At 38.0% G+C, this 144179-nt stretch overlaps 2 protein-coding genes across 5 annotated transcripts in view; both read right to left on the bottom strand.

The window, feature by feature from the left end:
- slc2a9l2 (solute carrier family 2 member 9, like 2) overlaps nucleotides 1-50120 on the bottom strand; it is a 197728-nt gene extending 147608 nt beyond the window's left edge. The window contains exons 1-4 of one of the 4 annotated variants that reach the window (XM_028801820.2): nucleotides 50059-50077; nucleotides 48372-48519; nucleotides 35990-36073; nucleotides 9447-9545 (exon numbers count right to left, since the gene is read on the bottom strand). In XM_028801820.2, coding sequence (XP_028657653.1) covers nucleotides 9447-9545; nucleotides 35990-36058 — 168 coding nt within the window. In that variant the 5' untranslated portion in view covers nucleotides 36059-36073; nucleotides 48372-48519; nucleotides 50059-50077. Of the gene's footprint in view, nucleotides 1-9446; nucleotides 9546-35989; nucleotides 36074-44752; nucleotides 45021-48371; nucleotides 48520-50058 lie in introns of those variants that run through there. The other 3 variants (XM_028801819.2, XM_051928220.1, XM_028801821.2) reach the window with 3 other exon arrangements.
- Nucleotides 50121-79705: 29585 nt separating this feature from the next.
- wdr1 (WD repeat domain 1) lies at nucleotides 79706-140502 on the bottom strand. Its single transcript, XM_028801818.2, has 15 exons — nucleotides 140319-140502; nucleotides 139501-139622; nucleotides 123962-124052; nucleotides 121668-121815; nucleotides 113022-113202; nucleotides 99427-99504; nucleotides 98607-98687; nucleotides 96929-97162; nucleotides 95808-95895; nucleotides 95454-95610; nucleotides 94120-94207; nucleotides 91934-92044; nucleotides 91117-91290; nucleotides 85146-85290; nucleotides 79706-80564 (listed from the first exon to the last, which is right to left on the bottom strand). Exons 1-15 carry the CDS (start codon nucleotides 140332-140334, stop codon nucleotides 80455-80457), a joined length of 1824 nt encoding a protein of 607 aa, XP_028657651.1. The 5' UTR covers nucleotides 140335-140502; the 3' UTR covers nucleotides 79706-80454.
- Between the last annotated feature and the right edge of the window lie 3677 nt (nucleotides 140503-144179).

The following is a 144179-nucleotide window of genomic DNA, read 5'->3' as shown; positions in this document are numbered from 1 at the left end:
TGGTTGTCTCCAACTACCACCACATTTTAAACAGTGTAATAAAATAAAGTTCCTCTTGGTCTCCTCTCCCCTTATCTTTTGGCACTTGCTTAGTTAATATTAAAATTAGTACTGTTCCCTATTTTAAATTCCTCAGTGTTATGTGTCTCCTTTATCCCCATAATAAATACTTGTTTGAAGTAAGATCCCTCTTCTCCCATTTTCTCTAGAATTTTAAAGATACTCCATTAACCATTGTGGTGGATTGCCGGCTTCCTATTCCCTCACCACCAGGCAGCCAGGAGGAGCTCTCCCAACAGCATGGACGTGCCCCGAATTCCAGCAGGGCCTCATGGACTATGTAGTTTTTATACACATCCCTGCTGGATACCTTGGGGACCACTGGGAGTCGCTGTCGGGAAGCCCGTGGACTCATATGTGCCCTATAACCTGGAAGTACGTCCTGGTCACGTGAGCAGGAGAGATGGCGTGCTTCCAGGTTGAAGAAAAGGACTGTTTACCCTGACCCAGAAGGAATAAGGAATTGTGGACTGTTGGGCAGGAACACCTCCGGGTCAGGGTGTATAAAAGGACTCTGGGAAAGCCCAGACACTGAGCTGAGCTGGGAGGTAGGGTGGCGAAGTGTCTGGGAGTGGAGGATTGGTATTGTGAGTAGAGAATTGATTTACAGTAATCCCTCCTCCATCGCGGGGGATGCATTCCAGAGCCACCCGCGAAATAAGAAAATCCGCGAAGTAGAAACCATATGTTTATGTGGTTATTTTTATATTGTCATGCTTGGGTCACAGATTTGCGCAGAAACACAGGTGGTTGTAGAGAGACAGGAACGTTATTCAAACACTGCAAACAAACATTTGTCTCTTTTTCAAAAGTTTAAACTGTGCTCCATGACAAGACAGAGATGACAGTTCTGTCTCACAATTAAAAGAATGCAAACATATCTCTTCAAAGGAGTGCGCGCCAGGAGCACTGAATGTCAGAAAGTGAGAGAAAACCAAACAAATCAATAGGGCTGTTTGGCTTTTAAGTATGCGAAGCACCGCCGGTACAAAGCTGTTGAAGGCGGCAGCTCACACCCCCTCCGTCAGGAGCAGAGAGAGAGAGAGAGACAGAGGAAGACAAACAGTGAAAAATCAATACGTGCTCTTTGAGCTTTTAAGTATGCGAAGCACCGTGCAGCATGTCGCTTCAGGAAGCAGCTGCACACAGAAAGTAGCAACGTGAAGATAATCTTTCAGCATTTTTAGACGAGCGTCCCGTAGCGTCTAGGTGTGCGAACAGCCCCCCTGCTCACACCCCCTACGTCAGGATCAGAGAAAGTCAGCGCAAGAGAGAGAGAGAGAGAGAGAAACAAAAGTAAGTTGGGTAGCTTCTCAGCCATCTGCCAATAGCGTCCCTTGTATGAAATCAACTGGGCAAACCAACTGAGGAAGCATGTACCAGAAATTAAAAGACCCATTGTCCGCAGAAATCCGCGAACCAGCAAAAAAATCCGCGATATATATTTAAATATGCTTACATATAAAATCCGCGATAGAGTGAAGCCGCGAAAGGCGAAGCGCGATATAGCGAGGGATCACTGTATATGAGTAGTGTGGAGTGGAGGGTGCTTGGTGGACTGTATTATCGAAAAATAAAGAAGAATTATACTTTTACCTGCTGGTTGGAGTGGTACCTGAGGGTTCAAGAGGTGGACACATGCCTCAACTGCTACACCATTCTACCCTTATCTTTGACAGGTTGGTGGGGGGATATACCTGATTTGGAATGATACCATTGGGTGTACAATTTCCATCCAGTCTATAGTTGGATTCATCTTCCAGTTAACCCACCATCTTGTCTCCTCATTGAACATCCCCCACTCCTTTTCAGTTCTCTAATTTACATCAATGAAAGAAAAGTCTCATCTTCCCAGCAATGGCCCTGTTATCTCTATTCTCTCAACACTTTCTGGGCAAATTTGATTATTGGAAATCAAATCAATTCAAATCAAATAGTGGACAGTATGCCATGAAGTCATTTGATCTGAGCACACATCTGCTGTCAAACCATCTGATCAGAGTGTGTATTTTCCATTGCAGGATTCAGATTGTGTGCCAGCAGGTATATGCAAAGTCAAATAATTTTCGCTCCTATGCCATGTGTACTCAATGTATTTTTTATTTTTTTAACACTAGTGAACTGAATCACCTGCAGAAACAATGGCTTTTTCTAAATGGTGCTTCATATGCATTTAGGTTTCACGTTGGATCGGTCTTTCCTTCTGCAGTCTTGAATGCGTTTCAGCATTAAGAAAAGAAAAATGACTGTTTATTGTTGTTTTTTGATACATTGTTAGGTGTGGAGTGTCTGTGAGCATACCACCTTTCAGCACGGTGCTCTTCATCCATGGTTTGTCCTGTCTACTCTGTTCCATCTTCTGTTTTCTTCACATAGAAACTGGTGTAGGCTTTGTCCTAATTACTCCCAATATGTGAAAATTATTGTAATACCATTCCCAGTGATTTTACTGTATACATGGCTTTGCCTAACTGAACTCATAAACTGACACATGTTTATGCTGAGCATCATTTGGTATGAAGTAATCATTATATAACCTGACATTATATGCAAGAATTAGTACACATAACATGTAAGTCCAGTTCTCAAGGCTCACTGGCATCCAGTTAAACTTAGGGCTAATTTCAAAAAATAAAATAACAGGGGGAAATTGAGCTTTTAGTTACAGGGGCCCTTTAGTTACAGGGAAAGCTGTGGAATGATCTGCCTGCTAATTTATGACATACCCCTTCAGTCTCAGCTTTTAAATCCAGGGTGAAGACTCACTACATTAGTCTAGCATACCTTGACAAGAGCTGCAGATTAGATGTGCATACTGCATTTCTGTTTGTTATTCATTTGCACAGAAATATAAGTAATACAATATTTTAAACTGTTACTAACCCTCCTCTATTTTTTTCTCTTTTTGGTATCTGAATGTGGCACTTGGTGTCACTGCTTTACTGCAGGCTACACTCCTGCTTATGGAAAAGTCACCTCGGATAAATGAGTGTTGGTATCATCGGATGGAAAGATTCTTTCAACAGATCAGACAGCTAACACAGACTCCAGTAACGAAAACAAAGGGGGAGCGGGTGTAGGTGACCAGCTGGCTAAGGTCTCCAGAACCGTGACTTTATTTTTGACTTTCTTTTTACAACGTTTTTCTCCTCCACTGTGAAATGGCCATAATTCATCAATTAATTATTGGACAGATATTGCTGGTTTCCATTTATGTTTAAATATATCAGTTTCTATCAGCACTCTGAGTCTGTACTCAGTAAAGAGCACTATACAAAAAAAAACTAATGGCAATAGCACCAACCACCTACATAAGGAAAAAAACGTGGAATAGAATGTGGAGACGTTCTCTCATGCTAGTACTCATTCTAGTCACACTATGATCCACATGATTTTCCAGTGTCTAAGAGAATTCTCCAGAAATAAGAAATTAAATCTGCCTATTTTGAGTTGCTGTAATTAGGCATTTATTTGTTCAAATTTCCATGTAAACATTTACACATATTCGAGCCTTACTTAAAATGTTTACCACATTTCTTGTATTTTAATATCCCTACTTTATACAAACACAAACGTCGAATATCCTAGCCTCAAACTCAAGAAGCAGGCTTTGCGGGCAGCACAAGTCAAAATTATTTAAGCGTGAATAAAGCTCTCAAAAAAGGGTCATTAGAACCATTATACATGTGGCCCCAAATAAAAAAAATATGTTCTTTAAAATTTTTAAGGCTTTACATTTTTTTAAAAGTAAAAACAAGAAAAAAATATGACAAAAGGGTTGCCAGACAGGGAAATGTCCACAATCCAAAAATTAGAAACAAAAATAGAAGCAAACCAAGTAAAATCAAAAAGGTATTCATAGAAGACATCCACAAACAATGCTGAACTGAAGTTCTACAGTGTATATAGGCTTACAGAGACCAGGGGCCTCATGTATAACTGGTGCATATGCACAAAAATGTTGTGTACTCCCATTTCCACGCTCAAATCGCGATGTATAAAACCTAAACTTGGCATAAAGCCACTCACATTTTCACGGTAGCTCAAACCCTGGTGTACGCAAGTTCTCCACTCGGTTTTACAAACTGTCGGAACCCAGCATCAAAGCAGTGTGGTTTCCCTTTCTTTTTTATATCCATATCCCTGATGCGGCTTTATCATATACACTTAAATTAATCGCATATCGTTTATTAGTTTCAGGCATCTGATTGTAATTGATCTATAACAATATAATGGTCTATGGAATAGCCAAACTATTCCAAATACCATAGCTGCTTTAGCGTTGTTACTCTCACTGCACCTTTTTGTTTTTCTTCCAGCTGCTCCCGTTAGGGGTTGCCACAGTGGATCATCTTTTTCCATATTACTCTCACTGCACCACTCGGAGTATTTATATCACTGCATCTGAGTGTGGAATCACAGCTCTACAGCTGCTGATTGGAAAGAAAATTATCGGTATACAGCATTTAGCAAATGCTGCCTCAGCCATGCTGCCTATTTGAACTGCTCTCATATGGCAAATGCTTCAGAGCCTTTCCTGTACGGACCTCGCAGTTCAAAAACAGTTTCATACCAAGAACTATAAACACACTCAGTCAGTCCATCAAGTGCTCCTTGTAGAACTGTTTGCACTAGGAAATCCATTCCCGGGAATTCGGGAATCCCGCATTTCATTCCCGGGAATCCCAGGCATCTCACATGTGAACGGTTTTAGAACGACCGACACTTATTTTTATAAAACTACTGCAATATGTTGACACAAATAAAAGATTAACCTTATCTACAAGCAGTTCATGCTGTCATAGAAGTACATATATCTATAGTTGTGGTAATAAGAGCATAGAAAGCACAACATCCTCACAGGTGGTGCAGTGATAGTGCTGCTGCTCTCCAGTAAGGAGACTGTGGAAGATTGTGGGTTCGCTTCCCGGTTCCTCCCTGTGTGGATAGCGCTTTGAGTACTAAGAAAAGCACTATATAAATGTACTGAATTATTATTATTATTAACATGTCCAGCGTGTGGTCATCCATGCGAGAGTGCACCTTCATGCAGAAGTACGCCAGCTGCTGACAAAGCACGCTCTGTCTCTACTGAAGTAGGTGGCACAATCATCAGATACTGATACACTTGTTCTAAACAACGCCCACACTTGCCGTTGCGCTGAAACACCACCATTTCCGCTTTTACTGATGCATCCAGTTTCTTGTCATCATTCTGTGATGGCAAGTTTCTTGGCACAGATAATGCGGATGCAACAGACTGACGCATTGCAATTTCAAGTTGCTGTTCAAAGCTGTTGCCTGATGAAGTGCAAGCTGCAGCAATGGCGCCACCTTAATTATTTTCAACTATAACTCTGTTATTTCTTGATCGATTTTTACACTTTTACACGCTATATATGCAAGCTTGGCCGTTCCCGTTTTCCCAGGAATTACAGAAGTTTCATTCCCGGGAATGTGGGAATGAAAAATGTCTCGGGATTCCCTAGTTTGTACTTAAAAGTACAATTACCTCACTGTAAACTTGCGATACAGTTATAATATTGCACAACCTGAGCAACTTTATAAAGCTCGTATTTACATATAATGACGATATCATTTTTAAGATGAAAAGCAGCAAAATATGTTGATTATATTATACAGATAAAACTTTAACTTCATTTAAATAATCTATATTGTTAAGAATAAAACATGTGAGGACATGTAGTTTCGCAGCGCTAGCAAGGAGCTGGCTCCCCGTTGTTCCTGCTTAGCACTGTATTCTTGCTGGGGCTGGCATAATACTGGAAGGATAGATGGATAGAATAATTAAACATTTACTACAAAGATATTTCAATGTTCCTTAAAAGTTTTGAAGAATTGGTGTTTTCAGCTTACATATGGCTTTACATCTATTACAGAGCTGATTGTGTGGCGATTGGGTATTTGGAGAAAGAAAAACAATCTCTAGACAGGGCGCCAGTTCGTCACTATCACTGCGCCACCGTGTTCCCATGTTTAATAATTCCTATCATCATGAAAATTATATCAAGTATACATCTCAGTATTTAAATTATTCAGAGAGCTGTAATATCACGAATGTAATGGATTCTGTGTCCTGTCAGAAGAAGAGAAAGCCCATTTAAGAAGCATGTAGTAATAAAAGTGTCCCTATTTTTTTTTCTTTTCTCTGTAACCTAATGAGCTTTCATATGACACTCAGACGGTGGGCTACGACTCACCTTTTCACAGAGACTTTGATATCTGACTTCTTTTTTATTTTGAGCACTGTACAACTTTGTGAACTTGAACTTTCAAGTTTCTCCGAAACTCTATGTCACTTGATCAACTTCCTTTTGTTTTTTATACCACTGTTTAAACAAATAGTACGTTTTTCCTTGCCTCCACTTGGTATTTGCTGAAATTCTTCTATTTCCCCTGTGCTTTTGCCATTGCCTTTTCACAGAACACTGAGCTTAAGGGCTATTTATATTGATTTGCATATTCAAAGAGGCGTAATTCTGGGAGGAGTTTGGGGAGTGGCAGCAGGCACATGCACGTGCGTTGCTTTTCATGCTGATTGGGATTTATGGAGCGGAAGAATGTGGAAGTTGGCGAACGCACAGATTTATACATCTGGATTTATTTGTGCATACGAACATTTCCGCTTTTGCCTGTACGCCATGTTTTAATGTGAATTCTACGAATGGCGTTATGCATGAGGCCCCAGGAGATGACTTATAGAAACCTTAGGACATATGTGTCAAACTCAAGGCCCACGGGCCACATCCAGCCCAGCGTACAATTATATCCAGCCCGTGAGATTATTTTCTATAACTTTTATTAATGGCGCCAATAACACACAAACTACAAATCCCATAATACAGCGCGACACCTGTCTTACCGAACGATAGGCTACCTGTGATCATTCCCGCATCAATTACGTCAGATCAATCAAGTGTCTGTTGATGCATACAAACCTGACTTCAAATCAAAGCTATCTCGTAACAATGGCCAAGAGAAAAGTTTATTCTGAAAACAGAGCCTTTCAAAACTGGTGGGAGGCTGAGTATATATTTACTGACATTGCCGGTAAACCGGTGTTTCTTATTTGTGGAGGTAAAATGGCTGTAATTAAGGAATATAATCTAAGATGGCACTACAAGACAAAACATCAGGACAAGTTTAAAAACCTGAATGCAAAGCAGAAGCTACAGAAGGTAGAAGAGTTGAAGAGGAATCTGACATCACAACAGACGTTTTCACCAAAGCAAAATCACAAAGTGAAGCTGCTGTGAAAGCAAGTGTTATTGTGGCAGAGGAGATAGCCAAATCAGCCCGGCCATTTACTGAGGGAGAGTTTCTGAAGAGCTGCATGATGAAAGTGCGACGTCTTGTGTCCAGACGAAAAGCAGGTGTTTGCAAATGTAAGCCTTAGCAGAAATACGGTTGCTGATCGGGTTTGTGAGGTGGCCATTGATTTGAAAACACAGTTGACTGAAATATTCAAAGACTTTGTTGTATTCTCCATTGCTGTTGATGAAAGTACTGACACAATTGACACTGCACAGAAGTACATATATCTTCATTCGTGGAGTGGACTCCAGTTTGTACGTGACAGAGGAAATATTGGACATTAAATCGATGCACTGGACAACGACAGGTAAAGACATTTTTGAAGACGTATGTCAAAGTGTAACCAACATGAAACTGCCTTGGGACAAACTTGTTGGACTTACAACAGATGGAACACCAGCGATGTGCGGTGAAAAAAGTGGACTAGTGGGAAGGATGCGGTTAAAGATGCAGAAGGAGAACTGTACTGGTGAGTTGACAGCATATCACTGCATCATACACCAGGAAACGCTGTGCAGTAAAGTCCTAAAAATGGAACATGTAATGAGCACTGTAACGCAAACCATAAACTTTATCAGAGACAAAGATTTAAATCACCGCCAATTCCAGTCTTTTTTGCATGAAATAAATTCAGAGCTTGGCGACATCCCTTATCATACAGAGGTGTGGTGGCTAAGACGGGGAAAAGTTCTCAATAGAGTTTTTGAACTGGGTGAGGAAATCTGTCAGTTCATGGACTGCAAAGTAAAAGACTCCACAGTTCTGCGGGATGAAAAGTGGAAATGTGAGTTGACGTTTCTGGCTGACATAACTGCTCATCTCAGCTTCTTAAACCTTCAGCTCCTAGGACGAGGACCGCATGATCACTGATATGTATGATACAGTGAAGGCATTTCAAGCGAAGCTGCGCTTATGGGAGACACAAATGCACCAATGCAACTTATCTCACTTTCCCTGTTGTCAAGTAATGTTGAACCAAGTCAGCGCCACGGTGTTCCCAAATGCACTTTGCTGATAAACTGAGCGTACTTCGCACTGAGTTTGCACACCGCTTTGGTGACTTTGAAGCACAGAAAAGTAATTTCGACCTGCTCCACAACCCATTTGCCGTCAACGTTGAAACTGCACCTGTACAGATTCAGATGGAGCTGATAGAGCTTCAGTGTAATGGAACACTAAAGGCAATGTATGACACTGTGGGGCCCACACAGTTCATTCACTTTATTCCTGAAGCAATGCCCAGGCTCTGTCTACATGCGGCTCAAACCTTGTGTATGTTTGGTAACACATATCTGTGTGAGAAGCTGTTCTCTGTGACGAAGATTAACAAAACATCACACAGGTGTCATCTCACTGATGAACACCTGCAGTCCATCCTGAGAATCTCCACAACACAGAACCTAACCCCAAACATAAACAAACTTGTTGTCAAAAAAAGATGCCAAGCATCCAGCTCTGACAAAATGGCATAAGAGCATATAAAATGGAAATTCTGATTTGTTATTATTTTCACTTTTACTTAAGAGCACAATTTGTATCTATATTTTCAGTTTTTTTGCAGCATGTTAATATTTTGAATCTGTATAATTTTGACAGGAGATATTTGTATGAAGAGCAAAATATTTTAAGTTATTTTAACTTATTTTAAGTTTAAGTTTATTTATTTTGGAATAATATTGTATCCTGTCTATTTCGATTCATATTTATGTTCAAAAAAACATTTAGTTTTAGTCTGTAAATAAATAATAAATGTTCATCCTGTTCAGCCCTCGACCTAAAGTGTGCTTTGAGTTTTTGGCCCCCTGTGCAATTGAGTTTGACACCCCTGCCTTAGGAGAAATATAATGAAAACAAGGCATATAACCTAAAGAACCACTAAGCACATGAACATAGTACAAAAAAAACTACTTAAGAGCAGATTTAGGGGCATACTTTTCAATCTTTTTAAAGATCTAAAATGTAAAGTAGCATCCTATTTTATTATGTTAAAATCTAATCAGGTGAGACTGCAAAATGCAAAAATATTTTAATTAAAAAGAAAAATATCTTACGCTGGCTGGTGCATTGACAACAGACAGATTATACCCATATAAAAAGGAAGAACCAAGAACTCCAAAAATTGAAGCAATCAAAAGATGCCAGGTCCACCCCTGAAAGAATAAAAAATTATGGTCATTCTACTTTCCCTATATTTATCTTGTTTAAAATGCACAAATTGAGCTCACAGTAATAAAGAAGTTCATGTCACATAATCACTGTATGACAGACAGATAGAAAATACATCTACTTTCAGACATACCTGATTTTTTCATTATATACACAAATATCATTTGGGAATGAATTACATTTAATATAGTACAGTTAATGTTTTATTTCCTAAAACTGACTTAACAAATCATATACAGCATTCAAGACTGTATGTTTTTCGAATACCTAGGGATAAACATCACAAGTAAACATAAAGCTCTTTATCAACAAAATTTTGCCGTCTATGTGGAAAAAATAAAGCAAGACTTGCTATCTGTGGCCCCTCTGCACGATAACCACCTTTTTCCACCCTCTCAAACGTACACAGTTTTTAATGTTTGGAAAACATTTGGGATTAAATCACTTGGAGATCTGTACATAGACAACGTCTTCACATCCTATGAACAATTACACTCCAAATTTAACTTTCCAGCAACACATTTCTTTCACTACCTTCAAATTAGAAACTTTGTTAAACAAAACCTGCCCAATATTCCCACCTACCTCTATTCTGGAAAAAATATTCACCAGTCTTGAGGACTCAGACAGCATCTCCGTAATATATAAAAACATTTTAAAGTCCCTCCCTTTCAAAGATCTCAGAGTACAGTGAGAAAAGGATCTCTCACTCAACATCTCAGAAAAGGAGTGAAAGGTAGCAATGCACAGAATTCACTCGAGCTCCATATGCACAAAGCATTCAATTATTCAATTTAAAATTATATATCAAGCACATCTGTATCATTTAAAATTGTCCAAAATGTTTCCTGTGAATGTTGCAATTGTTTTTCCAGCCTCATTGGGTCATATGTTTTGGGTGTGCACTATGTTAACATCATTTTGGACCCGAATCTTTAAATGCCTCTAAGACAGTCTTGGTGTCACAATCCCTCCTTATTGTTTTGTCTTGGTAGAGTAATAAATTACTCTTCTTTCCCCTTTTGTATTATTAATATGTAGCCTTTGTCAGAATGCCTCAAATCTCAAAGATTTACTGCTGTTTATAAGGTATTGTACCATATAACCTCTCCCCACCTTCCCTGTTACATTTATAACCTCAGGCAATTAGGTGTAGTAAAAGACAAGCAGGAGTTAAATTACAATATAATTAATATATTATTGATAATATCCATAAATAATAACAATAAGCAAAGTACATTTGAATATTGGCAAACATACAACCTTATAAATGATGATGTATAGTTTCAGGCGGTACACAGACATGTTAGCTACTTTAAATGTCTTTAAAAGTCAACATTTTTGGTCAGCTTTCTTCAGAAAAGGCCACATGCCTGTCTCAATATGGCTGCCGAGCTGTGCTCTTCATTGTGTTGTCCTTTTCAGTTCATGGTGTGTGAGATGCTCCTTTATCAGTTGGTAAGAGGGGGGGGGGGGGGGGGGGGGGGGTAAAGCAAGCAAATTTATAGATTCTCTTTCCAAACCCTACAGCCAATAGGGCATCATGGTACTTAAAGGCTTCTGATACAAGCCAATTCCAAACAGCCATACTTCAGACCTATGGGGCACAGAATACCTTCACACCTGCCCCCAAAACCATATGCTGAGCTGAAGCTTGCCAGCTAGGCAATCTGGCTTTCCTGTGGGGGTTGATTGAGAGGGTCCTGCAGAGACATACTTGCCTTGTTTTAGGCACTTCCCCCAACCCCGTCGTAAAATTACAAAGAACTGGTTCTTAACCATCAAACCATTACTGTTCTTATCAATGATAGACATTAGTGTTATAAGTTACAAATAAAGACATCAAAAAATGTATCAACTTATATGCAAAATTTCACATCACAACACTAATCCATTAACAGCTGTGTTTGCTGTACTTCCAGATGGGCTTAAAGTGGAGAAGGACAAACAAACTGTAATTGCCTTTATTTCACTATTAGCACATAAACTTATCTTGCTTGACTGGAAGAATCCTAACTCACTTCTTTTAAGCCAGTGGGTAACTGATGTTATATATTATCTGAAATTGGAAAAAATCAAATTCTCAATTAGAGGATCTGTACAAAACTTTTTCAAAACCTGGCAGGATCTAATCAACAACATTTTAGAATAAGCATTTAAATTGAGGAAGCGGATTCTCTCCCCTCTTTTTTATTCTATTTATTTTTATTAATTTATTAATTTATCTATTTACTTATTTTTACTAGTATAAAGTTTTACTCTGTTGGCCCAGCTCTCTTTCTCATGGATGGGGGTTGTTTTGTTTCAAACCTGATTTTGTTAAACTTGACTTGCTTGTGTGGAATGTTATTTGATTTTAATAAAATCAACAAACTGCTTAAAAAAGTGAATATTTTTCTGTGTTCCAGGTATGCAGAAATGTTAGCAACAATAAAAACAAGAACAGTTAATGTCCAATATAACCAAAAAGTAAAATAAACATATTATTTAAGTCCATAAAATTTCTAAACGTTTATGTCCATGTAATTCAAATGTTCCTGCGGTGGGTTGGCACCCTGCCCAGGATTGTTTCCTTCCTTGTGCCCTGTGTTGGCTGGGATTGGCTCCAGCAGACCCCCGTGACCCTGTGTTCGGATTCAGCGGGTTGGAAAATGGATGGATGGATAATTCAAATGTGTAGATGCATAAATAATGAAAAGTTCAGATTAATTAATCTCCAGAATTAGGATAATATTTGTGATGAAGTCTGTGGGACAATGAGGTGAAAACTGGAGACATCCACAAAAAGAAATATATAGGGAATGGAATCATAAACAAACAAGGATGTATGTAATGAAGGATTACAAAAATTGTAAAGAGTAAAAATTTTACAAAAATACTGAAATAAATACCATGAAAACAAGCAAAGTAAATGTTTATGGACAGCTACTGTTCTTACCCCTTCAATCCCAAAATGAATTACTGAGTACAGACTAAAATAAAAATTAAAATGTTTTGTACTGAGCAATCCATATATGAGAAAAAGTATAACAACACACACAAGATCATTACATTTCTTCATTCTGAGAATGTTACCAGAATGTCATTTCAATATCTAGAATGATTAATTTCTGTTTTGCAAACTCAACAATTTTATAAAAAAGACTCAAGTAAAACCCTTACAAAGTATTTAGATTCTAGTCACTAAGTTTCACGTAATAATCAACAAATTCAGTAAGCATCACTAAAGGTTACATAGTATATCCATAAAAGTACACCACAACACAATTTATAAATAATGGAAGATGGTTAATATCTAATATTGGGTATTAACTCATTTTACACACTGCAGATATGAAACGTTTCTCCTGTCCTTTATAGTAACCCATTCATATATTGTTCAATAAACTAGTCTACCAATATGGAATGTTACAGAATGTCTAATTAAAACCAACTTATCTTTCCATTTAACTTTTGTGTACAACTGTTTGAACCTCTCTCCATTTTCTACATCTACTTAATAGAAGATTAATATCGCCGGTGCCGAAGCATATCCTGGAAGCATGGAGAGCACTTGAGCTGCTCTAAAAGAATATTAAATGTTATTACTATTTATGATCAGAAAAACAATATTTGCTCATTTGAAATGCAAAGTATTGCTATAGCTATGTAATGCCAACGTATCAAAGAGGAAACACTTTTCTCTCAGTTCATAATTAAATCAATCCAAAGTTGTTTATTGCTTACTGTAAAAACTATGAGTAAAGCATCAAATAATCAAATAAAATAATCAAATAAATTTCATTATGACAGATTTAACAGAGCTGTTCCTCATTATTTGAATAAGCAAGACAGTATTATATATACATTTTAAAATGTTAGAAAACACTGAATGTTAGGCTTTATCCTCTGGAACTGTCAAATTTTCAATTGGCATTAAATTGAATTCTCTGTGTATATGTAAGATTTATATATTTAGTCAGATGAAGAATATGATAAATAGCACTAGATATCAAAAGCTACATAAAGACAAGACATAAGACTGTACTTCTTTATTTTTCAAGCTATATAAGGACATAACCTCTGCATGGTACATTATTGCCTCAAGACTATTTTACTGAATATAATTAGAATGACATTTTATAATTTGAAACCACCTTAGTTAATGAGCTATGATTGATTGGCCAATTAAGAAATAAAATTAAATTCTAAAGCATGCTAGTGGAAACAGGTACTGTATATGTTAAGACCTTGGCTGGGTTAATGTCACAATGAGATTTTACAAGAGACACTATACAACAATACTAATCTATGACAGATAAATATACAGAATGTTGGTCATTTTTAGACATGATAATAACATAGCACATTCTGAGTTTACTGAAGTGTGGAAGGCAGTTAAAATGAAATGAAAATCAGTATTTGGTATACAATAAGTACCAAAAGAGATAGCTATGTATGGGGCATATAGAAAGAAAAAATAAAACATAAATAAAGCAAAGACAACACAGCAATTCGCTGTGAGTGCAATAATATTTACTTGCAGTCAGTGAGCAAAAAGTTGATATGAATAAAAATCAATAGAAATAATTGTGCAACAAGGAACAGCAATGAAATACAGCCATCCATCCATCCTCTTCCGCTTATCCGAGGTCGGGTCGCGGGGGCAGCAGCTTGAGCAGAGATACCCAGACTTCCCTCTCCCCGGCCACTTCTTCTAGCTCTTCCAGGAGAATCCCGAGGCGTTCCCAGGCCAGCCGGGAGACATAGTCCCTCCAGCGTGTCCTGGGTCTTCCCCAGAGAATCCCCAGAGTCGAGGTCAGCAGCGCACCATCCCCACCATATACAGTGTTGACACTGCACTGCTTCCCCCTCCTGAGACGCCGGATGGTGGACCAGAATCTCCTCGAAGCCATCCGAAAGTCGTTCTCCATGGCCTCCCCAAACTCCTCCCATGCCCGAGTTTTTGCCTCAGCAACCACCGAAGCCGCATTCCGCTTGGCCTGCCCGTACCTATTAGCTGTCTCCAGAGTCCCACAGGACAAAAGGGACCAGTAGGACTCCTTCTTCAGCTTGACAGCATCCCTCACTGCCGGTGTCCACCAACGGGTTCGGAGATTGCTGCCACGACAGGCACTGACCACCTTACGGCCACAGCTCCGGTATCAGCCGCCTCAAAAATAGAGGCACGGAACATGGCTCATTCAGAACTCAATGTCCCTCACCTCTCTCGGGACATGGAAGTTCTGCCGGAGGTGGGAGTTGAAGCTACTTCTGACAGGGGACTCTGTCAGACGTTCCCAGCAGACCATCACAACATGTTTGGGCCTACCAGGCCTGACCGGCATCCTCCCCCAGCATCGAAGCCTACTCACCACCAGGTGGTGATCAATTGACAGCTCCGCCCCTCTCTTCACCCGAGTGTCCAAGACATGTGGCCGCAAGTCCAACGACACGACCACAAAGATCATCGAACTGAGGCCTAGGGTGTCCTGGTGCCAAGTGCACATATGAACACCCCTATGCTTGAACATGGTGTTTGTTATGGACAATCCGTGATGAGCACAGAAGTCCAATAACAAAACACCACTCGGGTTCAGATCGGGGGGGCCATTCCTCCCAACCACGCCCTTCCAGGTCTCACTGTCATTGCCCACGTGAGCCTTGAAGTCTCCCAGCAGTACGAGGGAGTCCCTAGAAGGTATGCCTTCTAGCACCCCCTCCAGGGACTCCAAAAAGGGTGGTTACTCCGAACTGCTGTTCGGTGCATACACACAAACAGCAGTTAGGACCTGTCCCCCCAGCTCCTATCAATTATGGAAAATCCACTGCATCCACTAAACAGTGTCATCTCTAGACAGAGGAGCAGCTTCAGCGACTGACTGCTGTCACTGTTCTGCTCCACTGACAGACTGAGGAGATCGTTCCTCCCCCAAACTATGCGACTCTTCAATTCCACCCGGGGGGGTAAACGTTAACATTATTTAAAGTTATTGTCTGTTTTTACCTGCATTATTATCAATCTTTAATTTAATATTGTTTTTTGTATCAGTAAGGTGCTGCTGGAGTAAGTGAATTTCCCCTTGGGATTAATAAAGTATCTATCTATCTATCTATCTATCTATCTATCTATCTATCTATCTATCTATCTATCTATCTATCTATCTATCTATCTATCTATCTATCTATCTATCTATCTATCTATCTATCTAATAAGTATGCCCACACCCGCTCGGCGCCTCTCACCAGGGGCAACACCAGAGTGGTACAGAGTCCAGCCCCTCTCAAGGAGATTGGTTCCAGAGTCCAAGCTGTGCGTCGAGGTGAGCCCGACTATATCTAGCCGGAACCTCTCAACCTCGCACACAAGCTCAGGCTCCTTCCCCTTCAGAGAGGTGACATTCCACGTCCCAAGAGACAGCTTCTGTAGCCGAGGATCGGACCGGCAAGTTCCACGCCTTCGGCCACCACCCAACTCACACTGCACCCGACCTCCTTGGCCCCTCCCATAGGTGGTGAGCCCATGGGAAGAGGGACCCACACTGCCTCTTCGGGCTGTGCCTGGCCGAGCCCCATGGGTGCAAGCCCGGCTACCAGGTGCTCGCCATTGAGCCCCACCTCCAGGACTGGCTACAGAGGGGTACCTCGGTGACCTGCGACTAGGCGAGGGAAAACGCCGTCCAAATTTTTTATTCATCATAGGAGGTTGTGTTGAAAATGCAATTGAATTGCAATTGAAATACAGTATACAAGTATTAACATTAATGGTTAATGATGGTTAATGATTAATGGTAATTCTGAAGGGCACTCGATTCTGGGACCTCTTGATTATGATTATTACTGCTGCGCCACCCAAGAGGTTGTATCTGTGTCGTACCCAAACCCGATTTCTTTTTCTTGTTTTGTTATGCGTGTATCTTTTGTGAAAGTGTTTATTTGATATTTTGACTTCAGTCTTCACACATTAAACACTCCATGTCATAATTTTGTCGTTAATACTATAACATGAAAAAAGTTTCTATTTTAGGTATTTGTTCAACATTTCTTGCGTTTCTCGCATTTCCTGCCATCCTACACTTGCACAGATCATTGTAGATACGGAACACACATGAAATGCATTTGTTCCAAATAACAATATATTATTTACCCTATGCAACTCAAGGAATTCACACTCAGATAAAGAAGACTTGAGCTGGGAGAACTTATTGCCCGAGATAACCTCCGGTGGTGACGGGGATTAGATAGCAGGCTACTTGTGCTGATCGACACATTTACAAAACAAAAGACGCTGATGGAGAGGTGTGAAGGGATTTAAGGTGGGCTGTGATTACGAGTTTTATAGTGGGCTTCAGGGATTCTAGTGTTAAAGATTATGCGTTGAAAGAATGGAAAAGCACAGGCTGGAAAACATTAAAAACAAAGCTGCCCCCAACATGATATGTTGAAAAAACTGTGAACTAACTACATTATTATGGGCTTAGGCCATTGAATAGGCCAGATGAAAAAAGATTTCTGGCGTATTCCTCTCGGTACTCAAATGTGGCACTTGGTGCCACGAACCACCTGTCAAGTTGTTTTGCCTGCCTAAGGTAAAGTCATTCCTGATGGAGGATCACAGGATAGTCGGGTAGATGGGTCCTTTCATCGGATTGGCTGGCCCAGCGCTGTCTTAGCTGCGGAATGGCCAAATCGGGGAGGCAGCTTGATGGCTGAGGTCTCCAGGACTCTAAACAAATCCAAATCATATAATGTGATATCATTTACTGTTAAGTTCTGCTCCGTACTTGTAATATTTTTATTTTTATACTGTATTGAGGATTTATTCTGTTCTGTGTATTGTATTGTATTGATCCCCTTCTTTTTGACACCCACTGCACACCAACCTACCTGGAAAGGAGTCTCTTTTTGAACTGCCTTTCCTAAGGTTTCTTCAATTTTTTCCCCTACAAGGGTTTTTTTGGGAGTTTTTCATTGTCTTCTTAGAGAGTCAAGGCTGGGGGGCTGTCAAAAGGCACGGCCTGTTAAAGCCCATTGCGGCACTTCTTGTGTGATTTTGGGATATACAAAAATAAATTGTATTGTATTTTATTACTGTATGTCACCTACCTATGACGTTAAACTGCATCCGGTCCTGCAAGCACTCCTCCAACTTGCAGGGAAATCATGGGGGTTGGTGGCAGGATTGGCACTCCAGCCACCATTAAAAAACCTTCAAGCAGTTCTGAGATGATAGATAGGACTCCTTTTTGTCCTCCATGGGAGTAGCTCTGCTGCAGCCACCCATAGAAAGGCTGCTAACATTATGAAGGGGATGGGGGAAAGCCGTAGGGAGCCCTATCCCTGGAAGAGTCAAAACCGTCAGAGAGCAAACAGGGTCAAGCCTGTTGAAGATCAGAACTGGTGTGGTACTGAACCGCTGCATGGCATCACTCGGGTCCCAATTTGATGCGGCCCTTCCACGTAGTGGAATGTCTTTTCTCTCTTGCACGATGATCATCTTCCTCTGTTGTCGGAGGAGCTTCATAAATTCTGCATTTCAGTGGCAGCACTCTCTGAGGTGTGCAGACCTGGGACTGGCCAGATCTCTGTAGGTGGGTACACATTTTATTGGTCTGGTCGCTCTGATGGCTGTCATATTCAGGGAGTAGCTGTTGCTGTGGAAGATCAGCACCTTCCAATGGTGTCCGATGTCCCTCCTTTCAACGACCGTATTATGAGACTCACATTAAGGCACTCTCTATGTGCCTTGTCTGTTGTCTCAGTGTATGTAACGACTGCATTGAATGATGTCTCTGTGAGGGAGACATTTTATTCACAACTTCTCTCGGTGGTTGATGGGTGCCTGCAAGGTGACACTCCTCTGGTCATGGGTGACTTCAATGCGACCACTGGCACTGACAGGGCTGGCTATGAAGATTGTGTCGGTCCCCATGAGTCTGGCGACAATGGTGAAAATGGCTCTATATTCCTTGACTTTGCAAAAGGTCAGGGATTGTGGATTGCTGGATCCTGGTTCCAGTGTCCTGTGCCTCATCATTGGACTTGGTACTCCAATACTGGTGGTGCAGTGAAAGAGATCGACCACATCCTCTTGAAGTCAAAGTGCACAGCTTTCACAGATACTGTACCGGTAACTGAGAAGGATGGCTATGAGGGCTCTAAGGGCAGATAAGGAGGCAATTGTTAGAAGAATCTGTGAGAAGCTGACACACCATCTATGGTCTAGTGACCGACGTCCTGCTTACAGAGAAATCGAAGTATACACACATCTGAATCTGTTCCTCGGAGAGTCACGGTCAGGACGGCTGATGGAATGGTCCTTATGAATGGCACTGCAGTACTGACCCACTAGGCTGGCTACTTTGAACAGCTGTTTAAAGCTGATCCTCTGGCTAGGATGTTGGATATCTCTGGGTCCATAGTTCTTTAGACTGGATCACCCAATCTCACTAAAACTGCTCAGGTGGTGAACCAACTGAGGGTAGGGAAGGCTGCAGGGATCTGTGGTATCCGGAGTGACCTTCTCCAGGCTGGCAGTAAGACCGTCCTCCTGCAAGCAATCTTTGCTTCCATTTGGCAGATGGGCGTCATCCCTACTGACAAGAAAACAGGTCTTATCGTCCCTATCTGGAAAGGGAAGATTGATAGCTTGGATTGCAGCAAATACAGGGGGATAACACTGCTCATGGTGCCGGGAAAGGTCCTTGCTAGGCTCATCCTCAATAGGATTCGTGATCACTTGCTCACCTATCAGCAACCAGAGCCGTCTGTTTTTATGCCTAAGAAGTCTACCGTCAACCACATCCTGGCACTGAGGGTTCTCATGGAGTGCAAACAGAAATATTGGCAGAGTTTCTTTGCAGCCTCTGTCAATTTTTGTAAAGTATTAGTCTCAGTTGATCGAGCTGCCCTGTGGGACATCCTGAGACTTTGCAGGATCCCCTCAAAATTGCTGGATATCACGACCGCCCTGTACACTGGTACTGTGAGTGCTGTGCAGAATGGAGGCAGAACCTCTGTGTTTTTCCCAGTTGATTCTGGGGTATATCAGGGGTGTGTTCTTGCTCCTTCTCTGTTCAATGCTTGCATGGAATGGGTGTTGGGTAAGGTTGTGGGGTCCAGTGGCTGTGGGGCATCTGTTGGTAAAGAAAGATTCACTGATCTTGACTTTACTAACAATGCTGTGATCTTCGCAGAGTCAATGGAGGCTCTGATTGGGGCTCCCGAGAGACTGTGCGAGTAGTCAGAGTTTCTGAGCCTCCGAGTGTCCTGGATAAAAACAAAGATCCAGGCCTTTAATGACCTCTTGGGCACAGCCATCAGTAGTGTGTCTGTCTGTGGAGGGAGTGTTGAGAGGTTTACTTACCTCCGTAGTGACAATCATTTCTCTGGTGGCTCTTCCTATGAAGTCAGTAGACGGATTCTGAGGGAGGTCATGAGGTCACTGGAAAGGGGTGTGTGGCACTCTCGATATCTCTGCAAAAGTACAAAGGTCTACGTCTTTAGAGTCCTGTTGCTTCCTGTCTTGCTATATGGTTGTGAGACATGGACATTATCCAGTGACCTGAGACGAAGACTGGATTCGTTCGGTACTGTGTCTTTTCGGAGAATCCTTGAGTACCGCTAGTTTGACTTTGTGTTGGATGAGCAGTTGCTCACAAAGTCCCAAATGAGGCACATTACCTGCATTGTGAGGAGGCGTCAGTTACGGCACTACTGCCATGTGGCGCTATTCCCCAAGGAACAATATTGATGTGAGTCAGTACTGCTCATTATTATTTCCATATGTATAAATTATTATATGCGAATTAAATTCTATACAATTAGAATCATACGGGGAAATTAACAGTGTGCCTTTCTGTAGTGTGGGGCAAAATAAACATTCCTCTGCTTTGCTTGACTTTCAGAGGCCCGCAAGGCCTTTTCTGCAAATAAGGAACACACTTAACAGAAAAACAGAAAGCCACTATGTATGCCCCTATCAACAGCCCTTTTACGTTACTGAAACCACAGCTTTACCAACATCCTGTCATATTGCTTCTGAGTTTGTGATGCCCAGTATCCACCACCTGCCTTGCAGTGATTCAACCATGGGGTAATCTTTAATTTGTTCTAAGGATAAACCTGGGTGAGTAAGACAGACAAGATGTTACAAAAAATAGACAGTTCTTTATTAAAAACAGTTGATATAGAAATATAAAGTCTCTCCAAAAAGTTAACTTAGTGAAAACAAATCTCACAATTAGGTCCATTAAATCAAAGTTCTCATGTGTTTGAATACAGATGAAAACTAAAACATTCCCAGAACAGAAAAAAAACAAAATCATTCCTGTCCTTCTCTCTCCATCCATCTTCATGCTATTCGAGGGACAAAATGGACTTTCTAAAACAAAATAACTAACAACATAACACTAATCTCAGTCCTTTTCCCTTATCTCTATTCCTAGGTTGTTCAAGAGAATGAATAACTGACTGAAGAAAAGAAAATCAAATGAATCAATGTCCTGCTCACCACATTTATCCCCATTCTCATGAGTTCTAGGGGATAAACCAAGAGTAACCGCACCTCCACCTAACCTCATTTGGGCAAATCAAGAGTATTATGGTGAACCCCTCCACTAAAGACAGATTCAATGCCGACCACAAAGATGAACAAACTACCTCAGATATTCATCCTCCCCTCTTATACATCCTAGGATCCCTTACTAAATCTCAACTAACTCACACCCCCCAATCACCTAACATGCCTTCACAAAGGTTGTTATACATGTCATGACCCAGAAGAAAGGTTTTCAAAATCCACACCCATGTTCAAGCACACGTGTACAGTCATGGACACTCAGATCACTCTCCAGTAAGTAGCCTCTTCTCTCTAATTCCCATATCCTTCCAATTTACACTGAAATGGCTGTTGTAATTCTTATTCTCATCCTTGCATTTTAGTACCTCAGGTCGGAATGCCTCCTCCTGTCAAGGCTCAGCTAACTCACCTGACCCTTTACAAGCTGGTGTCATACTGTCTCGATTGTATAAATAGCAACATTAACAAGCAACACTCACACACGGGTACACTGCTGCCATGGTGTGACTTACCACGTAACAACAGATAACAACAGATGTGAAGATTTTTCTGTAGTAACTTCACACATAAAACACTTTCTCTCATGGACAAAATGACACACCTAAAAGTAGATATTTGATGTATAAACTTGAAAGGACTTTAAATTTATCACCTAACACTACTTTTTTCCTGAAAACTAGATGCATGCATCTTTTCTGTTTTTTATGGACTGGGAAGACATCACATTCTCTTGGGAGTAAGAATACACGTTCTGGGTCTGGAAGCTACTCTCTTTAATGCCATGTTTCAAGAAGAGAATTTTGGCAAGTACACTCCAGAAAGAGTGAAGTGTTTCCCTGGCAAAGAATCTAAAAGTAAGATGGAGGAGACAACACTGCACCAAGAACCAAGTGAAATGAAAAATCTTTTTCAAAAAAAGTGAGATGACCTCACTTAAAAGCAGCCATTTTCACTGTACCTTTGAGTCTTTTAACCCAATATCTTCAAAAACAACATGCTATTGACGTGTTTGTTACTCTGTAAGGTCTAGAAACAATTGCACAACAAAACAATGTCAAGTTCAGGTGTTAATGCTGACCACAATAATTATTGAGAATTTTAAAATATTTAGGCATACACAAATGTTTACATTTGCCAGTCAAAACTCTTTAATGGTTGATCGTATCAAAAATCCATTCCCTCTTTTCTGAATTCTCATTTTATGACTAACAAAAAGGTAATTTTAATTTTTTTTCTAAGGCAAACAATAAGCGAACAAATGACCTGTTTATGATGAGATCCATGCTTAGGCAGGAGAATCAAAAGTCTTTTCAGACAGCTGGAGTAAGAGGAGGTGGACACTTTGTGGGGATTTTCCAGGTGCGCTGCTTGGGAGGGAGGAGGACGGCATGTGTGCCACTCGACCCTTACAGTATTTGTCTGTCAGTGACCAAGTTGTACGTTACCACTGTGATGTCTTCTATACACTCAATAAAATTTCAATATTACTACTGAACAACTGAGAATATCATTCCAGTTCTGCAAATTGCTCTTTCCTACTACTGTTTCTCTAAATTATTAACAGATAAATTTTATGGAGGCTTAATAAGCTCAGAAGCACTAGATATTAAATAGTGCTAAAAAATATTACACTGTTATGATGATGAGGTCATAAGTGTCAGATCTGCTTTTAATGCATTTTACGCATGTAACGTTCATTTTATCACTCTTCTGGGTGAAGTCTGGTGGAACAACTAATATTTAATAAAAGTCTTACATATTAAAAAGTGATAAGAATGCTAAATAAAAGTCTTGCTTAGTTAATTTTAAAGGGACAGTGAAAAGTCTCATTTAAGAAAAAGTCACAGGCATGCTTGATAAAACTGTTGTGCCATTAACTGCTGTAGGCATCAGGAATCAAATCTATTGTGAGTGCATGGGTGTTCTCTGTACACTCCAGTGTCTTCCACATCATAAAAAAGTACACATTAGGTAAACCTGCAATTTTAGCACAGACAGATAGATGATAGATAGACAGATAGATAGTATTTTACTTGTTCCAAGAAGTAAACAGAAATGGAAACAAGTTCTGTGAATGTCTTTCAAACTGGCAAGTATGATTTTTCCTTTTTTTCTTCTCATATGATAACAGAGTCTACTGGCATTATGTTTTCTTGTTAAATCTTCAGTCTATATGTTGAAGACTACTAGTCATGCACTCTGCACACCTTTTTTAGTGCTATAAATGGGAATGTTTAAGGCTCATAGTTAATAGAGGTTGCAGGTAACTGAATCAAAAGAAAACACAAACACGGAGTGTAATAGGATGCTGAGAAAGATTACAGGACATTGTGTAAATTAGCCAAACCGGAAGGAGTGAACTGACGACTCTGTTGAATTATGCATTTTTTTAATTATAAAAATTGAGCTGAATACTTAATTACTGATTAGGGAGGTGTGCGTACTGAAATGTAGAATGTATTCACTATATTTGCGTCACAAATTTAATCAGTTGGCAGAAGTGCAAAACAACACAGCAGAAAATCTGAAAAGACAGAATAATAAGTGGTTGGTAATGACTGCACATCTATACAAGTATATTATATTGTAATGCATACTGTAATCTATTATAATATGGCACAAAAAAGTTATAAAAAGCTTTTTTTTTTTGTGGAGATTTCAGATTTTTGTTGCTTAACAGCTGTTGTAATAATATGCAAACCAGAGCAAGACTTTTCAGAGCTTTGTATGTGATTAAAAGTTTTTTAAAATGAATTCTAAATGACAAAGGAAACTAAATGTAATAATATTAAGACTGGAGAAATGAGCTCAGACTTTCTTTTACTAATTAAGATTCTTGCTGCTGTATTTTGAACTAGCTGCAGCTGATTTATGTTTTTCAGGTAGTGTATGACTTTCTTAGTTCTGTTAGGGGTGTGTTACAGTCATCTAGTCATCTAGTTAAAAACAAAAGAATAAATAAATGTTTCAATAGTTTGTAAATGAAAAAAATGTAGTTTTATAGTTTTTTTTTGTTTGTTTTTGTAATCAGTTTGATTCAATAAATGTCTAATGGGAGCATGTAGACTGAAAATAACAGTGGGCCCAGAATAGATCCTTGAGGTACAATGTATACTTTATCATGGATCTCTGACATGCAATCACCACCACTTACAAAGAATTTTCTACCTGTTATATATGATTGAAACAAGTTTAATACGTTACCAGAGAGACCTACTCATTGTCTAAGGTGATTAATGAAAATACTGTGGACTATGGTATGAAATGCAGTTGCTGAAAAACTACTTCTGGAATTTTACTTTAAAAAGGCAGGTTTGAGATAGGTATAATATATTGTCAAAAATTGAGGAATTCATTCTTTTTTTTTTTTAAATAGTGATTTAACTAATACAAGTACAGATAAAATTCCGTTACAAAGAATATCTTTACAACTAAATTTTCATTACAATTAAGTATTTTTATGGTCCCGGCAGTTTCCCCATATGACACGAGTCTATAGAAATCTCGTTTCTACGAAGTACATTCAGCAGATAATTTCATTACAACGAAGTGCCCAAAAGACATTGAAATGCCTGAATGAATCATCCACAGAGCAGGTAGTTCTGTGGTCGCAGCTCAGTTGTGCACAACGATCCCTAAACAGAAACACTGTAAAATAAATTTCTTTCTTCGAACTTTGCTTGTACTGTTTTTGTTTTCAGTGATACCTTGTGCTTATCGCTCATCAACATTTGAAAAACATCTATTGGAATTTAACTCATTGTCACTCTCCTATAGAAATGGAAGACATGAAAAAATGATAACAGTTCATATGTATTAGAAAAAAAAACTTTAAACTTTTGCAGTTCTTGATTGCGGCAAAAAGAAAAAAGTCGTTGCCAGTGAATTCAGAAGTTTGCCATCGACACTGTCAACTTTCTTGAAAGACTGAGCAAAAAAAGAAGAAAAATCTCAGGTTGCAAACGTATGCGAACTGCTGCATTTGAAGACGTAGAAAAGGCAGTTGTTATGTGGTTCAGTGATGCTCATTCAAGAAACATTCCTATTAATGCGGCACTGATTGAAGAAAATATGAGTTTTCAAAACTCTCTTGGGACCTCCCCTAACTGGACAACTGGACGTTTATCTGTTGCTGGGGCAACAACAGGCTCACAGCTCTGCTGCGTCTCTCCGCCAAAGCAAACAGAAAAGATCTTAATGGGTGATGCAAGGAACATTGTAAATGCAGGTAACAGGATTACTTGGCCACTAACCTGGCCACAACCCTCCCTGACTGCTGTGTCTGTTTATAGGAGAGTGGCAGATCACCGCCATGCTTCACTGTGGAGACTGTATTAGACAAGTGATGAGCAGTGCCTGGTTGTCTCCACACATACCGCTTAGAATTAAGGCCAAAAAGTTCTATCTTGGTCTCATCAGACCAGAGAATCTTATTTCTCACCATCTCAGAGTCCTTCAGGTGTCTTTTAGCAAACTCCATGCGGGCTGTCATGTGTCTTGCACAGAGGTATGTGTGGAGACAACCAGGCACTGCTCATCACTTGTCCAATATAGTTCCCACAGTGAAGCATGGCGGTGGCAGCATCATGCTGTGGGGGTGTTTTTCAGCTGCAGGGACAGGACGACTGGTTGCAATCGAGGGAAAGATGAATGCGGCCAAGTACAGGGATATCCTGGACAAAAACCTTCTCCAGAGTGCTAAGGACCTCAGACTGGGCCGAAGGTTTACCTTCCAACAAGACAATGACCCTAAGCACACAGCTAAAATAACGAAGGAGTGGCTTCATAACAACTCTGTGACTGTTCTTGAATGGCCCAGCCAGAGCCCTGACTTAAACCCAATTGAGCATCTCTGGAGAGACCTAAAAATAGCTGTCCACCAACGTTTACCATCCAACCTGACAGAACTGGAGAGGATCTACAAGGAGGAATGGCAGAGGATCCCCAAATCCAGGTGTGAAAAACTTGTTGCATCTTTCCCAAGAAGACTCATGGCTGTATTAGCTCAAAAGGGTGCTTCTACTAAATACTGAGCAAAGGGTCTGAATACTTAGGACCATGTGATATTTCAGTTTTTCTTTTTTAATAAATCTGCAACAATTTCAAAAATTCTTTTTTTTTGTCTGTCAATATGGGGTGCTGTGTGTACATTAATGAGGGAAAAAAAAATTTAAATGATTTTAGCAAATGGCTGCAATATGACAAAGAGTGAAAAATTGAAGGGGGTCTGAATACTTTCCGTACCCACTGTATATATATATATATATATATATATATATATATATATATATATATATATGTATAGATATATATATATATATATATATATATATATATATATATATATATATATATATATATATGTAATCCTAAGCCTAAAAGTACAACGATTTTATGTCACATTTTTACGTCACTTTTTTGTCACGCTTTAAATCAGGCTTATTTTAAAACCTACATATATATGTTTGATATTATTCTTTTCAGAATTTATCGAACTTTAATGTCATGTTGTTAGATTTTCAGATTCTTATTCTGTTTTTAAATTATAAAGAAAAATATCAAGAAAGTCATGGAAAGAAAGAAAGAAAGATAGATAGATAGATAGATAGATAGATAGATAGATAGATAGATAGATAGATAGATAGATAGATAGATAGATAGATAGATAGATAGATAGATAGATAGATAGATAGATAGATAGATAGATAGATAGATAGATAGATAGATTTGTATAGGAATATAACCAACAAGGTGATTAAATGCAGATAATACCAAACTATGTGGATTGGCAGATAATGTTGTAATGTTGAATCATTACAGAGGGACTTGGACAGCATACAGGCTTGGGCAGATCAGATTTGTGGCAGATTAAATTTGATGCTAGCAAATCTAAAGCATTACACGTAGGAAGTAAAAATGTGAGATTTGGATACACAATGGGAGGTGGTCTAAAAATTGCACTGTATGAGAAGGATTTGGGAGTTGTAGTGGACTCATCACTATCATCTTTCAGACAGTGTTCAGAGGCCATTAAAAAGGTTGATATGAATGTTAGGTTATGTGGCACAACGTACAGAATAAATTTCCAGGGAGGTTTCACCCAAGCTTTATAATACACTGGTGAGGCCTCATCTGGAATACTGTGTGCAGTTTTGGTCTCTAGGCTACAAAAAAGACAGAGACAAAAAAGTCCAGAGAAGAGTGACGAGGCTGATTCCTGGACTGCAGGGGATGAATTATAAGGAAAGATTAAAAGAGCTGAGCCTTTTTGGTTAAGCAAAAGGATATTAAAAGATGATATAACTGAAGTGTTTTAAATTATGAAGACAATTTGTATAGTGGATTGAGACTGTTACTTTAAAATTACTTCAATGAGAAAATGGGTACACAGTTGAAAACATTTTAAGAGTAAATTTTACGCAAACATTGTGAAGTTTTTCTTCACACTGCGAACCCTAGGCATATGGAATAAGTTGCCAAGTAGTATGGTAGACAGGAGGGCTTTAGGGTAACTTCAAAACTTGAATTGACATTATTTTTTTTAGGAATTAAGTAGATAGGACTGGCAAGCTTTGTTGGGCCTAATAGCCTGTTCTCATCTAATTTTTTTAATGTTCTAATGTTCTGAGCACCTACAGGAGGTGTATCATGTATGGCAAACTGTAAAACCCAACATAGACTAAGGCAACATTGGTAAGGTTGTATCTAGCATAACAGCAACTGTGAATTCCCTAAAGGATGTTACTAGGGAAAGGATCTGTCCAACATAGGAGAATGAAATGACATGGCACAGTAAAACCCACAGAATAGAATGTGGTGATACGGTAACCAACTTTCACACTGAGGCTAGCTCTTACAAAATTTCTTTCTCTTTGCTCTTTGTTTGTAACAATAGTATGGCCTTCGGTTGAGAACAGCTTCAAAGTTAAAAACACTGGATACAACTAGTCAACTCTAATAAAGGGAACTTTACTTATTATGGCGGGCTTCAGTAAAAAAAAAACAAAAAGAAGAAGATGACTCTGGTTTCTGACAAGCAAATCAAGGCAACAATAGCAGAAAAATGGCTTCTGTTTTTAAAATGACAAATTAAGATTACTTAATAATTATAATAATAAAAATATAAAATGTCCATAAACTGGAGAAGTAGAACAAGTTTGTATTGGAATATAATACCAAGAAGTACATATCTAAAACAGGGTGTAAGGGTATCAATCAGGGGGAGAGCTGCAGAGTCACAAAGTCTGCTATTTTCTGGAGGAGTTTTATCTTTCCCTGACTTCAGCCCTTCAGTCTCAATTTGTGGTAGTACAGCTCAAACTTATGATTTTAGTCAGTTTTTTAGTTGCTAACACACTGATAAAAACACCCATATATGCCAAAATGGGGATGCAATTTAGTTTAAATGTAATTTATTTACAAGAATGCTGGCACTCACAAAAAGATGGGTGAAATAACTGCAACACTTCTGCAAGGAATGCCATGCGATTTCAGCTTTGTAGTGCAAGCAAGGCATGCCAATGCAGCAATGGAGTGTAGGTGTATCATATGCACACTGGAGCTATGCACATGACTCTTTTTTATCACTGTGTCCTACAGATACAGATACATTACCCCATTCACTGCAGTGTGTTTTCTACTCAACCCAATGTCCCAAATAATAACCACACCCCTGGTTAATCTGTTTAGAGCATCTAAAGAGTTACATGTTATAAGTAGCACCAGGCAGTTAAGTACAACAGCAGATGGAAGAGTTGTCTGCAAACACTCGCCAGTGCTAATTAAATATTTTCATTTCCTGACAAGCTACAAACCATAGGCAGTAAAATAGTTTTCTAATTGTTTAAACAGTAATGAATATATCTTTGTTCTGCAGCAAAATTAAACACATACACCTCTTAATGTAAATCAAATTTCATTAGACTCTTCATTGTTTTTTCAGAGGATACCACTTAAAGGTGTAATATTACATGAATTGGTTGTGTAAAACATGACATTCTGTTGTTCTTTATTCTGTATTTACAGTAAAATGAGTACATGACTTTTACAAATACATCAGAAAACATCAAGTTTAGATTTTTTTTACAAATTTGACCTTTAAATAAAAATATTTTTTTTATTCTATTAAGTTAGTATTAGATAACAGAAAACCTGTGCCTGAGTTTATATTCAAATGATCAACCATTTTAATTTAAATTTAAAGTTTCACAAAATGCAATATTGAGGAAATGAACAACAAATGAAATATTTCAGACACAGGCTTCTGTCAGCTTCTTTGATAAATAATGTTTTTTATTTCATGTAATTATGACCTACATATCAAAACCTGCCACTGAGCGGCTTACAATAAACCAGTGATTTTTCACATCTCAGTCAAAGGATTACTGCCACATATGAAACCCAGACAGGTAATTTACTCAAGGTTACACATTAAATTGGCATTTAAGCTGGGAAGCCAAATACGAATTTTCTACTGAATGTAACTTTATAGCCTTGTTTTGATATTTAGTTTAATCTCAGTGTTTGGTGAGATATATAAAAACAGCTTTTAAATATAAATTAATACAAAAAAAAAAATGAATGGCGTCCCAAAACCTAAAATAAATTTACTGTCCTGGGCAAAAAATAGGTAGATTTTGAGAAAATTGCAAGGCAATGTGTTAATACCGTACATACTATATCTTTGTGGAACTCTATATACATGATAATTAAAAACACATATGCACCATGTATGAATATGACTTCAGTAAATGTTTATTTAGTTCCTGTTATTAAAAAAATACACGAATAACTAATAAATCAAAATGAATGCTAATTAAAAACTACTGAGAGTTATAGCATGGATCTTACACACAGCAACAACGATGGAAAAGCTTATTTGCAACCTTTTTGAGAATGGTTCAAATATATAGTGCATGCTTAAACTGAATCCTTTTAACCAGGCAGCATCAAGTTAACTGCACTCTCCGTCAATCAGTACTAATCCATTGCAAATTTCATTAGACTCTTCATTTTTTTTTCAGAGGATACCACTTAAAGGTGTAATATTATGTGAACTGGTTGTGTAAAACATGACATTCTGTTGTTCTTTTATCTGTACTTACAGTAAAATGAGCTTTTCTGGTAACTTGTTATGTTTCAAAAATGATATGTAAAACATTAATATTTAGCAATTTATTCTTCAATAGGCAGTTTGAGCTCAAGGCTGAAATTACAATTTGCAACATGTGCATTGGAATGCATGCTCTCTCATAAATAGTAACTGTAAAAAATAACTTTAAAAATGTGGTGTTATTGCATATCTCCACGATAAAAAAGTAGGTGAATGTTAAAGCTACTTTGAAAAAAAAACAAAAAGTCAGCTTTTGATTTTTTACTGTGTTTCCCTTGATTTTATTTTAAGCAATGACATTAATTTTTATTCAATTCCTCCAGAAATAATGCATTATGCAATATGTTACAATATACAATACAGAATATAATACAGTAAACAATACAAAGGGCATTTAGTAGTGAAAAAATATAAACAGTCAACAAATGGAAACAAAAAAAAAATCAATGTGTTTTTCATCCACTTATATAAAACTGTTTATGAGCCAAGTGGTCTATGTTTCATGTGATATCACCTGTTACACAGCTGATGTAGGAACTATTTGTATTTATGGTAGTTGGAATCTTCTTTCAGCAGTAGTTGTTGCTCTGACCTTCTGTCCTAGACATCCATATTAAATTATAAAAAAGTGAAGCCACTTTTCAGAATATATTTTATAGTGTAATGACAAAATTTCAAAACTTCATCACTCCAAATTTCGTTTTTTCTTTTGATTTGCTCAGAATGCCCCTAGGGTTGTGATCTTGACATCTGAGATCTGCAGGTCAAGGAATGTGTGCTAGCTTTCTATTGATGTTCCATGGAAATTAAAGTATAGATATAAACTACCCTTTGAGTAAACTTTATAGGTATTGTACATAACCCGCCCTACCTAATGTCTAAATGTTCTTCTATGGAGACCAACTCATTTCATTAACAAGGTGTAGAATGATACCAAATATGAAAGTAGAAGTGATCATGATCATTTTTGTGTCAAGACTGAATAAGCTCTTTAAAATAATGCTTGCAAATTGTGACAATCAATTCACATTTATCCTTTAGAGTACTGCAGCTTGTACCTAAACATATCCTACAGTACATCAAACTTCAAAAAGAGGCTATAAAGAGTGTATATAGAACTGAAAAAGCATACTGGGTTTTAAAAAACTAGTGAAACACTGCTCAAGGGGTTTACCATGCATTTTGGACAAAGCGTTACATAGAGAAAGTATACCCATGTAGACCTATAAGGGAGTCTGTCTCTTTGTTGGCTGAAAATGAGGCATTTAATGTTACTGCACAATTGCAAGCATTAGAACTTGCCTCATATCTGCTCCTGTTACTTCCTATCATATTACTCATCAATTACTGTTTTTAGTTTTTTGATATTATCATTTGTATCTCTTATCTATCCTGCATTAATGTCAAGGATGAAGTTTTGGCACTTTGCTACTTTTGTTTCACATCAGTTCGGCAACAGTGTGAATTTTGGTTTTAGTTCACTCTCTATATAATTTCAATATTCTCTGCATGTCTCATACATGGTAAACTTGTGTTGAGGACTGTTGTTGCAAAGTTTATATAGTAACGTATGATGGCTTGATAACCAGTCCATGTCTAACTCCTCTCTGACACCTAATTCTGGGGGATCAGAATTAACTCTCCCTGATATCTGAGAAATCCGCTGTTTTTAAAACATAACAAATACATAGTCACCATTCACTGAACTAATCCATCCTGAAAAAAACTTATGTGCACCTTTCAGTGCCTCAGTTATGAAACTGTATGTTTTATCATACTGTAACAATTAAATAATCCCTTTTTAAATAACTTCAATAAAAAGCAATTTTTGGCAGAAGATATTTTCAGAAAGCAAAAGTTCTTTTGGGCATTAAAATCAAAGTAAAATTGAATGTGAGGAAATAAGGCAAAAATAAAATATATACGGTATATATTTACTTAAAACTAACAGTTGTCACAAAAGTCAAATACAAAATTTGACCTATAACCTGCTCATAATTTTGGAAAAGAAACACTGAATTGTCTGCTTTAAAGCACAATCCCTGTGACAAAAGAAATAGTGCTTGTTGCTTTAATATGCTTATACTGTCTGTTGCTCGTTATCCCACAAAAAGATCAGGGTATCTGCTGACATGTAAAATGTTTTTTTCCACTTTTACCCTGTGTTACACTGATTATTTTCTTTCTTGTGTCATCTTTTACTAGCCCCATTCCTATATTTTCATCATCTTCTTCAATCAACCTCATTATCTACTCTAAGACCCAGTCCTTGCCATCATTTGCGGCATCCTACACCTGCTACAGCTTAAGTGAATTTTCTCAAAAGTCATTGAACAGTATAGTTGCCCAGTATATTTCTTCAGTGACACTACATGTTTACACACTGAAGTTTCTCATAGATTCCAAAACTAGCATATCCTGTCAACTCAAGCTGTGGTAACCCATTTCTGTCATCTAACAGGATATGTCTAATGGCTAGAACTCATTCTGTTAACTTCTAAACACCGTCATTCTTTTGTGTGTTGCCCCTTATACAATGAAAACTTGTAAGAGAAAATTATTTTTTATCCAATTGTTTGATACACAAATACTGCATAACAATAATCTTTATGGTTATTGTTATACTTTCTTATGGGTATTTAGGAGATAAATTAATGCACCATGCCCAGGGTAAAGGTTTAAATGTAGGTTCAATAAAAATGCAAAAGTAAATGATTAATCAAAATATTATATAAAAAATTGAATTATAGTCCTTTTTTCGAAGAATTAATGTGTAACCGTTACATGTTGTACAATTATATTAACTCATAAAAATAAAAACAATGATAATAAACTGAGTTGCACAGCAGGTTATACCATGTAGAAGGAGGATGGCATTATCTTGTGGTGTTCTTTTCTATATTTTGTTTTATGTAAAGCAAGTTGAAGGTGCTGGCTTGACCCTGGCACAGTGATAAAAATGGCTAAGAAATTTTATAGACTCACAGGTCAGCTATTAAATTATTTTAACACTGGGTTACATGAAAAAAAAGCTCAATTATGCTGAGAAAGTTCTTCGTGTTGACTTGTCAAAAGTCTCTCAGTGGTTTTAAAGACCAAATTATAAGATGCCAGGAGAAGAGCTACATTTGTTACACATTACAAAAAAATATTTCCAGAATCCTGCTGCATCCCGCATGTACCTTTGAATTTATTCATCAATTGTCCTGTTAAGTTTCCATTGTTCTTTAAAATGGTGCCTTCACGGGTATTTGTTTCAAGAACCTGATCCTGCATTAAGTGTTTTTCTCAAATGTAAAGTATTTTATACTTTGTCACCTAGTTTGACAGAGGTGTGGATGTGTTTCATGATTAACATTAGGCCACAAAATAAACTAATGAATTTTTAGGGAGTGTTCGGCTCTGCAAAACATAATAAATAAAACAAATAAATAAATTTCGATTAAGAGAACATCTTCATAACTTGAGGGTATTTTTTTGCTGAAGACTCTACATTATATTATTTTAACTTTGCATAAGCACACTAAATCTGTAGCATATCCTTCAGTGAGTTACCCATTAGCATTTGTTACAGGTAGTTTTTCAATTTTATACCCTTGCTCAACTGTCCTTCTACATCATTGCACCATTATTTTATAAATAATATAAAGTATTTTAATGTTGCACCAGTTATAATAGGAATAATAATATGAAGACCTCTACAAACATTTCTACTCTAATGAAAGTTAATTAAAGGTGTACAAATTATGCAACTATGACATTTTTTTATACCTGACATCAAAAGACTAACATTAACTGACTTAATACTTAAAAGTGTAAAAGCAGTCTTCTGATCTAAATTGAGAGCATCACAAAACATAACATGAAAAAAGAAGCAATCTAAATTTTTAACACACATTTCTTATATTTGCAGCTGAACAGATCACATTAAAGATGTGCAAACTTTACAACTCTTAGAAAATGACAAAAAGTAAGAAATAAGGTTTGAATGTTTTTATTTAACACCATTTACACAAAGTACAATTATTTCCTGTTTACACAGAATTGCTAGCAGTAAAATATTCAAAAAAAGAAATTAGTTTTCTTGTTTCCCAAATTCCTATGGGTTCTTTGTGAAAATGGTTACATAAGCACTAGACAATTCAAGTGAGAATGATAAGTAAGAGATGTAAGCTCAGAATCCTGCACACATAAAAATTATTTTATAGGAAATCGATCAAAATTCATGGCCACAAAAAGCACAGGTTAAACCACAGAAGGGAAAACTAAAAATCGTGGCATCTTAAAGCAAGACAAAATAGCATCATGATTATAGCAAGTGTTAGAGACAGAACTACTGAGATAAAGCACCGTCACTAACAAGGCATGGCAGGCACTTGGAAAACATAAATGAGAAAAATACAGTAGGTGCCACCTAAGAGCGATGGTTAGCTGGACAAGCACAAGAACAAGAAAGCCACTACTTCAATAGAATTGACTGACCACACTGAAGAAACAGTGGCAAGGTAGTGCTTAGAATGATAGTCAGCAATTTTATGGACAATGCAGAAACAAAATTATCCAGGGTGGCTGACTAAACAAAAACAAGATAGTTTGTGTCTTGCAAGACAAGTGACAGCACAGACTCAACACAGCATACCTGGGAACTTTCCAGAAGAACAGAAGAAAATTAGCTGCTCTCTAGTGAGATATAGTGGACCCAAAAAATAGCTGTCATTCATCATGACACTGACAGCTTCAAAGGACAAGATAACCAGTGATCAGTATGATACTGTTGGCTAAACATGATCAAGACAACTCACACTTTGTGAGTGATACGCAGCTTGAGAGAGACAAGATGGCTGCTTACCACTGTGTGATTTTCAGTTAGATAGAAACAAACACAAAAAAATAAACTAAAATTTTCTATATAACTCAATCTGGAGTCCCAGGTCTCTTACACTGAAAAGAAATCCATGACTAAAGTCTATTGGCCCTGTCATCTAACTTTACCTGAGACAAGGATTCTGTATTCCAAGATTTTGGTACAGGCTAAAAGAGACTGTGCTAATAAAGATTTAATCTGAATGTAAAATCTCAGAATGTCCAAAGCTAACAAATAATCCTCAAGTGCTAAAAGTCTTGTAAATCACTACAAACTAAATACTACATTAGAATATAATTATAATATTATTTATATATATAATATAAATGTATTATATACTAATGTGAATTTCCCCTTGGGATTAATAAAGTATCTATCTATCTATCTATCTATCTATCTATCTATCTATCTATCTATCTATCTATCTATCTAATAATAATGTTTTATTTATATAGCGCCTTTCCCGTTGGTTTCTATTTGTTTCTGAAAGCAACAAGGAAGAGGTTGGACTTCTTCCTTATATTAATGCCTTCAATAAACTATGTCTTAATATTAAAGCTTGGTGAAAACATTTGAAAGGACTTGAAATAATAATTTGCTTGCACATACGTCTTCATGGTGTTTGTTTTGTTTTTTAAGTTATTTACCTTTCAGATTACAAGGTACATTCACATCTCTGTACAAACTCCACATTTAATATGAGCTGAATAAATACCAAGATCTATATCACAGGGATATATAATTACTTTTCAATATCCTAAAATTATTAATTATTATTAAAATAAAATTTTACATTACTGTACAAATAAACAACAAAATTAAATTATTTTCAACTATAAAGGTCATACAAAAAAATAATTAGATTTTCCATATATTGTAAATTAAAACATACCTGGTTAACTTCATGTTTTAAGTCTTTATTTTCCTTTTCCACATTGTCTATTTCATCACCTTGACACATTGCAAGTGCAGATTTCTGGTAATCAAAAAAATACTATTATTAATAATAACAGTAACACATAGTATTGAGTGCAAAAAACTATAAAAACGGTCTGGAAAAGCAAGACATTAGGTGCAAAAGCACACTCTTTTATTGTCACAGCACCAAATATTAATAATCTGACATCAAACTAATCACTTCAATGCACTGGCATTGAAAACTTTGCAAAACCGCTACCCACAAGTTTAGGGTACAAATCTTTCTTAATTTCAGGGCCACTCACTAATACTTTTGTCAATAAATCCACAAAAACAATTTTAAAACAAAATATTAGTATACAGTATTTCCAAATGTATTTATTTGATATAGGCATATATATTGTTTATCTACAAGACTGACAACAGGCTTTCATTAAGTATGATTCATTTATTCTTCTTCTTTTGGCTGCTCCCATTAGGGGTTGCCACAGCGGATCATCTTCTTCCATATCTTTCTGCCCTTTGCATCTTGCTCTGTTACACCCATCACCTGCATGTCCTCTCCCACCACATCCATAAACCTTCACTTAGGCCTTCCACTTTTTCTCTTCCCTGGCAGCTCTATCCTTAGCATCCTTCTCCCAATATACTCAATATCTCTCCTCTGCACATGTCCAAACCAACGCAATCTCACCTCTCTGACTTTGTCTCCCAACCGACCAACTTGAGCTGACCCTCTAATGTACTCATTTCTAATCCTATCAATCCTTGACACACACAATGCAAATCTTAGTATCTTTAACTCTGCTACCTCCAGCTCTGTCTCTTGCTTTCTGGTCAGTGCCACCGTCTCTAACCCATATAAAACAGCTGGTCTCACTACTGTCCTGTAGACCTTCCCTTTCACTCTTGCTGATACCCTTCTGTCACAGATTACTCCTGACACTCTTCTCCACCCATTCCACCCTGCCTGCACTCTCTTTTTCACCTCTCTTCCACAATCCCCATTACTCTGTACTGTTGATCCCAAGTATTTAAACTCATCCACCTTCGCCAACTCTACTCCCTGCATCCTCACCATTCCACTGACCTCCCTCTCATTTACACACATGTATTCTGTCTTGTTCCTACTGACCTTCATTCCTCTCCTCTCTAGAGCATATCTCCACCTCTCCAGGGTCTCCTCAACCTGCTCCCTACTATCGCTACAGATTACAATGTCATCAGCAAACATCATAGTCCACGGGGACTCCTGTCTAATCTCGTCTGTCTACCTGTCCATCACCATTGCAAATAAGAAAGGGCTCAGAGCCGATCCCTGATGTAATCCCACCTCCACCTTGAATGTATCCGTCACTCCTACCGCAGAACTCACCACGGTCACACTTCCCTCATACATATCCTGTACAACTCTTACATACTTCTCTGCCATTCCCGACTTCCTCATACAATACCACAGCTCCTCTCGAGGCACCCTGTCATATGCTTTCTCCAGGTTCACAGACGCAATGCAACTACTTCTCCATCAACACACTCAGAGCAAACATCGCATCTGTGGTGCTCTTTCTTGGCATGAAACCATAATGCTGCTCACTAATCATCACCTCACTTCTTAACCTAGGTTCCACTACTCTGTCCCATAACTTCATGTTGTGGTTCATCAATTTTATCCCCCTGTAGTTACTGCAGTACTGCACATCCCCCTTTTTCTTAAATATCGGAACCAGTATACTTCTTCTCCACTCCTCAGGCATCCTCCCATTTTCCAAGATTCCATTAAACAATCTGGTTAAAACCTTCACTGCCATCTCTCCTAAACACCTCCATGCTTCCACAGGCATGTTATCTGGACCAACAGCCTTTCCATTTTTCATCCTCTTCATAGCTCTCCTTACTTCCTGTTTGCTAATCCGGTACACTTCCCGATTCATTATCTCCATATCATCCAACCTTCTCTCTCTCTCATTCTCTTCATTCACCAGCCTCTCAAAGTACTCTTTCCATCTGCTCAACAAACTCTCCTTGGTTGTATGTATATTTCCATCTTTATCCTTTATCACCCTAACCTGCTGCACATCTTTTCCAGCTCAGTCCCTATGTCTAGCCAATCGGTACAGGTCCTTTTCTCCCTCCTTAGTGTCCAACCTCTCATACAACTCATCATACGCCTTTTCTTTAGCCTTCGCCACCTCTCTCTTCACCTTGTGCCTTATCTCCTTGTACTCTTGTCTACTTTCTGCATCTCTCTGACTATCCCACTTCTTTCACCATCCTCTTCCTCTGTATACTCTCCTGTACTTCCCATTTCCACCACCAGGTTTCCTTTTCCTCTTTCCTCTGTCCAGATGTCACGCCAAGCACCCTTCTTGCTGTCACCCTTACTACATCTGCTGTAGTTTCCCAGCTGTCTAGTAACTCTTCACTGCCACCCAGTGCCTGTCTCACCTCCTCCCTAAACTCAACCTTGCAGTCTTCCTTTTTCAACTTTCACCATTTGATCCTTGGCTCTGCCCTCACTCTGTTCCTCTTCTTGATCTCCAACGTCATCCTAAAGTATGATTAACAATTAAGTAAAAAAAAAAATACTACCATGTCAAATAAACATTTAAACATAATTTTACAGGTGTGAAAATAAATATGCTATATAAGCAGAAATAAAGGGAAAGGTTGTTCCTTTTTTTGTAAACCTAGTCTCTATCAGTCCAAAAAAAATTCAGATTAATAACCTTGCATCTATTTTATCAGAAAATCACAAGTCTCCAGGTTCAAAAAACCAAAGTCACTGAATTTGTATCTCAGAACAAGTCATTTAGCCCAAATGTTCCCCTATTTATAAATATGAAAATGTGCATTATGCTCTATATAATACTGAAAGATGATTTGTCGGCAGAATATTGAGTAACTGCTTGTTGTTCAATTGAAAGTGATTATCCATTTTAACAAATATTTTCTAAAGATGATGGTGAAAAATCAGTTGAATTCTGGTATTTTTAGAAATTATCATTCTAAAAATGTAAAATCAGTGGAACCTTTGTGCTATTCTTGTTTAACTATTTTATACATTAGCCATGATCCCACCTAGATAGAGAAAAATCTATTTTTTTTTTTTTTCAAGTTTTACTGCCATCTACAGTTTTTTTTATAGCTCAAAGATGTTAAAATGTATGCTTTATATATACACATTTCTCATTATTTACTACAAATACTTTATTATGCAGTTCAAATAGGATTTTTTTATAGCCTAGTGTGTAATTATCATCTTTGTCTTCTACTTTTCAATACATTCTTTTTAATGCATTAATAACTATTACTTGTGGTCAACTGGCAAGCTGTCTGTAATTAATAAAGTAGGGCAGCGTCTTACTGTTGCTGTAACATAGTACCAACTGGCACACACATTTTTAAGCTAGCCACATACACAGGAGCAGTAGCATATGTTTTAATCATCAAGAATAGACAAAAAATGTATATTTTTCCACCTTGCCAAGTGATACAAGCCATTCCTTGCTGTATTTTCAAGAATAACATGTTTCCTCTTTGTCTCATGTACTTTTTTCTCACTTCATCACATGGCTAAGGTTCACAACACATCTGGCAAGTGAAGCTTGTTAATTTGTCTTTAAGGAATCTACGATAGATTATGTGCAATCTACATCAGTAGGGACACATCATTTCAGAACACATGAAGCAACTGTACAGTGTTACCTTCTGACAAGCCCATTTTAACTCAGAAACCTGTCAATAAATAAATCAACATTTAAAGGGCAAACAGATTTATTAGGCATCTGGCTAACACCAAACAAAATCCTCTATTTCCACGGCATACTGCAAAGTCATCTTCTACTGTCCTATTCACATATCTACAGTAGATCATTGCAGCTAGTGGCTCTGTTTCATTAATGGTTCTTTTTTCATGCACCCTTATTGTGCCTTGTTCCCTTGAGATGCCTTTTTTACAGTATGTCTCTTGACTGATTAGAGTCAATAGCCTCCTCAGGCTAAACTTCCTTCTCTTTCCCTTTATATCAAATGCAGTAATGGACATAACTGTCTTTGCTGATACTGACTACAGTATTAGATTTGTTTTTACATGAAGCAGGAAGAGTGTAACAGATCCTAGTAAAAGGAGTTTAGTTTAGAGGTTTACTTTTTCCAAAGAGGCTGCTGACTGGACTTTTTCTTTTCTATCTTCCCTCACTTTCCACTGCTTCTCCTCCTACAAACTGGCTAAATCTCAAAGATAATATTAATATATATTAATTATTATGATAATGTTTTGTTTTACTGTGTGTTCAAAGTAATTTATTTATGAGAATGCTTGGATAAGGTGCTATATAAATGAAACATATCAATCAATTTCTAAAATTTGTAATTAGTTTGTTACCTGAAAACTGTTTACTGGACTTTATTACCTGTAAACTATTTACAGGATTCTAAGCCTACACTCAGTAAAAAGTGCTATAATAAAATAAAAATATAATAAAATATAATAAAAAAAATAAATAAACAATGTGTATTAACCTTTTAAGAGTTTATCATTCAGCAATACATTTATTTCTCTGTGACAAGAAAATTTTAAATTACTGAGTTCAATTACAGCAGGCAGACTAGTCTAGTCCAGAAATTCAGGGAAGTGATGCAAATCAGAGTAACAGACTTACATAGCACTAAAATGAAAAGATTACAGGCTATAAACATGGAAAACAGAAACTGTAAATATACTACAGAGAATTCTGGATGATTGGCTGGGATTGGCTCCAGCAGACCCCTGTGACCCTGTACTTAGGATGTAACAGGTTGGATAATGGATGGATGAAATATACAAAAATAAACAAACTGGAATATTTGACTGTAAATAAAGAATAGAAAAATTGTGGCCCACGAAAACATACTGAATTGACACCATTTACAAATTAAAGGTGATAATTCATATATATATATATATATGTACTTATGCATAAAATGCTAATGTCTGTCTCTCTGTTCTTATTAAGCACAAATTATTGAGGTTAGAACCTTGAACTTGGTCTTACTCAAAAGCTTATGACAAGATATGTTCTGTGAATACACAAACATTTAGGTAGTGGCAACCAGGTGGCCACTTTACTGGTGGGCAGAAAAGTTTATTTTGATTAAAGCATGCTTCTCACAAGCCCATCTACTGATAATACCCCAGGACACAGTATATACATGTTCAGAATTCATAATCTAGTGCAAGTTGTTACATTTGTAAACAACGGGTGGAAAGTTTACTGTTATTTATATCAAGCCTTCTTAGCATTTTATTTTGGATGTGTTCGTGTGTCTCAATAGTTAAACAATACAATATTATCACTGGGAACTGAACCATGACCCTGGAATGTACAGCATGTTCCTGCCATCCACATGCAAGCAAGGAAAAAACGGCTTCAGAATTTTACAATTAATTTGTTACAGAAAAAGACACTGCTATCAATTTGCTATAACTGTGTTTCTTTATATATTTACAGTTATTATATTGTTGGCAATATGATTATTAACAGTGTAATACCAATTAAGTTGTTCTAAATAATCCAATTCCAATTGCTGGTTGCAAGCTTTATTTTTCATTCATAATTAGCTGCAAATTTGAATGAGCAGTACTAATATATATCAAATTCTCACAAAACATAATATTCATTATGTTTACTTCAAAACACTTTAGTATGGCACTGTAAAATGTCCCACTTACTATACTACAAAGTGTTTATTTGCTCGTTAAAGCACTCTGTAACATTAAAATAAATGCAAGTAAACATTGCTAAAATAAAAATTAACAAGGATGTCTTGCACTTTTAATACAAATCAATATTTCAAATAATGTCCTTTAGAATGCAGATATTCCTGTGGTAAATTCTTCCAGGCTGCTTGCAAGATTTGCCACAACTCTTCTTTTGTCTTCCTTGGATGGTTTTTGTTACATTCCCTGTCCAAGTGTCCCATGCAGTTTCAGTTATAGTGAGGTCAGAGCTCTAATGTGGCCAGCCTTTGTGTTACCTATGCAGAACTTCATTCCAAGTGGGTCTTATTTGTATGTGAAGTGTGCTTGGGGTCACTACTGAGCTGATAGATAATGTTCCTAAAGATACATCATAATTAATTAAAATCTGTTTATATTTCTCAAAAGTAGTTATTTCATTGATTCTAACTTGGTCCCCTGCACACCCCAATTGAATGTAGCCGCACACCACGACAGAACACTGTAGGCAGGTATCAAAATACTTCTCACTATTACCTTATAGTGCCAAAAATGTCAACATTTTATTAATTGGCCTGTAACACTTTCTGCAAAAGGCTGGCAATCCATGCTTAATGGTCTATGGCATATTTCAATCTCTTCTTGTCGTCTTTTTGGAAAAAGGGTTTCTTAGCTAAAACACTTCGTAAACGACTATTTGTGTTAAAACTTCTTCACACAGTTAAAGCATGCAATTTGGTTTTAAACGACACTGCTTGATGCTTGCCTTAAGGAAATGACCTTCATCTACTGCTATTCAGATGCACACAGCTTTTTGGACCTTCCGTAGCATTTTCTGCCTTAAAATTAGGTAGTTTCTTTAAAGTTCTTTATGACAGTTTGAACTCTGCACCTTGAAAATCCAATTTGTGTGCTGCTGTTCACTGGTAGTAGTCTTGTTAATACAAAATTATTTGTCAGTCAAAATGAGTTTGCTTAGCCATTTCCAAACTCCACCTAAAGTCACCCTAGTGTTTGGGATTAGTGTCCAATACAACCATTTATTTATTAAATTGCACCAATAGCTCGCTTAATTCTCATTTGAATTGACCAATTAACTTGAATCAGGTGTGCTATTGGTGGAATTAAATAAATTCTGTACATGGAACACCTGGTGTGCCTCAAGGTCAGATTTAGTAGTCAAACCTGTATTGCTGTTGCCATCTCATTGGAAATCAAGATGCAGAAAATATTTCAGTTGTTATTTTACCAATATTTATTTATTTATTTTAACCTTACCTGTTTCAACAAGCAAACAAACACTGACCAGATAACTAGTTTTAAGATTTATTTTCTGAGAGTGCCAGATCATGTGCACCTTTATAGTGCTTCTCCTCTGCATTCTGGGGTCAGGGAAAGGAATAAGGTGCCAGCATTTGAGCAGGTAGCCACTATCACCTAGCACATGTAATGATGTGATTGCTGCCAACAACTGGGCAGACAGCATTCCTTTTGGGCAGTTTAGACCTGAAGGGATGGTTTTAGTTGTTTTACCTTTGTGTTTATTGTGCCTTTCTCTGTTCCTGTTATTCCTTCATTTTGTTAAGAAATTCCATTATTTGTGATTACCTTGTTCTAACAGGTCATCATTTGGGCTTGACATCAGCTATCAAGTAGCTGGTGAAGTAGTGGACTGCATAAGAACTCAGCCCGGATTGATGCATCACTCAATTAAGTTGATATTGTTAATTTATTTATCTTGTCCCATTTCAACTTGGAAAGCACTATTCAAAATGAGGGTGCATTACAGTTGTCAACCTATATATTTTACAAATGGAAAACAGGCAGATTAACTACTATAACTTTCCCAGGGTCATATTATTTAAGATCATGTTACTGTCACAAGTACATAGTACACTGAAATTTTTACTTGCATGCCTGACTAACATGTAACCACTCTCTAGGGATATATTATTTTTTCCTAATTATAATAATTCTAGGAAGGAGTAAACTGCTGAAAAGTAATAACATAAGTTAAAAACAGAGCAGCAAGAGTAAAAAATATTAAGTCATAGATAACGAAATCAACCCACTTTACGGTTTGAGGTTTACTACCTCCATATGAAACACACTGTCACTACACCTAAAGTTCATTATCACCAGTTTAATGAGTAATAATAATTCTAAAGTGTATTAATCGATTCCTCAAAGTGCACACACAAAAATTGCACTCATGGAGTACAGATGTGTAAACTGATACCACTTTGGAAACATTTCTTTTTTAATAATGCATTTTTTTGATCTTCCCATTAAATTTTTATTTTATATTCTGTATTTACAAAAGCAGTTAGGTTTTGGGCTTAGTTTGAATAAGTAATTATATTGACCTTTTATAAATAACCCCCTTAAAGAATAACTACCAAAATTACAGCTTCTGTAAAAATTTTAATTTCCCCTTGGGGAGATATAAAGTATAATAGCTATTTATCTCAACTTTTTTGAAATCATGTATTTATTTAATTCAACTCCTTTTTATTGTGGACGCCATTGTAAGGCGGTTTTAGAAGTCACACTGCGAGTCAGAAGTGAGTAATGCGCTTGAAACAATGTGATTTGAAGGCAGATAATAGGCTATGCCGCCAGCTAAACAAATAATCTTCATAAATTTCCGTTCAATTATAAAAATTCTCCACGGTAAAGGTTCCAAGTCCATAAGCGTGCATTTAAAAAAAGATTTAAAATTACAGTACGATCACACTTCCGCGAGCAATAAGGTAGCTCTTATATGTGTAAGCACATTCTTAACTCTTAAAATTAATCCCCTAAACCGTCTAGTTGGCAGCTACTGGCCAATTCTTATACGAATTACAGACAATGTTAACTTCTATTCACTGAAATGATAACAATCCAAACGGATGTAATTTCAGGACCAGTTATTCATTATTCCACTGCCATGGTGCAACAGTTGAAAAAGAAAGAAGACACAGCTTCTGTTACACTGAATGCGGCGAACATGGACGTTTCGCCCTACCTGAAACTTACACTGAGAAAATGCTGGCTTCTCCGCACAAGTTCATATGCAAGTGTTGTACGCCGCGATCTCTGGTGCTGCAGCGGCAGTTATTTACAATTTAAATCAAATACATGGCTTCGCCCAAATGATTTACTATATTCAGTCCTAGAATTAAAGCTCAACTCAAAGCTGCATACTAATTTCAGTTCCTTGGGTTCCATTAAACACACACAAACAAACAACAACTTGCTCCCGCTCGTACACACACTTCCCCACTTAGGCACCAATCAAACATGGGTGACTTCCTTCTGAGTAAAAATCAGTGGGAGCTGCGCAGTCCTAATCTTAACTACTGTACAGTGGAAATGGGCGGAGCTCTGGAAGTCAGTAGATAAACTCTATTGGCTCCCATTGGAGTCAACTCCACCTACTTAGAGCTCCAGATCAGGGTGGAGGCTCCGGGCTGCACAAGTGTTAGCTACGAGTTGTACGTCAACGTCATACTTCAGTCAAGTTTTTAAATGGTATGTCAAGAACTGGAATTACTAATTTGCTTTAAACATTGCATTCTTAGTATTATCTAATCCAGTTTTGGGTCACGGAACTGCGCATTTAATATTATTGGTGAAAATGAACTACGGTACATGGTAATAGGATTAGAGAAAAAAATGTTTTATATAGACACGTGGACAATTACCATTCATTCTATATGCATCGATTGTGTGGTAAATGTTAAAACGTGGAGTTGCTGTTTATTATTTATGTGAGTCGGAGTCAGCCAGTGCACAAGCACAAGCAGTTGTTTACTTCACACCAGTACTGGATAACTGCCTTATGTGGCACAGGTTTGCTGGCACTTAATGTAGCTCATAGAGAGAGCGAGGTAGCACATAAGCAGAGTTTGGGTTAGACATTTCTTGTAAAAGCATACGGTGTTTCTTTAGAAAGCTGACTGACAGAAATGCAATGGAACCAAAACAGCTCAAAAGTATGAACAAGAAGGGAATTGTGTATCTTTTAAAGACATCAACAGTGAGGAAATGGAATGAGAGGCAGGTAAAGGGTTGAACTGTTTTTTATCATCAGGGGTGTGCCTTTGTGATGCAAATGGACAATGTTTAGTAGTAGGGCAATATTAGAACACCCGGAAAAACAGAATGAACATCAAGATGAAAATATTGTTAAAAAGAAAAAAAAAATACATTATTCCCATATAATTGCTTAGTATATTTTAATACAATTTTTTTTTTACCAAACCTAGTTTTCTAATTTCTATATTGTTCCCAAATAATAGTTCACTTAATTAGTCCAATTAATTAGGGAAGCTGGTTGGAACAAAAGCCTGGCAGCCACAGTGGGTCCCCCTGTTCTTAGAAGTTCTATCCGGTTCATTGTGTGGTGGGTGTGGCAACAGGCTTTATCGGTGTATTCTCCCAACTACCAACATCACCTTCATCCGTCATCCACACTACATTTCCCTCAATGCATCTACTCTCATGAGTCAATAATTTGTTCTTTTTTGGGTCCATTAGGGTTCCAGGATTGTCGTTGCTGGTTTGTAACCATGAACAATGTCATGTTTGATTTGTCCTCTTAGTCCAGAGTGGACAGTTTAAAGTGCTTAAATTATAAATGAATGCCAACAAAGTTAAATAACAATCCTTTCATTCTCCTTTGTGTTGAGCTGCACTTCCACTCTCGATCAAACCCTACCCAACACCCCCATACAAAAGTACATGATACTCCTTTTTATATTACAGTAGATAGAAGCAGCTCAAGGCGTTGTCTTTCGTGATTTTGTCTGCTAGAGTGGCTTCAGTCATATATATATATATACTGTATATGTTATTGCATAGTTTACTGTCAAATAATGCAAGAGTACGCGACAAGTGTTTCGCCCTCATTTTGGGCTCATCAGGCATACACACTCTACTGCTCCCCTCGCGGGGATCGAACCTCGGCGTCAGAGACAAAGCCCCTTTACGCTGCGCCACGGCGTGTGGTTCGTTTATTTGACAGCCTGTAGATCCGGAGTAATTACATTAATTACATTCGTAGTCTGAGTCCCGACCTGCATTGTATCGGTGGTTACCTACCAGGTAACGCATGTGGTTGGTCTGCCCTCGGCAAACATCCGCCACGGTGCCATCTTCAGTTGCGAGAACTTCGGACGTCGAGGTTCGATCCCCGCGAGGGGAGCAGTAGAGTGTGTATGCCTGATGAGTCCAAAATGAGGGCGAAAGGTGTCGCGTACTCTTTGCATTATTTGACAATAAACTAAACAACATTCCATGATCTGCTTCTCGCAACTGAAGATGGCACCGTGGCGGATGTGTGCGAATGCAATGAATATATATATATATATATATATATATATATATATATATATATATATATATATATATATATATGGATCTTCGTTGAATAATGTCACTTCTGGACTGATCTTGGAGATGGGCTTTTAAGTGATTCATTAAGTACAGTTGTTACAAAGACTAACTGTGTAAACTTTAAGGGTTTGCTATAGTGTACCCCATTAGCCATTTACTGCTGTTTAACAAGAAGAATAATCATTGCTAAGATCTTAAAATAACTTACCAATAGATGAACTATAGTACCATGTATTGTAAAGTATCATTTGTGTTTTAGGTCTTGTTGATGCCTAATAAAATATGTGGGTCATTTCACATTAGATATGAGTTATGTGCAGTTTAAAACAAGAGTTATGCCTTTTAATATATTCATGTTTATAATGATGCCTGAGATTGAATGGTACCTATATTGCCTGTTGGTTGGAAATGCAAGTAAGTTTTAAGTGTACTCTGTAGATATGACAATTACACTATTACTGTTAGTACAATAAACATGCTGTATCAGTCATTCTCCCATGTGTTTTCTATCACATGGTTATAAAGAGTCTGCTAGTAAATCTCAACACCAACCAACACTTAGGCAGCATAACATTCCATAGCAAGATACGTTCAGGTGCAGACTATACAATTGGGTGGTATGGTGGCATAATACTGCTGTCTCACAGATTAAGTGTCCTGGGTTCAAATCCCATGCCTGGTCATCATCCTTGGGGAGTTTTTGTAGGTTTCCTTTGGCTAGTCCAATTTTCTTCCTACATTTTCAAAGACTTGCTAATTATATTGATTGACGATTCCAAACTGGTCAAATCATTGAGGGTGGGTGGGGGTATTCTATAACTGGGTGCTGGAATAAATCGGTGCCTTGCTTAAGACCATTTCCTATATTTTTTTTGTCTCTGTGCTGCAAGGATAAGCTGTAACAGGCCAACAGGTCACAAAGGCCTCTGTATTTTTGGATTTTTTTTGCACTGCTGGGTACATTCACTAAGGTGAAGCACTAACTTGGTACAATTCAAGTTCTGTTTAATTGCCAGCCGCAGAGTTTACTACGCATAACCCCTAAGATGTGGGTTAACTGGGCTGAGATAAATGTGGAGACTAGAATCTTGTATTATTCAACTCCTCCATACTTTGTTCTCCATTCCCAAGCAAGTACATATTAAACAAAGACCTAAACAAAGATAAGGCAAATAAAGGATTACATTAGTAATGTCACAGGATCTCATGAAAAGAAAAAAGAAAAGATTCTCTCCTCTGAAGTTAAGGGTTTACTTACATGTTGCTGAAATTGCACCAGTTCCTATTGAATGTCCAAAGGTCACCACTGTAATGTAGCACTTTAAATGGGTCTTATAAATCTCAACAACCACTGCATTTGAAGGTGATCAAAATGTATAGTAGGAGCCCAAATTTAATTTGGAAATCTGTAACAACAGTATTCAATTATTTGCCTTTTTCGTAACAGCAGTCAAGTTAAAAGGTCAAGTTCAAATTAATTAGTAACTCTGTAAGTGAATCATTTTCGTTGCTGCATTTTATCGTGTAGCATGTACTGACTGTGACACACAGGCAAATAAGAAAAAGGCAGTAAGGCTTTGCAGAACACACCGGCTTGTTAATCTTCAGTGTCATTACATTGGCATACAAACTACAGTAGAATTACAAATCATATGTAAGCCACATGCAATGAGGTTAACTTACTGTAGCAACTAAGAGAAAATATTTTTTTTTAATTTTCATCTGTAATAGACAGAAATAGGGATCTTTGGAGGGTGGAAAGGGGCATCAGTGATGCGTTTTATACATTTCAATTGGTTTCTAACATGAGCAGATTTTTTTTTTTTGGCAATCTTCTCTTTAGTTCCACACAAATTGAAATATAGTGCGAGATGAAGTGTAGACAGATTATTTTTGTACTAAGAACATACACCTAAGGGCATGTAAAGTGAGACTGCCTTCACTATGTCAAGGCAATCATTCAAAATTTTGTATGTATTTTCTTTACATTTGAAAATATAATACAAGTTTCAAATCAGCAAATAAAGAACCAAAGCATTTCAGGCAGCATGAAAATGTATATATTTATGCAGTCTCAGTGCAAGTACAGTAGCAAATAATAAAACAAAAACTCCATAGCTTGTATGGTTCCAACCTTACCTATAGGTTTGTGTGTGAATAATAATAATAATATTATTAATAATAATATGGTTAACCTGTCCAAGGGTAGTTATGCCTTGAGTCCCACTGAGTTGGATTTAGTGGGTTTTAATAGTGTTAACAATAATTATAACATTAAAGTGCTTCAGTATTATGTTAATGTGGGCTATGATAATAAAGTAACATAATAACAAATTTGATTTTCACTTATATATTGATCAGGGTTTTATGTATACAAGATGACCTTTTGACACCTCTAAATGTAATTTCATGCATCAGTTCAGTTAAATATTTTCTACTCAGTATACTATTAATTAATGGAAACTTTAGCAATATGTAAGCAATGTGTTAACCCTAAATATTACCATATTGGCCATTAGAAGAATTTATCATTTTTTGTAAATCCTGTTAAAATATTAGACGTTATATTTTCATTTTCTGCCATTTAAATTTTTTTCTAGCTCTGACATAAGTAAGTGTGTAAATGTAATCCAATTTAATTTTAATTCTGGATTTTTTTTTTTACATCTGTTTGCCTAATAAAGCACCAGGTGACACTACTAGTTGTAAAAGGTAAAATATACAGTTTAATTTTGAATATGTAATTTGATCACACATTTAAAGACGTCTTAATGGCCACATAAATGTTATGTTTGAGTCTAGTTATGCAACATCAGATTATAATCAAAGTATTTCCATTTAATCTTTTTAATATTACTTGTTTTAATTGGGAGTAAAAGCAAAGAAAAACTTGGATAATGGTTGTTACATATAAATAACACATTTGTAAAAGGAGACATGCTTACCTTAAGCCGTTTTTCCCAGTTATAATTACCAGATTTCAGTCATGTTGACAGGAGTACTCTCTATCTCTTTTCTAATAAATGATTAACAAAGGGCAAGTTCTGGTATAGTAAATCCTTTGTGTGTCCGAATTATGTCTGTATAACTGATCTTTATCTTAAAATAGTACAAAATTATATTTTTATTCATTTTCTCTTTCACTTTGTCCTGGTTAATGTTATAGTTCTGACTTTCTAATAATATCCACTTCTTCTGTCATATTTCCACATATGTAATTCTGAAATAGGAAAGACATATAATCCCTCCATTATTTGCTGCATCTACTGTACATTTAGTGGGCTATGCATGGGTGTCCCTTATTCCCCCACCAAGAGAGGTAGCCAGTAAAAACATTTACTAGATACCTCATACCACATTAGGTTCCTCTCAAAACAGAAGGATTATAGTTATACCGCATATACAGTGGTTATACAGAATGATTGTTCTTTACACAGCTTCCAGTTAATCCAAGATGCTGATGCAAGAATTACTACAAGAACAAGAAAATATGAACACATAACTCCATGTCTTAAATCCTTATACTGCCTCTCAGTTAAGTTTAGGACAGATTTCAAAATCCGTCTTTTAACATATAAAGCGTTAAATGGCCAAGGTCTGATTTACTTAGTTGAACTTAACATTACTTACAAACCAGAACGCACATTAAGATGCCAATCTGCTTATGATTCCAAGAATTAATAAAATAACAGTTGGAGTTCAAGGTTTTAGTTACAGGGCCCCTAAACTGTGGAATGGTCTGCTTGCTACTATAAGAGATGTCCCTTTAGCCTCAGCTTTCAAATTCCAGCTGAAGACTCGCTACTTCAGTTTAGCATACCCAGACTAGAGCTGCTGATTAACTGTGCATGCTGCATCTCTATTGTTAGTCATTAGCACTAAAACATAAGTAATATGATAGTTATAATTTGTTACTAACCCTCACCTATTCTGTTTCTTTTCTCGGTACTCAAATATGGCACTTGGTGCCAATGGCCTACTGCCAAGTGGTTTGCCTGCTTCAGGAAAAGTAATCTCTGATGGAGGAGCACAGGAATCGTCGGGTAGAAGGGTCTTTCATCAGATTGGCTGGCCCAGCACTGACTCAGCTGTGGAATGGCCAGTAGGGGATAGGTAGCTTGTTGGCTGAGGTCTCCAGGACTCTGAACAAATCTGAATCCTATTAGGTGATATCACCTACTCTTCCATTTTCCTCTGTACTTGTAATATTACTATTGTACTACTGTATTGTATTGTATTAAGGATTACTTGGGTTCTGTTCTGTGTATTGTATTGCCTTTCCCAAGGTTTCTTCCATGTCTTTCCCCTGTACAAAAGGCTATAACATGTACAGTATAGCATATACATATTCTTGTAAATGAAGTCATTGCTGGACAATTAGATGACCTGAGTAAATTAAAATTTCTCAGCTTTAAAAGGAAAACAAAATTCTGCCACTTTGCTATGCACCTAACTCAAACCAGAGGAAAAATCAAGGTTGGTTATAAATACCAGGTAGAGCAGCAGCAGAATCTTAACAAATATCTGGGCTTCTTCTTGACTTGATTGGCTTCATCTTCTACAGCCCTCCATCACCAAAAGGTGTTAAAAATCATTCAGTTGTGCCAGTCAGTCAATTATTCAATTACCACTTACTTACTTTACAGTGTGGTGGCTCTGAGGCTAGGGATCTGCACTGGCAATCAGAAGGTTGCCGTTTTGAATCCCGTAAATGCCAAAAGAGACTGCTCTGTTGGGCCCTTAAGCAAGGCCCTTAACCTGCAATTGCTGAGCGCTTTGAGTAGTGAGAAAAGCGCTATATAAATGCAAAGAATTATTATTATTATTAATCAACTACACTCATAAGAACATTGAAGGCAATTTTGATATTGATGGCCACTTCAAACTCAGATATGCTAGAACAAACATTTTTTGATTAAAAGTTTATTACACACAGTGCTTCTGTGATATGCTTTGATTTAAAAGGCAGTACTCTGGAATTTTAGATATAGTAATTATATAGTAAAAAATATCGTCAGAAACAAGAAAAAATTAATGAAATTGAAAGAAAAGTAAAAGGAAGAAAACAAGTAAAACATCAGTGTTTTATATTTATAATTCACGCTTAATATTTATCTATGAGCCATTGATGTTTATCCTATATTTTGTGGATTTTAAATTGAATGCTGTCTGAGCACTAGACAAGGTTGTTTAGACTTTTATCATGTTTTTAATTGGCAAGGAATGTTTTATCAAATGGTTTAAAATTTACTGCAACAAAGTACTTTTTTCTACAGTAATACAGTATCTAATGTAGGATTCAGTGTAATGTCAACCTCCACTTCCACAACCCATGCATAAAAACTCAGGCAAAACCAAACTCTTTTAAGTGCATGTTCTAGTACTCAAGTTGCAATGGATATTGAGGAGCCAGATAAAAAGTTTGCCAGTGGAAACCTGTAAATTAATGTCTGTGGACTATCCATTGCCATACCAAAAGGAAATCCCTCATAAAAAATCCTCTGCAAATACTGTTAATTAAGATTTGATAGAACTTATGAACTCTCTTATGTTAATATTCCCAAAGAAATAATGAATTACCAAGGCAAACTTCCCACTTCTTATTTATTTAGGGATATTAACAAACTGATTTGTCCTCCACAGGGTGATGACTTCATAGAAAGTTTTAACAAATGATAAAATCAGCTTCCTTCCACACCTCTTGCTTGCATATGAGGAGATGCCACAGGCTGTGTCTGTTTTTTTATTCCTTAAATATTATTATTATGTGGGAAGCAAATTAGACAATTTCTACATATTGGGAGGAAGACTTACTCCCAAGTTCAGGAATGGCAATGAAAACCCTAATGCCATCTTTTCAAACGTGTCACGGATGGCTCTTTGTGTTCCTGCACTTTCTGCACTCTTGATCCCAATTCATACTTAAAAGTCCAGCTGCTCCTGATGGCTCTAGGACTTCTTGTTCTCTACAACATTCAACAGAACCAAACTTGTTCCACATATAGTAGAAGCATAGCTGATGAACACCTGATCATTTTGGAGTACTTCTTGATCTTCTGCCCATCCTACTTAACCTCTCTTATACTTCAGCGCTCACAAAGTAATTACTTCCACGGCATGCCATAAGCATTTTATACACACTGAAACTTGGATGATACAAACCCCATAATGCACATCCCCAGTTGCGAATGTATGCTATGTAAGTTCTCCTGGTAAAATCTTGGTTGTGGGTAAGCTTGTCATTTTTAATTGTTGAATTATTTAAAAACAATTGTTCAAATGTCCAAACTAAAAAGGCTGAAAGAAAATTATGAATAAATAACCAATAAATAACCCCCTCTTTAAGAAGGGGGATCAGAGGGTGTGTTCCAACTACAGAGGGATCACACTCCTCAGCCTCCCTGGAAAAGTCTATTCAGGGGTCCTGGAGAGGAGGGTCCGTCAGATAGTTGAGCCTCGGATTCAGGAGGAACAGTGTGGTTTTCGTCCTGGTCGCGGAACAGTGGACCAGCTCTATACCCTTAGCAGGGTCCTGGAGGGTGCATGGGAGTTTGCCCAACCAGTCTACATGTGTTTTGTGGACTTGGAAAAGGCATTCGACCGTGTCCCTCGGGGAATCCTGTGGGGGGTACTCCGAGAGTATGGGGTACCGGACCCACTGATAAGGGCTGTTCGGTCCCTGTACGATCGGAGCCAGAGCTTGGTCCGCATTGCCGGCAGTAAGTTGAACCCGTTTCCAGTGAGAGTTGGACTCCGCCAGGGCTGCCCTTTGTCACCGATTCTGTTCATAACTTTTATGGACAGAATTTCTAGGCGCAGCCAGGGCGTTGAGGGGGTCCGGTTTGGTGGGCTCAGGATTGGGTCACTGCTTTTTGCAGATGATGTTGTCCTGTTTGCTTCATCAGGCCATGATCTTCAGCTCTCTCTGGATCGGTTCGCAGCCGAGTGTGAAGCGGCTGGGATGAGAATCAGCACCTCCAAATCCGAGACCATGGTTCTCAGCCGGAAAAGGGTGGAGTGCCCTCTCAGGGTTGGTAGCGAGATCCTGCCCCAAGTGGAGGAGTTCAAGTATCTCGGGGTCTTGTTCACGAGTGAGGGAAGAATGGAGCATGAGATCGACAGGCGGATCGGTGCAGCATCCGCAGTAATGCGGGCGCTGCATTGGTCTGTCGTGGTGAAAAAGGAGCTGAGCCGCAAGGCGAAGCTCTCAATTTACCAGTCAATCTATGTTCCTACCCTCACCTATGGTCATGAGCTATGGGTAGTGACCGAAAGAACGAGATCGCGAATACAAGCGGCTGAAATGAGTTTCCTCCGCAGGGTGTCTGGGCTTTCCCTTAAAGATAGGGTGAGAAGCTCAGTCATCTGGGAGGGGCTCAGAGTAGAGCCGCTGCTCCTCCGCATCGAGAGGAGTCAGATGAGGTGGCTCGGGCATCTGATCAGGATGCCTCCTGGACGCCTCCCTGGTGAGGTGTTCCGGACACGTCTAACCGGGAGGAGGCCCCGGGGAAGACCCAGGACACGCTGGAGGGACTATGTCTCTCGACTGGCCTGGGAACGCCTTGGGATTCTCCCGGAAGAGCTAGAAGAAGTGGCCAGGGAGAGGGAAGTCTGGGCATCTCTGCTCAAGCTGCTGCCCCCGCGACCCGACCTCGGATAAGCGGGAGACAATGGATGGATGGATGAAAATAACCATCCATTTCTAAACTACAAAATATTTTCATTTTGTATTTAAACAATACAAATTCACTTTCATCATAATCAATTACCTTTATAGATCTATTTATAAGATTTCAGAAAATTAGTTATTAGTTTCCTTTGTTTATTGTATTAGCTTTGTTTTTTGCAGAATAGCTTCCTATTTTGCTACTACTAAGTTGCAGATGGAAAGACCAGGAGATGTAAAAATTAGTTAAAAATTTATGCAGGGATCAAAACCAAGAAGTCGGGCTAATTATCATCCAAGCCAAAAGGGAAAAACCAGATAATTAGGGATGAAATTTGAGGTCTTATAAGCCCTTTCCTGTTTATGGAAGCCATCTTTGGGTACCATTGTCAGGGATGCGTCCCATATTTCTAGGGCGTGGTCTCCGGGGTCATGACCTTGAATTAATCAGCAAACGGGATGAAAGTTCAGCCTTTTGCACTGAGCGTTATCCAATCTGTGGATAAAACCTTCTATACCTGTTTGAATTTTCTTGTGATTATTTTTCTTGTATAGCCTTGCTTTTAAGCACAGCCTGAAAAGTCAACTGGAGATTGCAGTAAATCCATAACAAAAGTAACCAATCTTTAGGCCAAAATAATGATTTCTCCAATTAACCGAGTGTTAAGCCTACCAGAAATGAAAAATATCAAATTCATTATTTATTACTGATACGCTTACAAAATAATAATACACATACAAAAATGATTTGAGCAAATATCAAATTGTGTAAAGGACAGTTACAGGTCCAAGATGTTGTGAACTTGGGGTTACTCAGCCCAATAAGCTCCAAAGATGTCTCAAAATGCCCACTAGAAGAGGGAAACTGTCAAACTCTGGCTAGTCACAAAAAGGACAAACATTGAATCTTTATAGATAAATAAAAAAAATTCTAAAAAATCCTCTGGAGCAGAAAATCAGCTCCAAGTAGCACAAAGACAAAGTAGTTACCTGAAAAGTCAAATGCGATTCAGAGGTAAAGAAGCTGAAATACACAAATTTGAAGAATAGTCAAAAACAGAGCACAGAGGTCAACAAGTATAGCACATCACAAAGCACACAAAAATAACAGCAGATACTCACCGATACCACAAGTGCATTTGCTGAACCACAAGGAACTGTGGGGTTTCCACACCCTTTACAGGGCTGAGGGCAGCCCCTTAATGATCAGCTGGTGACCCTGCCTCTTGGAGGAACCACCCACAAAACACATTGTACATAGAAAAAGACACTTAGATAAAAAGAGTCTAACCAGCAATATTAACATAAACAAATGAACAAAACAGACATACAAGAGATATTTAAACTACTTTTTAATATAATCTTTTGAAGTGGGAACACAATGTCGCAGAAAACAAAATTATAAGATAACATTAAAAAAAAACACACACACACTGATCTAATGCGGTTCTGTGACAGCATTCCCTAGATGTTGCTTTGCTACAGGACAGCAATAAATTCAGTTTGTACGGAAGCACACAGTATGTCAACAAACTTTTATAATACTCTCAGTTGAAACTGTCACTCATTTTTGGACACATTTTTGCCATTGAAGGATTGTGCAGAATCAAAATCATACACAACGCAGGGATGTCAGTCACAGGCAGGACATGCACAAGCCCTGCACAAATTAATTTACTATCACCTTTTAAACTAACTTCTGACTCTTTAGGATTGGAGAGGAAACCAGAGAAAAATCCACATGGAGACATGGAGAATGTGCCATGTTTACAAATACATTGATCAACGTACAACCCAAACCCGAGTTCCCTGAACTGACTAGGAACAGTAATATCCACTGAGCTACTGCACCCAAAGAACTTCTGACATCTTCCAATATTTTCTTAACACAATATTCAACAATTTATTATTACCTTACTAAAAATAGATTTCATATAGCATTTTAATAGACTCCATTCAACTACATTAATAGCAAAGGAATGGCTGTTAAAATGTAGCTAACAGCATTCAACAGTGACTTTCTCACAAGAATGAAAAACTCGTATTTTGGCTAAATCTTATCCCAATGATAATTTTGAAGTTAGATTTTTTTCCTTGCATTCTAGAAGCAGATTCAGCTTTTGTTGTGACTAAAGGAATGTTTTGCTTCCTATAAAGAGGGTGTTTGCCAACAGATTTACCTTGATTCTTTTCAGCCTCAATAGATAGGGAACAGGAAGCTCATAAAATTGAACAGCTGTCCAATTCCATTATATATAATGCTGTTACTCTTAACAAGGCATATACTAAGGGTTTGGTTAAATGCTTTGAATATGCTTAAAGAATCAATCTCTGTAATGTTAACTTTTTCAATTTGCATTTATATTTCGCTCTGTGGCATTTGCACATTCTCCCTTTGCATGGGTTCTTCTCCAGGTACACCTGATTTCTTTCCATTTTTAAAAAACCTATGATATTAAATATTTAATATATTATATTAAATCCTGCGGTGGGTTGGCACCCTGCCCAGGATTGGTTCCTGCCTTGTGCCCTGTGTTGGCTGGGATTGGCTCCAGCAGACCCCCGTGACCCTGTGTTCGGATTCAGCGGGTTGGAAAATGGATGGATGGATTATATTAAATCTTTGCACCGAGTTAAATGAAGCACAGGCACTCGCATCAGGATCTCAATATATGGACTCGTGGACACTCACATTACTTAGTAAAATAATGGTTATGCTCTTCTTTATTTTGGCCTACTTGTTTTCTCTCTTCACTTGAAGAGATTAAGGACCAACTACCAATTTCGAACTTAAATAAGACATCAGTAGGCCATACTTTGTGCTACTTTCATATGTTCCTAAGTTGTAACTAATTATGACAATGATAGTGATCATGTTTTAAAAGTTTTTGGTGATCTCTTGAGAAAGGCCTAATGTCCGGCCAGTGTTAAAATGTTCTGTTTATAGTCTCCAAGGTTTCATTTACAAGCTGAGATTGTTTGGATTTATAGTCACTGGCATTAAAACCAATAATGTTTAGGCAATGTTCACCTATTTTTTTTTAACTCAGTCAGAGAACCAAACAGGCTTAAAGTTACAATTGGATTTTCTGAACTTCCTTCTTTACATGACATTCAATATAATTTATCAAAAAGCACCTAACACTTACAGTAAATGCCAGTTGCCACGTTTATTTCAAACTATCTGCCTCTTTTATGTGTGAGAACAAGCAGGGTGTTGGATTTAGTTTTGTGCTGATAGTTTGGGTACCTACACAAATTGTAACAGCTACCTTTATTTTTACATCTGATCAAGAAAGCATGTGCAGACAATGGATGGATGAACATACACAATGTTTCTGATATGCAGTTTTAGGGATTCAAATTGAATAAATAACTACAGCAAAACAAGATTCTTTTGAGGTATAGTATTATAGGTGGATGAGATTAAATGATCTAAAACATGTTGGTCTTTAGAGTCTTGAGAAAAGAGCAGGCATTAGCTGAAGGCTTCATTGACATCAAGTGAGTTTAATGAAAGTCACAATGTTTTTTTTTTGTGTATTCCATAATGTTACTGAATGCCTCTTACGGATTTTAGATTTTAACTTATAACAAGTGACCCCTACATCATTAGGCTTACTGTATAATTTTTTCCACTACCTGCTTCTGTTCTCATCTAATTTAACATTTCATTTTTCACAATTATATTGTAAAATTGCTTGTAGAGTATTTACTTAATACAAAATAGTGCTGACTCAATGGAAAAAGTGACTAAAAAGGGTCATTCCAGCTGTGAAACCATAACCTGCACAGATTATCTGGAAAAGCAAACTTCTGCTACTTAGAATAAACTTTAAAAATACAGACACCCTATTTGTTTAAAGGAATTTCTTGTTAATGAATCATATAAATTAATTAATTCATTTGATTAACCTACTAGATGCATGCCTTATTAAGCAAAACAGAGTCCTTCATTTGCTTATTTTCTAAAAATGTCTAATAGGAAATATTCATGCAGATTAACTAAAATAAATGTCAAATTAACAAAAACAAACTGTGTGAAACAAGATGTGTTTAGTAAGAGTACTGCACCAAGTGAGCATTAATAAATTATGTCATTATCCAAAGGTAATGATAACATCTCTTCTGTCTTATATCATTTGTGATAAAATATATATGCTGGACATATTTTCTTTATATGTGACAAGACTTCCTTAGGTATATTGCTAGTTGAAAATAATTTCATACTTACATTTTATTTTTCGTGTTAAAAGATATACTGACATCATTTCAATTACAACTACTACAGCAGCAGTAAATTCAGTTCAGCATATCAGTTGTAGCCTGTTTGAATCAGTCATTCCTTACGCTTACTTGGTACAACAGTGCTGTTTGTATCAAGTGAGTCAGATATCTTAGTGAAAGTAAAATGCTAACCACTAGGCCACCCTGCAGTCATTATTGTTTTATTCAAATCAGTTAGGACATAGAATGCATTTTTAACTTTAATTATGCGTGTACCCCTGTCACTAAATTACTATATTTGTTTGAAAGCACTTTCTTACTTTTCATGCAGTAGCTGCTTAGCAAAGGTTTTTAATATTTTAAAAGTACAGTACCTCCCTTTTTAAATTTTTGATATTTTGAAGCATGTGGTGAACATAGTCTGAAGCCTTAGTGTCACATAAATACATTGATTTAATGCTATCCAAAATTCACAACAAATTTTTCAGAAGTTTGTGAAACGTATTTAAAAATGTATATATACTGTATATGTATGTGTATATATATATATATATAATATGTGTGTGTGTGTGTATATATATATACAGTAGTATATATGGTTGTAATACCATATATATATGCTGTGTGTTATATTTCATTATAATCATTTATTATTTATTAAAAACATTAATACATTTATTGTTTATGAAGTTTATGTACATATAAAGTAAAACAAATAATTTCATATACAATACAGAAAAGGTGATCAACCAAACATTTTAAAAAGTATGTTAGTGCACAAAATTTCTATTTTGCATGTTTGAGAATGTTGTTCTTCTTATCTATCTGTATATTTTTTTATATATTTATGTTTAAAAAAATAACTCACCAGGAAAAATATGCAGTTCGCGTCTCAGGAGTTTACAGTTTTCAATCCACAAAGTATAAGTGAGACGTGCAGTCTTTCATTATTATTATTAAAATCACATGGTCAATTCAATTTTAGCATGACAAGTTGCAAATCAGTCTCCCTACCATGCTTTAGGTCATTTAACTGGAATGTACATTCATTTGAGTTGAATCTGTATTAAATGTTAAAAGATGCCAACATTGATCTTTAGCAAAACTGATATTCCTTTACATTCTAATAAAAATTTTGTTAAGTGTATGCATTGTTTGTGCATCAAAATGTAACTAGAGTTTTAAATAAATTGGAGTTTTTTTTTAAGTCATGCCAAGCAAAATGAGCATATTAAAGTGTAGAATTATTATAAATCTGCTTGTATAGCACAGCATTAGAACTGTATTGATAGACTGGAATTTGATATTTTTTCTGTAGATATAGTATAAAGGTCTGTGACAGACAAAAATTTGTCTAAGAACAATTTCAAGACTAATATAGAACTATTGTTTAGAACAGGGGTGGCAAACTCCAGTCCTGGAGTGCCGCAGTGGCTGCAGGTTTTCATTCTAACCCTTTTCCTAATCAGTGACCAGTTTTCACTGATAATTAACTTCTTTTTCACTTCATTTTAATAGCCCTGTTTTTAAGGATTCAGTGCTCTGAATTAATTATTTTCTTCATTAAATGACAGCCAAACAGAAATCAAATGTGAAACAAGTCAGCAGTTGACCAGCTAAATTGGGGCTTCAGACTCCAACTAATTTCACTCCAACCAGTTTCTTAATGAGAAGCCAATTCTTGCTGTTAATTAAACTCGTTATTTAATTCTATGGCTTGTTGCTGCTCTCATTCTGACACAGCAGACATTTCCATAACTATTGATTTTCTGTTTTTTCTAAGAATATTGTCAAAATGTTTTGGGGACCTGAGAGATCAATCTTACTGAGACCTTCACCTTTCTTTATTTTCAGATATTGTGTGATGGGCGCGGGTGAGCTGGTCATGTGGCACCTTGTTTTGTGTCTCATTATTGTTTGGCAGCTAATTAAAGAAAAAGAAACAACTAAGGGGCCTGAATCAAGTTAATTAAAATTAAGGCAAAAGAAGTTAAATTAGCAGCAAAAACTAATGATGAAGTTGGTTAGAATGAAAACCTGCAGCCACTGTGGCACTGCAGGACTGGAATTTGCCACCCCTGGTTTAGAATTTTGTAAAAAAAAGTACATGTGGTTTGCCCTAGCAGTGGTTAGCAACTTTCATTCTTTTTCTGCTATGTCCCCTGCTGGTAACCTGATATTAAATTAAGGTCAGGACTGTCAAGGTACCTTCTGTTTCTTACTGAGAATTCCTTCATCCATTTCAACCACTCTGTTGGGCACACTGGCACATAATTTTAAGATCACATAAACTTAAAGTCTATAAAGCAAAGGAAAAATGATCTAGCCTCCAGGGTATAATGCAGCATATTAGAATGGCACATTTGGGGGTGGAAAACTGGACATATTTTAATGATACAGCGGGGAAAATAAGTATTGACCATGTCAACATTTTTCTCAGTAAACATATTTCTAATGGGGCTATTGGCATGAAATTTACACCAGATGTTGATAACAACACAAGTAATCCACACTTACAAAGAAATCAAAACAAATAAGTCCATAAATTAAGTTATGTGTAATAAAGTGGAATGACACACGGAATAAGTATTGAACACATGAAGAAAAGGAGGTGCAAAAAGACATGGAGAGCCAAGAAACCAACTGAAATCTGTTAGTATTTAGAAAGCAATCCTGCCCCTTATCAGTGAAAATTAATAGCAGCTGGTTTAGTCCTAATTGATGGCATATAAAAAGGTTTCTCATTATCAAGGTGTCACACAAGAGGCATCTCATGATAGGTAAAAACAAAGAGCTCTCTCAAGACCTTTGCAACCTTATTGTTGCAAAACATACTGATGGCATTGGTTATAGACATATTTCTAAACTTCTGAATGTTCCAGTGAGCACCACTGGGGCCATAATCTGGAAGTTGAAAGAACATCATTTCACCTTAAACAGGTCACGGCCAGGTGATCCTCGCAAGATTTCTGACAGAGGAGTCAAAAGAATAATCAGAAGAGTTGTCCAAGAGCCAATGACCACACAGAGAGGTTCAGAAAGACCTGGAATTAGCAGGTACAGTTGTCTCAAAGTAAACAATAAGTAATGCACTCAACAACCATGGCCTCTATGCATGCTCACCGTGCAAGACTCCACTGCTGAAGAAAAAGCATTTTGAAGCTTGTTTAACGTTTGCTGCACAACATTTGGACAAGCCAATGTAATACTGGGAGAATATAGTCTGGTCAGATGAGATCAAAATTGAACTCTTCGGATGTCATTGCACACACCATGTTTGGAGGAGAAATGGCACTGCATATCACCCCAAAAACACCCCAAAATACTGGGAGACTTCATATAATTGAAGGAAGCATGAATAGAGAAATGTACCGGGACATTCCTGATAAGAATCTGCTGCCATCTACCAGGATGCTGAAGAAGAAACAAGGGTGGACATTTCAGCAAGACAATGATCCCAAACACACAGCCAAGGAAACTCTCAACTGGTTTCAGAGAAAGAAAATAAAGCTGCTAGAATGGCCCAGTCAATCACCCGACTTGAATCCAATTGAAAATCTATGGAAAGAACTGAAGATCAGAGTTCATAGAAGAGGCCCCCGGAACCTTCAAGATTTGAAGACAGTTTGTGTGGAAGAATGGGCCAAAATCACACCTGAGCAATGCATGTGGCTAGTTTCTCCAAGACAGGAAGCGTCTTGAAGCTGTCATTACCAACAAAGGCTTTTCTACTAAGTATTAAATAAATTTCAGTAAGCATGTTCAATACTTATTCCCTGTATCATTCCACTTTATTATACATAATTTATGGACTTATTTGTTTTGATTTCTTTGTATGTGTGGATTTCTTGGGTTGTTACCGACATCTGGTGAAAATTTCATGTCAATAGCCCCATTAGAAATATATTTATTGAGAAAAATGTTGACGCATTCAATATTTATTTTTCCCACTGTAGATTTGAAAACACAGTAAAGAGTAAACATTTGTAAGTTTCAAAGCTTATATTTATATATAACTAAATAGAAATGCAGTTCACTGCTCAAGAGAAAGCAAGGTATTTTTTGTATTAACATCTTTCGTATAAAGCATACAGTATACAGTATATTTAAGTGAGAGTTAATTTCAACAGCACATCAGAAAAAAGACAAAATGGGCATATTGGTTGGAGTGCTATGCTCTGTCTAAAAAACCCACATATCCATTTGTGAAATAGAGTAAAATAATTTACAGATGTAATCATAAAGTTCTGTTTATAAAGGAGTGCTGTTGCCAAACTAGAATACTTTCTGTATGAAGTTTATTTAATCTATAAATATTGACTTAAGTTTCTTCTAGATCTCTCACAATCTAAATACATGCTGTCAGTTTGATAGATTGAGTGTGAGCAAGTGCATGAGAAGACCCACTAATGGATAGGCATCTAGGAATCATTTTTCACTTACGTTCTAAATGAAAAGGTAAATTCATGTTGTCAGTGATAGTGAAAGGGAAAAAGAACATAACGTAATAACACTCTCAGATACACCATTAATGGTTAATCCACTACTTGCATTGGACACAAAACAGAAATCCTGAACAGCGTGCCAGTCCACCAGATGGACCACTCAAACATACACTTACACAGGCCAATAACAGAATTGCCAGTTAAGCTAATATGCACGTTGTTTGGGCGGTGGATGGAAAACCTACTAGCCCAGAGAAATAGCCACACATAATGTGTATAGAGAATGTAAAAATGAATAGTAATTGCTTGAATTATTATTAGAAGAATGTTATAGCACCCTTGTTATCTTCAAAAGAGAAAATGTCTGGAATAGTAAAAGTTGTTCACTGTTACTCTACTGTACATGGTCATTTAATGCACTATGCAGGTCTTATTTATGCAGGGCCAGTTTAAAATCACCATTTCACAATTGGGATGTATGAAGGTAAAAGGAATACATAGTGGAAAACCACATACAAAATTGACATGCACCCCAAATGGGAGCGGGACCCAAACAGCCTTTGGAGCCTGTAAGGCAGCAGCACCACCGCTGTGCAGCCCATATACAGGGTGGGGCAGAAATAACTCCCACATTTTGAAAAATCATTGTGGGGTCCCCAAAGCAGGTAGAGGGGTGCAGTTCATTCTGTTAGGTAGGGTACATAATAAAGTTTTCAGTCGTCACCATGCCATGGTCAGGTGAGCATTGAGGCTTTGTAGTGGTGGCTTTTTAAAAAAATGGCGAATCTCTAACTGCGATGCAGAGGGCGTTTCGCACGCAGTTCGGTGTATGTGCTAATGAAGGTGTTCCAGACCGGAAAACGATTTTGCTGTGGCTTCAAAGAGTAAGGGCAACAGGATCGGCACTGAAGAGAAAACCACCCGGACGTCCCAAAAATGTGAGAACACCTGAAAACATCGCTGCAGTGAGGGCTTCGATTGAGCTGTCTCCAGCGCGTTCAGCACGGAAACATGTGTCAGCTCTTCGGATTTATGAAAGAACTGTGAGGCAAATTTTGCTTACTGACCTTCATTTTGACATTTTGTCACCTTTTTCTGTGGGGGTACCTCAAGGCCGAGGTTTTCAAACATCGTCCTCGGTCCTTGGACCAACTAAAGGAGGCCATTCAAGAAGAAACTGAAGGAATTTCGCCCAACATGCTAGTGACAGTGATGGAAAACTTCCAAGAACGGCTCCAAATGTGTATCAGCCGTCAAGGCCGCCATCTGGACGATATAATTTTTAAAACTTAAAGTAAAAAAACTTTTTTATATCTATATTTGGGAAATAAAAAGTTTTTGGTGATACCTCATACCATGTTTTTTCAATCCCCCTTTGAAATGTGGGAGTTATTTCTGCCCCACCCTGTATAGTGAACAAAGGCTCTTAAAAACAGGTAAGAACATAAGAAATTTGACAAAGGAGAGGAGGCCATTCAGTCCATCAAGTTTACTTGTTTAGCTAATAGTTAAGCCATCCGAAAATCTCATCAAGGCACTTCTTAAAGGTTTTATAGGTTACTTCTTCAACTACATGGCACAGTAGTTTGTTCCAGATTCTCACAACTCCTCCTGTAAAGAAATGCTTGGTTGGAAAGGTGAGGTATAAAATGTTTTAATAGTTACTCACCTGGTCTGGAGATTCAGTGGAGATATCTCTTTGTCTGGAGGTGTGAGGCAGCAGCATTAACCATTGCACTATTATGCTGCTTGATAACAGCATAACATTTAAAACCCTGCCTAATTTTACTTGCAGATGTGGAGGAGCCTAGAACCTACTCTAACAGCATTGGGAACCGGCAGTGGATAGTGAACCCTTCTCTCACAAACACCCACACTCATACTCGCATATTTTAGTCATAAATTAACCCACAATTCACATCAACGTTTTGCAAATGAGCTGCATTTAAATTTGTCACCTTGGCAATTGCATACTGCAATTTAACTGGCACTGATTAATTAATTCACAAATAGTTGCATATTACACAGTTATTCATACCCTGGTTAACTTCGACAGAATACAATCTCAAAACTTAATTTTAGGTCATTTATTTAAGGTGTGAATGGATTGCTGACTGGTTATATTAAAGTTTACGTGAGGTATATGGCTTTTAAACAAATCAGAGAGGTAGAGAGAAAGAGAGCTGCTGAAATTACAGTATAGTAATCTAATGTTAAATTTCAATGTCTGTGGTTAATTGACATTAAATTATAAAATATTTGTGAATGTTCATACTCTCAAGCAGCATATACTCAGAAAAATGACCTTTTTGTTTATTCTGTGGAAGCTTTTTATAATCTTCCTTATCTGAGTTCCTTATCTCTTGAGTTAACCTTGAGGTCAGTTCCCCTGCTAATTACTGCAGCTTTGGCTCCTGTGCGTTCTTAAAGTGCGACTTTGATACAATGTTGTTATTTCACTCTCAATGTCCTGATTTTCTGCATTTGATTCATTTCCATTGTTTTGGTGGAATTGAAAGAAGCTTCTCTAATTTAGTACAGTAACTTGCATTATATATTATGCTTCATTTTTTCAGAGAACAGTGCATTTAAATCACACCTTAAAGGATCATATTCTTTTCATATTCTGTTTGATGTGGCTACTGTGTTTATAATGTAGACAATAATGTACTTTAGGTACTGCAAAAATGTGTATATTGCTCATTTACTATTAAGTAATAGGATCTTAACAAAGGCTTCTTTTGGGTCTTCATAACATTTCTGAACTGTCAGCAAAGTGTTTATTCATCTCTGCAATGTGAGCTACGAACAAAACTTCACTTTGCAGTGTTCTGGGGTGGCTTAACTGAGACACATTTCTCTTGATCTCTGTATATAAAAAAACCCAACGTCTGTATATATGTCTGTCTGCTTTTCACAGGTTTTTTTCTATAATTTGCTTGAACATTCCGGTTGATTTTGCAACTTCTCTCATCGCCCCAAAGTATTATAGTTCGGTTTATTTGTTCGATTTATGCACGTGAATCCAAGAGACAGGCTGCAGGCCAAGGGGAGGGAGAGTCAGGATCTCAGGAGTAGGAAGCCGAGCAGGGCCATCCTCACTCACGTACAAGTCTCCGTTCGAGTCGGTCTACCTGTCGCCATGTGTTGGAGCGTACCTTACCTCCACTTGGCTAGCGATACCTGTTTGTTCAGCAGACATTATCATCTAGAGATTGTTAAAGAGTAACGTTTGACGTTTTTGAGAGAGAGATCACAGCTACGTGTGTTTTAGAGGGTACCTGCTCATTGGCAGAGATATCACGGCCACATGCTCTTCTTCCCACGAGGGGGAATGCTCTCCTATCAGAGCTGAACATGATCAGGTACAGTGGCAACGTTTGACGTTGGAGAGTACCTACCTTTCACTTGGCCAGAAATACCTTGCCAACTCTTTACATTTTTGGCAAAGAGATCACAGCTATATTCTCACCCCTGATAGCAAAACCAAAAATATTGTATATCAAGAGGCCCTTGGATATGAAAGCTATCAATATAAATTCTTCTCAATACAAATTACATTTTTTTTTTTTATCGATTTTTAAAGTTTGTCCTGCTTCAATAATACGTGGGTGGAGCCGCGGGGGGACAGCTAGTACTACATATTTAGTACAAGACCTGTGAATCCTTCATAGTAACAAGTAATTTTACCACCAGGTCAATATGCCGCACAGGACAGAGATGAATAGCCTATCTAATGAAGACCAAAAGAAGCCTTTGTTAAGGTCTTGTTACATAAGAGTAAATGAGAAATAGATTCATTTCTGCAGTACCTAAATTAAAGTGTTATCATAATGTAGCTACAATAAAATAATAATTTCATGCAACATACTGACTTTAGAGTCATGGGTTCAAATGCCTGTCAATTTCCACCCAGTGTAAAGTTTTGCAATGTGATTCCCTGTCTGCCTGAATTAGTTTGTGACTTTAAATTTGCCCATATGGGTGACTGTATGTGTGGCCCTGGGCTCAATGGAGAGTTAATTCCTGCCTTGTGACTGATCCTGCAGGGACAGGCTTTGGCCTCCACAGTCATAAACTGGATTAAGCAGGCTTGATAATGGATGGATGTTTTAGATAATCTATCATAGTAATTTAATTACTAATGCACACATTGAGACCTGCTATGTGCTGCTTTTCTTTGTTATTGTCGATGAGGTATAATACTGGGGCATGCTGTATGACTGACTGCTTGATTTTCAAATTAATTTATAAAGGTTTTAGAATATTCTAAGTCATTTTGTCTTGGGTACCCATCCTAAGTCATTTTGTAACCAAGATACACTTTGGAGGTTGGATAAAATTACAACTGCTACCGGCAGTTTTCTTCATCTTATCTCTGATTTTACTGCTGTTGCACTGTTCCAGTTTCAGCCTTAAACAAGTCAGGATTGCGGACTTTGTCCTGAACATTTGATGGCCATGTACTTCATTGAGCACTTACATTATACACTAGTGACAATTTCAGCACCACTTTTGTTTGGCACTTGCTGTTTAAAGGGGCATTGTGCTCCTGAGGCGCTTGCCTGTAAGAAATGCTAAGAATGTCTTACTTAGCAATATGTAATCCTGCAGGGACTTCAGAGAGAAGCTGGCAAGCTGTGTCATGACGTGCGCAGAAATCACAACTGTAATCCTCACCCTAGGGAGGCACTATGCTTTACATACTTTAAGCGGCAAGTTTAATTTAGTGGAAAAATTAGCCTACTTTTTCATTTGGGTTGCTATGGTTTATTAATAATAAACCTAACTTGATCTGACCTGGTTAATTAATGCATAAAAATAGAAAATATCTGAGTCTGACCTCCATATATCTTTGTTGCTTCATTGCAGCACGTTTACTCTGATGATTCTGTTATGCAAAGTGCAGTTTAAATGTACTGATTTTTTTTTATCTTTCATGTCAAGGAAAGATTTTAATTTATGATTCTGTTAGAACCAACACATCAGAACAGTGTGGGAATTACAGTATTGCTTGAATTTAAAAGACACCGCAGATTTTAAAACACAAAGCAAGCCTGCACTCTACTGCCTGACACTTGTTATGGCACAGCTGTTTTCACTGCCATATTTGAAACAAAAAATGTTTCATATACTTATATAAAAGGGAGGCAAAATGTTTAAAACTGCTTTCTGGTAGCCATGAGGTTTGGGGGGCAATTTATTATCTATATCAAGTATTCATGCTCTCTCCGTGTCTAGTTTTATTTTTCCATTTTGGATCTCAGCGTCTAGTCCTTGTATACAGTAGTTGGATTTTAAAATGGATAGATGACTATGAATTTATGTGTGATTGTGGCCTGCAATGGACTGGCGCTCCATCATGGTTTGATTCTTGCCTTGTGTTGAACATTGCTTAGAATAGGCTTTGTACAGAAAATGAAAAGAGACGGAATTAGTGTACCAACTGAAAGGTTATAAAATCTGCCTGGTAATTTTCTCAAATATGAAATCCTTGCTTAATTAAATGCATTTGTTAATTCAATTTAATAAAGGGTCTAATGCCAGAAATCTCTTTGTACCATCCACCCATCTGTTATCAAGTTAAGAATCACACATGGTAGAGCCAAGTCCAGGAGGTTCAGATACAAGACAAGAACCAACAGTGAATAGGACAGCCAATTCCTGATGCTAACAATAGAGCATAAAATAAATAAATGGGCAAATGTGTGCAACCAGAAACATTCATCAGATCAGTCAACTAGATAAAAATTAGGTTTAAAACTCTTGTTCAAAGAAGATTTTATTGTAGAACAGTCACAGTTCTAAACCTACAGTTGAGATTTGCAAATGTTTGCACATATTTGCCTCTGACCAAATAAAAGTTGTTGAAATCAATAGACACGCAAATGATAAAAAGTTATTCCACATTAAAATATACATTTTACGTGCAAAACATGAATGCAGAACAAACAGCCTTTTGTATACCTGAGGGTGAAAGCCACAACCGTTTCAGTGCTTGTGCTATTATTATTATGATTATTATTATTAGCATTAGTAGTAGTAGTAGTAGTAGTAGAAGCAATAATGATTAAAACAGCAATAATAATTAAGCAGCATGGTGGCACAGTCCAGCATCCAGGAGGGTTTTCACCCAGATATTCTGGGCACACAGTTGTACCCAATGTTTCCTGAGCTCCAGATGTCCATGACACCCAATAAGACTAAGTGGCTATGAGAATACATTTCATTCATAAAGAGACTTATATCAGTATGTCAGATGTGTGTGTATATTGGAGTGTACATACCAAACGGAGTTTTATGTTTTATTTTAACTACAACATCATTAAATATGTGTGACACTCAATGCCTGTCTCGTATGAATCTGGTATACAAGAAAATCACAATGGAATTTCTGCTTTTAAAGGAAAACAATTATAAACTGAATTTTTCATGTTTGTGGAGACATGCACAGTCATTAATAGTTCAATACAGCATGGAGAAAATCAAGGAATTGATCTATTTTGTTTTATAGATTTCATAAAAGTATGTAAAACTTGCCCCTAAAGCATTTTTTTTTAATTTAAGGCTGGATACTTAGTATGTAGGCAGCCAGCCATTGAAAGATTGGAGAACAATTGCGTGTGAAATTAATTTCTTCTCAAAGATTCAGCATGTGATGCTTTCCATGCCAAGATATCCGCAAAAGCGATTTTCAGACTAACAAATGAATGCTCTATTAGTAAAGCTGGGATCCATCTTAATCACTACCAAAATCAGACAAAGCCCAAGAACTTTGTCTTTTTATTAAATGTGCTGCCATGTCAATAGGTTACCTACGAACAAGGTGTTCACAGAATTGTACTGCAGCAGATTACAATAAAAAAAGAAATGAGAGTTTGTGGTAAAGCGTGTTTAGGGGTCTGTGGCAGTTTGAGTTTTTAAATAAAAATGGTGTGGTCATGCTTTGGGGGGAGTGTAAGTGTGTGTGCGGTAGCATAGCCGAGCAGACCCCGGGTGTTGATGAGGAGATTGACTGGGCATGAATGCACATGCAGATCCGCACAGCTCAGCTGGTTTCCTCATTAGTGCTCTGGAGATAATAATTAAGACACCTACATCCGCTAGAGTATAAAGGAGCCTGAGCAGTATAGATAAGGTATTCAAAGAAGGAAGAAAGTCTGGAAGTTAAATCGGGAGATACAGTCATATGAAAAAGTTTGGGAACCCCTCTCCGCCTGCATAATAATTTACTCTACTTTCAACAAAAAAGATAACAGCACAACAGCGGTATGTCTTTCATTTCCTAGGAACATCTGAGTACTGGGGTGTTTTTTGAACAAAGATTTTTAGTGAAGCAGTATTTAGTTGTATGAAATTAAATCAAATGTGAAAAACTGGCTGTGCAAAAATTTGGGTACCCTTGTAATTTTGCTGATTTGAATGCATGTAACTGCTCAATACTGATTACTTACAACACCAAATCGGTTGGATTTTCTTGTTAAGACTTGAACTTCATAGACAGGTGTGTCCAATCATGAGAAAAGGTATTTAAGGTGGTTAATTGCAACTTGTGCTTCCCTTTGATTCTCTTCTGAAGAGTGACAGCATGGGATCCTCAAAACAACTCTCAAAAGATCTGGGGCATCATGTATAAACGGTGCGTACGCACAGAAATGTTGCATACAAACATTTCCACGCTCAAATCAAATGTATAAAAGCTAAACTTGGCATAAAGCCACGCACATTTCCACGGTAGGTAATACCCTGGAGTACGCAAGTTGTCCGCTCGGTTTTGCAGACTGGCGGCAGCCAGCGTTAAAGCAGTGCTACTGTTCCTGTGTGGTTTCCCTTTTTTGTTTTACATCCACATCTCTGATGCGGCTTTATAAATACACTGATATTAACCGCATATTGTTTATTAGTTTAATGCATCTGACTGTACTTAACCTGTAACAATATAATGGTCCACAGAATGGCCAAACTATTCCAAATACTATAACTGCTTTAGCGTTGTTACTCTCACTGCACCTTCTTCTTCTTCTTTCAGCTGCTCTCATTAGGGGTTGCCACAGCGGATTATCTTTTTCTATATTACTCTCACTGCACCACTCGGAGTATTTATATCACTGTATCTGAGTGTGAATCACAGCTGTACAGCAGCTGATCAGAAAGAGAATTATTGGTATACAGCATCAAGCATATGCTGCCTCAGCCATTCACTGTTTGAACTGCTCTCATTCGATAAACGCTTCAGAGCCTTTCCTGTATGGACCTCGCGGTTCACAAACAGTTTCATCCCAAAAACTCTAAACGCACTCAATCAGTCCATCAAGTGCTCCTTATAGAACTGTTTGTACTTATAAGTACAATTACCTCACTTTAAACTTGCAACAGTTATAATATTGCACAACCTGAGCCACTTTATAAAGCGCATATTTACATATGATGAAATTATCATTTTTAAGATGAAATGCATTAAAATATGTTTGTTATATTATACAGATAAAACATTAACTTTAACTACATGGCGCCGCAGCACTAGCGAGCAGCTGGAGCTTCATTCACAGATTGTTCCTGCCTCGCGCTGTATTCAGGCTGTGGCTGGCGCGACACTGGAAGGATAGATGGATAGAATAATTAAACATTACGAAGATATTTCAATGTTCCTTAAAGTTTTGAAGAATCGGCGTTCTAAGTTTACAGATGGCTTAACGTCTATTACAGAGCTGATTGTGTGGTGATTGGGTATTTGGAGAAAGAAAAGTAAGGACAAGAATTGGGGGCTAGTACGTTTGAAAGAGACAGTACTTCTTTAATAAAGTATTTCATCGAAGGTCGCACATGGCGCAGCAAGCAACTTGCGTGAAACATGAACAATCACTGTGCCACTGTGTTCCCATGTTTAATAACATGCTTTAACTCCTATCATCATGAAAATGATATTATGTATACTTCTCAGTATTTTAATTATTCGGAGAGCTATAATATTACGAATGTAATGGATGATGTGTCCTGTCGGAGGAAGAGAAAGCCCAGAAGCACGTAGTGATTCACGCACATAGAGCACATAGAAGATCAAATATAAAACAGCATTTAATGTGCTACTTTAGTTACGAAGGGATTTGAGAAACTAGTAAATTAAACGACTTTAAGATGAAGTTTATGATGTTCTACTTTAATGACAAGATAAACCATGTGATTAAAGTGGAAATTTCAAGATTAAAGATGACATTTCGTCCTTTTTTCCCCACTGTGTGCCTTTTTTTTCTCTGTACCCTAATAAGCTTTCATATGACACTCAGACAGTGGGCTACGACTCGCCTTTTCACGGCAACTTTGATAATTGACAACTTCTTTTTTATTTCGAGCACTGTGCGACTTTGTGAACTTGAGCTTTCAAGTTTCTCCGACACGCTATGTCACTTCCTTTTGTTGTTTATACCACTGTTTAATTCCCTCATACCTTTGGTATTGTCTTTTCACAGAAGGCTGAGCTTAAGGGCTATTTATATTGATTTGCATATTCAAAAAGGTGTAATTCTGAGAGGAGTTGGGGCGGGACAGCAAGCGCGTGCACGTGAGTTACTTTTCACGCTAATCAGGATTTATGTAGCGGAAGAACGTGGAAGTTGGCGTTCGCACAGATTTATACATCTGGATTTTTTTGTGAGTACGCACATTTCCGCTTTTGTGCTTAGGCCATGTTATAGTGTGAGTTCTACGCACAGCGTTATATATGAGGCCCCTGAAAACAAAGATTGTTCAGTATCATGGTTTAGGGGAAGGCTACAAAAAACTATCTCAAAGGTTTAAATTGTCGGTTTCAACTGTAAGGAATGTAATCCGGAAATGGAAGGCCACAGGCACAGTTGCTCTTAAATCCAGGTCTGGCAGGCCAAGAAAAATTCAGGAGCGGCATATGCGCAGGATTGTGAGAATGGTTACAGACAACCCACAGATTACCTCCAAAGACCTGCAAGAACATCTTGCTGCAGATGGTGTATCTGTACATCATTCTACAATTCAGCGCAATTTGCACAAAGAACATCTGTATGGCAGGGTGAAGAGAAAGAAGCCCTTCCTGCAACTCACGCCACAAACAGAGTTGCTTGTTGTATGCAAATGTTCATTTAGACAAAGCCAGATTCATTTTGGAACAAAGTGCTTTGGACTGTTGGAACAAAAATTGAGTTATTTGGTCATAACAAAAAGCGCATTGCATGGTGGAAGAAGAACACCGCATTCCAAGAAAAACACCTGCTACCTACTGTCAATTTTGGTGGAGATTCCATCATGCTGTGGGGCTGTGTGGTTAGTTCAGGGACTGGGGCCCTTGTTAAAGTCGGGGTCGATGCTCAGCAAGCCATCAAATTTAACTGAATTGGAGAAATTGTGTATGGAAGAATGGTCAAAAATACCTCCATCCAGAATCCAGACACTCATCAAAAGCTATAGGAGGCATTTAGAGGCTGTTATATTTGCAAAAGGAGGCTCAACTAAGTATTGATGTAATATCTCTGTTGGGGTGCCCAAATTTATGCACCTAATTGTTATGATGCATATTGCATATTTTCTGTTAATCCAATAAACTTAATGTCACTGCTGAAATACTACTGTTTTCATAAGGCATGTCATATATTAAAAGGAAGTTGCTACTTTGAAAGCTCAGCCAATGATAAACAGAAATCCAAAGAATTAAGAGGGTTTCCCAAACTTTTTCATTTGACTGTAAGGAGATGTGGCAGACCCAGTGCTGTAGTGAGTAGGCAAGTGGGACAGGAAGTGGAGCAAGCATATGGTGCTTATGGGTTATGGTCACATCTGCTGAGAACCCCAAGCAGCTAGAGTAACTGAGACTTTCCTGTAGATGCTGAGGGCCGGCAGCAGGAAAAGGCTTGTGGGGTTCCCTGCTGAATACCAAGGGATGGTGGTGGAGACCAAAATCAAATTGTACAGTGGGTTGGTCTCGACGTCACTGAAGCGCTTCTTGACAGCTGCCAGTAAGGTTGCTTTCATTGTCTTGACACCGTGGTCCTCGTCTGTTTCTCTGTTTAGAAGTTTCACTAGCACAGTCACAGCTGGGATGACATCAGAGGCTAGTGCGTCGTAGCTGCTCACTTTTTTAGTTAGTTCCTCAAAGGGGGCGAGGATGGCAACAGTCTTCTCCATAAGAGCCCATTGGTGAGCGGTGAGATAGTCAGGGACTGGGAGTTCATGCTCGGACACATACACCCCCAGCACTCGCTTTTGCTCAATGAGGGACTGGAGCATGTAATACGTGCTGTTCCAGCGCGTCTGTACATCCTGCTGCAGTCTCTTTATTGGCTGGTTGAGCTGTCCCTGAATGTCCTCGAGGCGGGAGTAGGCTAAGGCGGAATGTTTAAAATGCCCAGCTATTTTCCGCCCCACTGCTATAGCATCAGCTATGCTCCTCTGTGCTAATAAGCCCTCGTGAACAGCCAGTTGGAGCATGTGCGCGACACACGGCAGACTTGGGAGCCCTGCGTCATTCATGGCTTTAATCATGTTTTTGGCATTGCCACGAAGCACAACATGTACTGATGTTTTAGGTATACCCCATGTCTGGAGCATTTCCTCAAACACATGCGCTATAGCCTGGCTGGTGTGCGAGCCGCGGAATTGTTTCGCATGTAATATGGCTCGTTGCGGCGTGAAACTCTCGTCTATCCACTGGGAGGTTAGGCTAATTAGCGACACGGGGCTAACACTGCTTGTCCAAATATCCGTGGTGTAACTAAACGTAGAGGAGGCTTGCAGTAGGCTGTGGATATGTTTTTTCACGGAGTCGTGTAGTTTAGGCAGCTCCGTGTCAGTCATGTAGCGGCGGCTTGGGACATCATATCTGGGCTCCAGAACATGGAGGAGACGCAGGAACCCCACATTTTCTACCTCCGAGAGTGGCTGGTCACTCAATGCAATGTACTCGATAATTGCCTGTGTTATTTTCACAGCACGTGGATTGTCTCTGGACATTTTCTCTCGTCTTGCAAGAGTTTGCTGCAGCATGGGTTGTGTTGCTTTAGAAGCGTGGGTAAACTCTTTGTACTCGTTGTCGTGGTGGGATTTTAGGTGCTTGATTAAATTACTTGTGTTAAATGCGCTACCTTTTGAGCCTCCTCTGGACAATTTCGCTGAGCACAATTTGCAGTCCGCCTTTGTTTTGTCGTCTTCATTCACTTCGAAATAGTTCCACACGGCTGACATGTCTCGCCTCGCCTTCTCCCCGCTCTGAGCTGCAGCCGGGGCCTGGGGGCGGGCACTCGGCGCCTGTGATTAACCCCTTACACGCCGCTCAAACATAGATTTTTCTCAGACCGTGGTATCGGTCCCTGGTATCGGGGGACTTTTAACGAGTACGAGTACTTTAGAAAATGTGGTATCGAGGCCGATACCAGATACCGGTATCGGTGCATCCCTACTTTTTCCGTAACAAAATTAAAGATCTAAATAATTCAACTAACATTAATACATCATCTGTTTATATCTTTCCCTGTTTTCCCACTCCATCCAGCTCCTTCTCTAAGTTCTCAGCAGTCACATCTGCTTTTGTTAATGACCTGCATTGTAAGATGAGGCCAACTACTTGTGTACTGGACCCCATCCCCAGCACACTACTTAAATCCTGCCTTCATGCCATAATCCCGACTATTGCAACAATAATAAACTTATCCCTTGACACTGGCTTTGTGCCACTCACTTTTAAAATCGCTTCTGTAACCCCAATGTTAAAAAAAGTCTGGTCTTGATGCTGACAATCAACAATTTTCAGCCTATTTCCCACTTACCTTTTCTGTCAAAAGTTCTTGAGCGTGTTGTAGCTTCCCAACTCACCAACTACTTAACTTCTAATAATTTGATGGAACCCTTTCTGTCTGGTTTCAGAGCACAGCACAGCTGTCAAAATGCTCTGCTACGGGTAACCAATGATTTGCTTATGGCAGCAGACGCTGGACAAACCAGTATATTAATTCTGTTAGACCTCAGTGCAGCATTTGACTCTGTCAGACATGACATTCTACTGTCCAGAATGGAGAACATGCTGGGTATCTCTGGCACTGCCCTCCAGTGGTTCAAGTCCTATCTGACTGATAGGCAAGAGTTTGTTAGTTTTGGCAACAGCAGGTCCAGCACAGCGCCAGTCACACAAGGAGTTCCTCAGGGCTCTGTCCTCGGCCCTCTTCTCTTCTGTATTTACATGCTTCCCCTTGGCCATGTTATTCGTAGCTATGGACTGGGTTATTATTTTTATACAGATGATACTCAACTCTATTTCAATGTTAAAAGTGGAACTTTATCAGAACTTTTTCAGCTCACAACTTGCCTCAATGACATTAAAACCTGGATGTAGCAGAACTCTTTAAAATTAAACTGCAACAAAACTGAACTCCTGCAAATTGGGACTAAAGTGCAACTTAATAATATGAGCGCCTTTCCAGTCAATCTTGGCGGTGATCTCATCAGACCTGCCTCTACTGAAAAGAATCTTGGTGTCAATTTTGATTCCTCCCTTTCCTATTCCGCCCACATAAATCACATTAAGAAACATTCTTACTTTCACCTCTGTAACATACCACGTGTTTGCTCCTTCCTCTCCTTTTCCAACACTGAGAAACTACTAAATACTAAAACATACTTAGACCAGAATTTGGAAGAAAGCCTTTTGCCAAAAGACAGTTTAGAAGGTAGTGCTCCAGTTACTTAGCTTTCATCTCATTTCCCTTCCTTTACATGAGGGAAGTGTCCTTTCTCCTTTCTTTTGCTATTTACAAATGAGTCAGTCTTCATTAGGTGTGCAACAAACTTGTATTGGTCTACAGATTTATACAGCAACATCAGTTGATCTTCTAAGAAACTGCCAACTATCTACATCAGCAGCAGCGCTCTTATTTAATTAAGCCAGAGGTTCTTGTGTGTTTTTCAGGAGTTGTTTGTTAATACTGTACATTTTTTTGAGCTTCCGTAATGTTTTAATTTCCCCTTGGGGACACAAAGTATATCCATCAATGTATGGATCAAAAGTTAATAGCGCAGTGGGAGAGTACAGTGACTTCTTGGACTTGGGGAGCTCCTACCTGTCATTTTAGCAGACAACTTAAAACCCCCTTTTTAACATGACCAAATGGGGAGCAGTAATGTTATAACTGGTCCTCTAATAAGTACACTGTGGTACAGACACTTGCATTATGCCCAGCTGTACCCAACCTGGCACAGCTAGGCTTTTAAAAATTACTTGAGGAAAAACGCAGCCTGACAGGTGGAGAAAGTGCACCAGAACTTATTAAAATGTGCTAAAATATAAGCAGTAAATCAGTAGCCATGAAGTATCTAGTCATGTTAATGGTTTACTGCTTCAGTTTTCTTATTCTGAAATACTTTGACATGTAGAGGTTTTTTAAATCTGCACTGCTCATTGCTAATCTGCATTCGGATACATTTGAGGGAGCACACCCTACAAAAAATGATAAATTAAAAAGGAAACCGAGAAAAAAAAGTAAGAATTTAAAGCTATGGCAAAGAATAAAAAGATTTGATTTTTTAAATGTTTGTAAGCCTGATAACTAAACAATGAGATCAATTAAAAAGTAAGAATAATGCACAGATTGTGAAATTTGTTGTATTAAACACCTTGAAGCCATGAATATCCACCAGAACTAAATGTGAGAACTAATGAGCTCAACTATTAAGAGCACACACTGAAACCTTGATGTGATGGACCACTATTAGCAATTAAAATAATCTTTAAAATTGCTGGAATGAGAAAAAAATTACATAAAATACACCTGGTACTGTAGAGGCAAAAACTCCATACAGAAATGAAACTGGCTACTGGCTTTGGACTAGTTTTCATCAGAACACTAGCTAGGAAAGAAAGTTCCCCATCCAGCTGAGATTTCTCTAAACTTGCTTTAGCAACGGTTACATTTATAAATCATCCTCCTCCTTTCACTTAATACACACACTCACATTGATGGATGGTACACTGGTAGCAACTGCAGTCTTGCAACAATGAACTGGAAGGGGGGGTGGGGGCTTCATGTCCGGATTGTGTCCCATCTGCATTTTTTTTGTTTTCCCTATGTCCATCTGGGTGCTCCAGTTTCCTTTGTACAGCTTACAAACATGCAGTTTAGGTGGATTGGGGATACTAAATTGTCCCATAATATATATATGCGTGTGTAGGGTCACTGTGCAATTGCCTCATATCCAGTATAGATACTGCTCCTGCCTTCTGCTCAGTGCTTGCTATGATAGGCTCCACCTTCATCACAACCCTGCTCTAGATAAACATGTTTAGAATATGGACAGATTGATGATACATTGATGAATACCTATTCTAAAAGCAGAAAGAAGCATCATTTTGCTTGTCCTGAATCTTGTAGAATAAATTTACTTTTAGATATCATGAGGTAATGCATAGCAGAGCAGCATGCAAGCAAAAAACATAGACCATCATGCCTTTCAGCGGTTAAGGTTTTCTACATCAGTACAAACCAATAGAACATTTTATCATACATTTGAAATATAATTTATGAGCCTGGAGAGTGCTGTGCTATAGCAGGAGTGCAGATAGTGCTGCTGCAGCAAAGGTCTGGGATTAAATTACAACTTGCTACATGTACACATTGACCAGTGTGTTTTCTGCAAAGAACTCCTCCCAGGTTTTAAATACCCTTGTAAATTTAGGTTAACTTGAGACTGAATATTAGCCTGGTATAGGTGTCTGTGTCTGCTAATGTGGAAACATGTTTGAAATATGCCATTTAATTGTGAGCGTAATGTTGGGCAAAGCCAGGAATTAAACCCTGAAAGGCACATACTTTTCTTTATTATTCTTAATGAATCATGTTTTGGCTGTTAAGACTTTCAATCAAGGTAAGTGAACCACACTCCTCTTAATCCCTCCAGATGGCCTGCTATATGATATTTTATTTGTTAACAATTAAAATAGTTTTCTATTACAAACAAGTCAGTTAATCTTAATGTTTAAACTGGGCTAGTTGCGAATCACTCCCTCTGTCAAAGATTGTAAAGCAGACATACAAGAAAGTTAAATATAGTTCAAATTTTCTTGGTAAAGATGAAAAAAGTACTGATTATATTAAAAGGCATTTGAGAATGGCATAATGTAGGAAACACTGCGTAATCATTTTGTAATGCTTTTCATTCTCCTACACATCACTTTTGGATGAACACAACATTGGAAAGTAAATCATTTACTTTTTAAAATGGTTTAAAATTACATAACCCATATATAATCAACGAGTTCTTTATTTTGCCAGATGATATAAAATTCCTAATAAGCACCGATATCTCTAGATACATGTATGATTCAATTTATCTCCAATTTAATGGCTTCACAATGCCTACCACCACAATACAGTAAATAACATACAATGATCAGTATTTAAATATTGGATATGCGTACAGGATTTATTTAAGATTTATTCAAGTACTGTAAAAAAGGTGTGAAATGCATAAAAAACTTTTTGCATCATATTTACTTTGAGTAATGGAAGAACCAACAGATGAGCAAAAAGTAAACTCACCATACAACAGCGGAATTCAGCTGTACACATTTTTAATTATATAGATTTTTTTTTTTATTATTTTCTTTCAAAATTTTGTTTCTGAACGGTACAGAAATGTTCTGTAATCACACAACAAAGCAAACATTAATCCCATTCCATACAATGTTAACAATATCTCTGCTAGAAAAGAAATGAACAGACTGCTCGTTGTCTTCAAGTGTACCGAGACAAAACTCTTGTCTCTGGAATGTCAAGCACAGAAAATTTAAAAGCTCCAGAGATTATGTTAAGTGCTTTTCTTGTGCAAATGGTTACTGACTAAAGCTTTCAAAATACAACATGTTTATATATGACCCGCCCACAATACCACTCAGAGGACCCTATACAAAACCCAGCAGCCAATAAAAGAAATGTTTAGATAAATGTCATCTTCTACAGTAGTTTTTGTCCCTGAACATTTGTTTGCCTTGTTTATGTGTATGTAATGGTCCACTGCTTAACACTGGAATCATGCGATGTTGTCACAACAGTGTGCTCGTTCAGCCATCCCACACTGCAGACATGATGCAGCCTATGTGTATCTACAAAAAAAAAAAAAAAAAAGTCAGTTCTAAAAATGTTCTTAAAATACTATGAACTAAACATAATAATTAATTAGATGTTTATTATGTACATACAATTACAAGACAAAATTTAAGTATAAATGAACATTTCAAAATGTTTTACATTGAACAAAATTGTGTGTGAATATACTTTTAAAAAATGAATAAAGATGCATCTAGTCTACAGTTAATTAAAAGAACACTTTAAAAACACACCAGATCTCAATGGGGAAAAAAAAAAAAAAATCATGCTGGATATCTATACTGATATGGACAAGGTAATGTGTTAAGAATGAAAGGATGCCACATCATTTGATGGAAATGAAAATTATCAACCTACAGAAGACTGAATTCAAAGACACCACGAAAATCAAAGTGAAAAAATGATGCAGCAGGCTAGTCCATTTTGCCGAAATTTCATTGCAGCAACTCAAAAATCATACTCCGTACTTTGTATGGCCCCCACGTGCTTATATTCATGCCTCACGTCGTCGGGGCATGCTTCTAATAAGACGATGGATGGTGTCCTGGGGGGGGATCTCCTCCCAGATCTGGTCCAGAGCATCACTGAGCTCCTGGTCAGTGTGAGGTGCAACCTGGATGGACCGAAACATAAATGTCCCAGAGGTGTTCTATTGGATTTGGGTCAGGTGAGCGTGGGGGGCCAGTCAATGGTATCAATTCCTTCATCCTCTAGGAACTGCCTGCATACTCTCTCCACATAAAGCCGGGCATTGTCGTGCACCAGGAGGAACCCAGGGCCCACTGCACCAGCATAGGGTCTGACAATGGGTCCAAGGATTTCATCCCGATACCTAATTGCAGTCTAGGTGCCGTTTTTCTAGCCCAAGGATTTCATCCCGATACCTAATGGCAGTGTAGGTGCTGTTTATCTAGCCTGTAGAGGTCTGTGCATCCCTCCATGGATATGCCTCCGAAGACCATTACTGACCCACCATCATACCAGCAAACCGTCTGGCAATGGCACGTATTGATGTGCCATCCTAGAGAAGTTGGACTACCTGTGCAACCTCTGTAGGGTCCAGGTATCGCTTTATGCTACCAGTAGTGACACTGACTGTAGACAAAAGCAAAACTAGTGAAAAAACAGTCAGAAAAGATGAGGAGGGGAAAATGTCAGTGGCCTCCACTTGTTAAACCATTCCTGTTTTGGGGGTCATCTCATTGTTGCGCCTCTAGTGCACCCGTTCATTTCATTAACACCAAAGCAGCTGAAATGGATTAACAAACCCCTTTGCTACTTAACTAAAAAGTCTATATATATATATTAGTCAAAGTAATAAAATATGTGAACCCTTTGGAAATATCTGGTTTACTGCATGAATGGGTCATAAAAAGTGATCTGATCTTCATCTATGTCACAGGTACTTATATACACAATGAGCTTTTAAGCCAATGACAGACAAAAAATTCTACTCTTTCATGTCTTTATTTTACAAACGCATTCAACGTTCACAGTGGTAGTGGAAAAAGTAAGTGAACCTTGGGATTTAATAACTGGTTGACCCTCCTTTGGCAGCAATGACCTCAACCAGGCACTTCTTGTAACTGCAGATCAGACCTGCGGGGGGGATTTTAGCCCATTCTTCCCTGCAGAGCTGCCTCAACTCTTCCATATTCTTTGGTTGTCTTCTCTGTATGGCTCTCAACTCATCCCACAGCATCTCAATAGGATTAAGATCTGGGCTCTGACTGGGCCACTCCAAAAGTCGAAGTTTGTTCTTCTGAAGCCATTGTGCTGTGGATTTGCTGCGATGTTTGGGGTCATTGTCCTGTTGCATCACACAGCCTCTTCTGAGCTTAAGTTGACGGACAGACACCCTCACATTATCCTGGAGAATTTGTTGATAAACTTGTGAATTCATTTTCCCCTCAATGATGGCAAGCTGTCCATGCCCTGATGCAACAAAGCAGGCCCAAATCATGATGTTCCCTCCACCATACTTTACTGTAGGGATGATGTTTTGATGTTTATATGAAGTGCCCTTTTTACGCCAAATGAAGTTCTGCTTGTTCCTCCCAAATAGTTCAATTTTGGTTTCATCACTCCACAAAACATTTTCCCAGTACCATTGTGGAGTGTCCAAGTGCTCTTTCGCAAACTTCAGGCATTCAGCAATGTTCTTCTTTGATAGCAGTGGCTTCCTTCTTGATGTCCTGCCATGGGACTCCTTTCTTGTTCAATGTTTTACGTATAGTTGACTCAAGAACAGAGATGTTAGCCAGTTCTAATGACTTCTTCAAGTCCTTTGCTGTCACTCTAGGGTTCTTCTTTACCTCATTGCTGACTTTGCATTGTGCTCTCGGGGTCATCTTGGCAGGGCGCTCACTTCTAGGCAGAGTCGCCACAATACCAAATTGTCTCCATTTATAGACAACTTTCCTAACAGTAGACTGATGAATATCTAAAGTCTTTGAGATGACTTTGTAACACTTTCCAGCCTTATGTAGATTAACAATTCTTGATCGTAGCTCTTCAGACAGCTCTTTTGTGTGAGGCATGATTCCCATCCAGATATGATTCTTGTCAAAAGCTCTAACTTAAACTTTATAGTGTTGTTTATCAATCAAAGTAATTCTAGGCCACACCTTTGAACTCATTTCATTAAATGGACTCCAGGTGTGCTAAATTCGGACTGCAATGAGCTTTTTAAAAAGTCATTAGCTTAGGGTTCACTTACTTTTTCCAACCTTCAGTTTCACAGTTTGAATGATTTATTCAATATGGTCAAAAATTTTCTAAAAATCTGTGTATCTTTAGTTATAGAAGACTGTTTGTTCATTATTGTGACTGACATGAAGATACGACCATGTTTTATATGAGAATTAGACATAAACATAGATAATTCCTAGGGATTCACATACTTTTGCTTTGACATATATTATATATATCACACACACACACAGTCAAAGGTTTTAGAACACCTCAATTTTTCCAGTTTTTCTTCAAATTTAATCAGTTGAAATGCAATGCACGATCTAAAATGGTGGAAAGTTAAGCAGTAAACTATCAGAGGTTTAATTTTGAACTTTAGGTCAGCACAAACTGAAAAAGGACATTTCAAACTATTACAAATGATCCTTCTTTAGGGAACAACTAATAGGTTACAACCTACAGATGTTCTGCAACAATTAAAGTAAATTAAGCCTTGCAATTTGAAGCAAACAAATTTGCACAGGTGTCCCAACTTCTGTTGATTACTTAAAGACCCACTGTCTGTTTTAAAGCAGAGTTGGAACAACTGTATTACAGCAACAAATTGGAACAATTGTACAACACAAAAACAATACACTAATCTTACATGATATGGTAAAAAGAAATGTGTCATTTTTAACTTTATGCTTTTTGGTGAGCAGTTCATTATCTGCTTACTTAGCTATTCTAAGTAATAAGACATCTTAAGCAACAGTGTACAAACGTTTGCATGCCACTGTATAAATAAAACCTCAGGTGCTGATATTACAGTTTCTTCTGAGACAGGCAGAAAGGTGGGAGTTCCCCATACAAATACAAAAGCCTGGTGAAAGAACCAATTTCTTTTCTATATATGGGTTGCCAATAAGGCAAATTGCCAGTACGTATACAATAAACTGCCAGTACTCTTAAGGGCAGAACAGGGAAGTGCCAGTATTTAGTATTGGCGAGTACCGTTCCACTTCAAGCATTTTTGACAATCATAAAAAAACATCAGGAGTTAATAGTGATGGGGATACACTTTTGACCAAGGTCTCGGGTTTGTTTTTCTTTTTTCACCTTTTATTCAACCGACTGTATGAAGGATCTGATATAATAATATATTGGTGATTTTCAGTCACGGCCCTTTAACAGCTGCCATATGCACAGTGGATATGAAAACATCATCTGTATGGAAGGACATGTTTTTCATGTAAAGTTGCTTTTTGAGCAACTGTTTGTCACATAGTATATTTATATCACACTACTCTCAATTTATCAGTGACACAAATAATTGTTTACTGTTATTTTTCTGTAGCACAAGATATTACATTCAAAAAACAAATTTAAAAAGTTTTAAACAACAGGTCAACCTGATGTTGTAATAAAAACAGTATTAATACCACTTCATCATTTTTTCAGGCTATTTATTGATATGGTGGTCTGACTAAAGAGTTTAGGAATATTCCTCCACTAACATTTAAGCTGTTTAAAAAAAAAAAAAAAACAAAAAAAAAACCATCATCTTCATAAAAGCTACTACAACTGACATTTCCATACCACCAAGTGTAGTTATTCATCTAAGCTTTCTTATATACACACTGAAGACTCAGTGCTGCCAGATAGCAATTAAAACTCAAAGAGGAGTTAAAACAAGATTGTGTTTTGCCAAGATCTCACATTTAGAGAATGCATTCTATTTTCTAACCCACTCAGTTCAAACACATTTCAAATATGAGACACACAAAAAAAAAAAAATCACTCAATTCCATGCTTAAATGAGTACCAATACTAATGAGGTTGCATATAAAAAATCCTGCTTAGCTGCATTTATCTGAACTATCCAAAAAAAATTTACACTTTACCTGGCATCTTTATCCTGGCATCAGCATTGCTTACAGTCCACACAAACACCATCATATCCATGCCTCCTGTAGCAAAGTGTTCATTATCTGGTGACCATGCTAAACAGACAATTTTTGCATGATGACCATAAAATGTATTCTTCTCCTTGGGGAGGAAGAAAAAAAAAATGAACACGAGAGTAATTACTGCAATGTTTAAAACAAACAAAAAAAAAAAGTCTAAAAATGAAGGTCTGCCACCTTTATAGTCTAGAAGAAACAACACAATGTTAAATAATGCAAAATTATAAAAAAATGTAACTCATTCTACTGCATATGAATAATTACTTCAACAATTCCGGAACATCTTGGTGGCAGTACTGGATAAAAAATAAAAAACATCAATCTGTAGTATAACAATTTATTTTGATATTTGATTTCTCAGTTCATTTGTATGAAAACATACATATAGCAGAAAAAAAAACAAAGCTTCTATCACATGAAGTTCCAAGTTATTATTTACAGGCTTATGACACGTTTCATGGTATAAAATTAGTAGATAGGCCACAAATAAAGTACATCAATATATTGTATTTGGATCAATATATGCAGATGATGCCTTATAGTATGTAGTGCTACCTCAGAACAATAAAGATTCTTGTACATGCAGCCTATAATTTATTCATACAAAGTTCAGCGTTTTCTGTTAAATGACCCACCACATTAAACAAAAATGGTCACAAGGATGGGGTTATTTGATACTACCTAGGGCTGGGCGATATATCAATCTTTTAAGAAATATCAACATTTTCATACGAGATACAGGATGAGACAGTATCGTTTATATCATTATAGTCTATGTTGTGTTAAAATTATACTTCTACAGCCACCAGGAAGTGACAGGGTGGAGTCTGATAAAGACACGAAGAAGAGCTGGTTGGTAAAAAGAAAAACAATGGGTGGATTGTTTGGAGATGGTTCGGGTTAAAGAATCAGATGAGCAGCAGAATACTGTATTCTGTAAAGAATGACGAAAAAGTCCCAACAAAAGCTTTGAGCACTACTAATCTTTTCCACCATTTACAGCAGCACGAAGAGGGTGTGAAAGTGCGTGCTACAGCCCAGACCAGGAAGCCTTCCCAGCCTCCTGCCCCAAAACAAACCATGTTACAAAACTCATATACCCCTACTGTGCCTTATGAGAGAAAAAGTGAGAAGTAGGGCGACATTACTAAGGCAGTGGGGCTTATCATATAGCTAAAGACATGGTCCCCACCTCACCTGTAGAAAAAGATGGCTTTATACAACCCTTGAAGATACCAGTTACCTGGTCGTAATTACTTTGCAAAAGAAGTACTGCCAAAAACGTATACTTAAGTTTGAGAGAGTCTTGCCGCCCAGCTTGCCAAAGTGTCTCACTTCGCACTGACTACTGTTATGTGGTCCAGCAGGACCTGCGAGTCATACAGGAGTGTGACACTACATTTCATGGAAGACTGGGAACTGAAGAGTGTGTCTCCAAACCAGCTACATCCCCAAACTCACCCCCACCCCCCCCAAGACCACACCAGGGAGCATATATCTGAAGCCTTGCAGGATGCCCTCACAAGCTGGAAGTTCAACCTGACGGGACTGGTTGCTGTAACTACTGACAACAAGAATAATGTCAATGCGGTGCAGCTGAACAAGTGGATAAGGATGCAGTGTTTTGGTCACAGATTTCATCTAGCCATTGGGGAGTGCAATATTGAATCCGTTAATTTGAAATAAGAAAAAAAAAAATAAATAAATAATAATAATAATAATAATAATAATAATAATAATAATAATAATAATAATATATATATATATATATATATATATATATATATATATATATATATATATATATATATATATATATATATATATATATGTGCCAGGCATAATGTATTTTTAGGTCAGATTTTTTCACCCTCTTTTCTCCTAGGACTGAATATTTTTCCAAAAAAGTAAAAGAAAGCAATAGTTTCTCACATAAACAAACATAAAACCTTTGATACTGCATGCAGTGTGCTGTCACTGCGTGTTAGAGATCCTGCAGTGGCAGCTGCAGCGTCTGGGCAGGGGCACGGGCGTTGCATCAGCTGGAAATTGATCAGCTGATGCCAGTACCTCACTTTTGTTTTAGATCTTGATCTCCAGATCACTTGCACCAAATCATAGTCCAACAAGTCAAGAGTCCAATTCAAAATATTAAAATATACACAAAATGTCATCCACCGAGTATTTTGCTTTGCACATTCGCTTCACTCTCTCAAACAATGTCAATGGCATTCTAGACGTGGATTACTCTATGCTACTCACACACACGCAGGGATTTGATGTCAAGTCAACGAGTAACATTCCTCTAAGCAAAGAGGGTCTACCCTATAAAGGTAATGGTGAGTTTTATCAACATTTCAAATCAAAGAATTTTCAGTTGCACTGGGACATTGCTACCTTCCCCAGGGCATCCTTGAAGCCTGACACTGTTGACCGACTAGTTTTCCAGGCACAAACTCTATATAATGTACAGTAGGTGGCCTGGCCTGTTGTTGCTTTTGTTCTCATATTTTTATCATTTGAAATTGGCACAAAAAAGATGCACTGACAAAGGCATGGAATTTTGTTGATTTCATTCAATCTGTTTACATACTTTGCTATTTGCACAAATTCCTAGATGTCTTTACAGGACTACAAACAGGAGAAATCACTTTGGTAAAGAAAGAACTATCAACTTCAGTGGAAACCCACTTTTTAACGAGCAAATCGGCCTTCTGTTATTTTCGCTCTATCTTTTCTGTTTACATTTTCGTAATTGCGCAGCTTTGAGTCTTTTGTTACGAAGAAAAAGAACATTATTTTATTTTATTCAAGGAGCATTATTATTTAATATATGTCGATAGCTGGGGTGGCATGGTGGTGAAGTCGTAGCGCTGCTGCCTCGCAGTAAGGAGGCCTGGGATCACTTCCCGGGTCCTCCCTGCGTGGAGTTTGCATGTTCTCCCAGTGTCTGCGTGGGTTTCCTCCGGGTGCTCCGGTTTCCTCCCACAGTCCAAAGACATGCAGGTTAGGTGTACTGGCGGTTATACATTGTCCCTAGTGTGCGCATGGTGTGTGTATGTGTGTGTCCTGTGGTGGGCTGGCGCCCTGCCCAGGGTTTGTTCCCTGCCTTGCACCCTGTGTTGGCAGGGATTGGCTCCAGCAGACCCCCCGTGGCCCTATGTTAGGATATAGCGGGTTGGATAATGGCTGGATGTTGATAGTTTATTTTTGAGCCATTTCTCATGTACATCTACAGCTGTATGTTAGTAAAAGTACCTGTGTGACATTTGGGACATGTCAGACCTGTCTTTTTGTTATTACTTTATGGGAAGAAAAAATAAATATCATCATATATCACCATTCACCTTAAAAATATTGAGATATGATTTTTGGTCCATATTGCCCAGCCCTAATACTACCTGAAAGTTTACTAAAAACTTGCATTCCTTTTTTCAAGCTTTATAGACTAAAAAATTCAAGAAGTAATTGACTACTTCCAACACAAGAATTCCCACCGTAGATCATTATGAAAAGAATGATGAAATTAAAAAAAAAAAAAACCCACATACACTTGGCAAACAAAAGAAAAATCTAAATCAAATCAATATTTGGTGTTACTACCTTTTGCCTTCAAACCAGCATCAATTCTTATAGGTACACTTGCACAAAGTCAGGGATTTTGTAGGATTATAGTCAGGTGTATGATCAACCAATTATACCAAAGAGGTGCTAATGATCATTAATGTCACACGTAGGTTGAAACACAGTCATAAACTGAAACTGAAACAACTGTGTAGGAGGCTTAAAACTGGGTGAGGAACAGCCAAACTCTGCTACCAAGGTAAGGTTGTGGAAGACAGTTTCATGTCATGGCAAGATTGAGCACAGCAACAAGACACAAGGTAGTTATACTGCATCAGAAAGGTCTCTCCCAGACAAAGATTTCAAAGCAGACTGGGGTTTCAAGATGTGCTGTTCAAGCTCTTTTGAAGAAGCACAAAGAAACGGGCAACGTTGAGGATCATAGACGCAGTGGTCGGCCAAGGAAACGTAGTGCAGCAGATGAAAGACACATCAAGCTTATTACCCTTCGAAATCGGAAGATGTTCAGCAGTGCCATCAGCTCAGAACTGGCAGAAACCAGTGGCACCCAGGTACACCCATCTACTGTCCGGAGAAGTCTGGCCAGAAGTGGTCTTCATGGAAGAGTTGCAGCCAAAAAGCCATACCTCCGACATGGAAACAAGGCCAAGCGACTCAAGTATGCACAAAAAAACATAGGAACTGGAGTGCAGAAAAATGGCAGCAGGTGCTCTGGACTGAGGAGTCAAAATTTGAAATATTTGGCTGTAGCAGAAGGCAGTTTGTTCATCGAAGGCCTGGAGAGCGGTACAATAATGTGTCTGCAGGCAACATTGAAGCATTGTGGAGGTTCCTTGAATGTTTGGGGCTGCATTTTTGCAAATGGAGTTGGAGATTTGGTCAGGATTAAAGGTGTTCTCAATGCTGAGAAATACAGGCAGATACTTATTCATCATGCAATACCATCAGGGAGGCGTATGATTGGCACCAAGTTTATTCTGCAGCAGGACAACGACCCCAAACATACAGCCAAAGTCATTAAGAACTATCTTCAGCGTAAAGAAAAACAAGAAGTCCTGGAAGTGATGGTATGGCCCCCACAGAGCCCTGATCTCAACATCGAGTGTGTCTGGGATTACATGAAGAGACAGAAGGATGTGAGGAAGCCTACATCCATAGAAGACCTGTGGTTAGTTCTCCAAGATGTTTGGAACAACCTACCAGCCGAGTTCCTTCAAAAACTGTGTGCAAGTGTACCTAGAAGAATTGATGCTGTTTTGAAGGCAAAGGGTGGTCACACCAAATATTGATTTTGATTTCTCTTTTGTTCATTCACTGCATTTTGTTGATTGATGAAAATAAATGATTAACACTTCCATTTTTGAAAGCATTTTTTCACACCTGCCTACAACTTTTGCACAGTACTGTATATATGCACTGCATGTTAATACACTTGACTTGAACATTCATAGTTTTCATACTCTTTCTTTATGCTCAGCATTCGTTTGCTCACAGGTTGATGCGCTTGCTGCTTCCTGAGCAGCTCTTCTCTTCTTTCGTCGGCATGTTTTTTGTGTTAAAACTGATTAAGTTAGTGTGTGTGTTGTAATTACTAAGTACGTTTTCCTTAATTTTTCACTTAAGCTGGCACTTAACTCTTCAATCTGCCTCAAGAATGATTTAAGATATGAAGAGGTAGAGGAAGTGACGGCGAAGGTGGTAGGGAATGAGAATGGCGCCCATACGCATGCACCACATGCCCATCCTGCTAGCTTCTGCCGAGAGTTGATTCTACAATAAAATTAAATAACAAGAGGAATAACCATGGAGGTCAATCATCACCCCGAAAGCAGATAGTAGACGTCACATAGTATATGTGTACCAAATTCCAGGTCAATAGTTCAAACGGTTTGTGAGGTACAGGTAATTTAAAATCCTAGACCGATAAACGGACAGCCATGGTAGCATATTATATAAGATAGAGATACACACACACCCCAAATTAATTTCATAACATACACTAAAACATTTAAACAAAAAACACCACACAGTATGCACATTTTTTTTACATTTATATTCTTACAAAGCTTTGTAATGTGAGACTCTTACTAATATGCCAAACCCTCCAACCAAATTTTGTGAGGCCTAATGGTGGCATTTAAATTTCATATTCCTCACTCAACTTGTAGTGAAAGTGATTCAGCAAACTGCACTAAAACAACAAAAAAAGGATTCACTCAGATTTCAGTTGTGGTACAAAGTTCAACTGTATTATAATCAAAACAACAAAAATTTGTAAGGAAAATTGCATCTTAACAAAATAAGTAAATTAATAAATACTTACTGCATATCCATCCGCTACAGTAAAAACTTTAACAATTTTGCTTGCATCACAGGCAGCAAGATAGGCGCCATTATGCGAGAAGGCAAGGTCAGTTACAGGTCCTTCAGCACTCAGGGCTTTGCCATCGCATGTCAGGGTATTTCCTTGAATGGAGTACAGGTGGATTTTGCCATCCTACCAAAGGAATTAAAAATGTGATGATGCACATTAGGCTAGTCTAAGTATTCATTTTAAGTCCAAAAAAAAAAAAAAAAAGATATTCTAACATGCATTACTTTAATTTAAAATAGGTGTAGAAAACAATAAAAATGTTTTAACTTTGGTTTAATCTTATATTGTGTTTAGTGGCAGAACTTGAAGATACTGTGTTTGGAAAAATATTACCTAAAATATACCAATAGTGGCATGCAAAATTCATTAAAGTGACTCAGATGTCCACCTATGGCTCATTGGTAAAAAAACAAATGACAGCATTAACAGAGGTGCATGTCTGATAATGAGCCAGTATGGAAAAATACCAAACAGCTGAGTAAGAAATGATGGTTAAGTAACAGCTATGTTCTTGGGCTGAAAAACAACATACCAATATATATTTTATCTTACTTGTGGGACGAAAAAAAAAAAAAAAAACATATACTGGAATGGAATGAATTACACCCAATATTTTAGCAAAGCATATGTATTTATCATGTTTCCCTAAAGTGAATTGCATAATGTAGGTGCTTGAATGTGAATATGGACGGAACCAGCTTGCATTAAACCAAAGTGAGCTTTAAAACATATAAAGTGAAAGGTTTCATTTAATGAATCTACTTACTGAACCTCCAACTGCCACAGTCACACCTCCTGAGTGAATATCAACACAACTTGGTTCAAATTCAAGCTGGTCTATTACAAAAACTTTTCTCTTGTCCTTTAGTAGCACGAGCTGAAGCATAATACACAAAAGGAATGTTACAATTAGAAGCACAAATTCATGTATAAAAGGGAATATCAATATACAATTATGTTTGGAAGACTGCAAACACTAATTTAATCTCACACAACTGTAGCATTTTTGTGTGATGTAAAACTGCATATAACTTAATTTTCACTCATTCCACATTTCCCCTCCTTGCTTGGAAAGACACAGCTACAACATGCAGATTAGGCCACTATTCCTTTGTGAGCACAATTAAGATACCTGGATTGGGTGTTGTTAACTTTGGACCTGGGGATTATTTCAAAAACTACAATAACTAAAACAATATGAAAAAAAGAATTGTTTTAAACTTCAATATTATATTAATAGTGTAAACACACAACTGCTTCCTTTTATTACATATTTAATTTCAAGTGCTGAATAGACTTCATTACACATCATATATAAATTGATGTATTCACAGAAGTCAAGCAAAATGACACCTTTTATTGGCTAACTAAAAAGATTACAACATGCAAGCTTTCAAGGCAACTCAGCCCCCTTCTCCAGGCAGTTTGTTAAGAAAGGGCCTGAGTTGCCTTGAAAACATGCATACTGCAATCTTTCTAGTTAGCCAATAAAAGGTGTCATTTGCTTGACTTCTCATTGCATCCACAATGGCTAACACAATACAGCACCTTACAGCACCTTACCACTATATGATATGTACATATTGCAAGTGCTTTCTTTTGCCATGACAAATGAATATTTAATTAGTGCAATTACTCAAATCAAAAAGAAAATTGCATCATTTTTATATTAACTAAATTTATAAAACAAATAACTTAATAGGGGCAGCACAGTGGTGCAGTGGGTAGCGCTGCTGCCTCACAGTTGGGAGTCCTGGGGACCTGGGTTCGCTTCCCAGGTCCTCCCTGCGTGGAGTTTGCATGTTCTCCCCGTGTCTGCGTGGGTTTCCTCCGGATACTCCGGTTTCCTCCCACAGCCCAAAGACATGCAGGTTAGGTGCATTGGCGATTCTAAATTGTCCCTAGTGTATGGGTGTGCGTGTGCCCTGCGGTGGGCTGGCGCCCTGCCCAGAGTTTGTTTCCTGCCTTGCGCCCTGTGTTGGCTGGGATTGGCTCCAGCAGACCCTGGAGTTACGATATAGCGGGTTGGATAATGGATGGATGGATAACTTAATTGTCTGAAATTTCCTCACTATTACAGAATTATAAACAAAAATAAATCTACACTCTCCTACAGCTGATCTAAACAGTCTATCTTGAAAGCCTACTTCGCCCCTTTCACACAAGAGTGCTTCAATTAAGGATCACAGGTGTTGGTCTGCATTTAAGGTGTCAGTATATTATTTTTAGTTACATACATTGTGTAGTACAGTTTCAGGAGAAGTACAGTATGGTGGCTGTCACTCCTGGAAATACTGATGTAAACTGGAGAATACTAATGGCTGCCCTCTGCATTTCGTTCATCTCTCATCCCATGCAATAGCTTCAAACATTGAATTCGTATGCAGTACACAGGTATAACACAATTTACACTGCAGGTAGATGGTACAACCCAAATAATAATATCTCTCACTTGCTCATTGTTACATCAGTACAATTTTACTGTTTCCAACTTAATGCTTGCAAGTGTGCAATTGGATAAGTCCATTTTATTTTTAAATAATTAGATTTTGTTTTTATTAAAAACTCCTTAATGCGATTAGTTGATAGGTAAGGTTCTCTCTTCAAAAGTATCCACAGCATACAGTCCTAGATCACTGTACTCTGTGCATGTGACAATACTACTGCTACTATTACCATACTAATGCTAATACTGCTACCACTATCACTAGACCAGATTTCGTGTAGAATTTTGGGTCTAAGTATATTAGCTTTGTCATTTTTAATCAGAAATATTTACATATTACTTTTATTGTTTTAACAGACAGGATAACACGTACCACACAAATAATAACTTTCAAATACTCTATAAAGGGTTTACTTTAAACATTAACAATTTTAAGTACTGAATAACCTTATACCGCTGGCTAAAGAATACCCTATTTTAAAAAGGAGTGTACGTATTGAATTTACCTGTCCAATACAAACTGCCACTGCATAGCCCCCAGGCCCCACTGCTACATATTTTGGTTGAATATCCAACTTCACTGCATCTGATGCGCTATTAAAATAAATAAATAAACAAAGAAATTCAAAATATACCGTTATTGATAGTTTTTAATTATCAACATTGTAGAAATATTTTAGGTTAAGGTTTTGTTTGTTAACTTATTAATAAAAATCTATCCCTTCTCTAAAATGGTTTAATTTGGAAATTTCCCATCCACTAAAAAAAAATCTAAAGTCAAAAACACCAAAGCATATACTGAAAACAAAATTGGAAACAACATATTTCATGATTATGAGAGTCCCAGTTACTAGTAAAGGGCTCTTTATACTTGGTGTGCCTGCGTCACCACGAACGTTCTAGTGAAATAACTTTTGCCAGCAGTTCTGGCGCATAGACCCTCACGTTGGCGACCCTGTGCCTCCAGAATTTTATAATCATGGAGTCCTATTTACACCTGTGTGTGTGTCAACTGTGCATGCACTAGACAAGAACACACAAGCTCATTCAAAAACCAATGGTGTGAAGTATTCATCATTACCCGCACCGATACAATTCAACATTAAACGTACACAGAGACAGCCAAATGTGCCCAAATCCATGATGAAAATTTGTGCAGACAGAAATGGAAATATCTGAGAGATGGATATGTAAAAACAAAGAAACAAAAAAATAAATAAATAAATAAATAAAAAACCCTTTACAAGATGGGAGATTCTGCTACCGCGCAGCATCATGCACTGAACACCTGAACCATGAACAGACCAGGGTGAACATCCTTCGTGTGCAACTGCATCTGCAGCCTCCTGTGAATGAGTATAAATTATTCTTAATGGGTCCAATTAGGGCTCAGTTTGTGCAGCACAGCAGTCACAAATGAACGCCTACAATGCCACCTTACATCCCAGAATATTTACGAGTGTCTCTGGGTACAGTTTAAAGCAGAAATGTGAACTCAATAGACTAAAATGAGCCATGTCAACAAAGGGCTGGGTGTGAGCAGTGCAGATAATAGGCATCTTACATCATTTAAATGCTATAACAGAGAACACTGATGAAAAACTGTTATGGAGATATTTGACCATGAAGACAAAAGTTCATAAAATCAAATCTCAACTCTTCCTACAGTTACACAAATTAGACTGTTAAACCTATTCAATTGAAACATTCATTCAATTTAATATTACTCTACTTGCATCAATGAAGAACATACCTTTAATGACATTCTGCATAGTTTAGCATCTCATGTGCTAATCAGACATTTGTTTGTCATATGGTATGAATTAATTTTATAACTGACCTGTATTCCTTCTTGGCAAGGCTGGTATAACGCACTGTATCATCCATACTGCAACTGACTAATTGGTTTGATTCATCGACTATCATTCTTGAAACCTGGTTGGCATGGCCTTTTCCTTTAAAGTTTTCACTTACTCCAGTTTCAGCATCCCAGAAATGTGAAAATGAGTTAAGGGAAATGGGAAATCCACTGGTTTGTACCAGGAATGGGATTATAAAAGCAAAATGCTTCAGAGTACATTTTTTTTTCCATCCTCTTCTCTCATAACTAAAATGTTTTAGACACTAAAAAAAAAAACAGCAAACTTAAAATGTGTTTTACTTATATTAAACTCCTGAGACAAAAAAAGGATATTGATATGCCCATCATGACTTCCAGTGTAAATGTATGATCGACCATCAGTTTTATGTACTGTGAGGCACTGAATAGACTTACTGTGTCCCTGTAAAGAAGGAAGAAAATAAATAAATATATTATAAACAAATTTGCAAATTTTCTATAGAAAAGAAAATGAAGTACAATTTCCCTTAAATGCTAGATACCTGAGATTTTTGTATTTTTTATACAAGTTTAATGAAACTGTTTAAGCATTTTTATGCTTGTTGCAACAATTCTATGCTATTTTAATGTATACCTATAAAAACATGTTATACTCACAAATAGAAAAATACAAACACAGCAAAAAATTTAAAGATATCAGAAAAGCGAAAACCTTTGAGCAAACACATGAACCTACCTACATAATAGAGCAACTGTCTCACTTTCAGTGTCTACTTAATGCCAACTCTTATCTAATTTGATGAAAGCAAAAGAGACACAACAAGATAAGAATTCTTTATTATCAGCAGACTCTATGAATTGGATGAAAGCATTGAAATCCTTTTTTTGCTTTTCTACTTTTAAACAACTAAGCCAATCCTAAACAAAATCATAACTTTTATTATTTTTTGTGCACTTAATAAAGTACTTTAGATTGGAAAAAGTCTTGTCACTTTAGTAGCTTTTCTGAGAGTTCTCCATTCTTTTGAATTCTATAGACTGCCTACCTACCATTTTACCAAATGCTCAACTACAAAATTTAGTATATTTCCTGGTAATATTTCACTTTATTTACATATAAGAGGTTAAGTTTACATATTAATAGATTTGGACCAAAAAGCTTTCCCCAGCCAGCATTCACCAAGCTAGATCAAGGAGTTTAGAAAGAGCAGCATTCCACCACTGTATATGGCCCAACCACACACTGTAATCTTTTTCTCCAGTCATAAAAGGTCATTTACTTAAATGTGCACATTTGGGGGAGAAAAAGGGCTCTAGTCATGCGCATTACGGAAAATATTAGTTTAAATTGGTTACACGTTATACAAAATATTTTTTCCAGTTGGTTTAGTCCATTTGTAACAATACATGTATCAAAATTATAACTGGAAGAAATGCTGGCATGCACAAGATTAAAAATCTACAAGTACAGTTACCTTGACAATGCGTAAAGGCCTGTCTGGGTTGTTCTTGTCAAGGTAATTAATGTTTCCAGAGAGAGAAACTGTCAGCAAATTATCCTTCTGCCACAGACAGCCCAGCTGTTGATCAAGCACATCTGATCCCATGCTGAAGGTAGTTACCAATGAACTACCTGCTAAATCCCATAATTTAGCAGTCTTATCTCCAGAAGCAGAAAGAAGCTGAGTGCTATTAGGACTCCAACTGACCTAAAATTTAAAACAGATAATGAAGTCAATTTAGGGCTTTCCAAAATAATGTAAACATAACATTCTTAAACCCAACCATCCAATTTATAATAACAAGGGACTACAGTCTGAATACAGGGTGCCAATCTGTCATAGGGCACAGATCATGAGAACATTAAAATTATGCAGTACTTTTTGATCACACAAGCAGCCATCTCTTCTAAAACAGGAACTTGATAAAGATGGTGGTATAATATATCCCACCTTTACATGTCACTACAGCTATACTAATACATTCTTGTTTAAATACACAAACATTAGTCTCCATTTTTGCCTTTCGTCCACACTACCCCAGCATTTTTAACCTCCAAGAATGGAGACTTTTCAAAGCACTCTCATGATCCAGATACTTCAGAAAATACCAACATACTGTTGGAATATGGATGGGCAAAAAATGCAGATTATCGGAAAACGCAGACTCTATTAGTGCTTCAATTTGTTCAGGCTCATTACTTAGCCTTTCTAGTATTAGATCCTGCTCATTACAGCATCTTATTCTCTGATTGGTCACCTTTCACAGAAGAAAATCATATCCCAACATAGTGGACACAGACAAGATTGCTTAAAATGGTAGATGGTGTATTGCTTACCTAAATGCACCTAAATTGGGTTTTGTACAGTTTGAATGCGGCATACATGTGCAAAAGACAAATACATTTACCAGTCATTACAGTTTCGTGAAAAATTCCGTGGCCAGCAGCATTTCCATAATTTCAAGGACCTTTTTTCCAATGCACACTTGCCCTATTTCGGCAAACATCTACATTGTATGTATTTTTGGTTGTTTTTGTGTGGACGTAGATGTTTTCATAAACCATGCAAAACTGTAGTGTGGTCAGAGATAGTTTTCTTTTTCAAATACAGTTTTTTTAAATGAAAAAGTAGTGTGGACATAGCCTAAGTGGTACCATTGCAAGTTTTCTTCCTGATTAAGGAAGCCAAACTAAAAATGCATTAAGACTCTAGTATTTTATGTTCATCTCATTCTTAAAGTATATTTTGGAATTTTCTGGAGGTTAAGCGAAGAATAAATTAATTAACGAAATGTTAGTTAAAAGTGTGGGGTCTCTTACCACTATCTTCATACAAGTTCTTAAGATTTTTTTTACATAAAACAGAAAAAGAAATGGGCTGCATGATCAAAAGTAAAAAGGTATAAACATGTGTTCAGAATAGTATGTGATTTTTTTCATTAGAATTAAATGTGCATTTTCATCTTTTTATGCAACTTTCAGAACTTCATGACTTTAATAAAGCAAATTATTTCACATGTCAAGGATTCCCCCAAGTTGAACTTCCCTAAATGAGATGTGTCAAGGTTGGCTGCAACTACTCTTATAATGTGGGTCATCTGCAGAATAAACTTAATTGTGGAATCAGTTAAGCATTAAATAAGGCTACTTACAGCATATATACCGCCACTGTGAGCTTTATCACCACCAAGGGAAGTTATCTTTTCACCAGTTTTTCCATCATAAATGAAGATCTAGTTAAGGAGCAATAACATTAAATAATTTTTTTACCAAGGACATATGAAGGAGATGTGTGAACAAATTATAAAACTATATATCTCTCTTGAATTCATTTTAAAATAACATTAAGCTTATTGCAAAATGTTGCATTTTACATAATTATCCACCAACCTTGCAATGACTGCATATAAATAACATGCTCTTAATAAATAACCCAAGACTTTATGGACCAAGTAAATAATGTTATATGCAGTATGTATTGTACACACAGTACAAATAAAAAAGTGTATGCATTTTAAAGTACAGTATTTGCTTACTGTAGATTTAAAAAGGGAATTAAAAAAAAAACATTACTCAGTAACTTAAGTATCACATGAATATGTAATATGTAACAAATTGCAAAGTTACTTTACTGTTAATTTCTTCCAGATTTGGGCGACTGACAAAATGAAGCAAAACACTATGCATAGTTATAAAGAAATCCATTTTATTAAAGTGTTCATTTTTTTTTATTCCACTATACATAATACATGCAATCACACATGCTATTTTTATGTATAATCTGTATTATGTATACATATGTAAATATTTCATTTTATAATTGGAGCAGTCAGTAAAGTTGAGGGTCACATGTTTATTTACATATGAAGATAGAACGGACAACATTGTTGTTTAAAAGTACAGTCCTCCCTCCAATAGGTCAAACTGACTTCATCAGACAGAATACCTGACACATACTAAAAATATAAATACCTGACCATCAGCTCCAGCAGTAGCGATTCTGTTGCCATCAGGGGAAAACCTGACGCTATTAACAAATCTTGTGTGGTCCTGACAACAAAATAAAACATTAGCTAATTTGAAATAAAACATAATCCAACTGATGGAAGACCAGAGCACACAAGAACAAAAGTATAGAACCCTGTACAGACACCACAATTCAGATTCTAAGGTATAAAGTACTTTAAGACAATGCCAATAATCACAAACATGTCCTAAACTACAAATCCTCAATGGAACTTTCCAATGTTTAACTGTTTTGCTATGTTACATTTCTATAGCCTAAAAGAAGGAAAAAAAGGTTAAAATGACAAATTCCATACTGTAAATAATGCACAGAATTTGTACAGTAATGATCATGACTCATAAAGCCTGTATAAGGCAGGATCAGCAGCACTCACAATACAAAACAACTTTGGGTTCATCACTTGGCTGGTACAATTGTGTTTCCATGCTAAACCAGTTATATGAGAAAGTTGCTTAAACATTTCCCATTTAAGTACAGTAAACAAAATATTCAATCCCCAAAACTTCTTTCACGTTCTGTTGTCAAAGATTAAAAAAAAAAAAAGTTTAAAGTATTAAGTCTCGGTATTTGGTCATCACCTGCTTGGGAAGTTGATGGATCATCTGCTTTAAATAAATGTGCAAGATCAAATATGCTTTACTGTACCTCTGTAAGAGTCTAAAGCGTTGTGTAAGCTTTGTAAACCTGGTAGTCCACCTTTATATAAGGGGTGGAGGGTTACCTGCAACTTTCTACAGCAATTTATTTGTAAAGTTGTGTTGTACATGCGTGCACAACACTCTTCTGAAACAATATAAAACCAGTCAGCATTTTGGAAGAGAACATTTTAGCAAATAGATTATTAAAGCAGAACATTATGTTAATTTGTGGTCTGCTTCCAATGTACACAAAAATATTTCATCAAAAATAAACCAAAATACTGAATTATTATATTTTCCAATTTAGACCTGACCAATTAGTTTATCTGTCAAAATCAATCAGATTGACTTTCAGGGCTTTTTTGAGGTGCAATATGTTATTCACAGTGCCGTATGCCTTTACTTGTCCACAGTTGTATACTGCAGAGCTGCATTAAAATTTGTCATGCTTGAACCATTAAGAGGGTTCTCGTGTTAGTAAAGGTTAGGTTTAGGCCTGAAAAAGTATGTTCACACTATGCAGTTTTTCGGCTAACAGTTAGAAGCATTTTCACAACCTCTAGTATACCTGTTAGGAGCCCACAGCACATATTGCTTAATGGTGAGTTTCTCATTTTTTATGAGATTCCTCTCTATGACTTCATAAGGTGAGATCTGTTTGTAATAGAGTATAGCCCTCTAATTTCAAAAGGTTAGTGTCCATTTAATAAGGCTGAACCCTTGAAAATTTGTGACAGGAGCACTATTGGAACATTCTAGCCAGCACATGTTATCATGAAGCTCCTGAATATTTTTCTCAGTTGTAGCAAACCCTTCAAGTTGAAAACAGTTACTTGCTGCATGAGCATACATTTCCCCCCCCCCCCAAGTATCACATTTCATGAAATGACTCAGCACTGCTTCAGCATTTGTTAGATATTTCAGGTTGACTAGTAAACAGTCTTTAATAGTGTTTTAACCTTTTCAAGCCTGAATTTGGTTTTGCCTGAAAAACAAAGGAACTCTTATGTGGTTTGTGTATGCTCCCTCTATACAGCATGGTACATTTTTCGTCTTGGTTGTGATGCTGTCCACTCCCTGCAGTCATCGCTACTTTGAGGATTATTATTTATATACTATTTAATCTGCCAAAAAAGTTCCTCCAGTTTTTGAAAAGTTAACTTATTTAGTTTTATCATAATGCACCTTATTATGACTCCATTTTCTTATAACTGGCATTGAAGCCATGCTGGAATAGTTACCTTTCCCTCTGTTTTTTTTTTTAAATCCATAACACAGTATACCTTAATTTCTACTTTATTTATATTATGGTAATGGACAAGAGGATGTGATTCACGTAACTACCCATGTAACTAGTCCCTTTTCGAAACTCACCATCAAGGTACACTATGCCATGCCCACATTGTCATGTAGTTAGGAAAAATTCCTTGTGTCAGCAGGTCTTACTTCATTTTTGCTGTGCTGCCTGTGAAGCTTGCACCAGCTGGAGTTTATGACAGCCTGGCATGCTTTAAGCAGCTGTCTTTAATAGTGACACCAAAGTTGGTGTCTTCTTCTATGAAGAAGAACTGGGTCTTCATATATCAATGATCCAAAACATCTGGTAGTCTGCTGGGCTTGGTGAGTTTGGACTTTGATTGTCTGTAATTAAAAACTGGTGGTCCTGGGCATCCAAACTGCTGGTTTGATGCCTTGCCAAGTGAAAGCAGTGATATCTCTTAAGTACAGCCCATATAATGGAAGATTATTGAATTTGCAGAATTCTGTAATAATACATTTCATTGTTTTTGTTTACATATATCTATTAAAGACATTGAACACACAGAGACTACTCACAGCCCCAGTTCTACGATTACCATTCATACCCAGCTGTTTAAACCTATAAACTGATGACCAGATCTAGTGTCCTCCACTGTAGACCTGTGGCATTCATAAGAATCACTTTCTGCAAAAATCTTTACGGCAAAGAGCAGATGACAGCTACATGAAGAAAACAAAACACTGGCAGCACTTTGCTTTCCTAGGAGAGTAGAAGATCACATGTAAGACAATATGATCCCAGTTGGATTTCAATTCACACATGTGCAATTAGTGCATTCAACATTAGGCAACTCTTGCTGTTCTGCAAGCTTGGCTGTTACCAATTCATACTCAAAATTCATACTCAAGTGAATGATGAAAGTAAGCTCAAGCACAACAGTATAAAAACTACTTTATGTTTTCTCATTTCTGTAGCCTAAACTACTCCTAAAGTATTAAAATCTCTCTGGTAGTGCTGGGCGGTATGACCAAAATTCTGTATCACGGTATTTTTCAAAATGATACCGGTTTCACGGTATTCGACTGTATTTTTTTCCCCCCCGTGCATGAGTGGATATTAACCACATTTTCCGCTGCAATTTCTGCAGTAGACTGGCTAAGAATAACCTATTCCACTGTCATGAGAATTGTACATTGTACAAAAAAACATTTTAATGTGCACACACATATTAATATAGGTTTTCATGACCCCATAAAGTGATCGTTAGTGCCACCCCCTTGAAAACTAAGAGAAGGAATCACATTGCATGACAGCTGCAGTCAAAATATTGAACCTTTTTATTGAGCAAATTTTGCAAACAACTTAAACTATAATTTTGACAACATATTTTCAACCATCCAAAGAGGCATTTAGACTTAGTAAAATATCCAGAGGTGCTTGTCAAAAGTTGTATTGCACTGAACATGTCTTAAAAGAAGGAATAAATTGTAAATATTTTTTGTAAACTAACCACACTTTCTGTTAATGTTACCAATCCCTGTCCACTGACACATTAGCTATATGGATTGTAATGGCGTTGGTTCTCGATCCACCGCTTGCTTTTTTTGTTGTAGGTAGTACCTTCGGCAAACGCGTCTGACTCGAGTGTCCTCTAGCTTTTTCAGTTTTACCCGAGGACGTGGAGGGTGCCAATCTTAGTTGCATACATTCATTGTACACCAAAACATGTTCGTGGCTAAGGTGGTGCAGCAAATTGCTCATGTTGCCGCCTCCGGCGACAACTTTAGCTTGACAGCATTTGCAGTAAATAGTTGTTTGGTCTACATCAGACCTTTTAAAACCAAAGTATCTCCAGACAACAGACATGGCTCCTTTTTTCGGCAAAAGTTCTTCTGTGTCATCACATTCAACTTTATCATCTGCTACAGCTTCAGTTTCTGAATGTTCTCTGTCCATTTTCATCGCTCAATACCTCCAATAATGCATGCACTCCGTTGCATGCGTGTTTAGCGGTGTAGCAGTGATAAAGGTCCCCCCTTAAACAGTTTTCCGCTGCGCCACGTTCTGAACGTTGTTTAGGCTATTTAAACCGGTATTGCAGTACAAGAAAAATCCATATCATAACAAAGATAAAAAATGGTTTTCGGTATGAACCGGTATACCTCCCAGCACTATTCTCTGGCTTTATGCAGAAATTGCAAAAAAATTGTTTATTATTTTCTATCAAGTTTTGATACTACAAGAAAGCACTTCGTGTTTCAACTCCTTTTTTGTTCTGTCAGTATTACTACCTCTATCTCCTCCAAGGGCTTAAGAACTCATTTTCAAAAACAGCCTACTTTTCCAGCTACAAACAAAAAAAGGCCAACCTGTTTTGCCATCCATGCTCTTTAACAATAAATATGCAGTGCCACATGATAATTACAGCAAGCAATGTGCATTGAATCCTAAGGAAATTCACTTGTTCCAATGAATAAAAGTAAGAAAAACTTCTAAGATGTTACAGATCAAGGAAATAGTAATAAATCTATGATAAAGCCATTTAGCTAATTAATATTAATGAATGCATACATGGTACATAATTTGCTTAACCTTTCCCTTATAAACAAAATAGCCCTTTAGTTCAGTTGCATATTTGAATCTGTTCCACAGCAAGCTCAGAATTTGACTTTGACCACAGATATAGGCAGGTACAGGATGATGTTAAAAAAGGCTAATCAGATTTTGGTTTCAAAGTAAAGAAATACCAAGAGTAACTGAAGGAAGTAAATCATGCAGATGAACTTAAAAAAAGTGGTAGGCAGGATAATAAAAAAGGAAATGAAAAACAAAGTGTTCATAGTAATAAATTAAAAATGCTTCTCTCCCATCTCTGTCAGTTTTCTTCTCCAACCTTAAAGACATACAGGTTAGGTTACTTGATAATTCTAAATTGGCCTTAGTGTGAGTGAGTCTGTACATGTCTAAGACACATGATGGACAAGTCCAAGTCCATGATTATTTCCTGCATGGCACCCAATGCTATTGTAATAGGCATTGGCCTCTAGCGACAACGAATAGAACTAAGCAGGTTAGAAAATGTAAATAGCTTGGAACTAACTTACAGTAGAACCTCTGGTCATGAATGTTTCCGAACACGTACAAATCAGGTTACGGTCAAAAAGTTTGCCAAAACATCTGTTCACATCCACACGCTCTGGTGGCGAACAAAAACACAGGCAGCCAGTTTCCGTATGTGCCAATGATTTGCCATTCTCCATTTCCCATTTTCTTTTCGTTGCGAATACAGGGCCTAACAAAGCAGCTGATGTTGCAAAAGAAGTTATAATGTTAACCAAGTGGAGGCCTCAAGTGCTGGAAGAGGTGGAAAAACTGTTGCTAGTGTGGTTGAACGAGAAGCAACTTGCAGGGGATAGCATAAGTGAGCCGATCATATGCGAGAAAGCCAGGAAGATTCTATGGCGATTTGCTGGAAAAAAAAAAATCTTTCTTCCAGTAGGCGAAGGTGAGGAGTTTAAAGCCAGTAAAGGATGGTTTGAAAGGTTTCGCGAGAGAAATGGCATTTAATTGTTTTCCCCTGTGCTTAAAACTGATAAAAAAGTGTTTACAGCAAGCAGTTTGTAAGGGTCTTGGGCAAACTCTTACAATGTTAGTTTTCTCTGTTGTTCAAGGTTTTCTCAGTGTTATTCAATGTTTTTACATTTAGTTTACTAATACACTGTGCATTCTACGGTATAATTACTTTTGTGCTTAAAAAAATTAGATAGATAGATAGATAGATAGATAGATAGATAGATAGATAGATAGATAGATAGATAGATAGATGTGTATGTATGTACATATACAAATATGTATATATATGTATATATGTGTATATATATGTAGATATACAAATATGTATATGTATATATATGTATATGTGTCTGCATGTGTGTGTGTATATATATATATATATATATATGTATGTGTATATATATGTTGATATATGTATATATATGTGGATGTGTATATGTATATATTTATGTATATACACTATGTTTATGTATATATATGTTTACATAACCTCTTTAACACAGTACTTCTCCGCTGCGAAGCGCGGGTATTTTGCTAGTACAATAATATTATAAAAACATACATTTGATCTCAGTCTGTAACACCCAGAGTAAATGTTGGCTATTTGTAAAAGTTAGTGTTTGTTTTTTTTATTATTCAGTTTTATTCTCTCGGCGACATTCATGTGATACAACAAACCTGTCTCTCCCTCTCTGAGTTGATGGCATTTATATCCATTCTTTTCACAACAGCAGCGATGACCACAGTGGGTGCTGAGCCTGACACCTGCTCAGAACCATTTGTTGTACTGGCAATCAAAGATATGATGTCCCGCTATCAGACTGGACAAAGGTAGGACCGTAACAGACAGCTTCTTCACTGCGCTTTCGCTGGCTAATAGACTGCTGCATCGCAACGCAACTCTGCTTGGCACCATAAAGTAAAATGGGACTTCCACCTGCAGCTATAGTCACTTTAGTACGCGAGCAATTCGCCATGCTAGCGTTTAGATCTGGCAGTTTCATGCTGATGGTGTGTGTTTCCAAAAAGAAGCCGCCTTTGATTTCGGTCTGTTTTGCTACCTGAAAAAGACATGCGTTGAAGGAATATAAGCAGACACACAAAACGCTGGTGAATCGTATCTTCTGTATATCTTGTTGTCGCTTGAATTTGTTGTTATTCAGTTTTATTCTTGAGTAAAAGAATACTGGTTTCATTATACCTTTGTGAAAGTGTTTACTTTACATTCCAGTAACCACTTGAATGAGATCGAATCCGTCTCTGCCTCTCTTGCGCGCACACACACATTCATACATGAAACATCAATATTTGAAAACGCTATGCTATACAGTACAGGCAAGATCGAAGAAAAAAAGAAAAGTTCAAATGACAGCTCATGTTCAAATGGAATAGCGATGTATTAAAACTGAACTTGGTGTAAATCCACTCACATTGTCACTCCAGCTCAAACCTTTGCATACACAAGTTTTTGGCTCAGTTTTGCAAACTGGCAGCACCCAGCGTCAAAGCAGTACTGCTGTTCCTGTGTGGTTTCCCTTTATTGAGCTGATGGTTTTTCTCTCTCTCTCTCTCTGCGGGATTGTGGGTAATCGTCTCCCGTTCTTAGGCTCAGTTGGCGTGTCTCACTCATATAGTCAATATCCGTACAAGTGTATACTGTTTACTATAGCATTGTGACCACGTGTGTGTGTGTGTGTGTGTTGTAATGTGCGAGTCTCTGTCTTGCACCCCAAAACACGAAGCCAAGTCTCAGCACTTCAGCAATACCAGCTTTATTCAGCTTGAAACAGGAGCAGCACAATTATTTATTGTAGCAGGATCTGCCACTCTCCTATACACAGACAAAGCAATCAGGCAAGGTCGAGCCAGGTTAGTGGCCAAGTAGTACTATGCCCTGCATTTATAATTTTCCTTGTATCACCCATCAACGGCAGGTGCTCATAGCATGTCCGCAATCTTTTCAGATTCGCTTTTACAGTGAACTGTTACAGCGCTGGGAGTCTGCGGTTGCTTCGGGACGCTCTTCCGCATGTCGTTCCGTTGGGTGGAATTCCCAAAAGAGTTTAGAAACTCACTCTCACCAGCCACGATTCTTTTCAAAGGTAAAGTGCAGGTTAATTTGTTTTATGTATTTTTATTTTATATTTTGTATTAATCATTTTTATATGAATAGTTTTGGGTTGTGGAATGAATCATCTGAGTTTCCATTATTTCTTATGGGGAAATTAACTTTGATATACGAACGCTTTGGATTACAAGCAAGTTTCCGGAACGAATTATGGTCACAATCCAAGGTTCCACGGTACACTAAAAATAACCGCATATTGTTTAGAAATTTAAGGCATCTGATTGTAATTATCCTGTTACAATATAATGGTCCAGAGAATGGCCGAACTATTCCAAATACCACAGCTGCTTTAGCATTGTTACTTTCAGTGCACCACTCACTGCCTCAGCCATGCACACAGTCTATTTGAGCCTCTCCCATTCGGCAAACGCTTCAGAACCTTTCCTGGACAAACCGGTTCAGAAAGTTTCATCCCAAAAGCTATAAACGTAGAACTGCTTGTATTTATAAATTCAATTACCTCACTGTAGACTTGCACTACAGTTGTAATATTGCACAACCGGAGCCATTATCTGCATTACATATGTATATTGTACTTATGGTTTCATATTATGTATTTTTCATTGTTTTTAACATATCATTTTATAGCAAAATAAGTTTGTGGGGGATTTGTATATTGAATCTCATTGTACTATACAATAACAATTAACACTAGAATTACCAGAGCCTACGAAAAAACTCGTAAATCCGTCCCACCTTAAATCGCGTCTTAAATCCGTTTGCACCTCTCCGCCAGAGTCCTTTGTCATCTAAATGTGCTGATAAAGCTACTAGCAGCCAGCTATTCCATCCCCCCACCGACTTAGAATGAACTTCTCTCCTAGCTCAAGCCTTGCCTTGATTTGATTACCTGGGATTGAAGTGGAGTTTTACAGTGGAAATAATTCTAGCGTTATTTGGAATACACGCATTTCATGTGTGTTCCATTTCTATAGTTGGCTGTGCAAACACATTTTTAAAACAGAAACGTTTTTCATATTCTAATAGTAAATGACAAAATGTAGGCATAAACTATATAACGTATGAAGCCTGAAGTCCATATATCAAAGAAACACTTTCACAAAAGGTACAAATAAAAGAACACGTGCGCCTTCATTCAAAAAAAAAAAAAAAAAAAAAAAAGCCGCGTTAGCATGCCACATTGACTTTCTTACTACAACCGCCGCGGTGGCGTAATGGTATCAGCACCTGACTGGGACTCAGAGGGTGGCGAGTTCGATTCCGCACGGCTCTACTTCGAGAAATTAACTGCTCTTATTCTTACAATTTTAGAATAACAATATAAATTTGATTTCAGTCTGTAACAGGCGGTGTAACTTATGATACTGGTAAAGGTTAGCTTTTTTTTTTTTTTCTTTTTTAATTCACTTTTCATTCTCGCAGTCACATTCAGAATCAATCCATACAACCCCATCTGACACAGCTGGTTTCACATAAATAAAAGTGCACTTTTATTCAAGACTATAACCGAAGAATAAAGAAAGCAAGTTACAGTTGGTGGTTGATACAACAGCTTGCGTGGTGCAATGTTAAGAACTGCTGATTTCCGATCCGTGCTATATAAAATCATCACATTCAAATATTAACAGTTCCCACACACCCAAGGTCCGCCATTCCTACATTTACAACATGTGTACTTATTGCAGTGTACACACCTCTCTGTGCTATGGTTCCTATTACAGTGAATGAGCACCTGACACTGTACTTTCTTCCCTGGGGGAAGCTGAGGTCTTAGAAGGAAGTTTGTTGACGCTGTATCATCTTTTCTTTTTCCATCGCCTTTTCCTGTAAGAAGCGACGACGAAGTTCCTCTGCAAGGTGAGCCATGAACACTCTTCTTTCCTCAGCGGACCCCGTGCATGCCTTATACAGTACGTGTGCGTTCATCGCTGCTAGGTCAAGGATGTTGTACAACACAGCAACCGGCCACCTGCGTGTTCCTGTGCGCACTGAACAAGCACGCGCCTTCTGGTCCATGATGTCAACGCCACGCTGGGGAAAAAAGAAAGACAAATATATGTGACATTTTGAAGAAATCATTTTATCACCAGAAGAGCACCAGAATACTTCGTCACACTAATATTTTTTTCATTAGCATACCTTCATGTGGTTGTAGTCTGTGACCGTGTTTGTTTTTTTTTTTTTTATCTTGCCCAATCTCCACATCATGGTGCATTGTGCTGAGAATGCAGACAGACTTCATCTTTTTGGGCACATACACTGTCAGCATGGCACTGGGAGATCTAAACACCAGCGTGGAGAATTGTTCGTGTACTGAACTGACTTTAGCTGCAGGTGGAAGATCCCGTCACACTTTATTCATGGTGCCAAGCAGAGCTGTATTGCGGTGCAGCAGTCTATTAGCCAGCGAAAGTGACGTGAAGAAGTTGTCTGTTGTTACGGTTCTGCCTTTTTGGATTGCGGCAGATTTGGAGACAAAGTACATGTGCAATGCCACTCCTTATTTAGGAAAAGATCCCAGTCGTCCCACGGGAGAAAGACTTTCCGAGTCTGTGGTCATAAAGCTTATGGAGCCATTTCTGGACAAAGGCAGAACCGTAACAACAGACAACTTCTTCACGTCACTTTCGCTGGCTAATAGACTGCTGCACCGCAATACAGCTCTGCTTGGCACCATGAATAAAGTGCGACGGGAACTTCCACCTGCAGCTAAAGTCAGTTCAGTACACGAACAATTCTCCACGCTGGTGTTTAGATCTCCCAGTGCCATGCTGACAGTGTATGTGCCCAAAAAGATGAAGTCTGTCTGCATTCTCAGCACAATGCACCATGATGTGGAGATTGGGCAAGATAAAAAAAAAAAAAACAAACACGGTCACAGACTACAACCACATGAAGGTATGCTAATGAAAAAAATATTAGTGTGACGAAGTATTCTGGTGCTCTTCTGGTGATAAAATGATTTCTTCAAAATGTCACATATATTTGTCTTTCTTTTTTCCCCAGCGTGGCGTTGACATCATGGACCAGAAGGCGCGTGCTTGTTCAGTGCGCACAGGAACACGCAGGTGGCCGGTTGCTGTGTTGTACAACATCCTTGACCTAGCAGCGATGAACGCACACGTATTGTATAAGGCATGCACGGGGTCCGCTGAGAAAAGAAGAGTGTTCATGGCTCACCTTGCAGAGGAACTTCGTCGTCGCTTCTTACAGGAAAAGGCGATGGAAAAAGAAAAGATGATACAGCGTCAACAAACTTCCGTTCTAAGACCTCAGCTTCCCCCAGGGAAGAAAGTACAGTGTCAGGTGCTCATTCACTGTAATAGGAACCATAGCACAGAGAGGTGTGTACACTGCAACAAGTACACATGTTGTAAATGTAGGAATGGCGGACCTTGGGTGTGTGGGAACTGTTAATATTTGAATGTGATGATTTTATATAGCACGGATCGGAAATCAGCAGTTCTTAACATTGCACCACGCAAGCTGTTGTATCAACCACCAACTGTAACTTGCTTTCTTTATTCTTCGGTTATAGTCTTGAATAAAAGTGCACTTTTATTTATGTGAAACCAGCTGTGTCAGATGGGGTTGTATGGATTGATTCTGAATGTGACTGCGAGAATGAAAAGTGAATTAAAAAAGAAAAAAAAAAAAAGCTAACCTTTACCAGTATCATAAGTTACACCGCCTGTTACAGACTGAAATCAAATTTATATTGTTATTCTAAAATTGTAAGAATAAGAGCAGTTAATTTCTCGAAGTAGAGCCGTGCGGAATCGAACTCGCCACCCTCTGAGTCCCAGTCAGGTGCTGATACCATTACGCCACCGCGGCGGGTGTAGTAGGAAAGTCAATGTGGCATGCTAACGCGGCTTTTTTTTTTTTTTTTTTTTTTTTTTTTTGAATGAAGGCGCACGTGTTCTTTTATTTGTACCTTTTGTGAAAGTGTTTCTTTGATATATGGACTTCAGGTTTCATACGTTATATAGTTTATGCCTACATTTTGTCATTTACTATTAGAATATGAAAAACGTTTCTGTTTTAAAAATGTGTTTGCACAGCCAACTATAGAAATGGAACACACATGAAATGCGTGTATTCCAAATAACGCTAGAATTATTTCCACTGTAAAACTCCACTTCAATCCCAGGTAATCAAATCAAGGCAAGGCTTGAGCTAGGAGAGAAGTTCATTCTAAGTCGGTGGGGGGATGGAATAGCTGGCTGCTAGTAGCTTTATCAGCACATTTAGATGACAAAGGACTCTGGCGGAGAGGTGCAAACGGATTTAAGACGCGATTTAAGGTGGGACGGATTTACGAGTTTTTTCGTAGGCTCTGGTAATTCTAGTGTTAAGGAAATCAATTCAATTCAATAGAAGAGAGCACATATTTTATAGATGATGATGACTGGCTTCTAAGTCAATTTAGATTTCCAAGAGCAATCTTCTTGGAGCTCTTGGTATCATTTTTAAGATGAAAGGCATTAAAGTATGTATATTACATTATACAGATAAATTGTTAACTTCATTTAAATAATGTATACTGTTAGTAATTAAATGTGTGGGCACAATGACATTGGGATTATGATCCACAATTCACAAACAAGTATGCTACATATTGAAATAGATTAAGAAAACCAATTATTTCTAAAATGCCTATGATGAAATGTATGACAAAGATGAAGAATGTCAAAGATGAAACAGGCCTATCAAAGATTTGACAAATATTCTTCTATACTACTCTATACCACTTACAAATTGATCAGTATCAGGACAAAAAAAACATTCATTTATACGGTGGACATTACTGTTAAGGGCGGCACGGTGGCGCAGTGGTAGCGCTGCTGCCTCGCAGTTAGGAGACCCGGGTTCGCTTCCCGGGTCCTCCCTGCGTGGAGTTTGCATGTTCTCCCCGTGTCTGCGTGGGTTTCCTCCGGGCACTCCGGTTTCCTCCCACAGTCCAAAGGTGGATTGGCGATTCTAAATTGGCCCTAGTGTGTGCTTGGTGTGTGGGTGTGTTTGTGTGTGTGTCCTGCGGTGGGTTGGCACCCTGCCAGGGATTGGTTCCTGCCTTGTGCCCGGTGTTGGCTGGGATTGGCTCCAGCAGACCCCCGTGACCCTGTGTTCGGATTCAGCGGGTTAGAAAATGGATGGATGGATGGACATTACTGTTAAATGGGATGTAAACAGCAACATTCCAAGATGGGTATTTGTTTTTCATAGAGGTCACTAGTTTCTTTAATAATCTAAAAGTCATGTTGTTTACTTAGAGTTCCAACTAACTAACATTAAGTCTGACAATAGTCACAAAAAAAAAAAATACGTAAAATTCAATTCAAGATAAATTCAAGATAAAACACTTGTGATTATTTTTACAAACTTTTTAACATTTTTAATATAATAAAAAAGCACAGTTTAAAAACTTTGAAAAGGTTATAATGTCGCAAAACATTCTCAAACGGATTTTAATTTTGGGTTCCTAGCCTGTCCATGCAGCAACATAAGCAATTCCACTGTTATTTTGCAGGACCCACTCACTCACACATGCACACAGCCAGTTTAGTCTTGATAGTTAACCTGACATGCATATCTCAGAGGATTGGAGGAAGAGGAGGAGGAGGAAAAAAAAAAAAAAAAAAAACCCACACACCATAAGAGTATCCAGTGGAAAACCAGTGTAGACATGGGAAGAACTTCACACAGACAACAAAAATATATATAATTCAAACCTTGGATGCTGGGTCAGTAAGGCTAATCACTGAACCACCATGCTGTTGTGTAATAATTCATAAACTAAAAATAAATTAATAACAAATAAAGTCTTATATAACGTATAACTCTATAATAAATTTTATTAATTTTGAATTCAGGACAAAATACAGAACAAATTAAAAAAATACCCCACTAGAAATGAGATTTTTTTTAAATAAGCACAAAAAAAATTTTCAAGATCTATACACTTTTCGTTTTACTTACATTCATAGTAAACTTGAACTTGAATGGTGGTCCTTCAAAAAATGCTGCACTGTTATCATCGCTTCCAGTCACAAGGCGATATGGTCTTGTCTGTTTAAAATCCACACTGTTGACAATCTTGCTGTGACCGCTTATTTCACCAGCTGATGAGCCAGTATCCCATAACAACACAGCTCCAAACCTAAAATTATTATTTGATTGTTAAATTCATTCCACTTTAAGATGAGAAGTGCTTCATAAATCTACTTTGGTGTATTAGGTTAAAATAAAAACATAAGACATTTCTATTTTTAAACATTTCTTAAAACAGTAAGGAAAAGAAGCAGAAACGAGGTAAACGCGGAGGTGTTAGCACAAGGCTAAAAACTAACCCAACCAGATCTGCGATACCGTCTATTCTGCTTGCGAACGTCCAATCACTGGACAACAAGCTGGATTATATAAAGCTGCAGCGGGCCAAGCAGTGGGAAATGAGAGACCTGTTTTATCTTTATTTTCACTGAGACATGGCTCCAGGAAAACATTGCAGACTCGGCCATCCAGCTAGACGGATTGACCATCTTCCGAGCAGACAGAGATGTTTCTTTGTCCGGTAAGACCAGCTGGGGGGGGAGTGGACTGTGTATTTACGTGCACTGAGAGTGGTGTACGAACGCTGCCTCAGTTGCGCGACACTGCTCCCCGCTGATAGAGGTTTTATTAGTAAGGTGACTGCCTTTCTACCTGCTGAGGAAATATAGTTGCATGCTGGTGGTTGCTGTCTACCTCCCGCCAAGCGCAAATGCTAACCAGGCGCTAGTGGAACTCTACGAGATCATCAGCAAACTGCAAACGATGTACCCTGAGGCATTTTTCATTATTGCTGGAGACTTCAATCATGCCAACTTGAAGTAATTTCTCCCAAAATTCTACAAGAAGGTGAACTTTGCTACTAGAGGGGGAAGCTGTCTGGACAATGTTTACACGAGCGCTCCGGACGCCTACAAAGCCCTACCCCACCCCCACCTCAGTTGTTCAGATCATATCAGCATTTTTATGGTCCCTGCATACAAGTCCCTGCTGAAGCACACTAAACCAGCCCACAAGAGCATCAGTGTGGCAGGATGGTGCGGTTTCAGCTCACCAAGACTGCTTCGAAATGACAGACTGGGACATTTTCAGAGAGGCTGCTATGGATGGTGACTCCATCAATCTGGAGGAGTACACAGACTCTGTGACTGGCTATATCTCCAAATGCATATATGATGTTACTGTTACCAAGGATGTTACCACAAGAGCCAACCAAAAGCCCTGGATGACAAGAGAAGTGCACAAGCTGCTCAAGATCAGAAATGCAGCCTTCAGATCTGGAGACAAGGCCGTCCTCAGGATGACCAGAGCCAACCTGTCTCGCGCTATAAGGAGAGCTAAGTGGGAATACGCGCAGAGGATCAACAAACAATTCAGCAGCACCTGAGACACACGTTGTATGTGGCAGGGCGTTCAGACAATTACAAACTACAAGCCCAACCCACACAGCAGTGATGGTGATGCCTCCCTTCCGGATGAGCTGAACAACTTCTTTGCACGGCTTGAGGCGCAGAACAAAGAGCCTGCGAGATAAGCAACACCTCCCTCCACTGACCAGGCACTCTGTCTCTCCATAAATGACATGAAGAGGACTCTATCCAGAGACAATCTACGCAAGGCTGCAGGACCTGACAACATACCTGATCGTGTGCTCAAAGAATGTGCCAGTCAACTGGCTGGTGTCCTCACAGACATCTTCAACACATCTCTGAGCCAGTCGTCAGTCCCAGCATGCTTCAAGTCGACCACGATCATACCAGTGCCGAAGAAGTCATCAGTGGCATGCCTGAATGACTACCGACCAGTTGCACTCACGCCAATCATAATGAAGTGCTTCGAAAGGTTAGTCACACATAAAGACTAATCTCCCTGCCTCCCTTGACCCTCTTCAGTTTGCATACCACTCAAACAGGTCAACTGAGGATGCCATATGCTCTGCCCTTCACCTCTCCCTGACACATCTGGATAAAAAAAAGACACATATATCAGGATGCTATTCATAGACTTTAGCTCTGCCTTCAACACAATCATCCCTCAAAAGCTGGTTGTAAAACTGAGCAGGTTGGGTCTGAACACCACCCTCTGCAATTGGATACTGGACTTCTTGACAGAGAGGCCCCAGTCAGTTCGGATGGGCTGCAACACTTCCAGCATCATCACACTGAGCACTGGAGCACCGCAGGGCTGCGTGCTTAGTCCACTGCTGTTCACCCTGCTGACTCACGACTGCACAGCCATGCAAAACACAAACCACATCATCAAATTTGCAGATGATACAACGGTGCTGGGACCGATAAGCAGGAATGATGAAACAGCATAGAGATGAGGTGGAACAGCTGTCTGCATGGTGTGAAGACAACAATCTATCTCTCAATGTCGACAAGACAAAAGAGATAATCGTGGACTTCAGAAAATCACGTCCTGCCCACATCCCACTCAGCATCAACGGTTTAGATGTGGAGACTGTTAGGAGTACCAAGTTCCTCGGTGTGCACATAACTGAGGAACTTGCGTGGACACATAACACCTCATCACTAAACAAGAAAGCCCAGCAGAGACTACACTTCCTGAGGCGACTGAAGCGAGCAAGTCTTCCCCCTTCCATCCTGACCATGTTCTACAGAGGCACCATTGAGACCAGCTGTATCACTGTCTGGTATGGCAACTGCAACATATCCGACCGCAAGCGCCTGCAAAGGATAGTGAAGACAGCAGAGAACATTATTGGGGTGCCACTCCCTTCACTACAGGACATATTTTACAAACGCAGTGTTCGCAAGTCCTGCAGCATTGTGCAGGACCCCTTACACCCCTCACATGGACTTTTCACACTTCTGCCATCCATGAGAAGATACTGCAGCATCAAAGCCAGATCTGCCAGGCTGCAGGAGAGTTTTTACCCCCAAGCTGTTAAGGAGTCTAACACCAGGCTGCCCCTTGGGACCTTCCACACGGCCTCAACCACCTCTAAAAACAGAACTTTTATACATGTGAGCCACTGTCCTGCAAAGATGAGTGAGGCATGTAGAGAACAACTGAAAATCTCCTACTGATCTTTAAGTATTTTGACACTCTTGTTATCCTTCTGCTGTGAAACATTCTGACCTGTCATTGTTTACACATGTCTTAAACAACTATTATCATACACTGATAATTTCTGTACAGTAATCCCTCCTCCATCGCGGGGGTTGCATTCCAGAGCCACCCGCGAAATAAGAAAATCCGTGAAGTAGAAACCATATGTTTAAATGGTTATTTTTATATTGTCATGCTTGGGTCACAGATTTGCGCAGAAACACAGGAGGTTGTAGAGAGACAGGAACATTATTCAAACACTGCAAACAAACATTTGTCTCTTTTTCAAAAGTTTAAACTGTGCTCCATGACAAGACAGAGATGACAGTTCTGTCTCACAATTAAAAGAATGCAAACATCTTCCTCTTCAATGGAGTGCGCGTCAGAGAGAGAAAAGCAAACAAATTAAATACGGCTGTTTTAAGTATGCGAAGCACCGCCGATACAAAGCTGTTGAAGGCGGCAGCTCACACCCCCTCGTCAGGAGCAGAGAGAGAGAGAGAGAGAGAGAGAGAGAGAGAGAGAGAGCCAGAGTAAAACAAAGTCAAAAATCAATACGTGCCCTTTGAGCTTTTAAGTATGCGAAGCACCGTGCAGCATGTCCTTCAGGAAGCAGCTGCACACAGAAGGTAGCAACGTCCCTATCATCTAGGTGTGCGAACAGCCCCCCTGCTCACACCCCCCTACGTCAGCGCAAGAGAGAGAGAAAGTAAGTTGGGTAGCTTCTCAGCCATCTGCCAATAGCGTCCCTTGTATGATATCAACTGGGCAAACCAACGGAGGAAGCATGTACTAGAAGTTAAAAGACCCATTGTCCGCAGAAACCCACGAAGCAGCGAAAAATCCGCGATACATATTTAAATATGCTTACATATAAAATCCGCGATGGAGTGAAGCCGCGAAAGGCGAAGCGCGATATAGCGAGGGATCACTGTATTATCTATATCTATTATTTATTATATTACATATCTTACACATCAATATTGCTGTTACTTCTTTGTCTTTGCCTTGTCTTTGCGCAATGTCTTGTCTTGTTTGAGTTTTAATTTAAATTTTCATTCTATTTTTAAAATATTTTTTGCACGTCATCTTGTTACACTGTGGACCCTTAGCTTCGCAATTTCGGCTATCTGTATACTTGTATATGGTTGAGATGACAAAAAAGTTCACTTTGACTTTGAACATTTCTTATCTATTAATAGAATATGACTGCTTCACCAGAGAAATGAAATGGCAAATACTGCAATAACGAGAATGTCTTTAATATGGATACTATCTCAACAATCTGAACTTACAAATGACAGTGTTGTACCTTTACTATCAACTTATCCTTAGACCACTATAACTAACACATACAGTATAAACACTTCCTCCATCTCTGTACTTTATACCATGAAATTACCTGGGGGTATTTAAAAGTAATAGACTACAATGTACGGATTTAATATATAAATCAGAACTGTGTGTATGACACTGCTCATTGGTACTCAAATTCATTCATCCTTCCATTTTCTAAACCTGCTTTATGCCAAGTATGGTCGTGGGGGAGCTGGGACAAATCCAAGTAAGCATAGGGCATAAGGCAGGAACAATTCATGAAGAACTACAGACTCATTCTTGCTTTTATTTATTGGTACCCTAAGTTCTTGTCTATAAGCCGGACTCATGTATTAGCCGGAGACCAAAAATCATACGAATTTTTAAAATAAAATCGTATCATAGATAAGCCGGACTCATGGATAAGCCGAACGTACTATAACCTATAACTAATAGAAGGGAGGGAGGTCAGTGGTCTCACTCGCGCCCATTTAATTTCTTTAAGGGGGGAGAGAGTGTGAGATATTGCCGTCTCTCTCACTCCCCGCATGGCGCGGTTGGAGCGCGTTCTTTCTGCTCTGGGCGTCGCCGAGTCAACACGAGCGCGCAGCGGTCATTTAAATTGTGATTTTATATGTAAGCATATTTAAATATATATCGCGGATTTCTGCGGACAATGGGTCTTTTAATTTCTGGTACATGCTTCCTCAGTTGGTTTGCTCAGTTGATTTCATACAAGGGACGCTATTGGCAGATGGCTGAGAAGCTACCCGGCTTACTGTTCTCTCTCTCTTGCGCTGACTATCTGTGATCCTGACGTATGGGGATTGAGCAGGGGGGCTGTTTGCACACCTAGACGATACGGACGCTCGTCTAAAAATGCTGAAAGATTATCTTCACGTTGCTATCTTTTGTAAAGCTGATTCCTGAAAAGACATGCTGCACAGTGCTTCGCATACTTAAAAGCTCGAAGGGCACGTATTGATTTTTGACTGAAAAACAAACTCTCCCTCTCTCTCTCTTTGTCTGCTCCTGACGGAGGGGGTGTGAGCTGCCGCCTTCAACAGCTTTGTGCCGCGGTGCTTCGCATACTTAAAAGCCAAACAGACATATTGATTTGTTTGCTTCACTCCTTTGAAGAGGAAGATATGTTTGCATTCTTTTAATTGTGAGACGGAACTGTCATCTCTGTCTTGTCATGGAGCACAGTTTAAACTTTTGAAAAAGAGACAAATGTTTGTTTGCAGTGTTTGAATAACGTTCCTGTCTCTCTACAACCTCCTGTGTTTCTGCGCAAATCTGTGACCCAAGCATGACAATATAAAAATAACCATATAAACATATGGTTTCTACTTCGCGGATATTCTTATTTCGCGGGTGGCTCTGGAACACAACCCCCGCGATGGATGTATAAGCCGGACTTATGTATAAGCCGATATTCTATTTTTTCATTTTCACAACTTTTTTCCTTAGATAAGCCGCGGCTTATTGACAAGAACTTAGGGTAATTTAAAATTATTGATCTTTATTCTCTGCTCATTATATAATCAAAACTATTATGTAATTTACTTTTACAAGATTTTCTTAAAAACTTTGAAAGTACATTTTATTTCTTTGATACACCTTTTCCATGTATAGTTTGATCCCTCAATTCTATCCAAAAAAGGAAATTAGAAGAGGCAACGCTGATGCAGCTTCAGACAAAGGAGAAGCAAAAAAACATATGCCTTAAGGTTTATTCTCGCCTTTCTTTTCAAGCAACAATTTAAATAACACTTCTAAAACAATTACCTTTATGTATCAAATACAGAAAAAGAAAGATATGAAATACTAGGATTATTAACATAACTTAAAAAGCAAGATTTTAATAGAATATCTTGCAGCTAAAAAAGTGTTCCCAAGTAAAACGAGGAAAACCAAAGGTTTGAAGACAAAATGAGTCAAAATATTTGGTTTATATTTTAGATTTTAAAGAAATTCCCTTGAGTATATACTACTCTTCTCATTGTACTGGTATCCATTAAAAAATTAAAAAATAAAACATAACTTACAAGTTTCAAGTTCCAGTGTTTGCCCAGCTGTTGTAATTAGTAATGGAGTAATAGACCAGCCAAATATCAATAACTTTGTACAACTGGTATACAACTTATGAAAATTTCAATGAATTATGATATTGTCTGCTATAGTTCCAGGTGCCCCCTGTTGGATCTGGTTTTCTGTACTACTAAAGGTGAAAAGCACTGCTGGAATTGTTCGAGTTTCAGTTTCTGTTAAGTTAACAAAATGCAATATGAGGTGTAATCTTCTATTGTGGAGACCTTGTAAATTGCTAAACATAGTTCCAGTGTACTAAAATATGCAAATTATAAGTTTTTGCATTCCTTGTTTATTTTGTAGGCTTGCTTCAGAACTATGTAATCATGGCAGTTTATTTTTGAGGATTTATGTATCCATGATAGCACTCAATTTCTAATTCTATAGAATAATACTGTTTCAGAGATTCATTATATCCTAGTCAACAGGTACAAGGGCCAGTCCCATTCATATGCCACATAAAGAAACGGAAAGCAGAATTACATTATAGTAGAGTGTCTCAAACGTTCCAAAATCTGGCAGGCCTTCGATATCAACGACATAAGAAACCTTTGCCACCAAAGAGCAAATTGTTATGATGAACTATAAAAGAGTAATGGTGCATGAGGCAGTAGACACTGTAGGGAGATGTTTGGAGTCTGCTGAATCCCTTCCCTATGAACAACTTTACATGAGCAAAGTTAGTGCATGTTGGATAGCCAGTATATTAACTCCTAAAATGAAGCATCACTGCATCCAATGTTCCATGAAGAATCTTAACTTGGTTTTAAATAAAAAAAAAAATATTAAAGAGATTCTTAACTGGGGATGAGACTTTGGGAGAGGACTATACCCGTAATAGGGTTATTCTCAAACTTCAAAGAACTTCAAGGTCCAGACCAAAGTGAATGTATGGAATTCAGTGAACATCACTGAAATGGACAAAAGGTTCTGTGCCAGTGTAATATGCGGTCTAAAGATCCCTGTATAGAATCAGATGCTGCCAAGATCAGCTCCAGTACCCTGTGATATGGTGTTGAACTAAGTCGACAAGAAGACAATGTTACTTTAGAACTGTGCAAACGTTTTAACCAATGCATAAAATGTTAAATTTCAGTGCTATCCAAAACTGAATGGTCTTTGTGACACTTGATGAGAGTAAAGGCCTTGAAGTCAGTTATAAGAATCGGAATCTTTAAAAAATAAAAATACACATTTTGAAGAAAGGAATTGGTTGGTAAAATCCTAATTAGTGTATATCTAATTGTGATCTAATGGTCTTTTAATGCACTACACTGACTGCTTGTTAAAACTGAACGATTCAAATCAAATCGCCGATTGCCAAGTGCACTCTTGAAAAATAGAAATTTCAACATTGCTAAATTCTTTACTCTCTTGCTGTATTCCAACAATTCCAAATGATTTGGTTGTGAAACTTTCAAGGAAATAAAACTTTTTTTTAACTGTAACCACAAGTGTTGACAAACCAGGCTGTTCGTTCTGCAAGTCAATTTTTGCAGATGAATACCAACATTTAGTTTTCTGTTTCAAATCAAATAAAATTATTTGTACTCAAATCTTAATACATAATTCGCCAGCCTCCTCACTCACTCACGTCCATCCGAAGCTGAATGCGCAGTCGCCTTCTGCGCACATCCGAAGCCTTCTGCGCAGCTGACTGAAAAACATTACGAGACCGACATCGCAGCAGGTGGCGGATTTACGGCCGCAAAAATTCAAAGAGAAAGGCGACTTCAATTAAAGCTCTAGAGGCCTGAAAGGCGATTTCGACTACAGCTCGAGGTCTAATTACGCATTCTGATTCAATTACACATTCATTCAATACACCAATATCAGGTTTCTGGTGCTTATACTTATTACTATTCCACTCGTGCTCGTTTCATCTTACATTGTCGAAACGGGTTCTTTGTCTAGTAGTTTAACAATGTTACAAGTTTACAAATCGTCTACTAGTAACATACTCTCATTTTTATGAGATGAATACATTCTAAAAAAGATAAACTGACATCTATGCATTAATCTGGTCTATTTCAACATACACTTGTTATGAAATATAAATTTGGATTTGCTGTCTGTTGTTAGTTAACTTACTTTTCTCGCCCTTCTCCAACAGCTGCTATTCTCTTGCTGTCTTCTGTCCAAGCAATGTCCTTAATTCTTCCTGCAAATGGTTGGTATTCATACTTAAGAATGTGCTCCTTTTGGGTTGTGTCCCAGATTCGCAGCTTCCCAGAGATATCTGTTTTTGTAATAAAAGAAACACATCAATTTAATTTTAACGCTTCACTTAAGACAACCATAAGCAGCAAAGGAAGGCTGATGAGGAATAAGATAAATATACAATTTTATCTTTTGCTGGGCAGAATCAATGTATATAATTTTGACTTTACTACTGTAGATAATAAACATTTACTGTAAAATAGTTTGCCCTAAAAAGTAAACAAGTGAAAGCTGGTTTTCTAAACTTTCTCACACATAAATACAGTCATGAAATTTTATTTTTCCAAAAGAAAATGAATAACAAACTATTATGTCCTTAAAGAAGATTGTGAAGACTGTAGCTATGATTTCTCAAGAGAAATGAAAAATGCTTGAAGGATAAAAACAAAAGAAAAAAATTTCAATGAGAAAGTATAAAATTACGACCAAAACCAATTAATCAGGAGGGATGTTCAAAAATGAAGTCGAGGGAAGTTAAGCAAATTCAGTTTCATATACAGAACAATGTTTTCTGTTTACTATTAAGGCAAAAATACAATATCAATGCCTCATCGAAGGTACAGTACACACCATGGTTTGGTATTTGCTTACTTTGTTTATCACTGTATTGTGAGAAAATAAGTACTGCTTTAAGAATAAGAAAAAATCATTTACTTATGTAGGCTCTCCATTAAAGTTGTACATGTACTTCATTATTGGATAATTTCTGTATTATGAGCTACATTGTTTTTTCATATCTTGCACATTCAGAAAATATACTGCTATATTATTTACACACCTACTTATGCTATCCTCTTGTTTCACTGGATAAGCTTCCACAAGGTATCATTTGAGCTGCCCCTGAAATGTGTACCACATGTACTTAAAGCTACTATTAACTATAACTTTTGCTGGAGAAGCAAATCTCATTTTTAATAGCATAACAGCTCAATGTTTTGTTTTGCACTTTTCATTTTCAGCTTTCAGTGTAGCATATTGTTAAAGCACCAAGACTGGAGAAAGCAGCTATTTTTATTACTTCTGCCATTTCATTCAGTTGTCTTTCACACTGAAAAATTGTATCCATGATATAAAATGCTGGTGCATTTCAAGAATTTATCTCCATAATAATCAACCTCAGAGCGCTTATCTTTGGGAACTCTCCATTAACATCTAGGCAGTCCTGGATTCTTGCCATCTCTGCTTTCCCTAATCACTAGCTTGAGAAGATGTCTGGGTACTGGACCCACAAAGGGATCACTTATGAAATGTTACAATCTGGGTCCTTTTCTACTCAGCAAAAGCCTAACCTGAGCAATTGAAACAATCTGAATGGTCTTGTTAACAATCACTTAAATAAAACCATCAGCAAGTTGTGCTATAGCCACTGATAATTTTGAGGTAGAGTGCATCTCTCTATAATAGAATGGTATATTGTTAATATTGTGCAACAGTTAGCATTTAACAAGTAATACCGGTAACTTTTGCTTTGGCAAAAATACCATTGTTTTGACAATAACAGTAACCTCAGGGTATATGATCAATGAGGACTATAAAAAGATTAAATGTTTTCAGTGCATGAAGAGTGGTTTCTTCAAAAACTGTAATGTATGCCACAGCATGCACTAAACCCTGTGACCAATAAAATTGTGAAAAATAAAGAGAGTAAAACAAAACATAATTGCATTTACTTGTAAAAAAATGAATAGTATAATAGCATAATATAACTAAAAATTCACATTTAGCTGTAGTTTTTCATTTCTAATGCAAGCTACATGGGGGAAATGTCAAGTTCTGTACAGTGGAAGGGCACCAAGGGTGATTATCGGGGACAATAGAAAACTGGGATCTTAAAAATACTGCAATTTTAAGGCAAGATAAAATTTTACTAGCATATGGGCAGCTGCTGAAATAATTAAGTACAGTATTCTGATTTGATTTTGCAATACATTGCAATTCATTATTCAGTTTAACTAGCAATCAAGATAAAATAATCATATTCCCATGTATTAAAAATGTGCCCCCATCAGTATTTAAATATATGTTGGGGGGGAAAAAAAAAAAAAAAGCGAAGAGTTACATAAATTTGTACCTACACTTTCTTTTACCCCCCAGTTATAACAGAATTACAGTGTTAACTAAAGGAAAATGGAATCATACAATATAACATGTTATTGATACAGTACCTCCTGAAGCAATGTAAAATCCGCTGGGAGCATACTTTGCAACAGTAACTTGGTGAGCATGTTCAGTATAAATATCTGCAATTGCTGGATTCTAAACAGGAAAAAAAGTCAATGCAAAAATAAAACAAAATGAATAAAAAAAAAATAAAAACACTGCACAAAAACCATACTTTATGGAAAAAAAGGAGGAAAATCATCAAGTGAAAACAGATAGGTTTTACTTTTAACTAGACAAAATTACTTGCATCAGAGTAAAGCTGTATAAAACAGTTGCAGGGCTGCAAAGGTGCTGATAAACTACATTTGCGAGAAATCTCCCAAACTGGAAATGGATGACACACAAAACTACCGAGAATCTTCAAAAGAACAGGCTGACCCCCAAAACTGCAGAGAAGCAACATGAAAGTGGGTCCAAGAAGCAGTGTAGAGAGTAAAACTCTATTCTTTTAGGATTTGCAGAATTTTAAAAATGAGATGCAAGAATGCAGAAGTCAGGCAATAAACGTGCAGGTATTCCAACAATACAAGTTGTAAAATAAGTACCATACACACAGAAAAAGATTTGGGGATTTACCCCATATATTGTAAATTCTCTGCTGAAAAGTAGTGGATATGCCACCAAGGAATCTCTGAAGACCGAGTCCAGAACAGGACTAGACAGGAGAGGAAAGGGGTTGGTTTCTATAGGTAAAGGGAAAGAAGAGGAGGGTTCAAAGAATAGGCAGATATGAGGTCAGTAAGAGGGCGTGGTCTGAAGGCAGAAGTGAAACATGTTTGGCTTCAGGTAGTTTTTCCATCAGATGATCTGCAGAGGGGGTAAGAAAATACATCAGTGCATTTCATTACCCCTAACATGGCTTTCCATCTCTAGTTAAGCCCATTTTATAAAACAGTGGTGAGGAGGAAGCCATATTTGGTGGGATTTATGGTTGCTGTGGAGCTCACATTAAGTACCATCTTTAATCTGCAAGAAAGCCTCTAAAACAATGTGAAAAGGAGTTCTGTATAATGTGTCATTCCAGGACACATTTCAAATGTCTCTGCTGATTATGAATACTCAGTTATAGTAATAAGACACACACATCAGTACTTGAACTAAATCAGCTCTGTGAGAGAGGATACCTGACGGCTACAGCGGAACTGTTTACTAATAATTGGGAAAGAAAAAAAATTGATATAGTGCATTAAAAAGTTTTTATACATGCACAACACACACACATTTTAAATTCTTTAGAGTTACATACACATACTATATTGATAACAAGTCACTTAGCTTTCATAAACAAAAACTAGGAGATTAACCTTGGGCAACATTGACAGGAGGAAACAAACAAAGTATCCTTAGGTGCTGACAAAAATTACTACAGTTGAATTAATTAAGTTAGGTTTCTTGCTTCCCTGCTATCCGATTTCTATTAGCAAATGTTAAAGTCGTCATAAATCAGTATTGATCCTTTGGTTTCAACTGGAGATTCAAGCATTAACACTACAACAAATATTCATATATACATGGGAAAATTAAGACATACTTGTCCAGAGGCTCAGATCGATCAGCCGGCAATCTAAATCAGTCAATTTTCTTTTTATATATATATATATAAATAAAGTGTTGGTGATTGGTAAATTGGCCGATCACAAAAAAAAACAATATTTTCAGCCTCTTCTTTTCTAAACTTTATGGTAATTAATTTAGTTGTACTGCTCCTTTACTCAACGTAATACAGTAGTTGAGCCAGCACAGAGCGAATGTTACTTTAGAGCATGTCTGTCTCTCTCTTTTCTTTTTTCAGCAAACTTCCTGCAGTGCAGCAAGTAGAAAAAGTTGTTTTATCAGAGAGCAAGAGACACTGGAATATTAGCCATTAGGTAGTCGAATTTGAAAATCGGTGCTTAGTACACATTAGGCCTTTTTAAAGATCTGTATTGAGTTTATTTGTTGCTGCATGTCATACAGCATGTGCTTTGGTAATAAACAAGTACTACATAATTAAAATGGTAATCCATATTTATAATTACACCCCAAGAATTATGAATGTCTGGCACATGCACTAAATAAAAAAAAAAATTGTACAAATGTAGTAAGTGTATATTTTAAGAGCAAACAGCTTTAGTGCTATTAATGTTTTAAAACGATTAAAACCTATAAGTGCATTTATATTTAAGCAGTGTTTAATTACCAATATCAATTCATTGATTGTGTGAGAATATACAGTATATATATATATATATATATATATATATATATATATATATATATATATATATATATATATATATATATATATATATATATATATATATATATATATACACATACATACATACATACATACATACATACACACAGTGGGTACGGAAAGTATTCAGACCCCCTTCAATTTTTCACTCTTTCTCATATTGCAGCCATTTGCTAAAATCATTTAAATTAATTTTTTCCCTCATTAATGTACACACAGCACCCCATATTGACAGACAAAAAAAAGAATTTTTGAAATTGTTGCAGATTTATTAAAAAAGAAAAACTGAAATATCACATGGTCCTAAGTATTCAGACCCTTTGCTCAGTATTTAGTAGAAGCACCCTTTTGAGCGAATACAGCCATGAGTCTTCTTGGGAAAGATGCAACAAGTTTTTCACACCTGGATTTGGGGATCCTCTGCCATTCCTCCTTGCAGATCCTCTCCAGTTCTGTCAGGTTGGATGGTAAACGTTGGTGGACAGCCATTTTTAGGTCTCTCCAGAGATGCTCAATTGGGTTTTAGTCAGGGCTCTGGCTGGGCCATTCAAGAACAGTCACAGAGTTGTTGTGAAGCCACTCCTTCGTTATTTTAGCTGTGTGCTTAGGGTCATTGTCTTGTTGGAAGGTAAACCTTCGGCCCAGTCTGAGGTCCTTAGCACTCTGGAGAAGGTTTTTGTCCAGGATATCCCTGTACTTGGCCGCATTCATCTTTCCCTCAATTGCAACCAGTCGTCCTGTCCCTGCAACTAAAAAACACCCCCACAGCATGATGCTGCCACCGCCATGCTTCACTGTGGGGACTGTATTGGACAAGTGATGAGCAGTGCCTGGTTGTCTCCACACATACCTCAGTGCAAGACACATGACAGCCCGCATGGAGTTTGCTAAAAGACACCTGAAGGACTCTGAGATGGTGAGAAATAAGATTCTCTGGTCTGACGAGACCAAGATAGAACTTTTTAGCCTTAATTCTAAGCGGTATGTGTGGAGACAACCAGGCGACCGACTTTTATCCTCAATTTGTGTGCGCTCCATGTGTACATCAGGCATATAAGTGTAGGGAATGAGAACATCAAAGTGCCCATTCATAACATCTCCCGAAAACCTACGTTTTTTTTTATCCCCTGGAGTGCCTGTCCAAACTTGGAGTGTAGGACTCCATAATAATATATTTGAAACTCATAGGGGAACAACTCTCCCGCTGCCATTAGCTCAGAAATGGTACCATAAGTTTGAGACTTTGACATTTCAGTGAGATATTGAAGCTCATTTGTATAAGAGATTCCTGACGGCATCATTGTAAATGGCTGAAACCTTGACCAATTACTTAAAACATGTCGTACAATGTCAGCCCGAATCTATACCGCTAAAGACGGAGTTTCATGCACTAAATAAGCAATAGATGAGAATAAGCAAGCACCATCTCCCCTGATATTTACTACACGGTGAGGCATTTGTACTCCATCAACATTAATTATTTCCAGAGACATAATTTTGTCTATTTTTCCAGTGCATCGCACACAAAAGCAAGGGAACGATGGGAGCACCAGAACTCTGCTCACATCGGGTCGCTTCGTACCGCAAGCCACAAGTAGTAAGTCTGTGATAAGTGGAATACCGCTACGCTTTGCACTCACGGGACGGAAGGACAATCCCGACTGCTTTTATTTAGTGTCTTGATGATTCATATTCATTATATTATATTCATTGCTTATATAGGAGCCTTACAGTGTGAGATTTATTTCTTTTGTCCCGACACTTGGCATCTCTTGTTAATAACCAGTTTGTCAATATCAGGCTTGAAATCTTGTGCAGCTGCAACTTTTATGAGAGATGAAAGGTGCTCGACGGTAGCTTTCATTAACAAAAACAATTGCTCACAAAGGTAAGTGCTTCCGAATGTAGACAGTACTCTCGATGCCAACTTACGGATCTGCACATACGAGGGTGGCAGGTAAGCATACAAGCCTGGCACACCAACTTCGTTGTATTTTGCCTTCAAAATAGAATCTGACTGCACTTCAATCAATTCCATTTGGATATTCTCAGGCGCATTCTCAATGTTGTAAGAGTACAGCGCAATGCCCTGCATGTTTGTGTGAACTGAAATCACGAAAATGCTCACTGAATTCATTGCTCAGTAATTCAAGTTGGAAAACAAATCCTCCAAAAATCAAATTTTACTTTACTAAGTTTACTTCAAAGTTTATACTGTAAAATAAGCCGATATGCAAAAAGCCACCTGACCTACAATAATTTTACAAACTCAAAATCACAAAAATATGTTAATAAACAACTCACCAACTTCTCGCGTCTACTTCAGATCTTCAGCTGTAGTCTACACTAACTGTTCGTTACAATACTACCACAAAATTACATGAAACTAGAGCAAAAAAACGTGAAAATATGCGGGCTATTACTACTCGTGATGGTCAGTTCTGCCCAGTGGCCAGTCTCAGCAGCCCAGTCAGTAGTGTAGCCTGCCAGGGGAGGCTCTAGGCGGCCCTGGGTAGAGAAAGAATCGGTGGCCCCTTCGCCTGGCAATGTCAATACGGTATCTTATGCACGGCGGATTGCCACATCCGTTGTGGACACTGCATAGCCGCCTCGTGCTCATGACACGCTTCTATATACGCGTGTCCTTAACTTGAACACCAAGTGGCGGCCCATGATATTCTCATTACGGCAAAACATTATAATACTACATATAGCTTACTGCTCTGACTCTAGCGTACTAATTAACAAGAAACAGAATGTTTGTCGGCCACATTGCCGTCAGCTGTGTCGTTATTTTCTCTTTCTGTTTTATATTCAATATATATTGGCGTGGCGGCCCCTGGGATTTGGCGGCACTGTGCAGGTGCACAGTTTGCACATGCCTAAGGCCACCCCTGCTGCAGCCTAGCACTTCAGTTGTGACGCTGCGGCGCATTAACTTTGGTCAAGGCTCGTGGCTATACTAGCAGATGACGTTTCCGGTACCGTAATGCCATGGGAAAACGCGCTTTTGTCAGAAGGCAGAAGTAAGAAAAGTCAACAAGTAACACCGAAGATGCAGAATGATTCAATCACAAACGATAGTAATCATTTTGTACAAGTTCAGTGCTAACTAGGATCTGTCATGCGGGCCGCACAGATTTCTGTTGCGGGCCGCATGCGGCCCGGAGGCCGCGTGTTTGACATGCCTACCCTAAAGAATGCCCCGGGCTATGGGGAGTGGAGGAAAAAAAGATTCGAAGCAACCTACTAACCTGGGTAAACCCAGAAAATGGCCATGAACACAATGAGGGTGTTTCTTGAACTATGTTGCATTTGGGGCACAAAAGTCTACAAAAAATGCAAAATTATTATCACTGTAGAGCAAAATCTACAGTAGAACTTTTTTCTCATAAACAATAAGATGCTAGAATTTTGAGTGATAACAGATTGAGCAGTTACTTTTTAGGTGCATTCACACATAATGCAAAAATCACTAACTACAATTTACAGGTCATGGGTCTGTATGTGACTCTGAGACCCAATTACCCCCCCCCCCCCCCCCCCCCCAAAAAAAGTCCAGTGGTTCACAACTTTAGCTCTTGGGATCCTTTGTGGCTATATGTTTTTGTTCAAAACAAGTTCTGCTTTTCAAAATGACTCCTAGACTATGTAAGTAAGCGATTATTTCCCAGGAAACATTGTGATAGACCATGTCAGTCTGTCAACAAGTCAACCTCACTGGTCAAATTTTGTTGAAGTGTGGCACACTTATCCTTCAAGGAAATTTGTCTAAACAGTCCAATTTTTTTTAGATATCTTGAACAAACAAAATTTTGAAAATTCAAAATCTCCTATTAAAAAGCATTGGCAAAACTGAAAACTCGTCTCCCATAAAATAGAGAAGCATTCTGTGTGATTTCAACTATGAATTATTTTACTGTTTCAAATGTTACCTTGACAGCAGCTACACCAAGTTAAATTTTGGATATTTTCTTCTTTTTTCAACCTTTGAAAACCGCTATGGACATCAAACAGTTCCCCAAAAAGTTAATGAAATGCAGGTAGATAGTTACTTGCTGTAGTTATTCACTGTCAAAGAATAATTATGTGGGTGGGTGAACCTACCTTGGCAAGTCCAGCAAGGCAGGGCAAATCATTTCTGCTTTATGCAGTCTTCTTAGCCATCTCAAAACTCAGACTATTTTACTAATCCAAATTTCCAAGCTGTTTACAGATAAATTAAATGATCTTCCAAATTATAAAATGCAAGCAAGTAAAGCAAAAGGTTCTATAAGTGAAGTACCCTGTTGAGTGTTAGCCGTTATGCACAGAGTAAATAAACATTTACTTGGAATCAACCAGACAATAAACCAACCTTACATTTCCATTATCTGCAGTTTATAATAATTCAACATTTCACCGACACTGATTTACTAGGGTGACAAGCTCAAGCAAAGAAGGAATTTTTTACAAAGGTTTTGTCACTGTATGAATATGGAGTTTGTGTGCGTACGTAGGAATGGTCCCTCTGATGGACTGGAGTCCTGCCTAGGCCTGTTTTCAGACTTTTTCTCAGACTTGGTGAGATATGGATTGAGAAGGCTCTGGAACCTTCCTAGTGAACTCAGTCCATTGAGAGCTACAGTGCATGCACAGCCCTTAAACACACCTGAATATTACGCCATGTGTACATTTTCAAATTTAGAAGTGTTCTAATTTATGAGTCACTATAGAAATAATTAAACTAAGTTTGGTAACTTTTTTCAATTAAAATCTACTTAGCATTTATTTAATGTACGTATGTTACATGGGAATCATTTAGTGTTCTTTTTTATTACTTAAGTTTACAGTTTTCATTCATTATTTACTAATGAACACAATGTGGGGCTGACACCGAAGTAGGTGCAGCCTTTTAGCCTTAAGTAATGGAAACTGGAGGGAACAAAAACTTGTAGCAACATGGAATCACCAGGGGCCTCATGTATAACGCCATGCGTAGAACTCACACTATAACATGGCGTAAGCACAAAAGCGGGATTGTGCGTACGCACAGAAAAATCCAGATGCAGGAATCTGTGCGCGCGCATACTTTCACGTTCTTCCACTACATAAATCCCGATCGGCGTGAAAAGTAACGCACGTGCACGCGCCTTCTGTCCCGCCCCAACTCCTCCCAGAATTACGCCTCTTTCAATATGCAAATCAATATAAATAGCCTTCTGTGAAAAGACAATGGGAAAAGCACGGGGAAAATATACGAATTTCAGCGAATACCAAGTGGAGGAAAAGGAAAAACGTACTATTTGTTGGTTTAAGCAGTGGTATAATCAACAAAAGAAAGTTGATCGAGTGACAGAGTGTCGGAGAAACTCGAAGGCTCAACTTCACAAAGTCGCACAGTGCCCGAAATAAAAAAGAAATCACATATCAAAGTCGCCATGAAAAGGCGAGTCGTAGCCCACCGTCTGAGTGTCATATGAAAGCTTATCAGGGTACAGAAAAAAAAAATAGGCACACAGTGGGAAAAAAACACGAAATGTCAACTTTAATCTCGAAATTTCACGTAGTTTATTTTGCCATTAAAGTAGAACATCATAAACTTCATTTTAAAATCGTTTATTTTACTAGTTTCTCAAGTAGCACGTTAAATGCTTTGTTCTGTATTTGATCTTCTTTGTGCTCTATGTATATGAATCACTACGTGCTTCCGTTCTTTCTCTTTCTCCGACACAGAATCCATTTCATTCGTGATATTACAGCTCTCTGAATAATTAAAATACTGACATGTATACGTGATATCATTTTCATGATGATAGGAATGAAAGCATGTTATTAAACATGGGAACACGGTGGCGCAGTGATTGTTCATATCTCACGCAAGAGGCTTGCTGCGCCATGTGCGACCTTCGATGAAATAATTTATTACAGAAGTACTGTCTCTTTCAAACGTACTAACCTCCAATTCCTGTCCTTACTTTTCTTTCTCCAAATGACCAATCGCCACACAATCAGCTCTGTAATAGACGTTAAGCCATTTGTAAGCTTAGAACGCCGATTCTTCAAAACTTTTAAGGAACATCGAAATATCTTCGTAGTACATGTTTAATTATTCTATCCGTCTATCTTTCCAGTGTCGCGTCAGCACCAGCAAGAATACAACGCAATGCAGGAACAATCCCTGAGCTAGCTAGCGCTGCGGCACCGTGTCCTCACATGTTTAATTATTAACAATACAGATTATTTAAATGAAGTTAAAGTTTTATCTGTATAATATAATCAACATATTTTGCTGCATTTCATCTTAAAAATGAATGCCGTCATCATATGTAAATACGCACTTTATAAAGTGGCGCAGGTTGTGCAATATTATAACTGTAGTGCAAGTTTACAGTGAGGTGATTGTACTTATAAGTAAACAGTTATATAAGGAGCACTTGATGGACTGATTGAGTGCGTTTAGAGTTCTTGGGATGAAACCTTTTCTAAACCACGAAGTCCGTACTGGGAAGTCTCTATAAAGCGTTTTGCCATGGCTCAGGCAGCGTCTGCTTCATGCTGTATACCAATATTTCAGCTGCTGCTGTGATTCCCCACTCAGATACAGTGATATAAATACTCCGAGTAGTGCAGCGAGAGTAATATGGAAAAAGATGATCTGCTGTGGCAACCCTTAACGGGAGCAGCTGAAAGAAGAAGAAGAAGATGCAGTGAGAGTTACAATGCTAAAGCAGTTATGGTATTTGGAATACTATGGCTATTCCCTGGACCATTATATTGCTGCAGGTTAATTACAATCAGATGCATTACACTAATACACAATATACAGTTAGTTTCAGTGTATTTATAAAGCAGCGTCAGGAATGTGGATCTAAGAAAGAAAGGTGATCACACAGGAACAGTAGCACTGCTTTGACGCTGGGTGCCGCCAGTCTGCAAAACCGAGCGGAGAAATTGCGTACGCCAAGGTATGAGTTACCGTGGAAATGTGCGTGGCTTTACGCCAAGTTTAGGTTTTATACATCGCGATTTGAGCGTGGAAAGGTTCGTACGCAACATTTCTGTGCGTACGCACCGTTTATACATGAGGCCCCAGGACAGTTTGAGAGCTACTGCTATTGTAAAGAAAATTAATCCTCATTTTACCCTAATTTAAACAATTAATTGATTGGAATTCCAATCATGTAACTATCAAAAAAATATTCAGACTCATAGACAAGTATACTACTATATAAAATGAATGGAGTACACACCTGCAATTCTATTATGATTACAGTATTGCCATTTGATTGAACTAATTAAAGGCCAGTGTTTGACTAAGCTGCTTACATTGGGTTTGTAGACATTACATTTAATTTATATTGATAAACAACATATAAAAGTGGTCTTTTATTTATAGACTCACTTTTTAGAATATTAAAGTGCTTAGGATTACCTTTTTTTGTTAACATTTTGGAATACGAGAAAAAAAAAATTAGGTTGATTAGGACTTTTATAGATTCTACATTTTTTCTATTACATACATTTTTATAGACATTCCGTATTTTATGTCAGAATCATTGCGAGTCTCTGGAAACACAACAATTAGTTATTAAATATTCTTCAACATTGAAACAATTAAAGAATATTGGCAGGTGAAACACTGTAAATGCAATTATACATACATTTGTTTCTTCTAATATTTTTACCATTAATTATACACCTTTTACTGTTTAGTTATGCCTTTAATGTATTTTACAGGGTTTTTTATATAAACATTTACCATTTAAGAATTGGGAATGATTAAATGGTACATTATACAGTCAATATGAATTTTACTTATGCATTACTTGTTTCTTACCACTCTTATACTATATGATATACGCAGAAATAATGAAAGCAGTACGAACCCTATTTATTTTTGTTTTTCACTTTATCAAAACATATTTGTAGTCAATCACTACAACTGCTGAACTTAATAAACTTAATTATAGTTATATGGATAGTTTTATCAGTAGGTAAGTGGTTTTTGACTTTTACTGTAAGTGTGCGGCACAACCATTCATAAGATGTATTTGATAAAAGAAATAGGTTGTTACATGCATTTTCATGTCATCACTTCTACAAATAACAGATATAGCTTTTGTTTCTCTATATGCTTTTGAAAAAATGCTCATCAGATGCTCACAGTTGAAAATGGGGAGGTGGGGGGAGGGAAACCCCACACATCCTTGTTTAGTTTTTCCATTTTCCGATGCTTGTGATGTTTTATGGTGCACTGTCTATGAAACAAGTTAAGAGCTTTTCTAAACAACAGTATACGGCAGAGCAAACATTCAAATCCACTGGCAGAGCAATAACTTTGTATTTCCAAATCACCACAGGCTGACCAAGATTTTCAGTCAAAAATGCAGTAACTTTAGTATCGTGAATACATCAGACACCAGCAAAATAAGGACATGCATATCTGAAAGCCCTAATTTTTTTTTCAAAATCATAGACAGCACAAACCTGTTAGTAACGGGGAAGAGTAACCAGCCCGGTCACCTGTGTAGCTTTAAGAAGTGAGCAGAGTGGCAGCTTTGTCTGTCTGTCTTCTTCATGAGACTGTGATGGCAGTGTGTCGTGTCACCTTCGAACCCCCAACCCCCTAGTTTGTCCATTAGCAGTTCCTAACAATTTAGTAGGTGTGATGTGCTGTACTACACAAATAAATGTGATAGGACACTGAAGATGAATATGATTGGTAACCATTAATATACTTTGGACAAATTTTATGGATACAATCTATCCATTATCCAAACCGCTAAATCCGAACACAGGGTCACGGGGGTCTGCTGGAGCCAATCCCAGCCAACACAGGGCGCAAGGCAGGAACCAATCCTGGGCAGGGCGCCAACCCACCGCAGGACACACACACACACACACCAAGCACACACTAGGGCCGATTTCAGAATCGCCAATCCACCTAATCTGCATGTCTTTGGACTGTGGGAGGAAACCGGAGCACCTGGAGGAAACCCATGCAGACACGGGGAGAACATGCAGACTCCACGCAGGCAGGACCTAGGAAGCGAACCTGGGTCTCCTTACTGCGAGGCAGCAGCGCTACTACTGCACCACCGCGCCGCATGGATACAATCAGTAAATGTAAAGAACATTAAAGAGGGTCTTTGCAGAAAACCAAATTGTCATTGCAAGTTACATGTAACACATTTTGAATATGGATGACACAGGCTACATTAAAGTGACACACCTGGTCTACATGAAAGAATTCTGCTCCCAGCAGATCAAAATTTATTTTTTTTATATAAATTTGGCACATTTATTCAAAGTTTCAGTTTAAAAAGATCTATAGGACTTCAATTATGGATTATGCTAATGTTCTAAATTTAACTTGAAAGAGGTTACTTCAACATGTATATTGTCCCTTTTTACTTGTCCAACACCCTTCCAAAATAAATGGGTTATCATACTAGCAGATAAAAAAAAAAAAAAACCACAATAAGCTCACTATTCATAGTAAAATCAGAAAGGCTAGCGACTAACTCCACAGCAGAAAGATAAGGAAATAATTTGAGATTACTTTAAATTTACCCACCAAGAGTAGAACACCTCGTGACCCTGTGTTCGGATTCAGCGGGCTGGATAATGGATGGATGGATGAAGAGTAGAACACAGACAATTCACTTGCTCAGTTTTTTCACAAAGATATGAAGTCATAGGAACACATAACATGTAAACTCCCAACTCTACATAGTATTTAATAAAAAATTTTTTAAAAAGTGCTCCTTTTTCAGAGTTAATGCAACTGTGCACATACACCCTCCTTTACAAGTTATCGAGATGACTAAAAGATGCTTAATAACCTAGAACACAAAGCACTAAGTAAAGAAAAAAATGTTTAGCCAATTTGATGTACTGTATGTGACGTATGCCATCTCAAAAGCAATTTTTAACCAAACACCTTAAAGCTAAAAGAAAAAAACACCTGGGTGCAGAACGAGTCCTACTTTATTAAACAGACTGTTAGACACCACTCATATACAAGATACCATGCGTCTTCATCAACACCTTGAAATTACAGCCATGTTTTGCTGGAAAATCTTTTCTACTGATGCAGGTGAAAGACAACTCTTTGGTAGTGCAACAAAACACTTAAATAAGATTACTATTAATGTAAATTTTAACTTATCTAATTGATGTGGTCAGCAGTGAAGTGTAGACAGAATTCATACTGTACAGAAAACTCAACACAAATTAATCACAACACTCATTAGAACCTATCCTGATATATAGTTTAACATATGTACAAACCTCTGTGTGAAAAACAGAAGAAACAACTGTGCATATGCGAGTAGAGAAGTAATGTTACATGCTCAAACTGACAAGACCCATACAGAATTACAAGCAACAAGGCCATACCAAGTATGTATAGAAGCACGAGGGAATAATCACAAATCAATAAGTGAATGTTGGCTTTCCACTTATGAAAACAAGAAGGAAAAAAAAAAAAACACCATTCACATCCTTTTATCTCCTGATATGTTGTTCTTAATGGTTAAGTAAGAATTTTTGAAACTTTTTTCAGGTAGTGTGCAGACAGGCAATATGAATTCCTGATGGTTATGAGGAATAGGTACAACTTGTACAAATAATCTTGCATTGTTAAATATTCATGAAACATCACAGCTTTATCCAGCAACTCTTATGTCACAAATCTGGTTTACATACACTTTTAAAAAAAAAAAAAAAAAAAAATAAGCACTTGATATGGACTGGACAGTAAAATTCACGTCCGCTTATAAAACTGTTTGATGCAGGAAAAGGTTTCTTATGCCCAATGAATTAACAAAACAAAAATTGGTTACACAAAATAATTCAATAAATGTGAAAGATTTCACAGAAGGACTTGAAAATTCCCATACACTGAAAACCTAAAGGAAAAATAACAAAAATGTATAGTTATGACATGTTTTACTCCTGTCCCCAAGTCTCTAATAGTTTGAATCCTTAGTTTTGGACACTATCTGCACAGAGTCTGAACCTACTCCCCATGTCTGTGCAGGTGTTTTTCCAATGCAAGACACTGTGTGTGTTTGTTTGCGATTCTGCCGTAAATTAAACTGGTTCCTGTCTAAAGCTACCTCCTTCCTTACAAGCAATATTAATAGGGATAGACTCCTGTTCCAGACACTCTAAACTGGGCAAAGAAATTACACATGATGGATTAATATTTAATGATTCCTAAGATCAACACTCATTGTTTACATAAAAAGAGATACATTCTATATAACAATTTTGCCATATTCACTTATTTTCACCTCAAAATTTCCATTTACTAACATTGTTACTGAGAAATTCAAATAAAACATTGATTTAAACTAAAGTAAAAGTGTATCCCTTTACTTCAAAGACAAGATGTGGGAGACAATCCACGAACAGAAGCAACATCCTAAGATTTCTGAGTAACCCTAAACATAATATGTACAGTATTTTGTTAATACAACCACAAGTGAAAACCCAAATTGGATGGAACTGCACTTACAACACTACGTGATACTTACTGAACAAATGGATTTGTGGGCCACTTCAAGTATGATTTCATACTTTATTTCCACCTACACGTTATACTGTGCAAGAGATTATTCCAATCACACCGAGTTATGTACCTACTATGCTTCCAAAACTGTGTTTTCAGGTTGTGAGTAAAAATTACAATAAGCACCACTGTGCACCATTTGCAAAAACAATGAAATGCTTTCAAAACTGTACACACGACCATGGTAATTTATTCCTGACAAATGCTACCTCAAAATAATGCACAGCTGTTTCCCAGACTTTAACAAAAACATTAAATGTATAACTTACTAAGGGAACAGTACATTAAATCAGCTAATAAAGTCACAACAACAAATCAAATCTTGGAACTTTAGTCAACTCTAAAACACGCAACACTCTATCAATTCTCCGAATTTTACTCAGAATTTATCCCTATGTACATTCAGGCCTTGTTATTTATTGAATATTACATTAGTGATTATATTGTACTGCATTTTGGGCGCTATATAAAGCATCTAGTAATAATGTTTGCTGTTAAATGTAATGCACAAAAAAAAAAAATTAATGTTTTGATGGAATGGTGTTGTGACTAATAACTGGCCCAGTCAAGTCTACATGGAGTTTGTACCTACCTAAAGAAGGGCAAGTTAGTTTATGTGATATGACTCAATGTGGGCGTTTCTCCAAATATTGTGTGCGCTGCAATGGAAGGGATGCAATCCAGGACTAGTTAATAACTTACATTCAATGCAGCCATATTATTATTCATAGTGGAGGAATAACTTCTAACAATCAATGCGCTCTCCAATCAATAAAGAAATATACCACAACAGTATGATCAAAACATCACTCAGGCATTTTCAAATCTTAGTTGGAAGCAGCAGCTTTACAGAACCAGTATCCTGGATTTGAATCATAAATCCTACACCTGGGTATTGGATTTTCTTCCAGATACCCGTTTTTTTTTTTTTTTTTTTTTTTTTTTTTTTTAAACTTTCCTCACTACCACATCCCAACAGACATGCAGGTTAGGTTAATTGCCAACTCTAAATTGTGTGGGTATGTTCACTACATTTGACTGCACTATGTCCAGGGCTTTTTTTCACTCTAACATGGATTAAAATGGGCAAAATAGCATGTATCTATGGGAACCAAAACTGAAGATTATAAAATATACTCATAACTATCTGTGAGGAATAGAAAAGTACCTGAATTGTAATATCTATTTGCTAACCTTATAAAACTGCACATCACACGTGGATAATTGTCTATACAATACTCGCTTTTCCATACTATATCCAGCCCAAGCATGAGGACACAATGCAGATGGTGTGCCTGGATGGAATTCTAGTCTACTGCAAGACATTCACTCAGACAGTGGACAAATTTACAGGTTCCTGTTTATTTAACCGGAAAGGTGCTATATAAATAAAATGCATTATTATTATTAACAACAATTCTGTGGACTGTTGAAGGAAACTTGACGTTTGCTGTGCTGCTTTGGCTAATATTGTTCTATGATTCCACCAAGACAAGCCCAATAAACAATTTCCATAACAGAGGTACTGTACTTACATTCTGGAAATCAGATCTTAAAAATAAAGAACATATGCTTGATTTTTAGTGTTAAGATCTGCTTTTTCTTTAAAACTCAGCATTAAATCAGGGATCCTAATGTGCGTTTCTAAACAAGACAGCCAACCCAGCCCAATTCACTATTTCCAGACATGGAGTGTTTCAGGAAGTTGAAGATGAGCATACAAATAAAAACAGTATACTTACATCAATGTTCCTAATTATAACACATTTGCCATTGGTGTAGAGAAAGTTGTTTCCTTTGGGATCTCCACCGAGGACTTTGGAAACTCCCCTCTCAACCTGAGGGAGGCTGGCAAACACTTTACCTTAGGCAACAACAAAAAAAATCTGTATTATTAATTGGTTGTATTAATATTAGATGTTGATAATTATAAACTACTTAACGTAAAAAATACAGGTGGATTAAGACAGCCAGGTTTTCATCTTTTACGCCACCTGAATTCCTGTCGGGGCCGCGCCTGTTACGACATGCTTTTCAAAACGACTGTTAAGGCAAATACACCAAATACAGTAAACAGCTGTACATTACAGACTTGAGATTAACAGCGGAAACGGTATGGGGACATAAAGAAAATATTGTCTACTGATATGCATTACAAAGTTAAATAAAATCCCTATACCAGAACAAGTCATCAGAATGAGTAAGAGCCTGTTCTTGCTTCCAAGAAATGTACGTAAAAATTCAGAAGCCAGGCAAGCCAGAATCATACGAACGGTTTTACTAGATTTTCATCATCCAAAATGCCTACCTCAACGATCGAGGCAGTAGCTGTATAGTCTTAAGTTTTAAATATTTTAACGTAAAACCCTGACTAATCAGAGCTGATGAAACACTAGAGGTTTGAGCACGAAACCGGGTACACCCAAACCGCCCTTCTGTCCATTCTAAAACCAACACGAACTGAGAAGAGCGAGTGAGGTTCCTCAAGCGCTTCCCAAACGACAGATCACTACTAGGATGTGGACTATGAAAGCAATGTCCACAAAAAAATATTGCTTACTGAGTTCATAGGGCATAGTGGCAGGGTTTCGTTCGACTTTCTTTCCACAAAGTCTCCAGTTGTTGCCAATGAATGAACAACAAGCCTCCCTTGAGCCCACAGATCGTCACAGTCGGTCGCGCTAAACCCTGCCGCCGAACAGCTCGCCGAAGAAACCCGGAAGCCTGCGCCAATCGGTCTGCGCAGTAGTTTGACCATATATAGTCAAGTACTGTCAGGCTGAAACAGCTGTCGTTCTCGGGCCGACCCGAATCAGGAAGTGACGTAACCAAGGGCCCGCCTCTAAGGCCCACCTTCTTCAGGTTTAGGGTACACAAACATTAGCCTAAAATTTTATGAGACGAAAGGTGGTGCGTTGACAGCCTAAGGAGGTTTTGCGTTTTTTTTTTTTAAATAAGTGATATTTACATATCGATTCCCTTCGTTCAGCATTCGTTTTAGTCTATGACAAGAGCAGAAGGCAATGTAATGACATGTACGCTTTAAACATGTATTGCTGAGATCACGAGTGTTAGTTAAGAAAATGACTTTATTTGGCCTTTTACGAGATTCTGAGGGGAATCGTCAGTTTGCTGGTATCTTCAACATATGTTAGCACGCAACGACAGTAATGAATCTTATTCTATGATTTCAATATTTTTGCAACTAAGTGATAGCAGAGAGTTCAGGATAAACAAAAATAAAAAATTGAATATGTAAGGTCACTGGCATCCAGTTCAGGGTTGCATTCTCTTGTGACCAGTGAATTCAATGAGTACGTCTGAGAATGCTGTGCTATATTAGATAGATAGATAGATAGAACTGGCTTTGCTTCCAGGAGTAATTGGCTTTTTACCGATGTTAAATAAATAAGTATCCACCAGAATGACTAAAAACAAAGTACAGTAAACTGAAATGAAAGAAAACTTGTTACTTGGCAGTTATAGTAGCAGTGAAGCATTATGCAGGCATATTGCTGTTTATATAAAGGAGCCCCAGTAGCATTTCTTAATACACTTCTGTTGAATAATTTGTTGGATGAAGCTAGTCGATGAATAAATTTACATGCACTTTAATCAGGGCCGGATTTATATGAAAAGAGGCCCTAGGCTGTTCCACTTATGAGGCCCTTTCACCTTCCATTTTTAAGTTTGTAAATTACATGAGAGATAATAAAATTTTGCTAACAATTTGAATGTAGGCCCCTCTTGATCTTGAGGCCCTAGGCTGAAGCCTAGTTAGCCTATAGGAAAATCCGGCCCTGACTTTAATCACCTGATTATTCACAGAAATCTAGTTCCAGAAATGCCATGTACACCCTTTGTGGCAAGAAACCGGGAATTTGGTCTCTAAGAATACCAAGTTACCACACATTGACGTCTCTGCATGGAACCTGGTTACGTGGCCATGTGTAACCATAAGTGGGTTGCAGGTAGGATTTAGGAGTCTCTTTTTGTAGCACACTTTTGGCTCGCGTATGTCAGTACCAGAGGTGCACGTTTGGTTACAGGATCCAGACTTATCACATCGCTCATCTTACAAATGCACTTCTTGATAACCTGAAAGTTTCCCTCCATTCATTGTCGGTAAACTCATTCAAAATAACTCTGTCCCAGTCTTTTCTTCATACACACATCCAACAGCCATGAGCAGAAAACGGTAAAAGCATCTACATAGATACATTTCCTGAGACAAATGCTTAGATAATTGCTTTATTTCTTCTCCTGCTGAAATACGTAAGTTGTCTTGGTATTATAGAAGTCATTACCTTTATGTTGATGAATTGAAAGCACAGTGCTAATTTCAGCAGCACAATTTCGGGAGCAGCGTTGTGGGTAATTTGTTAAAAGTAACGTGTTACATAGTTACTTTTTGAAGTAATGAATATCCTAACTCTGCGGTGGGCTGGCGCCCTGCCCGGGGTTTGTTTTCTGCCTTGCGCCCTGTGTTGGCTGGGATTGGCTCCAGCAGACCCCTGTGACCCTGTATTAGGATATAGTGGGTTGGATAATGGATGGATGGAATATCCTAACTCAATACTTATTTTTTTCAAGTAAATACACCTGCTTTGTTATTGTCCCAGCAGCAGTGTGTGTGAGGTAAGAAGCATACCTGCCGGCACGCTGATCCTTTGCAGGGCTCATACTAACAGTCAAGAAGAAAAGAGTGTGCTGCATGCAATCCAGTAACAGATACATGTTAGTGTGTCAAAGAGAGGATGTTTGGCATTGCTTATAATGGCACTAAGTTTTCTTGTCATTCCTTCGCTACTACTTCCCGGGGGTGTGTCATATATCATCGGACTAATCAGCAGACAGAGATGCAAGTACCTGTGGGAAGCATAAAGGAGGAGGATTCGCTCTGTATGTTAATACACGGTGGTGTAACTCTGGACATGTTAACGTCAAAATCTCCACTTGCTGCAGGGACATTGAACTGTTGGCCGTAAGTTTGCGTCCCTATTACTTGCCCAGAGAGTTTGGACACGTCATTGTGGTTATCGTTTACATTACACCTCGGGCGGACGTGGAGTCAGCGAGTGACATCATCCATTCTGCTATTGCTAAATTACAAACGCAGCACCCAGAGGCGCTTGTGCTAATCGCTGGAGACTTTAACCATGTGACGCTGGACAAAACATTACCTGCATTCTCCCAGTATGTGGACTGTAACACCCGGGGAAATAAGACTATTGATTTACTGTATGCAAACATTAAAGACGCATACAGCGCCACCCTGCTGCCTGCGCTTGGGAAAGCAGATCATAACCTGGTTCTGCTTCAGCCTCACTATAAACCAAAAGTGAGAGTCATACCTGTAACCACACGATCATTCAGGAAGTGGACCCCGGAGGCTGAGAATACTCTGAGAGAATGCTTTGGAACTACAGACTGGGATATCCTGCAGGGATCACATAGTGAGAACATTGAGGAGGTTGTTGACTGCACTACTGACTACATCAACTTCTGTATGGACATTGTAGTTCCAGTAAGAACTGTACGCTGCTATGCTAACAACAAGCCATGGATTACAAGTGACATCAAGGGCCTTTTGAACCAGAAGAAAAGGGCTTTTAAAGACGGTGATCAGCATGAGCTCAAGCGCGTGCAGAAGGAACTTTGAGTCCAGCTCAGGGCGGCGAAGGAGCAGTACAGGAGAAAGCTGGAGCAGAAGTTGCAGAATAACAGCATAAAGGAAGTGTGGGATGGGATGAAGATCATCACTGGCTGCAGCTCAAAGCGGGGTACCACCATCGAGAGAGACATGAAGAGAGCAAATCAAATGAACAACTTCTTTAACAGGTTTGACCACCCTAACCCACTCTCACTCTCACCTCGAAGTACTGCACCCTCCACACATCCTTCTGCTGATACCAGCATAGGAGAGACATCCCCACCCATAATTACAACAGCGCAAGTGAGCAGAGAGCTGAGGAGACTTCGTGCCAGTAAAGCAGCGGGTCCAGATGGAGTATCGCCACGACTGCTGAAGGTCTGTGCATCGGAGCTGGGAGGTCCTCTACAGCACATCTTCAACCTGAGCCTGGAACAGGGGAGAGTCCCGAGGCTTTGGAAAACATCTTGTATCACCCCAGTCCCAAAGGTATCACGTCCTAGTGAGCTGAATGACTTTCGGCCTGTTGCTCTGACATCACATGTGATGAAGACCATGGAGAGGCTGCTGCTTCACCACCTTAGGCCACAGGTTCAACACGCCCTCGACCCTCTGCAGTTTGCATATCAGGAGAAGGTGGGAGCGGAAGATGCCATCATCTATATGCTACACCGATCCCTCTCTCACTTGGACAGAGGCAGTGGTTCTGTAAGAATTATGTTTCTAGACTTCTCTAGCGCCTTCAACACAATCCAACCTCTGCTCCTT

Source organism: Erpetoichthys calabaricus, chromosome 5, assembly GCF_900747795.2.
Source record: "Erpetoichthys calabaricus chromosome 5, fErpCal1.3, whole genome shotgun sequence".
In the NCBI taxonomy this organism is placed as follows: domain Eukaryota; kingdom Metazoa; phylum Chordata; class Cladistia; order Polypteriformes; family Polypteridae; genus Erpetoichthys; species Erpetoichthys calabaricus.
Note: the sequence above shows the minus strand (reverse complement) of the source record. Positions and strands in the feature narration are given on the sequence as shown.

Excerpts from the sequence above, each read along its gene's own strand:
- wdr1 (XM_028801818.2), bottom strand. Across the intron at positions 98,688-99,426 it reads CTGCTGGAGCTGATGGTCAG|ATCTTCATTTATGATGGAAA; the intron begins GTATTTATATTT and ends CTCCTTAACTAG. Across the intron at positions 80,565-85,145 it reads TGCCAGGATAAAGATGCCAG|ATACACATAGGCTGCATCAT; the intron begins GTAAAGTGTAAA and ends TTTTTTTTGTAG.